Genomic DNA, 107704 nt, shown 5'->3' on the forward strand with positions numbered 1-107704 from the left:
TGGTGATACATGGACACCCCCAGACTCTTCTGAGACTTCTGCAGACAGCTATCTCTTTAGCTATCCATTGGTCCTGCCAAGACATCTTCTCTGCCCCCTTTTCAGCAATCTTCACTTCATGAAGCCAGAGCCTGGGTATCCAGAACTACTTCCAATTACAAGTGGGTTATTCAGAAGCCCAGTGTCGGGCATACCAAGTGCCAGCTACCCTGACTGTCTGAGGCCACTAGACTTCTTCAGCAGGTTAGCAGTTGTACTCAGAAGCCTGGGGCTCAGGATCAGAAGGAGTGTTGGATACAGGGGCTGAGTGAGGTAATGTCAAGCTTTCATGTCAGGAGGGATATGTGCATGACACCTAAGAGATATGGGTGGTCCCATGCCTTTGGGATCAATCCACTGCCCAAGGCATTAGTGCTGGTTCAGCCACCAAGCTGCCTCCACCAGCCTCACCAGAGTTGCCCTCATCACTCCCACCATTCTCCGTTGCTTCTTTGTGTTTCCAGCTCAGCCTGAACTATTGAAAGTGAGCACCTGGGCTGGAGAGATGGCTTAGCGGTTAAGCGCTTGCCTGTGAAGCCTAAGGACCCCGGTTCGAGGCTCGGTTCCCCAGGTCCCACGTTAGCCAGATGCACAAGGGGGCGCACGCGTCTGGAGTTCGTTTGCAGAGGCTGGAGGCCCTGGCACGCCCATTCTCTCTCTCTCCCTCTATCTGTCTTTCTCTCTGTGTCTGTCGCTCTCAAATAAATAAATTTAAAAAAATTAAACAAAAAAAAAAAGAAAGTGAGCACCTAAGTGAGGTCAGGGGAAGAGACTGAGTAAAGGAAAGGTGAGGAGAGGGCTAATCAAAATCTAAGAGGGAATGAATAAGTCATATGGAAACCTACTTTTTTGGACAATGGAACACTCAGGAGCTATAGATTGTTATTAGAAAAATTTCAGTGCCAGGGATGGGATGCCTTCCTGTGAGTTGTTGGCCAGGGAGGTCCCTGACACCTCCAAAGCATTACAGGCCATTGCCAAGGCCCCTGGTTTTCCACCAGGAATATATGGTAAGACCCTATTGCTGAAGACTCCACATACTTGGGCTGCAAGGTCATTGAGAAATCCTGCTGGAGATGAGCTGAAAACCTGCTCCATGCAGACCAGCTGCCAGAAAGCTAAAAAAAGCTACATTGCATGCCGATCAAGGGAAGAGAGAGAAATCAACAGTGGAGATACTCAGCAGTGGACATTGCAAGCTCTATACTTGGCCAGCCAGGCCAAATGAGCCAATGGGTGCAATAGTGGCATGTCTGTTATGGGGGAAACCAACTGTGCTCTAACTGGACTGGAGGCCTTGTCCACAGGAGGAAATACATGCCTGATGCTGAAAACCTATGAGGTAGTCATGAGCTAGGGGTAAAACGACTGCTGATGTCTGGCTAAATGTATATGCTATGCTCACAGAACTCCCCAGCAAGCATTTCTCTAAATGTTCACACTCATATATTAATGCTAATCACTTTGGGCTAGAGAAGCTTCTCTTTTCAGATGGCAGTGACCTTGGGATGACTCAGAAGTCATCTTGGTGCTGAGAAGAAGTGACAGAGGAGTGCTTAGCACTGCAATATCTCTATCACACCTTCCAAGGCTCAGAGGCCATTGCAGAGGAGGTGGCAGAAAGAACGTAAGAGCCAAAGGAAAGGTAGGATGCCTTACAAAGTGCTCCTCCAGACACAAAATGGCCTGGATATCCATGACTTTGCAGTACCAGACACTATCTACACAAGACCATCATAATAGGAGGAAAAGATCATGACATCAAAATAAAATAGAGACTGACTGAGAGAAGGAAGGGGTATGATGGAGACTGGAATTTCAAAGGGAAAAGTAGGAGGAGAGAGGGAATTACCATGGGTTATTATCTATAATTATGGAAGTTGTCAATAAAAAGGTAAATTAAAAAAGAGAGAAAGAGAGAGAATTTGGGCAGAAATATCTTGTGGATATAGATAATGTACCCAGAGCCATAGATTGTTATTAGAAAGATCTCAGTGCCAGGCATGAGATGCCTTTCAGAAAGTTGTTGACCAAGGAGGCCCCTCATGACCCCAAAACATTACAGGCTATTGCCAAAGCTTTTGGTTGCCCACCAGAACTAGATGATAAGACCCTATTGCTGCTGAAGAATCCACAAACCTGGGCTGCAGATCACTGAGAAATCAAGCTGGGGCTGAGCTGGAAGCCTCCTCCCTGTTAACTAGCTGTCAGGATGCTGGAAAAACCTACGCAACCTGCTGGGGACAGAAACATCATCAATATTGCTCCATGGCAAAATTCCTCGGCATTGAAAGGTGTAAACAACTATTTCCAGCTTTGCCAAAAGCAGCTGGGGTAACCCACAAGAGAAGGCATGAGGAGGTTCATCAGAGCCCCACCTGGGACCTCTGTCGCCCCAGGTGCTGTATGTGATAACACATGAGGTCTCCCAGTCTCAGGGGGAGATACAGGACATAGATACAGTGTAAAGAGCATGAGACAATGAGCTCCATTGGAGTGGCTGCTTAGAGTCCCCGTGTTCTCTAAGCGAGCCCTCACCCTGTGGTTGAGGGAGGAGCATCCAAGGAGTAATCTTGACACAGGAAGCCCCATCAGAGAGGCTGCTTTGGGGGCTCCCCATTCCAGTAAGTAACAACTCCCCCTCCATACTATAGATAACCCCAATAAACTCATTGACTCACACAAAAAGAAAGAAAGGAAAGGAAAAGAAAAGAAAGTGGGCAAGGGCCAGGCATGGTGGTGCACGCCTTTAACCCCAACACTTGGGAGGCAGAGGTAGGAAAATCACTGTGAGTTCCAGGCCAGCCTGGGAGTACAGAGAGAGTGCCAGGTCAGCCTGGGCTAGAGTAGATCCTATCTTGAAAAAGAAAAAGATAGAAAAATAAAAAAAAATTAAATATCATGAAACATTGCAAAATATAAAATAAATAAAAAAAGGAAAGAAAACTTTGGACCTTATGTACCAAGCAAATGCCAGGACTAGCAAATAATTCTAGACCTAGATTACTTGATTTAAAAACAACAAAATCACAGAGAAATAGCAAAATATGAAAACGAATTAATGCTTTAATAACCCTGGGAAAAAGAATTTTCAGCAAAGTACAAAAATGTAAAGCATTCCTTTCTTTAATTTTGTAATTCTTTACTGTGGAATAGCTCAGAATGTCAGTTCTGTTTTAAGTAACAGAATTGGTAACTGAGATTATGAAATTCTTGCTTTAATAAAAATTCCTTAAATAGTGAGGAAAAAAAAAAAGGAAAAAGAAGGAAGGGAGGGAGGGAAGAAGGGAGGAAGATAAGAACAGAAAAGAAGGAAAGTGGGCAAGGCAGGAACACCTGAGAGAACTCTATTGGGCCTGATATCGTAACACCAGGGTAGGTAGCACAGGAAACTGTCTTCCAGCCAATTCACTCAGCCAACCTAAGCAGCCTTTTCTACAGACCAAGACCGGTTGCTTAGACCAATCCCAGCCATTTATTTGGCCAACCACCAGCCTGGTGTGTAGTACCAGTCACAGTCTGGACCAGTCATGACTCTATCAGCCATCTTAGTCCTTCCACCAGGGGCAGTGCCTTCCTCTCTGGCCAAGGTGGAAATGGTTTGAGGTTTACGATGCCAAAAGTCTGTGGCAAATTGTTTGCAACAGCCCTGCTGAGCTGTGCCTCCAGGAGCCAGTACCTATGCTCAGCTTAGTTGACTGAGGCATCAGTGGAGGGATTAACACAATTGTTGCTGCCACAAGGTAGCGTGTGCAGCTGACAGCCCTTCTGCTCAAGGCAGCTTGGGCGGCAAGAGAGAGAGCTCAATTGTTGCCAGCCAGGGAGTCAAATTTCCCCACCTCCCAACACCTTTGCTTACTTCCAAGAAAATGAATGTCAGAAAGTGCGCACAATAGAAGCTTATAGGGCTTATTCTCAACAGTAACAAGATTTTAGCAATCTTCCAACAATCCTTTATACTTGATCATTGCCCAGGGAGAGGTGGGTCTCCCTGGTCAATCTCATTATGATTAAAAAAAAAATGATGGGAGGCAGAGATAGGAGGATCGCTGAGAGTTCGAGAGGCCACCCTGAGACTACATAGTGAGTTCTAGGTCAGCCTGAACTAGAGTGAGACCCTACCTTGGAAATAAAAAAAAAAAAAGAACACTAATTAAATGCAAGAGAGATGTTTGAGTCCACTGAGCTGCACTAGCAATTCTATGACCATGAGGTTAGAAGTATAAAGGAAGGCTGAATCACGGACACTGGTCTGATAACCTCAGGACTGCTGCGTTAATCTGCAGCTCAGTTGCCAGACTAGCAGCTAAAACAGGACCTCTGCAGTCATCGCCAGCCCTGTGTTAGGTATCTAGTCCAGAGCATCGAGGGAGACAGGGGAAGTCGCTTTTGGTTTAGCAGCCTCTGTGTTAGACAGAGGAAAATAATACCAGATACAGGACTAGCCTCCATGATGACCGTGTGTACTTAACAAAGGAAACACTCCTAGAAAGCCACCAATATCTCCAGTTCCTGTCAGCTGAAAGTGCACTTGACAATAGTTTCACGCTTTGCCACTCAAGAGGTAGGTCAATGACCAGTAGCATCTCAGGTCCAACCTCGCCTCAAATGCTGAGCCAGAACCTGCTTGTGTGTGTGTGTATTTATTTATTTTATTTTTTAAAAAGTATTTCATTTTGGGCTGAAGACATGGCTTGGCAGTTAAGGCACTTTCCTACGAAGTCTAAGGACCTAGGTTTGATTCCCCAGGACCCACGTAAGCCAGATGCATATGGTGATACATGCATCTGGAGTTTGTATGTGGTGGCTAGAGGCCTTGGGGCACCCATTCTCTGTGCGTGTGTGTGATAAATAAATAAAAGTATTTTAAAATATTTTATTTATTTTCAAGCAGAGAAACAGACAGAGGGGAAGGAGAGGGAGCACAAGTATGGGTGTACTAGAGCCTCCAGACCCTGCAGAGGAACTCCAGATGCATGTGCTACGTTCTGCATCTGGCTTACATGGGTCCTGGGGAATTGAACTCAGGTTGTTAGATTTTATAGGCAAGCCCCTTATCTGCTGAGCCATCTCTCTAGCCCATTGTGTGTGTGTTTTGATGTGTGTACACAATATGTTTGTGTGTGGGGGGGTTCATGTGCAATGGCGTATGCATGGACGTTGAAGGACAACCTGAGGTACTGGTTCTCATCTTTCATCTTGTTCGTGGCAGGATCTCTCCCTGTTCACCACTCTAGTCACCAGACTAGCTGGTCCACGAGCTTCTAGGGGATTCTCCTGCCTCCACCTCCCATCTCACTGTAGGTGTGCTGGGATTACAGATGTTCACTCTGCTTCATCTTCATACACTTTGTGTGTGTGGAGGTTTGAATGTAAGATCTCCCCCATGGCCTCTTGTGTTTGTGAGTAGGCCTCATATTTAATCCCTAGCTGGCAAAGCCTTGCTGGAAGAGGTGTGTCACTGGGAGTGAGCCTTGGGGGTTTAAAATCCAGCCCCACTTGATGTACTCACTGAGCTCACTCTGCTTCCGTCTGCTGATGTGGAGATGTGATGCTTGGCTGTCTGCTCCTGCCATGCCTTCCCCACCATGATGGAACTTCCCCTTGAATCTCTAAGTCAGAAATAATCCCTTTCCTTCCATAACCTGCTTCTGGTTGGATGTTATATCTGGCACTGGAAAGGTAACTGATATAACATGGCTTCTGAGAATCCAAACTCAGATACACTTGTGTGGCAAGTGCTTTATCCAAAGAACCATCTCCCCAGCACACCCCCCCCCAACCAGGCCCTGCTTTTTTGAGACACTATCTCACTTTGTTGCCCAGTTGGCTTTAAACTCCTGGGATCAAGCCTCAGTTTACACAGCCTCCTAAGTGGCCAGGACTATGCCCAACTCAGAATCTGCATTTTTTCAGGGTCCCAGGTGGTTCCCAAGCATATTAAGTTTGAGAAGCACTACTGTGGTGCATCCCAAGCAGATGCTCTGAAATTGTGATAGAATAAGGATTGCCAGCAGAGCTGGAGCCACGTGTCTGTAATCCCAGCATTTGGGAGGTGGAGACAGGATGATCGGGAGTTGAAGGCCAGTCTCAGTTACAACATGAGGCCCTGTGCCAAGATGGAAGGAAGGAAGGAAGGAAGGAAGGAAGGAAGGAAGGAAGGAAGGAAGGAAGCAAGGAAGGAGGAAGGAAGGAAGGAAGGAAGGAAGGAAGGAAGGAAGGAAGGAAGGAAGGAAGGAAGGAAGGAAGGAAGGAAGGGAAAAAAGAAACAAACTAACATTTGTTCTCTGCCATTGGTTCCTGACCCACAGCTTCTAAAACCCTTGGACTGACCACACTGACAAGTGTTTCTTGGGTTGTCAATTAATTGCCTGGTAGTGGTGGTGATGAGACCTAGGTAGTATCCACTGGGAAAGACCAAGGCAACATTAGAGGCTTGGGACTCCTAGCTACATTTTGGGACAGGGGAAGAGGCTGAAGATCAAGTTGATCCGGTGGCCATCACATCCATGTAAAGCTTCTACCAAAATCTCAAAGGACAGCAACTGGGAAATTCCAGATAGCTCCACACCAATCCAACATCTGGAATGGCTGAACATAAATGGGGGAGCCTGGAGGTCGGCGCCTATCCACAGATGGCAGGAAAACCCATGTCCTTCCCCTTTGCCATGCCCGTGCACCTGTGTGTGTGGTTGTTTATCTGAAGCTTTCACTATAGCCTTCATTCATGTGGCTTGAATTCGAATGTATGTTTCCATAGCCCAAGGGGTTTTTGATTAAGATTAAGCTTCCTACTTAGTCTTCAGCAGGCAGAGCCCTGCTGGAAGATGTGTGCCACTGGGGCAGATCTTGAGTCCAGTCCTTCTAGGTGTGTAGAGAGCCGGCTTGAACTCTGGCTGGTCATGCCTGTGGGTGGATGATGAAGTGAGCCAGCTTCTTCTGCCATGATGAAGCTTCCCCTGGAATCTGAAAGCCTGAAATAAACCCTTTCCTCTTATAATCTGCTCCTGGTCGGATATTTGTCCCAGCAACACAAAGGTAACTGTAATAATTAATAAACAAGCCAGCAGGGCTGGAGAGATGGCTTAGAGGGTAAGGGATTTTCCTTCAAAGCCTAAGGACCCAGGTTTGAGCCCCCAGTACCCACATAAGCCAAGATGCACATGGTGGCACATGTGTCTGGAGTTTATTTGGAGTGGCTAGAGGTTCTGGTGCACCCATTCTCTCTCTCACTCTCATAAATAAATAAATAAATAAATATAAATAAATAAGATGTGTAAAAAAAGTAAAAAACGAGTAAGCAAATGTTCCCCTAAGTTCTGTTAACCACTGCATCAAATGAACTGAACTCAAGGAGGGGATCAAGGACATACCAATTTATAGCTGCTACTGGAGTCCTAGGCCCATAGAACCCCAACTCTGGGTGCTGCCAAGAAATCAGGTCCAACTACTTGCCAAAAAGCCAAGTAGAAAAGGGTAGAAGGCTGGAGAGATGGCTTAGGGGTTAAGGCGTTTGCCTGCAAAGCCAAACGACCCCGGTTCCATTCTGCAGGACCCACATTAGCCAGATGCACAAGGGGGCGCACACGTCTGGAGTTCGTTTGCAGTGGCTGGAGGCCCTGGTGCCCCCATTCTCTCTCTCCGTCTCTCTCTTTCTCTGTCAAATAAATAAATAAAATAAAATATATTTAAAAAGAAAAATAATGGAAAGGAACTTGAATCAGTGGCTATGCTGGGAAGATAAGGGGACCAGCAGCCATAGCTCTGTCTTCTTAGGGGACTGACGTGAGCTGCCAGATTATAGGGGGAAGAGACAACAGCAGCAGGTTGCAAACAGCGCATATAGTCATAAGTCTTGGTCAGACCGTGTTCTGGTTGGCCGTTATCTCAGGATTGGTCAGGCAGCCTTGTTACAATGAGAATATTGCTGACTAGGCAGGGCAGAGTGCAGGGTAAGGGGAAAGATTCCGTTCTAGTCAGAAGATGTTTATCTATCAGACTTGTTCCTGGAATCCAAGGTTGAGGCCAATGACCCTCAAGTCTTGGGGGCTCCAGAATGACAGGTGACCTAGGAGTGCAAGATAACACTGGGTCCCAGCTCTGGAGCTCAGATCTCCCCCAGGTGGCATCCAATTCCCGGATGGTACTAGGGTCCCCAACTACTGCCCCAGATCTCTCCCAGGGCGCAGAGTCCCCTGTACAGTTTCTGGGGTTTTTTTTTTCCAAGAAAACATTAGGTCCCGATCTCCTCTGCATGGACCAGGGTGGGACTTGGACCAAGGCGAGGGATCCAATCATAAGCCCAGAAACAGCGAGGTAACCAGAAGCCTCAACTCGCAAGGATCAGCCCAAGGACAGGATAGGGAATAGGAGGGACACTGAAAAAACTAACAAAACCCAGGTCCTCTTCAGCAGTCCACAGCAACCCAGTGACAACCCCTCCCTATCTCTGAGTAGCTTTTTCCTGTCACATTTGTTAATAAACGTTCACTTCCACCTTACTACCCCTATACATCTCATGCTTACTCACCAGCGGAGTGATTGCTGACACTGGGTAGCCTCCCTCGAGGTCTTCCCTGCCTGCCGTGGAAGTGCTTTTTCGGACGGAGAAGAACCCTCTTGCCCGCGGCATCAAGTATCAAGGTGACTGCGCAAGCAAGGGAGCCAAGGAGAGGTGCAAAACGGAGGCAGAGATGGCATGATCTTATCCTGCTTTTAGTTTCCCATGGGACAGCTGTAGTCCAAGTGAGGAGTCAGTGCTTTGGGCAAAAGCATAGCCAGTCAGTCAGAGGCACAGGACCACATCTTGATGTCTGAAGGTGTGGGGGGGAGGGGGTGTCACACTTGTGGGGTAGAGCCCTCCACGTGTAAGAGCTTATACCATCTCCAGATAGATAGTGTCCAAATGGAATTGAATTAGATGACCCCCAACGGGGATCTGCTGACTGGTGTGAGCTGTAAGGGGAAACCCATTTATCAGTTATCAGAAGACATTGTATATAACAGTTGGAAAAGACATCTTGGCTTTTCCCAATCTTTATAGATGCCATTCAGGGGTCCCTAAGACTCAGGCTGGAGGAGTGATGGGGTAAGTCAATCAGGAGTCTGTATGCACTTGAGACTGGCTCCCACAGGAGGAAGAACTTGTCTGTGGAAGATACCCAAGATATATACAATCAGCTTCCTGTGAACGTGAAACAAAAGGAAAAATGAAATCAATATAAGATACAAGTCCTGTTCTCAAGCAACATGCAGTGCAGGAACCCCACTGAGAGCTGTGGCAACTGCCCAGTGTGAACAGGAAGGCAGAGAGGGGAACAAGATGAGCTCTTCTGCTTAGAAAATGCTAAGAATGTCCTTATCCTGTGTTGTGAACATTTGTAGTGTGCCCAAGTCAATCCTATTTTTGGGGGGAGGGCTCAGTTTTCCCTGATGATTTGGGGGAAAATATGCAAGGGTGGGGTTACCTGATGTTCTATAATCCCTGTCCTCTATCCACATGAAAGAGCTGCCATAGGCTGACCTTGGCAAGAGGCTGATACAGGGAAGGCCACTGTCTCCATTGCCAAAACGCTCCACAGTACAGTAACATCGGCTGTGCTTGTGTGTGTATGTAACAGGGATTTTTATTGTTTGCTTGACTTTTTTTTTTTAATTTAATTTATTTATTTGAGAGAGAGAGAGAGAATGGGTCCACCAGGGTCTCTAGCCACTGCAAACAAACTTCAGATGCATGCACCACCTTGTGCATCCACCTCACATGGGCCCTGGGGGAATTGAACCTGGGTCCTTTGGCTTTGCAGGCAAACGTCTTAACCACTAAGCCACCTCTCTAGCCCTGTTTGACATTTTAGGAGGAGATTCAAATGTGGGAAGGAAAAAACAACACTGGATGCTGAATAAATCATGTCTAGAATCCCAGGCAAAGAAAAAAAAATAGTCTCACCCTAGCCACAGAGCTCCTCTCCCAGATACACAGTAGACATCAGTATCACTTTCCTGTTTCAAGTGTTAATCCTACCTGAGCGTGCCACTTTCCAGTGAATCTGCATCCTGTTTCTCCCTCCTATACAGGACACTTATGCCCACCCCTTCCAAGGCCAACAGTTGCATTGCAGTTGAACACAATGGGTTCACATCTTGGTGAGTGCAAAACCAAACTAAACACAGCCAAGACAAAGTAGTGGAGATTTATTACCTGCAGAGGGCAAGGAGAGCAAGGGAGTCTTTTTCAAAGCCATGCTCCCCCCCAATAGTGGAAGCAGGGAGAGCTTATTCAGGTTGCCTATACATACTCACACGGGGATGAGCCAATTCCTAAGCATGCTCAGTTTAGGAGCACGTTCCTGCACATGCTCAGTTTAAGGTCCCAATCTAATAAGGAAAGATAGTAGGCACAGTTTGGGGGACTTACTTAGCTCAGACTTGGAGCACATATTCAAAAGATTAAAGTGAGAGAGAAAAATGCCTCTGGGCAGGTTCATCTTGCACCATAATATTTTAGCTGAAAAGATAAAAGGGGGTTTGGAAAGTGTGTTAAAACAGGAGTCTTCCCCTGAAAGTGCCTCCTTTTCTTAGTCACAACCACAATGACTCTCAAACTGCTATTGGGACCATATTAACGAAGAGAGGTATTTGCCTCATCCCAAACAATGTAATAGGTCAAGCTTTCTCCTGCTCTCAAGGTGGATACTGTGAGCATTTGTTTTTAACTATGATGTCTTTTCCTGCTGCATCTGGAGCACACCTGCGTCCAGGTAAGAAACATGACTTCAGTGTCTGCTCTAGCCACACAGCAACCTACCCACCTCCATCCCACATTCAGCTATGCCATTACCTAGCAGAAGCCATGACATTGAGATTTTGATTTTGGGGCAAAAACAAACATGAAGGCAGGGCTCTCTCCCCCACTGGCCTCAGTAATAGGAAGAGAACTGGTATTAAAGTTGTTTCACTTCTTTCCAGTGCAAACTCCTTCCAACCTATAGAAGGTACATCAGTTATCTTCTCATCTCTGGGACAAAACACATGGCCAGAAGCAGCTTTTGGGAGGAAAGGATTTTATTCCAGGTTTACAGTTTTGAGGGGAATTGTCATCATGGTGGAGAAAGCATGGTAGAGCAGGCACCCAGCTCACATCTTCACACATCAGCTGCTGGGCAGGAGCAGCAAAAGTGAGTGGGCTTGACTAATAAGCCTCAAGGTCCACTCCCAATGACATAACTCCTCCAGCAGGACTCTGCCTCCCAAAGGCTCCACAACATTCCCAAATTGCTACCCGCTGGGGAGCAAGTATTCAAAACACATGAGCCTTGTGTGTGTGGGGGGGTAGCATTTCATTCAAACCACCACAAAAGGATTTTTTTTTCTGGTTTGAACACCTCCAGTGCCCTCTTGCAAACCATGGAGCTCCTTGGGTAAAGAGTTGCAGTTCAGTCACTTCTGGATCTTCTTTTGAAGATTAGGTTTGCACACCATCCAGAAAGAGCCCATTTCTTTTTCAAGCACTTTCCAAACCAAATAGACATTTGAAACCACAAATACATGACCCAGATCTTTCTCCTATTTATTTCTTTGCATAGAATTCCCTGAAATGAAGAGTTTGAAAGGGATTCCGGTCACCTCAGTACGCTTGTGATAGAATGTCATTATCCTTCTCATTGATGCTTTGATAGGATGTCATTATCCATGCTCTGAGGTGTACAGACATGTACATATCACTATTTACTTGGGGCCAGACCTGCCACCCTGTAAGGGTGATTTCCATCTGACTGCAGAACAGTTAAGGGGAGCAGGGGCTGAAGCAACATCATCTTGCTAGTTGCCTGGATCAGGGGACCTGGAGCCTGGTCCGTTCTCCACACGTAGTGCAGCGAGGCTTATCCTACAGCGCATGCGCTGTGTACAATGCAATCTAGCTGATGCTTGGGCTGGAAGATAGGAAAAAATCCTTAAAGGCTCCATTTTTGTTTTTGTATTTTTATGATCACAGACACACTGTGCTACCACTTCTTAACATTAATTAGTTAACATCCAGGTGTGGTGGGGCACGCCTTTAATCTCAGCACTCAGGAGGCAGAGGAGGAGGATCACCATGAGTTCAAGGCCACCCTGAGACTACATAGTGAATTCCAGGTCGGCCTGGACTAGAGTGAAACCTTACCTCAAAAAAACAAAACAAAACAAACAGAAAAACAAGATTAATTGGTTAAGCACCAAGTTCTTTTCAATGCCACAGTCACAAATAGAAAAATGTGAAACCATATTGGTCATAACTGGAGTGGGTGGCAATGAGTTTCACATGCAAGAAAAGGGGCTATTTAGGTTCATTGTGTTATCTTTTCTTGATTTTCTTCTCCTTCCTTTTGTACTATCTCTACCACTGCTCAAAGAACATTCTTGTTGAGGGAATGGAATTGTGGCTCAGTGGCAGAGTACTTGCCTAGTATGTGTGAGGCCCTGGGTTCCATCTTTAGCACAGGGAGGGAGAGAGGGAGGGAGGGAAGGAGGGAGGAAGGGAGGAAGGGAGGAAGGGAGGAAGGGAGGAAGGGAGGAAGGGAGGAAGGGAGGAAGGAAGGAAGGAAGGAAGGAAGGAAGGAAGGAAGGAAGGAAGGAAGGAAGGAAGGAAAGAAGCAAGGAAAGAAGGAAGGGAAAAAGAAGAAACTTGAGTTAGAGAGATGGTTCAGAGGTTGAAGACATTTGCTTGCAAAGCCTGAAGGCCTGGGCTCAATCCTCCGATACCCATGTAAAGTCAGTTGCACAAAGTAGTACATGCATCTGGAGTTCATTTGCAGTGCCCATTCTCTCTCTCTCTCTCTCTCTCAAATAAATAAATATTTTTTTAAAAATCCACCAGTCTCAACAGGAGCTGGACTATTTTTTTTTGAGAGAGAGAAAGAGAGAAAGAGGCAGAGAGTGAGAGAGAGAGAGAGAGAGTCTTCAGCTGTTGCAAACGAACTCCAGATGTGTGTGTCCCTTATGTGTATGTACAACATTGCACATTTGTGTTACCATGCGTCTGGCTTACATGGGACCTGGAGAATCAAACAAGAGTTCTTAGGCTTCACAGGCAGGTGCCTTAACCACTAATCCATTTCTCCAGCCCAATAAATAATTTTAAAAAAAGAAATAGGAAAGTCTTGTTGATTAGAGTAACAATTAAACTTTACTCTTTCCTGAAGCTAAAACTCATTTCAAGACTAAACTAATGAAGTTCCTAGCAAACTGGGCATATTTGGTTGTGAGGCAGATTCCCCATAGACACTCATGTGGTAGAAAAAGAAAGAGGAGCCACCCGCTTGTGTGAAGCAACATAGACTGAGCCAGAGGGTCACCAGAGTGTCCCTGCCACTGGCCTGGCACACAGCACGGTGGGACTTCCTTCTGGAGCTCTTTGGAAAACCCAGTGAGCAAGAGCAGGAAGTGGGGAGGAAAGCTCTAGCTGGGCAGTGCTGACATTCACCCAGAAACTGTGGCCCCCATGAGCACCTGTTGTTAGTAAAGCATGACGACCTGAGTTCTATCTCTAGCACCCATGTAACATGCTAGAGCTGGTGACACATGCCTGTAATCCCAGCTTGTGGGGGGCGGAGAGGGAAGGGCAGAGACAGGCAAAGCTCTGGACTTTGCTGGCCAACTAATCTAGTTTATCAAGGACTTCCTGGCCAATGAGAGACCCGATCTCAACAAAAGGTGGAGCCGGGCATGGTGGTGCACACCTTTAATCCCAGTACTCAGGAGGTAGGAGGATCACTGTGAATTTGAGGCTACCCTGAGACTACATAATGGATCCCAGGTCAGCCTGGGCTAGAGTAAAACCCTATCTCAAAAAACAAAAAGCAAAAAAAAAAAAAAAAAAAAAAAAAAGGTGGACAGCATTCCTGAGTATGACACTTGAGGCTCTCTGACATGTGTACACATGTGCACACGTGCGCACACACACATGCATACCACACACACACACTTGAACATAATTTTAAATTTAAAAAATTTAAATCCCTTTTTTTTTTTTTTTTTTTAAGGTAGGGTCTCCTCTACTCAGGCTAACCTGTAATTCACTATGTAGTCTCAGGGTGGCCTGGAACTCATGGCAATTCTCCTACCTCTGCCTCCTAAATGCTGGGATTAAAGGCACACACCACCACACCTGGCCAAAACAATTTTTTTTTAATTTTTTATTTATTTATCTGAGAGCGACAGACACAGAAAGACAGATAGAGGGAGAGAGAGAGAATGGGCACGCCAGGGCTTCCAGCCTCTGCAAACGAACTCCAGATGCATGCGCCCCCTTGTGCATCTGGCTAACGTGGGACCTGGGGAACCGAGCCTTGAACCGGGGTCCTTAGGCTTCATGGGCAAGCGCTTAACCGCTAAGCCATCTCTCCAGCCCCAAAACAATTTTTTTAAAAGGTTGATGTTGGGCTACCCCTCAAATGAGCAACTTTGAGTACCCGAGTTAAAATCCCCAGAACCCATAAAAGGCTGGAAGCTGTATCTGTAGTGTCTGTAATCCCAGAGTACCTAGGTCAAGAAGGAGGCTGAGACAGGAGTATTGTCAGCACCTCATGGGTCAGCTAGCTTGGTGAAAGCAGTCGTAAACAGCTGCCTCAAGACAAGGACTGATACCCAAAAGTTGCAATCTGACCTCCACATGCACACCGTGGAACATACACACCCACAGAGACATACACACACGTCATACATGTGGACATACGCTAAAAGAAATGAGTAGGGCTGGAGAGATGGCTTAGCGGTTAAGCGCTTGCCCGTGAAGCCTAAGGACCCCGGTTTGAGGCTCGATTCCCCAGGACCCACATTAGCCAGATGCACAAGGGGGCGCACGTGTCTGGAGTTCATTTGCAGTGGCTGGAGGCCCTGGCGCACCCATTCTCTCTCTCTCTCTCTCTCTCTCTCTCTCTCTCTCCCTCTTTCTCTCTCTATCGCTCTCAAATAAACAAAATTAAACAAAAAGAAATTTTAAAAAAGAAATGAGTAAAATGAGGGCTGTGGTGAGAGCTCAGTGGGAGAGTGCTTGTTTCGCATTCACAAGGCCCTGGGTCTGATCTCCCAGCTCACAAGAAATAAAAACGAAAAAAAAGAACATCAACTACAGGCAAACAAAATACATCCGCAGTTGAGTGTCTGTCAGTTTTCTTCTTCCTTTGCCTGCATCCCGCTGTGCATGCCTCCCTTAATAGAATGTTGTAACCAAGACACACTGAGCCTTCATAAATCCTATGTTATACATGGTTTGCCCATGATAGCCCAACCAGACCATGCCAGACCCAGCAGGGATTACCCACCTGACACCTGGCAGTGCCATCAGCATAGTCTAGTCTATTAGAGCCCACTGGATGCCTGGCCTGGGGTTCTAGATGTACTTTTCTAGCTCCAAACTCACTTTCACAGGAATTCCACTGATGTGTCTTGTTACTTTCTTGCATTTCTTCATGGAGAAGCGTTGGAATAATCCTTCACTGCCCATCACACGTCATGCTCCTGATCTCCTGCCTTCCTCACCCCATCATGTCCATCCTCCCTCTCAAATTCACACGTTAGAAATGATCATTTTGCTTTCTTAATGATTTTCTGAGGGAGGGTCTGCCTATACCCAAACTGACCTATAACTTATTCTGTAGTCCCAGAGTGGCCTTGAACTCATGGCTATCCTTGTACCTCTGTTTCCAGAGTGCTGGAATTAAAGGCATATGCCACCAGGCCCAGCTCCTTTCTGTATATATGTATATTTGAGAAACAGTGAGAGAGACCAATATATATAGAGAGAATAGGCATGCCAGGGCCTCTAGCATGTACCCCATTGGGCATCTGGCTTACATGGGTCCTGGGGAATTGAAACTGGGCCCTTTGGCTTTGCAAGCAAGTGCCTTAACCGCTAAGCCATCTCTCCAGCCCACCCTCTCTTAATATTTGACAAGTGTGGTAAATACAGCTAGTGGGTGAGATCACAAGGAGAGAGATCCTCCTCTCTCTGAACAGTAGCAGCCATGCAGATCTTAGAGGTTGTCTCTACGATGTGTCACTCATAAGCTTGCTGCTGCAGCTTGGCAAGAAGACATGGGCAGCATTGTCACTTGCCAGCAGCTTTCTTGAAAGGTGGAACACTGCTTGCCAAAGGAGGCTACATGGGGAAGAACAGGAAACGCATCCTTAATCATCTGCCAATCAACTGCTGGCTTATCCCAAACCCAGAAGCAGAAAGAAGCCAGAGCATGTCCTGAGGCTAGTCTTTCCACAATAGTCCTCAGAGGCAGCACACCGCTCAGAAGCAGCCATCAGCAGGTTCCTTCTGAATGTGCTGTATTCCCCATAGTGGGAAAGTGCAAGTACTGTGCGGAACATCAGACGTGCCTCTGTTGGCAAGTTCTGCCATAATGGGGAGGTTACAGGCCAAGTTCAGTGGGGAGGTGAGGGTTCAAGGTAGGGTCTCACTTGAGCTCAGGCTGACCTGGAATTCACTATGTAGTCTCAGGGTGGTCTCAAACTCATGACAATCATCCTAACTCTGCCTTCCCAAGTACTGGGATTAAAGGTGTGCACCACCACATCTGGCTTCACCTGACAAGGTTTTGATAGATACCCTTTGCCTCTTCAAAGGTTGTAGTAATTGTTTTCTTAACTATATTCCATCCTGTTGGAACTTATGAAGAGACTACTGTGTGCTAGATGCTGTGCTGGGAGCTGAGATACAATGACAAGCTGTTTGCTTCCTCAAAAAACTCATGAAGGGCTGGAGAAATGGCTTAGTGGTTAAGCGCTTGCCTGTGAAACCTAAGGACCATGGTTCGAGGCTCAATTCCCCAGGACCCACATTAGCCAGATGCACAAGGGGGCGCACGTGTCTGGAGTTCATTTGCAGTGACTGGAAGCCCTGGTGCGCCCATTCTCTCTTCTTTCTCTCTCTCTCTCTCTCTCTCTCTCTCCCTCCTTCTCTCTGTCTGTTGCTCTCAAATAACTAAATAAAAATAAACAATAACAACAACAAAAGCTCATGAAATGGTAGGATGAACACACATACAAACTATTGTATTATTTTTCTTGTCTCCATGACCAAATACCTCATGTGCTAGTTTGAATGTTGGATGTCCTCCATAGCCTCATGTGTGTGTGATTAAGCCTCATAGTTGATCCCCAGCAGGCGGAGCCTTTTGGAGGGGGAGTCTTGCTAGAGGAGGTGTGTCGCAGGCAGAGAGACTTTGGATCTTTTGTTCCTTCCCTGCTGGGTGTTCATACCTAGCTCAGTCTCTCCACTTCTCTGCTGCTGAGGAGAGGTGACACCCTGCTGCCTGCTCCTGCCAAGCTCTCCCCGCCACGATGAACGTTCCCTTTGAAGTAGAAGCCAAAATAAACCCATGTCTTCCATTTCTGGTTGGGTGTTTTCTCCGCAAGAAAGAAGGTTAACTGCTACATCTGACAAGAAGCGACTTGAGAGAGGAAGGCTGTATTTGGCTCATGCTGGGACAGCATGGTGGCTGGAGCATGCAGCTGGGCTTTCCCCCTCCTCACATGTCAAGGGATCAGGATGCAGAGATGGGGCAGGAAGTAGAACCAGGTTATAAGCCTCATGCATTTTTACTGAGGCACTTCCTCCAACTAGACCCCACTTCCATAACCATCCCAAATCAGTGCCACCAGCTAGGGACCAAGTGCTCAAGTGCATAACCCTATGGGGGTAGTTTACAAGCCATAACAGAAGCTGATCAGAACTTGTCAAGATGTTTGAATATATGGTGTTCTGGCACTCTACCTGAATTCCCTTCCCGGGCCTGTCTCCTGCCCCTGCTGTGTGGACAAGCTGCTAAAGGATGATGGGTACCCCTCCTCTCCTCATAGTGGACCTCTGCTCCTTTCTTGGTCAGTGGTATCCACCTCTGCACAGCCCAAGTCTGACTGGTCTGGAAAATCATGAAACAAGCCCTTCAGCATCGAGACGGGGGGAGGACAATTCTGATGTGTTATTGAGACTCCAGAGAACCCAGTCCACCACTGCCACCAGGCCAGGCTTAGATGTGACTTATGCCCACAGGTCTGCTGGGCTCCTTCCCCTGCCTTAGGCTGTCAGCTCTCCTGATCAGCATTTCTAGCATTTGAATTTCCTGACTTTCATCTGCTAGAGTTGGAGAAAGGCAGGTTTTTGTTTTTTTTTTTAATTGGTTTCACTGTAACTGTATCATTAATTCTTCTGGTCCAGTCTGACTTGGCACGGAATAGATGGTAGGTGCATAGCTGTCCTGTGGACTGTGGATTCTTAGACAATGACGACAGTGTCTGTTCTCATCGATCACCTTGAATGTCCATCCAGCCAGTGCTGGGAGACAACAGGAATCTAAAATATGGTAATTGGGACACATGTTTTGGAAGACAGTTTTGATAAGGATTGAACATGAAATGTGAGTTCAGATGCTCAAAATGAGGACTGAAGGGCCGGTAGCTGTCTGTCATTCTATGTGGCCTATTTTGAGGCTAGATAGGAGTCAGATGAGACAGAGAGAGAGCGTGCTATGGTACTTAAGCAGCAGCCTATTGTTCAGGCCACCAGGTAGAAATGAGAGGACAAGTTCTGGTCCCTGTGCAATCAGATTCCAAAACCTGCCGCACTGGCACATTTTGTTCATAAACTGTGAATCTGGTCCAACAATTGTGTGGCCCTGAGATGGCTGCCTGGGCGGGAGGCTGGGTCTGGTCTCCTTAATTGTCTATCTGGGATCTAGCATGCAAGGCTCTGCCATGCTGCCTTGAGCTTCATAAGGGATCCTTCTCTGTCATCAAGGCCCAGCTTCTGAGGAGATCCGGTCTGGCCAAAGACAACTAGAGGGCTAGGAGATGGCTCAGCAGTTAAAGGTGCTTGCTTGCAAAACCTGCTGGCCCCAGGCTCAGTTTCCCAGTTCTCACACAAATCTAGATGCACAAAGTGGCACACGCATCTGGAGTTCGTTTGCAGTGGAAGAGGCCCTGGCAAACCTATGTATTCTCTGTCTGTCTGTTTGTCTGTCTGTCTGTCTCTCTCTCTCTCTCTCACACACACACATACACACACATACCAATAAATAAATAAATTATGTGTGTGTGTGTGTGTATGTTTGTTTTAAATTTTGTTTATTTTTATTTATTTATTTATTTGAGAGTGACAGGCAGAGAGAGAAAAAGGAAGATAGAGAGAGAGAATGGGCGTGCCAGAGCCTCCAGCCACTCCAGCCAATGAATTCCAGACACGTGCACCCCCTTGTGCATCTGGCTAATGAGGGTCCTGGGGAATCAAGCCTCGAACCAGGGTCCTTAGGCTTCACAGGCAAGTGCTTAACTGCTAAGCCATCTCTCCAGCACCCCCCCTTTTTTTTGAGGTAGGGTCTCACTCTAGCTCAGGCTGACCTAGAATTCACTATGTAGTCTCAGGGCGGCCTCGAGCTCACAGTGATCCTCCTACCTCTGCCTCCCTAGTGCTGGGATTAAAGGCGTGCGCCACCATGCCCAACTAGCTTTTCATTTATTTATTTATTTATTTAATTTATTTATATATAATGAGGGAAAGACAGACAAAACAGGGCTTCTTGCCACTGCAAACAAATTCCAGATGCATGTTCCACTTTGTGCATCTGGCTTACATGGGCACTAGGGAATCAAACCCAGGCTGTCAGGCTTTGTAAGTTCCTTCAGCCACTGAGCCATCTTCCAGCCCAAGAGGTGCATTTCTTGACTCAAAAATGCAGCATTGGATTGCATGATTACAACTTTCCTGATGTTTTCATAGGACACCTTGTATTACTGAAGGTGTTGGAATTTAGGATGCGCTATGATCACACACGAAAGTTGGTAATTGGGGGCTAGAGAGATGGCTTAGTGGTTAAGGTGCTTGTCTGTGAAGCCCAAGGACCCCGGTTCAATTCCCCAGTTCCCACATAAGCCAGATGCACAAGGTGGCACATGCATCTGGAGTTGTTTGCCATGGCTGGAGGTTCTGGCATGCCCATTTCTATCTCTCTTTCTAATATGTATTTTTTTCTTTTTTTGAGGTAGGGTCTCACTCTAGCCCAGGCTGACCTGGGATTCACTCTGTATTCTCAGGGTGGTCTTGAACTCATGGTGCTCCTCCTACCTCTGCCTCCTGAGTGCTGGGATTAAAGGCATGTGCCACCACACCTGGCTGTAAATAAATAAATAAATAAATATATATATTTAAAAAGTTGGCACTTGAGGGATGGAGAGATGGCTCAGTGGTTTAGGTGGTTTCCTGCAAAGCCTAACAACCTGAGTTCGATTTCCAGTACCCATGTAAAACCAGATGCACAAAGCAGTGCCTGCATCTGGAGTTCACTTACAGCAACTGGAGGCCCTGTCATGACCATATTCTCTCTATGTGTCTCTCTCATTCTGTCTGTATCTCTCTGCTTGGAAATTAATTAATTAATTAAAGTTGGTACTTCAGTGGGCATGGTGGTGCACGCCTTTAATCCCAGCACTTGAGAGGCAGAGGTCAGAGGATTGGTGTGAATTTGAGGCTGCCCTGAGACTACATAGTGAATTCCAGGTCAGCCTGGGCTAGAGCAAATCCTATCTCAAAAAAAGGGAGAAAAAGTTGGTACTTGTCCAACCTTAGTATAAGTAACTAGAATTAAAGGCTTATAATGTGCCTGGAGTTGTGCTAAGTACTTTACACAAATTATTTCATTTAATCCTCTTAGTGATTTTGTGAACTAGGCATTATATATTAATTCTGACATTATAGAGGGAGGAACTTAAAGCCAGAAAGTTGATTTCAGAGCCAGTGGGGAACTGGGAAGGAAGCTCCATCATTAGCCTATGGTAAAGCCTTTTGCATTTAAAAAAGTCTTTTCGTTATTTATCTTTTGAGATAGGATCTACTATGTTGCCCAGGCTGGCCCAGAACTTCTAGGCTCAAGTAATTCTCCTATCTCTGCCTTCTAAGTAGCTGAGACTGAAGACCTTTGTGCCTGGCCTTCTCTTCTTTTAAAGACAACTTTAGTGAGATAAACAACTCGTATGCCCTGCAACACATCAACTTAAAGTGTACAGTTTTATGGCTTTTACCAGACAGAGTTGTGGTATCCTGCCTCAGTTTATTTTAAGACTTTATGCTCTCCCAAAGAGAAACCCTGTCTACTAATTGATGAGTGGAGAAAGCAAATGGGAATATCCATGGAATGAAATATTGCTGGCAATAAAAGGAAGTATTAATACATATGTGAACGCTGAGAATACTAAGATGAAACCATTCTTGCGGGACGCACACAAAATTAGAGTCAGGAAGTTATGAGGGGAAGGCTTGTGTCTGCCTATCTGAGGTAAGTACTTTCCCAAGAACCTTCTAGAGACTTAGAAGGTATGTTTTCCTATTTATATATACTATGCACAGATTTCTGTAACAGAATTTATCTTTAACATTCTTTAAGACTGTGACAATTCAGACAAACTACTCTTGACAGAACACTCACAGAGCAACAGTGTTTTCACCAATGAGATGATGCCAACTTCTGCCTTTAGTCTACTGGGCCAGTTAACTCCTATCACAGTAGCTCATGTAAACTTTTCCTTTTCTGTTTTTAAAAACTTCTGGGGCTGAGGAGCTAGCTCAGTGGTAGAACATGTTTGCTTGCAATGGCTGCTGGCCCGGGTTCAATTCTTCAGCCACTCCCTATATAAAGCTGGATGGTCATTCATTTGCAGTGGCAAGAAATTCTGATGCACTGGCCCTGCCCACCATATACATGCAGAAAATTAAATAAAATTTTTTCAAAAGGGATATTATTTATTTTTTTTAAAAAACCTTCCCCTTGTCTTAAAGTCCTTGACTACACCCAAAGTTTCCCCATGGCACATGTATTTCCATTGTGATGCTCTGTCACTTTCAAATAAACATTAGTATTATTTTATATTTTATTTTATTTTTTAACTTTTATTTATTTATGTGCAAGCAGAGAGAGAGAGAGAGAGAGAGAGAGAAGAGACAGACAGAGAGAAAATGGGCACACTAGGGCCTCCAGCCACTGCAAATGAATTCCAGATGCATGTGCCCCTTGTGCATCTGGCTTACGTGAGTCCTGGGGAATTGAACCTGGGTCCTTTGACTTCACAGGCAAATGCCTTAACTGCTAAGCCATTTCTCCAGCCCAAACATTAGTATTTTTTAGGTAGTGTCTCTCCCTCTGATTGTTATTTAGGTTGACATATCCTGTAAACTATTTTTTCTTGGGGCTGGAAAGATGTCTCAGTGGTTAAAAGTACTTGCTTGCAAAGCCTGACAGCTTGGGTTTGATTCCCCAGTACCTACATAAAGCCAGATGCACAAAGTGGCACATGTATCTGGAGTTTGTTTGCAGCATGGCAGGAGGCCTTGGCACGCCCATACTCATTCTCTGTGTGCTCTCTTCCTGTTTGTCTATTTGTCTGTCTCTCTCAAGCAAGTAAATTAAAAAAATTTTAAGGTGGGCATGGTGGCACATGCCTTTAATTCCAGCACTCAAGAGGCAGAGGTAGGAGAATTTGGGGCTGTTTGAGGCCGCTCTGAGACTACATAATGAATTCTAAGTCAGCCTGAGCTAGAACAAGACCTTACCTCAAAAAATATATATATCAAAAAAATGTTTTTCAACTATTTTTTTTTCCTTTTTGTTCCTTGTGTCTTGAGTGTCATATCTAAGAAACCATCATTGCCTAATCCAAGGTCAAGAAGATGTAAGCCTGTTTCCTTCTAATAGTTTTAGCACTTAAGTAGGTCTTTGAGGCTTTTTCTCTTAGCTATAAGTCTTTCCTGTTTTGTGTGTGAGTAGATGAAGATATAAATATAGTCACAACCTATGGATAAGAGAGAAATGTGAAATGTTTGAATAAATGGATTTTGGAGATACCTGAAGTTTACTGATCTGTGTTTTTCTTGCTCCAAGTCTTCTTGTAAGTAAGAATCAAATTACATGGTCATGTCTTGAATGTATTTCAGAATCTTGGTTTGCAAAAGCACCACATACCGGTACGGCTACGACCCTAACCTGGGTCTTCATCTCCTCTGTGTAATACTTTGGTAATCTCCCAGCAGGCCATGTTCCTCTCTCATCAAACTCATCGCCCTCTATGGAAATCAGTTGTTGGTTAATTTCTTTGCTAGTGCAGGAACTATGCCTGTCTTTTTCTCCCTTACACCCATGGAGCCTAGCATAGTACCTGGAATGTAGCAAGGGTTTATGGGTAAGTGTGAAAAAGATGAAGAGGTGGTGGACTGATTGCCAGAATTCTCGCGTGGTCCACTTTCTGAGACTCCTCATTGCTGCCTGAGAGAGTCAAGTTTTGACCCAGTATTCTAGCCAGAACTGCTTCTGGTTCTGCCAGTCTCTCTTCACCTGATCTTTCAGTAACCACAGGCATTTGGGGGTTGATCAGGTATGGGGTGACAGCTCATCACTGCCACTTATTTCCTGTTTGACTCAGAGTCTCAGGCTGCTTCACCCTTATAATCTTCTTTTGTCAACTGTAAAGTGGGCACACTTCTGCTCACTTTACAGAGGCACTTACAGGAATTACAGATGTCACATTTGAGCCTTGGGAATATTGCAGGGACTTGATGTACGGCAAGAGTAATTTCCTCCTGTGACAGGATTGATAGATTTAGTAAATAAAAATATAGAACACCTACTTAAATCAGAATTTCAGTCACTAAATTATTGTGTTGATGTCTTGCTGTAGCCTGGGCTGACCTGGGACCTGCTCCGTGGCCCAGGCTGGCCTCAAACTCACAGCAATCCTCCTACCTCACTCTGCCTTGCAGGTGCTGAGATTAAAGGTGTGAACCACCACACCCAGCTAATAAATCAGTTTTCTTTAGCATATCCTAAATATCCAACCTTAACTGAGCATCCTGTATCTTACCTGGCAATCATACCAGCATTCTCAACTACATCCTCATCTGCAAACATGGAACTCCTGTCTTGAAATACTTTCTGAAAATGTATATCTATGCCTTATCTGCCCTTGAGCCTCCATTGTCCTAAATCAGAGCGACTTGGGCTTTCATTTCCAGACTAGATTCCCCTAATCCCAGGATCAGGGGCACATGGGGACTCTCAGGTACATTATATGGCTTTTAAGAGTCTTAATCTGAAATCTTCCTAAATTTAGGAGAGAAAACAGGGACCGTTAATCTGTCCTTCTCTGGACAAGAAAATGAGAGTTTATTAAAAAGGGAAAGAAAAAGACAGCCTCGCCAGTCATCACTTACAAAATAAAATAATCATTATAGCTTTAAATGAAAATGTGTTCATGTGACCCAGCTTTGCTTTTCTGGCTCGCACAGTCAATCAGATATATGTCAGCATCTGTCTCAGTAGGTTTGTATTGAAAAGCAGAAAAATGAGCTCTCCCCAGCACTGTTTTCCAGGGAGTCTGCTCCCTTCTTTGTGAGTTCTGATGCATCCTAGAGTGGTTGAGAGATGGCCCTTTGTTTATTGGTTCAGGCAGGAAGGAGAGAAATCTCTTCCAAATTAGCCCTGGAGATAGCCCAGATCCCTGAGACAGGATCTGGGGGAGCTGGGCACTCTATGAAGGGTGTCTGGATCAACCGAGTGCCTTGTCACGTGGAAGGCAGAGGTTAGCTCCTGCCATTTGCACATCTTACAATAATCCTCTATTGATCGCTGCCTGGCTGCACTTAAGCTGTCCTTCCCCGTGGAGCCCTCTCATGTTTGGGCCCCTCTTTCACTGCTCTGATTCAATGGCTTTTAATAGGATGCTCTGCCTGGCTAATGGCTTCTGCCCAACTGCAGGGCTGACATTTACTTACTTGATTTCCGCGCCCCCCTCCCTTCTCTGGCCTCCTCTGTGAGCGCAGCTTAAATTGGGCAGGATGTCAGCTCCAACACTTTTTTCCTATTTCGGCTCAGGCCTCTTGTTTTTTGGGTGGGGAGGGAAGAGTGGAGTAGAGAAAAGCCTTGGATATCTGTGTGGATCAATCCTGAGCCCTGCAGAAGAGCCCAGCTTGGTGACTCGGCTGTGCCTGGGATTCCAGGGGACAGCAGGCCACCTTCCTTTGTTTGCTTTTCCGTCTGGCCCCCAGACTGCTAGTGTCAGCTAGAATCAATTTTGTTTTGTCACCAAATACCAGACCACCGTCAAAAGAGCCATTGCTATTTTCAGCGCCATAAGGGTTCTGGGCCAGGAGTTAGAGCTCATCCCCAGCATTTCATATCGGAGCTGTGATTTGAGACTGCTGTTATCTTAGTGTCTCAATCTCAGCTCATCCCCTCTCTTCCCTGTCCCTAGGTATGAACCTTTTGGAGGGCGGAAGGAAAGAATCTTGAAAAGATGTCATATTCGAAATGTCTTCACCCTCACCTTTGCATCACTCCATCTTCTTTTCCTTTTCTTTTTTTATTCTTTTTCTCTCCAGTGCTGGAGTTCAAACACAGGGCTTTGTATATGCTAGTAAAAAGCCCTGCCACTGAGCTACAACCCTAATTCCCCTTACTCAATATTGATATCCTAAATGAAACAGGAAAAAAAAATCTAACATGCCCCAAAGATTGTTTTTTTAAGAATGGATTCCAAAGTGACTTCAAAATTATTCTCAGGGGCTGGGGAGATGGCTCAGCAATTAAAGGTACTTGGTGGCAGGCCTACAGACCTGAGTTTGATCCTACACAGTGCCCACACATAACTGTACCCAAAGTGACAACACATTTGTAATCCCAAGTGGGGCAGAGCCAGGAGAATCTGGGCTCACAGACAACAGAGACCTCTCAGAAGATGAAAGGAGAGGAGAAACACACTGAGGTTGTCCTCTGACCTCCACATGCATTCTGTAGGATATGAACGCCCATACACACACATCCTACACATGCACACATATAAATAAAAAAATTAAATTGGGCTGGAGAAGTGCCTTAGTGGATCCAGGTTCAATTCCCAAGGAGCCATGTAAGCCAGATGCACAAAGTGGCGAATGCATCTGGAGCTCGTTTCCAGTGGCTGGAGATCCTGGTGTGTCCATTCTCTCTCTGTCTCTTCCCCCTCCCTCTTTCAAACAAATACGAATAAAATATTTTTTAATTTAAATTACTCTCAGATATGGATTATGAATCACATGGCCATCACCCCATAGGACAAGCAGAGACAAACAGTAAACAATACGCTTTCCCTGGATTTGGAGCACTTGGCAGCAAGGCTCCAATCTCTATCAGCCGAGTAGTTGTTGTTGAGGCAAGCTCGTGGTCTACTGTTGGTCTCCAGGGATCATGTTCACTTGATTCTTTCTTACATTCCATTCTCCAGCCTCCAGTCTACACACACACACACACACACACACACACACACACACACACACACACATGCACACACCTAGGCTGCAGTAGTCTCTTTCTGCCATTTCTATTGTATGTCACACAGTTCATCTTGGGATTGTTCTGATGGGGGGCTTTCTCTCTAAACCAATGCTTCATTAGGAATGACAGCCAGTGGTCAAAGATCACCACACCAAAGTACAGCTCAGCAGGAAGTCTGGGAGACAAAGGAATAGTGGGGTGGAGACCAAAGAGTGAGGGAGAGGCTTCTGGAACAGAAGCAGCAATTAGGATGCACTTCACTAAAAGGGGAGCTGGGTTCACTAGGGCAACTCAATCACACCGGCCGTGGCAAGAGAGGCTGACGTGCAGGTCTCAGGAAACATCCAGAATACCTGAATCTCTACAAGTGGCCCCATTGCTCGACGAATCAACATGCCCTGAGAATAAATACCTCTTCTTTGTGCAGTGTTCCTCTTTGCTTCTAGATTTGGCTATCTCTTTCTCTTCCTAGGCAGAAGACCAGAGAATAAGAATGGAATGAGGGCTGGAGAGATGACCCAGCAGCTAAGGCACTTGCCTGCAAAGTCTAATGATGGGAGTTCGATTCCCCAGTACCCACTTAAAGCCAGATGCAAAAAGTGACACATGCATCTGGAGTTCCTTTGCAGTGGCTAGAGGCCTTAGCGTGCACATTCTCTCCCTCCTTCCCTTTCTCTCTCTCGCTCACTCTTTCCCTTTCTGTATCTCTCTGCTTACAAGTACATAAATAAAATATTTTTTAGAAGAATGGAATGAATATCTCCTAGGTTGTAGGACTGATTTACATGGTTATAGAAACTCATACTTTCAAACATTGGGATGTAGGGCTGGGGTATATAGTCTTGCAGTGGAGGGCATGCCTAACTCTCCAAAGGCCTGTGCTCCACCTGCAGCACCAGCGGGAAAAATGGGATAATTTACATACAATAAATGCAAAGTGTGATGGTTTTGACAAGCAGACACCCGGTGCCCACCACCCCATCAAGTATAACTGCATAATGAATCCTCATGTTCAGTCCCCATGAGAGACTTGTATTACTACCAGCTCAGTTTTACAGCTGAGGAAATGGACAGCCGGGAGGATTAATGACAACAGCCATAAAAATGCTGAGGCAGTTCCTGTCCTAAGGACTGAAGCCCACATCCTTTCATTTAATCTTCTCCCTGGCCTCCTCATCTCCTTTTACAGAGGAAGACCCTTGGCCACAGCCAAGCAGTTCGGTAGTTACAGTGGGAATGCTGGCGTGTTGTTTACCATCTTCCCCTGACACCACCTTCTCCTGAGATTGGCGGCTCTACGAGAAAAATCCCCACCCCTAAACAAAGCTAAATCTCTTAAGAAGCTCCTACATCCATATCAGCCTGCGGCCACCTGCTGAAACTGTTGGCAGGTACACTAGCTTCTCTAATAGGAGAGGTTGAGCTCAAGGAGCGGCCTGTTGCTCAGCTGGCAGAGCTCTAGCCGTTTCATCTGAGGGCTCCCTGCTAAGCCCTGAACCTGGGCAAAGATTTAGCTTGACCGGGTGAACTCCACCACATTGCGGGATGAGTCTCAGCCTTCCCACTTGACCACTAATGTCACATCTGTACACAGAAAGATAAAGATCCAGGGGGACTCTTGGGGACCCTGGCATAAAAATTTAATCCACGTCTCTGCTCTTTGCACACAGACTCACTAAGAGAGGAGAAGTCCAGTTAACGGGATTAGGACTGAGGAAGACATTTGCCACTGGCGCCACTGGCAGCCTTGCCAAGGACAGCCCCTTTCTCTCTTCCCGGCATTCTCTCACATCTGCCAGGGATTCCTGCTCCCTAGTCTTTTTGTTGGTTAGTTTCCATGGCAGTTACTGTCTGTGTGAGCGCATCCGCCCCCTCAGTCTCTCTGCACAGAGCGGGCTTTGGCAGGAGAAGCTCAGAGAGAGGCTTCGGGAAGCTGGGGCTGCGAGGTCTTTCTGCCTTCCGCACACCGAGGTCACCCTTCTTCCACAGCTCCGTGATCCCGGGGCCCCCAGGCTGCAGGCATGTGGAGTGGGGCTGACCATGGACCCCTCCACAGGCCCTGGCTACTTTCCAGTTCATAAGGCAGAGGCTGTAGCCGTAGACTGGTCCTTGGTGGAGGAAGCCTTGGGAATCCTGCCCACACTGCCCTGGGGACAAGATTCTGAGCCAGCCCACACTCCCTCTGCAACCCCTCCCCTCCTTGATCTTCCGCAGATGGTCTCCGGATGTTCCTGGCTCCCTGGTCAGGTAAGCTGTCTATCAATCCATCTACGCAGAGGCATGCCCTGGCATGCTCAGTGCCTGCTGTTGGGGGGGTTGGTGGACTGGCAGCGGTGCTAATGAGGGGAGGGAGGACCCAGGATAGACCACTGACATGAGGCAGGGAGGAGTAGGGGGCTTTGGAGGACCTTTCCTCTTCAACAGGCCTCTCTGGCTTACAGTTAAAGGTCACTGTGCAGACTTACCAGCACACAGCTAATATTTGAACTTCCGGCTTCTGGTCCAGTCAGTTTAGCTTTTGAATGATCTACTATGCACAGGTGCTGGGCTAGGCTCTGAGGGGCTGTGCTTGATAAGAATGACAAATCCATCGCATGGTTTCTGCTTTAAATGCCTCACATCTCATAAGAAGGGTGGAATATCCACATACGGACCAGAACTTCCATTCTGTCTGTATGACCTTGGATAAGCTATTTGCCCTCCCTAAGACTCAGTTTTTCCATCTGTAAGATGGCAGTAATAGTAGTGCCTGCCTCCCAGGCTAAATCACACATACACAAAACTTAGGTCAAAGCCAGGCATGGTGGCGCACACCTTTAATCCCAGCGCTCAGGAGGCAGAGGTAAGAGGATCGCTGTTTGAGGCCACCCTGAGACTACACAGTAAATTTCAGGTTAGCCTGGGCTAGAGTGAACCCCTCCCTTGAAAAAGTAAATAAAATAAATAAATGAATAAAAACTCTTAGGTCAGTTTATCATATTAAGCAGCACATACTTATCAAGAATTGTCATTAGTATTCCTGGGTTTCTTGTGAATTTGAACTTATGTAGACTATGTAAAGAATGTGGCAGGGGCTGAGGAGATTGCTCAGTGGTTAAAGGTGCTTGTTGACAAGACTAGTGGCTCAAGTTCGTTTCCTCAGTCCACATAAAGCTGGATGCAAAGTGGTGCGCACGTCTCTGCACAGAGCAGCTTTGGCCGTACGGGCTCACCTACCTCACTAACACACCTACACCAGTGGGAGGCAGAGTGAGGAGAACCTAGAAGCTTGTGAGCCAGCTAGAATGGGGTATGCATGGTGACCAAACAAGAGAGACCCTGCTTCAAAAAGAAAAGAAGGGGCTGGAGAGATGGCTTAGTGGTTAAATGCTTGCCTGTGAAGTCAAAGGACCACAGTTCAAGGCTCAATTGCCCAGAACCCACGTTAGCCAGATGCACAAGGGGACGCACGTGTCTGGAGTTCGTTTGCAATGGCTGGAAGCCCTGGCGTGCCCATTCTCTCTCTCTGTCTATATATATATATATGCCTCTCTCTCTCTCTCTCTCTCTCTGTGTCTGTCACTTTCAAATAAATAAATAAGTAAAAATAAACAAAAAACTTAAGAATAAAGAAAAGAAGGGAAGGCTGGGAAGATGGCTCAGTAGTTAAAGATGCTTTCTTGCAAAGCCTGCTCATCCAGATTTGATTACCTAGTATCCATGTAAAGCCACATACACAAAGTCGCCTGTACATCTGGAGTTCATCTGCAGTAGCAAGAGGTCCTGGTGCACCTACACTCACTCACTCAATAAACAAAAATTCTTAAAAAAAAGAAGGTGGAAGAAAAGGAAGACAAAATCTGAGGTTGTCCTCTGACTTCCACAGGTGCACCAACACACACCTACACACCTCCACGTGCACACACACACTACACACTTCCACATCCACACATTTAAAAAAATGGCATGGTATTCTGAATATCAATAATAGTTATTAACATGAGAGGCCACGTCAGCTATTATCATAACAGGCTTATCTCAGGCAGGGAGAACATTCTATAGAAACATGAGAAAGGTTACTATAGAAATCATGCCAGCCTGGGGAAGGTGACATTCAGGCTAAGCAATAAAGGGTGCCCACAAGCAGGGATGAGTGTGCGGCTGAGAACACACAACTAAAGATGAGGATGGGAAATGGAAAGGTCACGGGTCATCAGCTCATGGGCTCCCCCCAGGCACTGAGCATGGCTTGGAGGATGGGCTGCTCTTTGGGCTCCTCACATCTTGAAGACAAGGACCAGAGAGCAACACTTGACTCATATCAGAAATGGGATGATCTCCTCACAACTGATTAGTTGACTCCATTCAGTTCCACAGGCATTCACGCAACAAATATTTCTTGATTCTCTGCAGAATGCCAGGCATGGGGCTTCATTTCGGAAAGATGGTGAGACAGACGGGGACCCAGCTTTGAGACTTACGCGATCTGCTGCTCCCTTATCCTGGCAGCTTCCACCTCACTGGCCACCTTCCAGTTTCTCACAAGCATTGTTGCTTTGGACCTGAGTTCTGAGTCTGAGTCGGTGCTAGGCTCTTACACACCCCCTCTGCCCCAGCACAGATCTTGCAGACACCTCTCTGCCCTCTGCTGACGGCTAGCTGTAAGCAGCTCAATGAAACCTTCACACATCCCAAGCATTCTGCCACCCCAGCGATGAGTGGAAGTGCCTTAATATTTAAAGAGGAATGAACTTGTAATTACCACCTGAATGCTATAATGGAACTGTTCTGGGATTTTCCTATTCAAATATAAATTGAATCTGCACAAAGCAAAACTAATACGTAATGGGACAAATGGGTAAAAGATAAAAAGATAGGCAGGGAGGGAATGCAGAATTGTCACTTTTGTCCCTGTTACTGACTTGTTGCCTGCAGTCCCCACTCCTTTCCATCTTAAAATCCAGGAGGCTTTTGTTTTTTCCTTTTTGTGCTCCGAGATCAAACCCAAGGTCTCGTGCATGCTAAGCACACGCCCTACTCACAAGCGGCTCTTCCAGCCCAGGTCCTCTTCCGGGGAGCTGACAGAGTCAGCGCAAGGGTCTAGTGGCCCTCCCACGCTTCCATAATGGAAATGGAGCTATTTGTGCTTCTCCCTCTCAAAATCGTTATAAAAAGTGTAAGTGTCCAACAATGTAAATTCCCTGCTGTTCCACTGGATAGTGCTATGCCAACTTCCAAATTGTCAAGAAAAAGGTGACCTCCTTCTTATTCCCCTCAAATAGTGAAGGCGAGGGGAAGGTCTGTAAAGGGCCAGTAGGAAAGATTTTATGCCTGTGGGGAAATTGCTCAGTTAGTAAAGTGCTTGCCTTTTAAGCATGAGGACCGGAGTTCAATTCCCACAACCTACTTACATGCTGGCTATGGTGAAGTGTGCCTGGGATCCGGGTCCTGGGGGCAGGAGATGGCAGAATACGTAAAGCAGCACTCAGGCCTGGCCAGTCCAGCCTAACTGGTGACTTACTCTCTCAAAGGAAGTGGACAGAACTCCTGGGGTTGTTCTCTGGATTCTATACTCACACACACACACTTGCACACGCATACACACAGCTACACATTTTAAAAAGGTAAAGGCTGCTCTCAGATGACAGCCATGCAAAACCAGCCAATGGTCCTGGCTGGCCCAGAGTCCTTGTTAGCTGACCCTGTGCTGAGGCATTACAGTGCCTGTGGTCTGGGGGAACCTGTGGTAAAGCAACCTTACAGAACATCACTGAGCCTGGGACTGTAGAGCAGGGGTGGTATCCGGGGAAAGAAATTATCTGGACCATAACCTTGAGGGAACAAAGGGCACAAAGTATCCCTGATGGTAGCTTCTGCTGGGACGGCAGCCATTAGGTCAAAATATGAATAGGGGCTGCTCTGATGCCTAGTGACATCCAGAGGAAGGCTCTGAGCAGAAAGTCACATTCTCCTGATGACAAGCTCAGGCCCTTCTACTTTCTCCTCAGCAGGGAAGCGGCGCAGGTTCCCAGGGGCCCCTCAGACCCTCCAGCTGCATGCCTGCCTGGTCTGAGAACACCTACTAATAAGGAGAGACAAACCCTATGACCCACCCACAGCCTGGCCAGCGCTCACCTTTCTGGACTCCCATCTATTCTTAGACAACGCACAGCCCACTTGCAGCCAGCTCATCCTGTGTCCCCTCCTCCTCCTCCTCTGTCTGTAGCATGGAGGGAACACAGGTCAGCATTCCAGATGACAGTACTGCTGCTGCGGCAGATTGCCTGCCCGCCCCCCTCGCCCCCGTGGATTAAAGCAGGACATGCTCACTAGGCCCAGCCCTCCCAGATCATGCCTCTGTCCTATCCTTTCTTTAAAGCCTCTGGGAGGAAAGGGGTAGTGAGAAGTGTGTGTGCGCGCACACGTTGTGAAGGGAGGAGGTAAGAAAAGAACAAAAGCCACCTCTTCCTCCACATAAGCCCACCCAGTGAAGAGGCAGTTTGTTCCACCTGCCTCCCTGCGGCCGTGGAGGATGGTGGGTTATTTAGGGGAACCAAAGGCATGAGGTCAGGAGCAAGTTTCCCCAAGACCCTGGCTTGGAGAGGCAGAAGGCGGCAGGCACCACAGAGAGTGGTCACTTTCATTTCCTGGCTCCCTAAGGACCTCAAGCTGAGTGTCATCTCACATCAGTTCAAACGGTGGCCCCTGTCACTCCCTTACTGGCCCCACTGAGCCATGGGTCACAATGGATGTCAAAGTCCAATAAACGCTGGTGCTAGAAGGGAGGTGAGGAAAGAGAGTCAAGCCATGGGAAAGCCTCCTCTTCTTTTATAAATTTTATTTACTTGTTTATTTGAGAGACAAATAGGGAGGGGGAGAGAGGAGAGAGAGAGAATGGGTGCACCAGGGTTTCCACTGGTTACAAAAGAATTCCAGATACATGTGCCACCTTGTGCATCTGGCTTATGTGGGTCCTGGAGAATCGAACCTGAGTCCTTAAGCTTTGCGAGCAAATGCTTTAACCGCTAAGCCATCTCTCCAGCCAGAAAGCCTCCTCTTAAAGTAAGTAGTGGTGAGCAAATAAAAGCCCAACCTAAAGCCAGGCATGGTGGCGCATGCCTTTAATCCCAGCACTCAGGAGGCAGAGGTGGGAGGATCACTGTGAGTTCGAGGCCACCCTGAGACTACATAGTGAATTCCAGGTCAGCCTGGGCTAGAGTGAGACCCTACCTCAAAAAACCAAAAGAAAAAAAAAAAGCCTAACTTACAGTGTGGTGTTGATGCTGATGAGAAATGATGAATGCCTCCCCACCCCTCCAAATAAGTGGCATCTTTAGGAAGTGACTCTTCTGAGCGACAATAGCCTTGAGACCTGAGCCATTTTTCCCCCAGAGAAGTCAGTTCTTCTTGAAAGAGGAACTCTGAGTGGCCAGCTCAGCTGGCCTGGCTTATGGCCCTTGATGTGATAGCTTCTGCTGTAGGAGCTGTGGCCCTGCTCATTCTGTACTTGTCAACAGGACAGCCATCCTCCCAGACTCTGTGTGTGTGTGTGTGTGTGTGTGTGTGTAGTGTGCTCCTTAGCCTGAGCCAGCCAACCAGGCTAGCCCATCTGCCAATCAATCTTCCTTGCTGATTTCCCAGCTGGCAGCTATGGGGCTGGAGTGTAAATCATTCAGCGCCCCTCTCAGCTCTGCCAGGACATAGAGCTCTTTTTAATTAAGAAGAATGGAGGATTCTGCTGGCTCTGGGAATGGTAATATTAACTTACTAATGGGCCTTTAAAGAGCCGTGTCTGAGTCGTCTGTGCACCTGCCTGCCTGCAGCCTCTGTTGCTTTACAGAGCTCTGTCTGGGTCCCTGGGAAGGCTGCACGGGACCCCCTGCACTGCGAATGGGGAGGAGAGGCCCGCTCTTGGACCCAGCACCCAGCCAGCCTGCCTGGGATTAACAGGCATGTTTTCCTCTCTAGAGAAAGGGCCAGATTGTAATGTGAGTTGAGCCCTTGAGTCCTTCCAGACAGCTGTGGGTGACAAGAAGTACCCTAGAAAGGTCAGAACCCAGTAGGAAACAGGATTAGGTTTCCAGACAAGTGCCCTAAGGAATGGCCCACTCATTAGTCAGGTGGCAAGTGTCATAAGCCTCATTGCTTCCCTTGTTCTGGGCTGATTGGAGGGAAATAAGTGTAGTGACCACAATAGGGCCAGGGCAAGGAACCTCAGAAGGGTCCCCTGTGGTGAATGGCAGTGTCTGTGAACCAAGGGGGCCAGACTTTGGTGCACACATAGCTGTCCACTCCAGAATCTGCCCCTTTGTCACTGTGACCCCCCCTGGAGCAAGAGTGATAAAGCCAGGAGACTCCTCCGGGCTGTTCTCAGCTCCCTTCCCACGGAAGGAAAAGATCCCATGGACACACGCCCAGGGTTGCATCGCCGAGGTATGCCAGGCGTGGGGTAGGGCACTCTCAGCCCTGTGTCCCTCCCAGGGCCAGCTCTCCTCTCATCTCATGCTGGTGTTGGGAGTTTCTGGCACCGATGGCCAGGAAATCCTCTCTTGTTTGTAACCTGACCCTTGGGCTTCACTAGAAGCCCCATTTCCTCTACAACTTCCTTAATCAGCGCAAGAAAGCAGCTGAGGTCTCCCAGAGCTCGCCCCTGCTTCTGCCGTCGCTCACCCTGCACAGTGCACACGGTAGAAGTGCACAGCGACCGCACTTGGCTCCCTCACTTGTGAAGCTTCTAAGCTTGAAAACCAAGATGATCCCTTTCCCACCCTGTGGGCAAAAGTACTCCAAGACAGATAAAGCAGTTACCCATTTAGTCCCTCTAGGCTCCAAGGCAGTAGGGTGGGTTCCTGAAGTGCTCTGACCAAGCCTGGGGACACCAGCCTCCTCCCCCTGGCGGCACACACGCAGATTATATAGATGCAGATCGGGCCTCTGATTGCCACCACGGTGTCCCATCAAATGCCCTTGAGCCTTAATCCTTTCTCTAGCCTGACCTTGGGAGGCTTGCCACACTGCTGTCCGTGCCTCCCCCTCCGCCCCACACACACTTCTGCACTCAGACCAGGCTTCTGCCTAAGAACACCGAGGTGATCGGCCAGGGAAGGCCACCAGCTGCCCTCCAAACTGGTCTGCAGCTTCACTGTGGCAAAGTAGTCTTAGCCGGGAGAAAAGATCCCATGTCAGATGGCCCCAAAATGAAGGGCTGTGGGAAGGTGTAGGTCTGGGGGCTACCCACCTTTTGAAGCTGGGTCTTGGCCCCTGGGCACACTGAACACAGATAGCTGGAGATTATAGACACTCGCTAGAGAGTAGCCAAGCCGGGATTCAAACCTGGTCCGTCTGATTCCAGAACCCAGGGCAATGTACCTTATGTGCTGTGGGGTACTGCAGACCTACAAGGGGATGGTGGTCCCCACCTGGAGCGGGCTGGGTGCCTGTAGGGGGAGCTCAGGAGCTCTGTCTGACTAGAGAGTATTGTGTATTGCTAGGGCAGGAGGAGATGCTGGGTCATCCTAAAGTGTACCTCACTCTTGGACTCTGCCAGCCCCACCAAACTCACCCATGGGCGCTCCATAGTGTGCCACCACTCTAAGGCGCTGCTTGGTGTTTGAAGCAGTGTGTTGCCACCACCCCACCCTGACCCCACGTTCCCATAATGGCCTCAGAGTTCAGGAAGGCAGGAAGGATCCCGAGGGACACTGATAGGCGTTCAGCAAAGCTGAAGTGTATTACACGGAAGCTGAACCTCAAAAAGTGCACGGTGTGACTTAACAGACTCACTGAGTGACTTTCTGGGGCTGAGCACCTTCAAGTTTGATAAACGCATCAATAGCACACTAATAAAAATTCTTTACATCTATTCTTTGGAAGTACTCATGATCTTTCTCTGCCCTGTTCCTCATCCCATCAGAGCAAAAAGTTAACCACTGTTTTTGTTTGTTTGGGTCCTGGGGAGTAAACCCAGGGCCTCTGGAATACCCTCTATCATTCACAGGGAGCTTTACCTTCAGCCCACGAGAAACACTTTTTTTTTTTTTCCTGAGGTAGGGTCTCACTCTAGCCCAGGCTGACCTGGAACTCATTCTGTAGTCCCAGATTGGCCTCATACTAACAGGGATCCTCCTACCCCTGCCTCCTGAGCTCTAGGATTAAAGGTGTGTGCCACTACACCAGGCTCATCAAACACTCTGTGTGTGTGTGTGTGTGTGTGTGTGTGTGTGTGTGGTTTTTCGAGGTAGGGTCTCCCTCTAACCCAGACTAACTTGGAATTCACTATGTAGTTTCAGAGTGGCCTCGAACTCAAGGCAATTCTCCTACCTCTGCCTACCAAGTGCTGGGATTAAAGGCTTCAAACACTTCTTGAGAGAGAAATCAAGGCCCAGTGCTTTGCAAGATCGCGGGGCAAGAAAAATCCAGGTTTGACTCTAGGAAGAACTGTCTGACTAGGAAAGTGATGGGGTAGCGAGGAATCAAAGGACAGACTGAACTTCCTTTCAGCTTGGCACTCCTCAAGGCCTCGGCTTGGTGCGCTCAGCGCAGATGGGAAACTGCAGGTGACTCAGGGAATTCTTAAGTGGTGGTTGCTAGGCTACAAGCTTCTTTAATGTGCACTCAATGTAAGGATTAAAGGATGTCACCTGGCTGAGAGGAAGAGCCATGGGGGAAGGGGTGGGGAAGATAAGATAGGACTTCCAGAATTAGCAACTGGGCCATAGTTTGGAAGGCACCCTGTTCTTTGTACTTTTCCAAGTCTGAGTCTCTGGGCCCCAGTCTATTGGCACTCTGGCTGGATCCACCTGTCGGTACATTTGTCGCTTTAGCTCTGTCGATGGTGTGGAGCGTGGACGGCGGGAGGGGAGCGGGGAAGGCCTGGGTGGGTGTGTGTTACGCACAGAGGTGGGGGTTGTTTGGATGCATCCGTGGGATCTGTGCGTGTCGCTCGCTTATCGCTTGTTTCCGTGAGGTTCACCCGTCTTCAGAACACCTCCCCCCGCCAAAGGCAAAGCCAGCCCGTCACGAACTGGGTCTGTGTACTGTAGACAAACTGGGTAATTGGACTCTCGGCCTCCTCATGCAAAACAAACACTCGCAAACGCGCGCCCCCACACTGGCGGGAGTCTTGCCCGTCATCTGGGTGAGTGCTGGCTCCCGCCCCGCTCCCCTCCCCTCGCCTCCCCTCCTCTCCCGAGACTCGGTGCGCTTCCGAGCCCGGCCCTGCGCTGCCCTGCCGCCGCCGGGCCTCGGCCTTGGCCTTGCGCGGAGGCCACGGCTGTCCGCCGCGGGGCGCGCGCGGGCTCCGGCGCAGGTGTGCGGTCGCGGGGAGGCCGTGCGCCGAGCGGGCGGGCGAGCATCCTTCCGCCCGGGGCTGCGCTCGGTCCCGCCGCTCACATCGGCGCCGCTCTGCGCGTGTGGCCGCGGCTGCCGGGGAGGCGGGCGGGGAGGCGCGGGGCGAGCGCGGCGTCCGCGCGCAGCGGGCTCGGCCTCTCTCTCCCCCGGGTGGCCGGGGAACCCGCGCGCTCCCGGGGACCCGGCGGGACGGGGCGGCCGTGTGTCCCTTTTCTGAAAGTTGACCCGGGCCTGCGGAGGCCGCCGGCGCGTGACTGCCCTTGATTCGCCCGGTTCCTCCCGCAGAACCAGGCGTGGACCTCGCAGCCCCGCTGAGACCCGAGAAGTCGGCGGACATCGGCGGGCGCCCGCGCGCCGCGCGACATGGAGGCAGCGAGAGGGCACGCGAGGGCCGGCGCGGAGTAGCCGGCGGACTCGGGGACTGGAACCTCGCGGGGGTGCACGGGCAGGGCCACCCGGGCCATCATGGAGGTGCCCAATGTCAAGGACTTCCAGTGGAAGCGCCTGGCGCCACTGCCTAGCCGCCGGGTCTACTGCTCCCTACTGGAGACCGGGGGACAGGTCTATGCCATCGGGGGTTGTGACGACAATGGCATCCCCATGGACTGCTTCGAGGTCTACTCCCCGGAGGCAGACCAGTGGACCTCGCTGCCTGCCCTGCCCACAGCCCGGGCCGGGGTGGCAGCCATCGCCCTAGGGAAACGGATCATGGTGATCGGGGGCGTGGGCACCAATCAACTACCCCTGAAGGTTGTGGAGATGTACAATATCGATGAGGGCAAGTGGAAGAAGAGGAGTGTGCTGCGAGAGGCCGCCATGGGCATTTCCGTCACAGCCAAAGGCAAGTGGGGCCAGGGCTAAGGATGGGCATAAAGAAGGAAGCAGAGGGTCATGGGAAAAAAAAACGGATAGAAAGCAGAATGACCTGAGGGCGTCACTATCACATTCCCCATTCTGAATTTGGTCCTCACAATAGAAACTAAAACTGGAGACCCAGTGCCCTTACTTTACAGATGGGAAATGGAGGTTGGGGAGGTGAAGTGTCTGGGAATTCCGTCTGATGCCAGAAGTCTGCTCTAGCAGGTTCCTCCAGCAAGCTGAGCAGGTCACTGCAGAGGAAGAGTCAGGGTGTGGGCTATGGGATTATCTGCAGTATGTCTGCAGACCCCAGCATCCCCTTAATGACCACCTGCCCCACTGGAAAACCCCTTCCCCTAAAACTTGATGCAGGTGCCACCACCTCCACACACTTACCTGAGTTCCTGAGGGTGTTCACTCCATCCTTTACCATCTTCACCAGGGCTTTGGGACCGGATTCCAGGAACTTCTTTTTCTCCTTCCCCCTCTAGTCTCAGAGATGCTAAGTGGAGATCAGAACGTTCCTGAGGGCTGGGCTGCTGTAGCATCTGATCCAGGTTCACTAAGTTCTCAGGCATGCATGTTTCACTGGCATTCCTTTGGGGCCTAATATAGCCCATGGCACAGAGAAGGTACAGAGCTCTTTTGCTAAAGCACCGTTTTGTGAGAAATGGTCCAGTGAGATTTAGGAGAGCCCCAATTCATGCACGCTTGCCTAAGAAGCATTGGTTTTCGCTGTGAGGTGACCTTCCCTCCTTTCCTGTCTGAACCATTCCAGCTGCCTGTCGAACAGCCTGGGGCCCCAGAAGGGAAGGAAAGAGATCTTGGAGATGTACAATATCATAATCTCAGGGTACCTTGAAGTCTCACTGTCTGTATCTCTTTGTCCCAATGACATGTGTCCCTCCACCCCACATTCCACTTCAACATTCCAGCAGTCTCTGAGAGGGAGGAGTCACATCAAATCTGGAATTTATTAGGGAAAGTTTATTTTATCATATGCCTTCCTAACCCAAGATAGAGATAAAAAAAAAATCTGAGCCCTGACTTCTAACCAGTGAAAGTGACCAGAGAGAAGTTCTAGCCCAGAAACCCCAAGAGGCAGTGGGGTGTCCATGTCCTGTTAGTAAGAAGGATGGAAAGCCAGACCTGGTGGCAAGAGCCTGTAATTCTATCTAGCCTGGAGGCTCAAGTAGGAGAATAGCAAGCTCAAGGTATGCCTGGGTTAGAGTGAGTTCAAGGCCAGCCTGGAAAACTTTGTTAAGAGTCAGTCTCAAAATAAAATGTAGAAAAGAGAGCCAGGGCAGCTGTATGCAGTGGCACAGGAGGCTGAGGCAGGAGAATTGTGAGCTCAAGGTGAGCTTAAGCTACACAAGGAAACCTTGTCTCAAGAAAGGAAGGTGAAGGCCCAGAGATCCACGGGTCACAGAGAGAATGAGTACTTTCCAACTCCAAGCCTCAATAAATTGTGCTGAAAGTATTTATGCAGTGAGGTAAGTGCTGTATTTTGACACTTATTTCAGAAAGAATCAGTGTGAGGCCCAGCAAGGTTAACTCATCCAGGTTACATAGCTAGTAAGCGATGATCATGCCCGTGGCTCATAATTATACAATCTGATGGGGTCAGCAGTTAGCATAGTAAGCAGTTACAAGTCAGACATTGCACCAGGATCTGAGACTACAGATTAACAGATTCTTCAGGACCTCCAGTCTATCAGGAGAAATAGATCAAGCTGGTATGCGTTATCATGTGGCAAATATGCGGTAGAGGTTCTGCCACACAGGAGTCACTGAACCAGATCTTCTGGGCCCTGCATTGCAGCTCAGGAACCAGCAGGTGAGCTCGGAAGGATGGGTAAGAGCTGATCATGGGAGCTGCAGTAATGTGGTGTAGACAGAGAGTTCCTAGAAGGTGTTTCCAGAAGGGAGGGTAGAGCTTGTGCTAGGTGACTTGCTCATCATTAGGCCCTTTCCCAACCTTGGGCGAGGGTTAGGATTCCTTTCCAGTAAGACTAGAGAGTAGAGGGAAACGGTATTCACCACTGCCGTAGTGACCTCAAAGAGTAAAGGTGTCTTAGAGCCGAGGGCTGTGAGGACTCATGGCTGGAGGTGCCTGGGGAAACAAATGCCTAATCCATCCTCTAGGGACAGTATGTCAGAGCAGTCCCCGAAAACCCACCTACTGTCTACGGCAGTGGAGAAAGAGAGGGGCCTCTCTGCTCACAGCACCCAGCACCCCCAGAACAAAGATTCTGAAAGAGATCAGTTCCCAAAAAGTCCCACCCTCTTTTGGCCCTGGCCTTAATCTCATTCAGTGCAGGTGTTCCCTGGATCCTGCAAGTCACTTCCTTTGTGAAGGAAAATGCCACCCCCTTCCCACACAGAAATAACACACAGAACCAGGGCTATCCCAGAATCCCACAGTGATGGGGACAGTAGGGCTGGTGACAGTCTAGAAGCCCCTGCTATTATCTGGAGAATTCATATCTGGGGAGCAGGTCACTACTGGAGAGCATTACAGTAACCTGTCCCCTTGGCTTTCCTAACTCTGGCTGCTCAGGAAGGAGGACAGTGGAAGGACACACTTGCAGAGGGTTGTCCCCGTCTAGGCTTCACTGTCCTCTGCCCCTGCACAGGCTTTCAGGCTTCGCCGAGGGCTGGACACCGAGGAAGGCTGAGACCCACAGGCCTGCTGTGGCTTTGGGAAGGCCCAGGCTGTCACAAGAATTTTGAATGGTACCACCCACCCCCCCAACATAGCCGGGACTCACCGCAAGGAGCAGCGGCTGGGAATTTGGCCTGCCCATGAGAAGTGATGGGTACTGGTGGGCCCGTCTCTGAGTACCTATGAACTGAGCCAGGGCTTTGGCCTGTTTTTTTTGTTTGTTTCTAGATTATCGAGTGTATGCGGCAGGTGGGATGGGCCTGGACCTCCGTCCACACAACCACCTGCAACACTATGACATGCTCAAGGATATGTGGGTATCACTAGCACCCATGCCAACCCCGAGATACGCTGCCACCTCCTTCCTCCGAGGCTCCAAGATCTATGTGCTGGGTAAGAGTGGGCTGTCGCTCAGTTCCCTTCTTTTTTCCCCTTGGGTCAGTTCCCCAGGAAGCAGTGCCTGCAGGCTGAGCATCTCGTTGGCACTGGGGGAACAATCACGCTGCCTCACCCCTTGGGGAGCCTCCTGAATGACTGAGCAACAGTCAGAAGGAAAAAGTCAACCCTGTCCTCAGTGACAACTCTTCTTATCCACCTTGCTGCCACCTTCAGGGGGACGACAGTCCAAGTATGCGGTCAATGCCTTTGAGGTCTTTGACATCGAGTCTCGGTCCTGGACCAAGTTTCCTAACATTCCCTGTAAGAGAGCCTTCTCCAGCTTCGTGACCCTGGACAGCCACTTGTACAGCCTGGGAGGCCTGCGGCAAGGGCGGCTCTACCGGCAGCCCAAGTTCCTGAGGACCATGGATGTGTTCGACATGGAACAGGGTGAGCTGAGCACCAGCTCGTGAAGGGCATCCTGTGGTCCGTCTTCTATCTGATCCCCGCTTTCCCCGCGCCATCCATCTTCCTCATGTAGCCAGCAGGCCTCTGTCAAGTCTGAACACCCCTTCCTGCTTATCAGACTCTGTTTCGGGGTTCCTTTTGGAATGGTTGGCTGGCCGGGTGTGGTGGGGTGTGTGTGTAGTCCCAGCTACTCAGGAGGCTGAGGCAGGAGGATCACTTGAGTCCAGGGGTTCTGGACTGCAGTGCACTATGCCGATCGGGTGTCCACACTAAGGTTGGCATCAATATGGTGACCTCCCAGGAGGGGGGGGCCACCAGGTTGCCTACTGAGGGGTGAACTGGCCCAGGTTGGAATGACTAGTTGTTTCATCACAGCCTTTCCCTCCTACTCCCTTCCTTTCTTCCCTCTCTCCCTTTCTTCCTTTCTTCCCTTTCTACAATATCTGTGCGTGACCATATTGGGGGAAAAAAGAACCTCTCCCTTTGCTGATGGAGAATCAGCAGAGGAATCCTGACTCCTCCACTCACTACCTCTAACCAGCTTCTTATCTGGCATAGAGCCCAAGTAAAACAGAAGCAGAACAGTGAGTTCATGGTCAGGATGTGTAACAGACTGTAGCCAGCACCAGAGAGAAGATGGAGGTGGCAGAGGACACCACTTCAATGAAAGGGACACTCTCTGCCCCCTGGCCATAAGGGTGAACCAAAGGGAGGGATCGCCCAGGGTAAAAGCCATTTGGGACTCTTGTCTGCATTTACTAGAAGCCACCAACATCTAATCCCCTGTCTCTGTCCTGCTGTTATCCATGGCCTGCAGGGGGATGGCTCAAGATGGAACGCTCATTCTTCCTCAAGAAGCGGCGAGCAGACTTTGTGGCTGGCTGTCTGAGCGGACGGGTCATAGTGGCTGGGGGACTTGGTAAGGATGGAGCTTCCTAGCTGGAATGTGTGTGGCTCTGGTGCTCGGTGGCTCCTTGGTACTTGGTACGAACAGCAGAGTGTAGTGACTTCTTACACACCATCTCTCACCACTTTATTCCAAACAATTCAATGCAGCCTGGACTTGACCTTTCCACATAGGGGACCCGCATGTGCTTTTTATTTTATTGTATTTAAGAGGGAGAGAGAGAATGGGCATGCCAGGGCCTCTAACCACTGCAAACAAACTCCAGATGAATGCACCACCTTGTGCATCTGGCTTATGTGGGTACTGGAGAGTCAAACATGGGTCCTAAGGCTTCCTAGGTAAGCGCCTTAACTGCCAGGCTGTCTCTCCAGCCTCCCTCATGTGCTTGGTGGGCTCTTCTGCAACATGAAAACTGCAGAAAGAGTCAAGGAGATGCTGATAACTGTGTAGCCCTGTGCTGAGTCCACATGCCTGGGTCCCTGTCTGGATGGAGATGGCTGGGGACCGAGGGCAAAGGGGTCATGAAAGCTTTGTCCTCTGCAACCCACCTCTTTCCCTTGACCCCAGCTCTATCTTGGAATAGGAAAGCATGTGATCAAATAAATTGTCCCAATATACTCTGGATTTGACGTGTGACTCCCTCCTCTCAGAGAGTGCTAGAATGCTGAAGTGGAATGTGGAGCGGAAGGACATTAGGCCAAAGAAATACAGACAGTGGGACTTCTAGGTATCCTGAATTTACTCAGTGGGACACACCTCATTTTACTCAGGCATGAAAGACTTATAAGGTGGACTATAAGAATAGCTTTTTGAAAAAAAAATTTATTTATTGGCAGAGAGAAAGACGGGGGGGGGGGCAGAAAATGATGTGCCAGGGCCATCAACCACTGCAAACAAACTCCAGATATATGCACCACTTTGTGCATCTGGCTTTATATGGGTACTAAGGAGTTGAACCCCAGGCTAGTTGGCTTTGCAAGCAAGTGCCTCTAACTGTTGAGCCATCTACCTAGCCCATGGGAAAAGCTTTTCTTTTCTTTCTTTCTTTCTTTCTTTTTTTTTAATCAGGAGGGAGACAGAAGTGCTCTAGAAACTTCTGAAAATAACTAGGAGTGCTTACTTTTGATGAGATGGAAAAACAGAGAGAAGGTGGGACAGAGAAGCTAAGTAACAAGAGCCACTGGCCCAGGATGGTGAACAGAGCCATTCTGTAGCCACAGACGATGAAGTTGCTTGGCTGTTCCTTGTAGGTCATAGAGTGGTCACTGTGAGATAGGGATGGGTGACTGGGCTTCTCTGTCTAAGACCTGATTCCTTATTGCTTTCAGGAAACCAACCCACTGTCCTGGAGACGGCAGAAGCATTCCACCCAGGGAAGAACAAGTGGGAGGTCCTTCCTGCCATGCCCACGCCCCGCTGTGCCTGCTCCAGCATCGTCCTCAAGAACTGCCTCCTGGCCATCGGGGGTGTCAGCCAGGGTCTGAGCGATGCGGTGGAGGCACTGTGTGTCTCTGACTCCTAGCTGGCCTGGGCCCAGCACCTCTGCCTGATCTCCATCACTCCACTCTTGAGAGCAAAGCACTTTGGGCTCCTTCCCAGGACGCTGACACCTGTTAGAATCAATGGAGTTAAGCTCTGGGCCTCTCAGTGACTCTCAGTACAGATGACTCCACCAGCTCTGGCTGCAGCTGAGCTGGTCTCTGGAGAGAATTCTCACTCAGTGCTCAGGCACAGAAAGACACGGGAATGCTGGGCGTGGGTATGATGTGCACGCCTTTAATCCTGGCACTGGAGGATGGCTGTACATTTGAGGCCAGCTTGGGACTACAGAGTGAGTTCCAGTCATCTCTCTAACTTGACAAAAAAAAAAAAAAAAAAACATAGGCACAGGAATGCCCGCTTCCCCAGGCTCCTGAGAGTTCCACTTGGCCCTCCCCAGCTCTAGGAGTTGGGGTACAGTTTCCACCCAGACGAGGAGCTGCTATGGCCCTTCCCAGCTCTGAGCTAGTTTAAGGGTTTGAAGATTTAAAAAGATGAAGAATAAGGGGTCCCAAGCCCCTTGTTTCTCCTTTGACTGACACCCCTTCCCCATGGGTGGTCTTTTGTGGCCCTCATCTACTCGTCAGGAAGTAGACTTGAATCTAGAGCAGCAACATGTCAGGCCATGCCAACAACCCTGGCAGGAAGGACCCTTCCCCTTGGGGTCCCTGCTGGACCACTGAGAACGTGGGATGAACTGACTCTGAGCCATATCTCCCCTCTGCGTTTTGCTTTCTGTCACCCTCTTCTCACCTGAGGCCTGGCCACTCTGTGCCAGCAACCCCCAGTGTGTCCCTGGGTGAGACCTTCTCCCTTACACTGTGGCACCCAAATCCACAAAGGGTGGACGAGGTGCACTCTGGTTAATAACAGCAGCACAATGATTGAGATCTCCATTCCCGATGTCTCTGGTACCCTCTGGGGGCAAGATGGTTGGTGGGGTTAGGGGTTGTTCTGAAGGGAAGGTAGAAGACCTCATGAGACAGTTATCCTGGTGTTCTCACATTAAATAGGACCCAAGTGGACGCCTATTCTTGGCTGTTCCCAATGAAGAGTTCCACCTTCCCTCAGCCACCAGCTGTCCCAATCCCAGAAAAACAGCAGATTCTACACGCAGTGTGTATGTGTGACCAGGGTTGGGATCATTCAGCCTTTTGTGTGTGTACCTGTATGTGTGGCAGCGCCCGTCATACGCATGCACGGTGTGTGTGTGTGAAGACCAGGCTGACACGTGATGTCTTCTTCAGCGACTCTCCACCTTAGTTATTGAGACAGGGTCTCTCAGGGAACGCAGGACTCACTGGTTCTCAGTGGCTAGTCTAGCTCCCCAGCCCCCAGGACCTGCCTGCATCTGCCTCCCGAGTGCTGGTGTTGCAGGCACGCGCCAGCTCCTAGCATATACATGGGTGCGGGGGGGGGGGGCTGCACGCAGTTTCTCATGCACAAGTGCGTCATCGGCCAAGCCATCCCCCAACCCAACTCTTCACTCAGTCTTTGTCAAGTCACTCCAGCCTCTAATCTCACTTAATTCAGCTGAAATTCATTTTTGGAGTTATCCCATAGTAGATAGTGGTTTTGGGTTGTTTGTAGTGTGAGGAATCAAACCTTAGGCTTTGTGCCTGTTAAGCAAACACTCTACCACTGAGTTACATAACGAGGCCCCATTTTGGTCTTATCCCAAGGTGAAAAAACTGTTCACTGACTTTAAGCCAACCAAAGAAAGTTCAGAAGAATGAGCCAGTCTCTGGCCTGCTTAGCACCTAGAGGCTGGTTTTTCTTTTCTTTTTTAAGTTAGAGTGAGAGAGAGAGAGAGACAAAGAGAGAGAGATGATTGGCGCACCAGGGCCTCAGCCACTGAAATCAAACTCCAGACACTTCTACCACTTAGCAGGCATGTGCGACCTTGCACTTGCCTCACCTTTTGTGCAGCTGGATTGCGTGGGATCTGGAGAGTTAAACCTGGGTCCCTAGGCTTCACAGGCAAGTGCCGTAACCACTAATTCATCTCTCTAGCCTGAGGCTGGTTATTTTTCAAAGCTGCACCTGACTGGGCAGTATCAGAGCACGTGTCTAGAATGCTCAGGGGCCTGGGTTCCATCCCCAGCACAGAAGACAAAATACCCACCTCTATGCAAGAACAAACCCCTGTCCCAAGGCTGTGGAGGAACAGGGAGGGAGCTTAGTACTTAGATCTGGAGCAGAACCTGGAGGATTGCCTATCTGAATTTGGGAGGTTGGAGGAAGCTTCCTGGGGTGCAGTGTAGGGGTGATACTTTGAGCTGGATCTTTAAGGACTAGTGGAACCTCAGTCTTTAAGGGATGAGGGTTTATTCTCTTCCTTCTGAGTACCTGGATTTTTTTCCTTCTTTGGGTACCAGAAGGACACTGCCACCTGCTGGCGCCCAAGCAAAGAAGCTGCAGGTCGCCCCCAGTGAGCAGAAAACGGAGGCCTCCACTGCCTACCCATCCTGTTTCCACTGAGCTCTCTGAGCTAGCCACGAGAAACCGGGCTGCCAGAGCTGCAGCCCGTGAGGCCTAGGACGACTTCTTGGAGGATCTTCCCCCACAGCTGCCCCCATCCCCCCAACCCCTTCCATTGCTGCTCAACCCCTACCCAAGATGAAGAATCAACTCACGCATTATGGGAGTCTTTTCTGGTGCATAAATGGTCCCCTATCTGAGGATGGAACTGAAACATTTGAAGGTAGATGGAATGCTGGGAGTTCACCCAATTCCGTAAGGTTGAACTAGTCATTGGAACTAACCTGGGGCAACTCCGGGCTGGGTGTCTGCCGGGGCCTTACCCTGTCAGAGGTCGGTTCTGGGAAGACTCCCCAAAGAGAGGGGAAGTACTCAGTGTCCGGGTTAAAGGTCACGGTTCCGCACCGCGTGAACTGCACAGACAGAACGGGATCTAGGGTTGATGACCTGCCTCCAGGCCCCACTCGCCCAGCCCCCATGGGCCTCCCCACCTGGACAAGGTCCCTCACTTCCCTTGCTTTCATTTCCCAGTCTGCCTCACAAGGTGGCAAAGCAGCTGCCTCTGTGCTCAGATCAAGTCCCCCCATCTTGGAGATGAGAAAACATGGGATTTAAGAAATTACATAACTTGTCCATGGGTCACCAGCTAGTAAGTAACTGAGCCAGGTCTGATTGCAAAATTGTGAGCCCAGCACTGCACTGCCTTGAACTAGCACTAGGGAAGACCAGGCCAAATACACTGAACCATGCACAGAGTTCAGAAGGGCCAACGTGGGAAGGATTGAGGCCGTTTCACGGTGGGTGTGAGGAAGGGCAGGAAGGGCACAGACCATGCCTAAATGTATAGCCCTGGAAAGTCTGTCTAACATTCTCATTCCATTGTCTTTTCCAAAGTACCACTTAAGGTCAACTCCTGCTATGCGCTTGCACGGTGCTAGACTCAGTACGACTGCCCTCCAGTAGTTGCGATTTGGACCGGATACCAGGGACCGAGTCTGCAGTTACATGTGCTCAGCATCAGGGCTTTGGTAGTGCAACCCAGGGGCAGCTGACCTAGGGTGGCTGCAAGAGCCGAGCTGAGGGGGGCTAAGGCAGGTTATTAGAAGATACTCCATGCATGGGGAGAGAAGAGGAAAGGCCAGATTCACGTCAGGAGGACCCTGTACGCTTTGATGTCGGGCGCGTCACTCCCTTCTGAGTCTGTTTCCTCATTTGTAAAATGGGCAAAGTCACGCTTCCCTTACCTGAGGCTAAGAGCTACCACTACCTGTGGAATGATTCACTTGGTTGGCTGTAGTTATTAAAGGAGACAAAAAGGGGTTCTCAAGGCCCCCAAGGTTAGGCGTAGTGGTGTGCACCTAAGAGGAGGAGGCGGAAGAAACCCTAGCAAGATGGGCAGATGAAAGTCAGCTCTGGAGTCAGGCATGATGGCTCACACCTTCGATACCGGCACTTGGAAGGCTAAAGTAGGAGAATCACCATGAGTTCAAGGCCAGTGTTGCCTATAGAGTGAATTCCAGGTCAAAAAAAAAGACACATGGGCCTTAGCCATCTGGGGATGCCTGAGGGGGTGGGGAAGAATATCAAAACCTTCTAGTCTCCTTCTAGGGCTAAAAACCACAGCAATTTTTGGTCACACTTCTAGTCTGAAATCAAGACATTAGAAGGGCTGTGCTCTGGCTTGGCACTCTTGAGGTGGGGTAGGGCCAGGGGGTGGGTCCCTGATTGGCTCTTCCTAGTTCCCGGTGGTGACTGGAAGTCCTGGCATTGTTTAGCATGAGGCAGCATCACATCAGTCTCAGCTCTGTCTTCTTCACATGGGCACTCCCCCATGTGAGTGAGTTCAAGGTTTCCCAGCCCGATAATATCAGTTATTTGATTGAGGCCCATCGTATCCAATATGACTTCATGTTAAGATGATTATATCTCTTTCCAAGTAAAGGCACGTTCCCAGGTACATCTGGTTTTAGAGCTGCAAATCAACTCATATCATATACCAAAGGATGAGTGGAATTGAAAAGAGCAAGAAGGGCTAGAGAGATGTCTTAGCAGTTAAGGTGCTTGCCTGCAAAGCCGAAGAACTCGTGTTCCAAATTCACAGGAGGATCGCTGTGAGTTCGATGCCACCCTGAGACTACATAGCAAATTCCAGGTCAGCCTGGAGCACAGCAAGACCCTACCTTGGGGTGAGGAGAGGGAGCAAGTGTCCCCTGATAGCAGAGCTTCCCAGATCAGCCCGAGTGCCAAAGAATTCATGGCTCTGTGGGGCACGCTGTGGAGAGAGAGCGGAGACTAGGCAGGATCTGTGCAGACCCTGGAGTTAGTTGATGTTCACAGAGGACAGACTGGGGCAGGTGTCCTAATGTACTTCTTAGACCTTGTCCCTCCCCCGCCACAGTGCCAGAGGATGGAGGGGTTGTCCCTGGGGAAGGGGCTGAGCCATCTGGCTGCCAGGACTACAGGCTCTCAGTGCGCCCCATTAGTGTCAAGTGGAGTTTGTGTTCCCCTCTGTGTGTGGTTCTCTTTGTTTTAATGGTTGAGCTGTGAGCTGTTTTCCTAAACTCCCGAGTCTACTTGCGCTTCACAGGCAGCTGTGTACCTGCCTCACAAATGCCCCAGAGACCTTGTTCCTGATTCCAGAGAGCAAAGCACTCAGAACCCATTTGCTAGTCCAGGGAACATGACCGTGAGGGCGAGTGAGCTCGGCTGCCGTGCCAGCGTGCAGGGCTTCCTCACACTGACCCGGCTCCCGGCTCCGCACCCAGCACCCCAGCCCACTCGCCTCACCCCCCCCACTTCCATCTTCCACACTCTCTCTGTCTCTCACTCACACTTGGACCTTCACTTGAGCTCATACTCTTTACTCACACACACCTCCAGGTACACACACATACCTATTAAGCACACGATCGTGCATGCACACATATAGTGGACATTCACTCCTCAGACACTGTACTTATACCTCCTATTGTTGAAAACATGCACACACCCCTTATAGGCATCTGTTCATGCACGTGGCTTTGTTCTCACACTCACACGTGCACACTCGGAGCAGGTGCCCAGGCTCAGAAGTCTTGTCATCTGACCAGTTAACAACACTAACGTGCTGAGAACCTTTATCGCTTGAAAGGTGGGTTGCTGCAACCTTGTGTGTCCTCACCATGACACAGCCATTGTCATCTTGGTTTGTTCACATTTTAGTCCCCTCCTTAAAGAACCCACCACAACTTTCCACCATAACTAGTTGGACTTTTTAAAAATTTATTTTATTATCTTTTTTTTTTTTTTGAGAAAGGGAGACAGAGAGAAAGAGGGAGGGAGACAAAGAGAATATTAGCACACCAAGGCCTCAGCCATTGCACTCAAACCCCAGACACTTCCGCCACCTAGTGGGCATGTGTGACCTTGCACTTGTCTCACCTTTATGCATCTGGCCTATGTGGGATCTGGAGAGTCAAACATGGGTCCTTAGGCTTTGCAGGCAAGTACAATAACCAACTAAGCCATCTTGCCAGCCCTAGTTGGGCTTTTTGGATCTTGCTAAAGCTGAGCTCAGTCTATTTTGCAGGTGAGAAAATAGGCCCAAAGGTATTCTGAACTCTGACTTCTGCAAGTGCTCCTGAGCTCCAAGAAGAGGAAGTCTATGCTCTCTCTCTCTCTCTTTTTTTTTTTTCTCTCTCTCTCCCTCTCTGCCAGCACATGATGGAGGCAATGTTTTAAGCAAGTGAACAAGGAATAGATAGAAAGATCCTAGAGCCCCAGCCCATAATTTAACTAGAGCTGACTCTCACAGCCATCCTCCAAAGAGGAAATCATTGGCAGATGACTCAGGGGGTCTGTAGGACAAAGGGCTGTGGGACTGAGAAGTGTCTGGATATTTGGTGCCGACACATCAGAGTTTGTTAGGTTTGGGGCTGAAATCTGCTCTTCTCTACCCACCTGCACCATGGAGAGCTGGCAGAGAAGGACTCCAAGCTGGCAGGTAGTGGTCTACTGACTTGCCAGGGCTCCAGCTGGGCTCCTGATCAGTCTATCCCTAGAAGGAGGACATGACTGTGCAAACAGAGCTGGAGTCACTGCGCCTAAGTAGCCTACCTGGATGAGATAAGGACTTTGTGGGGTGGGCACTATACCTACCCTTTAACAGAAAATAGTCATTGGTTTTATTCCTAGCAATTCAGTTTCAAAAGCAAACATTTATGAGGGAAAAGTGACCTTTTGCTATCCCTCCCCCCACCCACACGCACACACCAGCTCCACATCTCATTTTCCCACTTGTAGAAGGGGACTGGCTTGGAGCTGCCTTTCCAAGTTGTTTCTACTCCTGGGTCCTGAGCTTGGAGCACCTCAGGACAGCTGGCTCCACCCTGGCCCCTGGCTGTCTTCTGTCCTTCCTCACTCCTCAGTGTTCTCCCTACTCAGTTTGCCCCGGACTCCCTCAGCCTTCTCAGAAATCTTGGCTACAGATCTGACCATAGTCTATGGAACTCAAACACCTTCCACCCACCTCCCCAGCCCTCCCTGCAATTCCCCTCCTCAGCTGGACCTCTTGGGCCTCTCCAAAGTCTCAGCTTTCCAGCCACACTCCTCTCCTGTTCAGTACTCCCTGGATATACTTGGCTGCTCCTCAGTCCCTCCCTGCACACCTGCCCCCTCTGCCCTAATACCTCTCCATTGTGTGCCTGGTAAAAATGAGCCACTGTACCCTGCCAGCTCACCACACACACACACACACACACACACACACACACTTTTGAAGCCCTTTTCCTGCTGTGACGGTGTCACTAACCCAAGTGGCTTGGGGCATCACAGGGAACCTGGCAGGCAGGATCTAAGTGTGTAGCTGAGTTGAATGAAAGTCAAAAATCAAAGAGCTCAGAGACAGCACCAGCTGGGAGAGGAATCTTTGCACTGCCTCCTTTTCCTCTAAGCTCCCCTTCAGCCGGTGCGGGCACAGGAACCCGACCAGGAAGTATGCACTATTTCAAATCCCTTTGCTTAAGGATGGGCTTACCTCACCCCTTTGTTGTGGGCTCAAGTGCGGGCACTAGGTCAGAACTAGACTTTGCATGAGCTTCGGGTGACAGCCAGCTAGTTAATCCAGCCTTGGACTGGCGGCCCATTAGTACCAGACTATGCTGGTGTTACACAGGGCTGTGAAGAATGCTGGCTCCCACCTTCTCTCTCCCAGAGCCAGGAGCTGGTGACCCGGTTAAAGAATGTGCTTTGCTTGGGGTTAAAATTCCAGGATCAGCTTGGGAGGCCAAGGGCTTAGGTTGGCAGGAGCCAGGCACCGGGCAGGGAGGCAGCACTGGGGCAGACCTTCCTTCCACCTCCCTTGTGGGCACATGTCCCTTTTCTGCCCTGCCTGGTCACTCTAGGCCAGCATGCACATGGAGTGTGGACACCAGACCCGGTACTTCAGTGCCCGCCCTCCCCCACTATAAGCCTCACCTTCTAGGGAACCACTACCTGCCTACAAATCCATCCCCAAATTCAGGATCTCCTTAGATTAATTAGATCTAGGGAAACAGAGTCACCTGCTCCAGGTAATGGAACTTGGCGTAGAATGCCTTCTCTGACTCCCGCTTAGGCTCATTGCCCCCCCATCTCATCTGTATCAACAGCCCCTGGAGTCACCATCTAACCCAAGGCTCAGTGAAGAATCAGTAGGATCGTGAGTGAAAGAGCTGGCAACCAGAGAGACTAAGGGGTAACTGTTATGGACCTGAGACTTTGTCTCAGCTCCTCCAGGACCTTAGGCAACTCATGCAGTAATGCTGCATGAAGAGTTGGTGGAAAATCCTTGGAGCCTCAGGGACTCACTGGCAGAATCCTATAACCTGTCACCTCAGCTTAAGCATAGCCCCTCATTTCCCCACCCCACAAAAAGAATCTGGGCAAGGCCACAGGTTGAGGGGCAGAAGATGAGGAAGACCTTTGTGTTCTGCCATTTACACAGTGTAAGGAGCCCTTTCACAAAGCACTGAAGCACTGATCAGAGACCTTAACTTTATTTTTTTTTAATTTTTATTTATTTATTTGAGAGCGACAGACACAGAGAGAAAGACAGATAGAGGGAGAGAGAGAGAATGGGCGTTCCAGGGCTTCCAGCCTCTGCAAATGAACTCCAGACGCGTGCACCCCCTTGTGCATCTGGCTAACGCGGGATCTGGGGAACCGAGCCTCGAACCGGGGTCCTTAGGCTTCACAGGCAAGCGCTTAACCGCTAAGCCATCTCTCCAGCCCAGACCTTAGACTTTAAAACTTCCCAGACATCCCACCCCCTACCTTCCAGCACTCACAATACCCTTGTCCAGGAGTTTAAAAACCAGCATGGAGATAGGGTAGTAAAGAGACCCTTCTTCTCTCCCAATTGATTCTTCATGCATCCCCCCAGCACAGAGCTCCAGCCTCAGGCAGTTTTGTTTGTTTGTTTTGTTTTGTTTTTAGAGGTAGGGTCTCACCAGCTCAGGCTGGCCTGGAATTGACTATGTAGTCTCAGGGTGGCCTCAAACTCATACAATCCTCCTACCTCTGTCTCCCCAGTGCTGGGATCAAAGGCTTGCGCCACCACACCCAGCCCTCAGGCAATTTTTATGACCACTGCCTAGCTCTGGACTTCTCTGTCCCCTGGCCTGAGTTGGATCAACTGGAAATTAGATGTCTAGTAAAAACCTTACTGTTGGAGCCTCTACCCTTAGGCAGGTATAAGAACTGGGGAGGGGACCAGCCCAGTAAAGGCCCAAGCAGACAGATAGGAAATCAGCCACACGGCAACATCATATCTGGTTCTGTCCCAAGCCCACAAGGGAGTTCCAGAAGGGAACACCGAGCACCTGGAGACTGGGACAGCCAGCATCCACTCCAAGCCACAGTGTGACGACAAACAGCTCTTCTGGAGCCACCTGCCAGCTATGTGACCCTTCATGGAGTTACGCAACTTCTTTGTATCAGTTTATTCATCTGTGCGGAGGGGGAATAATCTACATTAGGCTGTAGTGAACACTGAATTAGTCAGGACAGGTCAGCTAAGGGCAGCAAAAGCTGTATGTGGAATCAGGGACCAGGCAGGCAAAAGGAGAGAAGTGTCTGAGGTTACAACATATTCAAAATAGGACTCAGAGTTGATATATCCAAATCCCTTTTGGATAAGGAACCACATCCCAAAGAGAAAGTGGCCGGGCATGGTGACACACGCCTTTAATCCCAGCACTCAGGAGGCAGAGGTAGGAGGATCGCTGTGAGTTTGGGGCCATTCTGAGACCACATACTGAATTCCAGGTCAACCTGGGCTAGAGTGACACCCAACCTCTAAAAATGAGACAGAGAAGAATTTAGATGGGTTTTCTTATTAGCTCCATTTCCAGATGGAACCCACAAGGTAAGGCACAACCATGACATTAAGCAGGTTTATTCCAGCTATCTGCTTCCTAATTCTTCCTCAACTAATGTTAAATGCCATTAGGCCTATTATTACAGTCGCTCAGTACATACTTGTTGAATAAGTGAACCGCTCATCAAATGGCCTACTTGGATCACAGCTTTGGGCATGCCAGGACCAACCTGCTATGCTTAGTTTGGCCAGAAGAGGGCGGCTCAGAGCCAGGTATTTTAATTTGCTACTTCGCGTTCTCCTATGGATTTACACCTCCCAGTTTTGGAAAGCTAGTTCTCACAACAGTTTTTGTGCTTGGATCCACCAGCTCCTGAGAAGAGAAGGTCCCCTCCTTCTAGGTTCATGCTATCCACCGCAGAGTGGGGTGGGGTGTTGGCTAAGGGCTGGAATTCTAAGGGAAAGGCAGTTAGCTTCCAAGCTGGAGGTAGGAGGTGAGCTGAGCCCTCCAGCCTGATCTTTCTTCTCCCAGAGAAAAGGGAGCAGGGGCTTAAGCATCTGCAGTAAGACAGTCCCAAGGGAGCTGATAATCTAGAATCCCAGACACCTCTTAGGACCATGAGATGAAGAAAGGGCAGGACTAAGAGCCCTTCTCTGCTCCCCTCCCTCAACCACCCCGTTCCACCCACAAAGCGAATGCAAATCTCACCTACTCCTCAAGTCCTGACTCAGTTCCTATGAGGTCCTCCCTGGAACTCCTGAGCCAGAATAAGACCCAACCTTCCTGTCCCACGTGGCATTTTGTACCTCTTAAGGGTCCTACCACAACCTGCTTTGAATTACATGACAAATGGTATATTTCTCCTTATTTATCTTGTTAAGCGGTAAGCTTCTTGAGAGCAGTGAACAGATCCCTAGTTATCCCTCAAGATGTGTCTGACACTTGCCCTGTCCACCCCTTCACCCCCTCCTCACCCCCACAGCACAGCCCTTGCTGTCTCTCATGGTGGTCCTGCCTACACCCTGAACCCAGCAGTGCACGTGGCAGCTGCTCACACCCTACCTACCACCCAGCACTCACAGAGATTGGGGAGCGTGCAAGGACAGGAATGGACACTTGTTCCTGATTACTTTCCCAGGGAGCACATAGTAGGCTGGTTTCTCCTGGACAGCCCTTAAATCATTAATTGGCAATCAGAGAAAGGAGGCACCTGCTCTCCCAGGACCAGAGGGGGAGCTAGACAAGATGAGTGAGGTTGAGTCAGCTCAGCCCAGACATCCCAAGCCTTGACCCAGAAACTCCCCAAGATCCAAGCCACGCAAGCCACCTCCCAGGTCCCTCTGTGCAGAATGAGAGTGTTGACTTCCAACCCTTCCGATGAATGCAAGGGTCATCCGCCCCAGCTCCACACCTGCTGGCTTCTCTTCCTTGCACCTATTGTGGACAGACAACAGCCAAAACACATTGAGTCACTGAAGACCTCTTTCATCCCCATGGCACAGAACAGGAGAGCTCTGTTTACTCCGGGGGTCTTTGGTATTGGTCTTCCATGGCTGACCCCTAAGTGGGGGTTTAGGTTGCAATCAAAGGAGCTGAGGGGACGAGGAGGTCCAGGAGGCCACAGATGGTTTGCCTTCTCTGCTATCACCTGTTTGGCTGATAGCATGGGAGATCAGCCGTATGTAGATGCTTTCTCTTTCACCTGAGTGTTCCATTGTGCTTTAATTCATTTGGTCCACAAGCAGCAGCTGAGCTCATTAGTGCAGGAAGTGTCAGGAATGCCTGTAAATATGATAGAAGTCCAAATTGAGCCAGAATCGTGGGCTCCTGTCTTTAAAAAAAATTTAACATTTTATTTATTTATTTATTTGAGAGAGAAAGAGGCAGAGAGTGCGCATGCCAGGGTCTCCAGCCACTGTAAATGAACTCCAGATGCATGTGCCCTTTTGAGCAGCTGGCTTACATGGGTTCTGGAGAATCAAACCAGGGTCCTTAGGCTTCACAGGCAAACACCTTAATTAAGCCATCTCCAGCCCCTGAATAATTCTTTTTTTAATTTTTATTTTTATTTATTCATTTATTTATTTATTTTTGGTTTGTCGAGGTAGGGTCTTGCTCTAGCCCAGCCTGACCTGGAATTCACTATGTAGTCTCAAGGTGGGCTCAAACTCACAGCAATCCTCCTATCTCTGCCTCCCAAGTACTGGGATTAAAGTTGTGTGCCACCATGCCTGGCTCTTTTATTTTTAAAAATATTTTATTTTTATTTATTTAAGGGAGAGAGACAGAGAGAGAACAAAAGAGGTAGATAGAGAGAATGAGCTCTCCAGGACTTCCAGCCACTGCAAACCAAGTGCAGATGCATGTGTTATCATGTGCATCTGACTTAAGTGCATGCTAGGGAATCGAACCTGGGTCCTTGGCTTTGCAGGCAGGCACCTTAACCATTCCATCTCTCCAGCCCATCTGAACAATTCCTTATTTTGTTTTACAGTCTATTTCTTTTTCTTTTATTTTATTAGGAATGTGTGTGTGCATGTGTGTGTGCGTGCGCACGTGTGTATATTGTATTCATGTGTGTGAGTGCGTGTGCAAGCGGAGGGAGGTCAGAAGACAACTTTTGGATCAGTGCTCACCTTCCACCCTGTAAGGTCACACATTGGTATTTATTGCTCCTGTGACCAGATTAGCTGATTTGAGAGCTTCTGGGAAATTCTCTCTCTGCCTCCCTTCTCACCATAGGTGATTACAGAAGACCTCCACAGCTTCTGGCTTTTACATGAGGTCTGGGAATACAAATTTACTTGCTCAAGAGTTGAACAATGGGCTGGAGAGATGGCTTAGTGGTTAAGGTGCATGCCTGCAAAGCCTAAGGACCCAGGTTCAATTCTCCAGGTTCCACATAAGCCAGATGCACATGGTGGCACATGCCTCTGGGTTTGCAGTGGCTGGAGGCCCTGGCGTACCCATTCTCACTCTCTCTCTATCCCTCTCTGTCTCTAATAAATAAAAATAAATCATGAACATAAAAGAGTTCAATGAACAGCCAGTGTTTTATCTATCTTAGCTTTCAGGACTCCAAAACAGAAAAACCGGATGCCCTACAACACCAGCCAGTCCAGGCTCTAAAATCACCAGGAAGGAAACCTAGGATGGGACAATTACAGATTCAGAGACACAGGGATGTGATTTTTTTTTTTTTCGTGGATTAATGAAAGTCCATGAAAGCCACATCTTAAGGGATCCACTCAAAGGGTGAGTGGGCATCTCTCCAGTCCCTTCATGATCTTACTTATGAGGACATGTTGATCCAACTGGTTAACTGCCATTTGTCCTAGAGGTCTCTGCTCTGTCTTCTGGCAACATCCCCCTGACTAGCCTCCTCTCATCTGGGCTAGGGGCTCCCTACTGTTAGATATCCCAAGGGCATTCTGTTCTCAGCCCCCCACCACACACACACACTCCTCATAAGCGCTTCTCCCTCTATAAGGCTTGCTTACTTTCTCACTATAGTGAGAATTCATCTGCAAGCAGAAACTGTGTCCATTTTGTCACCACCAAGTACCCAGGATTGGTGTCTGGTGGGCTCCAGGATCTGTAGAATGAGTGTCTGGTAGAAAGACGCAGAATGGGTTCTTGTAGGTCACTCTAGACCTCAGGTCTCCCAGCACCCAGCCCTGGGCCTGCACTTAGGTTACTGAAACTTGCTTTTCAGAGTGCTAACATTTCTGGATGGGTCCCCAGAAGTGGACACAGATTGGGAGGGGGGCGGCACAGGTCCAAGGAATTGTCCCCTGGGTCTCATTCCATATTTTCAAAGATTACTCAGACGACAAAGGGAGGCTGGTAGAGAGCAGAATGCTATGCCTCCTATGGACTGTCGGATGGGAGAAGCGAAGCTGGTTCCTGTATACGGGTATCAAGGAGATGAAGAGCGCCATGGAGGCAGGGAGACACCCACAACCTCTGGTGGGGAAGGATCAAAGGGTGAGTGGGCAAACATCAGATACTACACTTGGCAATTGGGGTTCTTGTGCCTCTTGAAAATACCACTGGAGCCACTGTCCTCATGGGGGGTAGGAGGGCTGTGTGTCCAGCCTGGTTGGAGTGCAGGAAGGGTCTCCTGCCTGCTTTGCAGGCGGGGTTTCCCTCAGGGAAAGGGAGGAAGGCCTACTCAATTCTCCCCACAGGCCTGGCTTTGAATCCCAGTTCTGTGGCTTTCCTGTCAGCTGTGTGGCCCTTGGCAGAGTAATACTCTCTTTCCAGAATTAAGTTAGCAATTTGGCCTTTCTCCCCACTTAGAGAGAGAAGAAAAGCTTGGGCGGGGGAGAGGGGGCGGCGAGATCTCTAATGGGGATTCCTGACCTAGCTTCTAGGTCTCAAAAACAGAAACAATCCCAATGGATGCCCTGCCCTACCAACCAGTCCTCCTGGCTCTAAAATCACCAGGAAGAAAATCTGGAGTGGGACAATTACACATTCAGAGTCCTGAAGATGTGATTTTAATGTATATATAGACAGAGAGATTTTTTTTCCCTGGATTAATGAAAGTCCACGAATGCCACATCTTTTGGGATCCACTCAACCCTACACACTCTCTTTGAGAAAGGGGTGAGGACTTTCCAGGACGATTGGAATTCTAGGATCCAATGAAGTTGGATCTAACCCAAGAACAGTGAACTCAGACCCCGGGAGCAGCTCTCTCAACAGCTCTTGGCTAGAGTTGGCCAACATCCCATTCCATGCCTTCCTTCACTTTCTCCTTTATGGACTTAAAAATGTGGTCAAACGACTTTACCGACTTTGGCTTGGAGGAAGCAAATTACTGAATATGAAGAAATACTCCGGTGACCTCTAGTGCCCCCGGATTGTCCCTGGCCAGCTGCGAACACGGCCTAATAGAACAGGTGGCTCTGAGTATCCGCCACTCCGAGGCATGAGCAGACCAGCAGGCCCTTAAAAGTAGGGTTCTGGACTTCAATAAAAGTTTGGGGCCAAGCAGCCTCCACCCGCGTTCCCTAGCTCCCTCTCTCCCGGCATTCTGGTCCCTCCGGGGCCCCGGTGGGCGGAGCTCTATTCACACCTTCCCCACCCCCCGCCACGCGGGGGAGGAGGCGGGGCAGCGCGGGTGAGCCAATGCCGGCGGCCCTGGTCACGGGCCGGGGGCGAGCGGGCCAATGGGAGCCGTGTGGGCGTGGCCAGGGCCGCGCGAGCGTTCTTAACCTCTGGGAATGCGGCGCTTTACCGCGCGTTCGGGTGCGGCCGTGACTCTCCGGCGCGATCCGGGACGCGTGCCCCGGGCTCCGGCTCTGCACCGCAGCCCGCCGAGACCATCCTGGGCGCCATGGAGTCGGTGACTTTCCCCCGGCGCCCGGGCCCGGCTCCCTCGGCCTCCTGGCTGACTGCGGAGCGCGCCCGGCCGCTGGCCGACGGGCTCATCAAGTCCCCCAAGCCCCTGATGAAGAAGCAGGCGGTGAAGCGACATCGCCACAAGCACAACCTGCGGCACCGCTACGAGTTCCTGGAAACCCTGGGCAAGGGCACCTACGGGAAGGTGAAGAAGGCGCGCGAGAGCTCGGGGCGCCTGGTGAGTGAGTGCCAGGGGCCGGGGCCGGTCCGTGCCTGCGCGCTGTTGGTACCTCCCTCCTTCCAGGCGGCGCGTAGCGGGGTAGGATGGGGATGGGCACCATGCTACTGTCCCTTGAGAAGATGGGGTGCACGTTGAACTTTACTTGGAGCCAGAGACTTCGCCAGAATAGAAGGGAAAGAGGAAGTAGAAGACACCACATCGCAGGCAGAGGTTTAGTAAATAGGTGTGTGGTTGAGTAAATGGATGTCAACTCTTGACACGTAGGTCCTCTCCAGCCTCAAGACTGAATTCAGAATTTCTTTAAGGTGTTTTTTTTTTTTTTAATTTTATTTTGGGAGACAGCAAGTGGGGTTCTGGTGGCAGGTGCTTTGGGCTTCAAGATACCTTTGCTCGTGGGGCCTTTAGGGGAACTTGTTCTGTTGACTTAATGAGTGCGTAGTAGTCATGGTAATCTGAGTTTGAGCAGGTTCCTTTTATCACTGTATTCTCAGTTTCCTCTTCTGCAAAAATGAAGAAAACACAAACTGCCTCAAACTGTCAGGAGAGTGGCTGGAATCCACATGTGAACTTAAATTGGTCTTGATGTCTAACTCTCGTGGCGAGAATTCATACTCGTTTCTAGAAAGGCCACCCCAGAAAGGATGGCAGAGTTGCCAAGTTAGACAACAGTGCTTCTCACACTCCAGTTCAGTGTGCATGGGCATTATTAGCTGGGTGCTTGTTTAAAATGCTTATTCCCTGGTTCCACACACAAGACAGTTTATTCTGAAAGTCTCTATTTCACAGGTTTTGTTTGTTTGTTTTTTGGTTTTTTGAGGTAGGGTTTTTGCTTTAGCTCAGGCTGACCTGGAATTCTCTATGTAGTCTCAGGGTGGCCTCGAACTCACTGTGATCCTCCTACCTCTGCCTACCAAGTGCTGGGATTAAAGGCGTGCGCCACTACGCCCGGTTATTTCACGTTGTTAACAAGCCCTTTAGAGCAGCTGGTGGCTTAGGAATTACATTTTGCCAAAATCCCGCGCATGCTTACTGATAGAGGTAGGGTTGTGTGTGTCTCCGTAGTTTGCCCTATTGACTGTGGCAGCGGTTCCCTCCCCAAATTGTGTTTGCTTTTGCAGCCAGTAGCTGGTTTGAAATGCGAGAAGTCATTTGATTGGTGAAGGAGAGTGGATGTTGGAGAAAGCGTTGGTTTATGGCCCCATCAATAGAACCAAGTATGTTTTTTCTGGCGAGTGCCTGGCACAGTCCCCAGTTGCCCGCTGCCAGGTTACAGCTATTGGGCAATCATGTGCTTCCTGGCTGTCCTTTCTTTCTCTTTCTTATAAGTGTGAGGGCCTGGGAAGCTCCAGGTTTGAGACTCTTGGGCCCAGGCCTTGTCAGGGGGTTTAGCTGGAAAGTAGTTGCTAGTGGCTTGTGTGTCCTGTGTCTCTTTGTTGGGAAGAGGACTGGGTCTAATGGGCTGGGATGGCTCTGAAACAGAAAGTAAGATCGAAGTTCAAAAACCCATCAGGCTCTTGGCTGAGGTCATTGTGGGGTCAGAGAGACTCTGTGCGTGTCTCTGTCTGGGAGGAGGGTGAGCAGAGATCTCTCTTGATTTCAGAGTGAAGTAAATCAGATCTTAGTTTGCAAACCTCAGTGGCTCTAGGCAGAGATGCCAACTCTTCTTACACTAGAACAGAGAATTCAGAAGGAACTCCCTGGCCTTAGGTATCTTGCTGTGTGTAAGGAACCAAGATTAGTAGGTGGGAGGCCTGCTCTGAACCCCCGAGGCTGTTGCTGGGAGCTTGCTCAGGGCCCTCTCTGTTTTGGAGAGCAGTTCTCTGCTGTATTGAGGTGTCTCAATTCTCAAGCCTTGCCCTCTTCCCAACCCACTAATTCCTGCATCTTCACTGTCCTTCCTGAAGACAGACCTCCTGCCTCCATGTATTTTAGTGGGGGAGAGGGACAAGGAGCTGCCCAGACCTCCCAGATGAACTGCGATCCACTCAATTCATAGGAAAGCCTGCTGGGTGACTTTCACCTGGCACACTTTTCTCTCCCAACCTGCCGAGATGGTTACACAGGGGCCTGATGGGATTATCTGCTGGGAGGGGCAGGTGGGTGCAACAAATGACTGTTCCAGGAGGACATGAGAGGAAAAACAAATATTTGCTCTGGATCTTGGACACATTCCTGGTATCCAAATGATATTTCCTTCTGTGACTCTCAACTCCCTTGGCCACCCTCTCCCTGTAAATAGAGAAGCACATGTTGGGTCTCAGAGATAGTGGCGCCCCCCCCCCCCAAAGCCCTTGGTTTATTCTGCAAGAAGCCTCACCTCCAAGGAGTGTCTTGAGGCGCAGGAAGAGAGTCCAGATGAATGCTGCTCTTAGAGCGAGGGTGTTTCTGGTTCTTCTTGTACTTTTTAAATTGTCTAGTGGGCTTTCCGTGCTGAAAGTGACCAAGATGACCTGGTTCGTTCTTGGGCAGATGGGAGAAGTGAGGCACAGACAGGGGAAGTGACTGGTTAATGGCTGGCCTGCAGCACAAGCTCCAGACTTACTCACCATAGGCCGGGGGATGACCAAGTGCTGAGTCTTGGTCTAGAAGTTGAGATGAGCCTGGGCTTGCCTTAGTGTGCTCTGTCATCCCAACAGCCAGCTCTCGCTGCCTTCAGCCCTCCAGCAGTGCTTAGAGTAGGAAAAATCATTGGGAATCCCCCCTCAACTATGTTGAGAGATCCTGAATGAGAGAACTACACCATATTCCTGGACTTTAAGCCTCATCAAAGAGGCTACCTACCCTGTGGGTCAAGACGGCAAGTGTTCAAATTGTGGTTCCCATTGCCACCAGCTATGTGACCTCTTTGTTTCTTAGTCTTCTCATCTTTTAAGTGGGAATTATAATAATTCCTACATCATCATTTGTAAAGCAGGGTTTGTAATAATTCCTGTGTCATAAATTTCTCTTAGGATTAAATAAGATAAAAATCTGTAAAATACTTAGCACAGTATATAATACACACCATGTTATTTTCCTAGCAAGGGTTGCTTTGAGCAAGTTTTGCCTTCCTTTTTCTGGGAACCCCTCTATCTTGGGCCTGTCCTGTCACAAAGAGAGCGAGAGAGGGAGAGAATAGATTGTTCTCAGCCTTCTTTGAGTTGAACCACTGTGGTCTCTTGCTTTGTTTGAAGCCCTCATCTCTCATTCAAGCTGACTTCAGAGAAGGGCTCCTGCTGGCCAGCTGCCAAAGGCTTGTTGGGCAGGATGCTGCCCTCCCAGCTCCTCCTGCACCTGCCTGCTCAGCAGCACGGAGGGAGGCTGCAGGCAGCTCTTGTCCTTGGGCTCCAGCCAAACCGCACAATAGGGCTGGGCAGGGAAGCTCCTTGCCCAGTAACCTGGCAGAGTGGGCTACAGGGAGTGGACATAGAAGAGGTGGCATTGTCTAGGACTCTGGGGAGGGGGAGATGGCTCAGGCTCCCCGTTCAGCCCATTCCCATCTCCTGTGTGGTTCTTGGTGAGGTGGTAAGCCCCCCTTTCTGGCCCCCAGCTCTACTGTGCTCAGCCAGAGCAGCCTAACCCAACCTCTCCTGCGTTATCTAAGTGGGGCATCCTCCAGCTCCTTGCCCGCTTCCCAGGCAGCAGCCATTCCTTGAAAGGCCGAGCGGAGTCAAGGGTCTTAGCTTCACTCTAGGCTGTGGCTGTGACCAGAGATACCCAGCTGGTACCTTCTCTCCCAGCACCTGGAGCCAGCAGCTCTGGATCTTCCTCCTCCTCTTCTAAGACCTTCCTACTGCCCTCTCTCAAACGCAGTTCATTCCTGATCAGAGCTCTGAAAGGGAGAAAGTCGGTATTTGCCTATAGATCCCCATCACCGCTTCCCCAGGGTGTTGGCAAAGGAGTGGGCATGTTTATACATCTGTAAGTGGGATGGGGCGGCATACACAGCCTGGCCCAGGGCAAGAGTTGGGGCATTCCTTTCCCCAGGAATGGCAGGAAGGGCTGGATACTTCCAAGGAACTTTGGTCTTCTGAGATGCTAGCTTCTCCCTCCATCTTGATCCTGTGTTGTACATTGAAGAGTCACGGAGGAGTCCGCGCACCTTCCTAAACCTTGGTGTTGCTGCTTACAGAACACTTTAGGGAGCCAGCCTTGCTGCCTTTTTAGCGGACAGAGCTTCACGGACAAGAAAATCGCTAAGATGGTTTCCACAGGTATTATGCTGTAGCAGTTCACATGGTCGTCACCTTGTGGCCTTCCAGCAGTCCTTGGCTGGTACCTTCCTGGCACAGTAGTGACATGTAAATGCTGGAGTGTGGAAAGGAGCTCGGAGATCCCTGTTAATGCCCAGAATGCTCTTGTTACCCCTCTCTAGCCCACCACTCTTGATTGAAACTTCACCCATCCTTCCAGATCTGAGACAGTTTCCTCCCAGGGATGATGCCCCGGCTCCTGTGTGCAATGAAAGCTCTCGCCAGTGCTTTTGGACTTCTCAGAAGCGGGGACCGTAGATGCTCCATTACCACATTGAGGAATGGGAACCTTCTACTCAACTGGGTACCTAGACATAGAAACTATCCAGTTTTTGTCCAAGTCCCCAGTGCCTTGCATAGTACCAGGTATTGAGATGTTTGGAGAATCGGTGTGCTTTGATTGTTCAGATAAGGAAGTTAAAACTTGACAACCCAGTTTACACGATCATCCCAGTGACTTGCCTTGAGTTGCACAGCTTGAGAAGGATAGATGTGGGTCAGCCACCCGTGCACCTCAGGCTCACGCCCCTGGCCAGACAGTCACCTTCACAGTGTCATCGCTGGACTCGTTTTCCTTCGAGTACTGCAGTGGTCAACAGTGGTCATATAATAGATTGATTAAACTTGGGTAATTTGTAGAGTAAAAAAGGCCAGTATTTGTTGTATCAGCACAAATCAGGACTGTCCCCTGGCATACGGGCTTCCTCCCTCTGGGCACTGATACACATTTAAATACCTCTCTTCCTTGGCTTGTCAGCTTACTTTTATCCTACTTCTTCTAGGACCTAATTGCAGGTGATAGGAACAAAGGTCCCTAGAAATTAGTTCTCATAACTGAGACAACTCCACCTAAGCCTGGGAAGACAAAGGAAAAAAGTCTATCAGGGTGCTGGTTCCTGTAGGGAAAGATCACCCAGGGGCTTCGCTATTGAATATCTGTGATGTTTGCGGACTAGTAAACAGGTGTCAGTGGCAGCTAACCTTGAGAGACCAGCTGGCAGACATGAGAAGCCTCTCCTATGGGGCTGGGAGGATTTGGAAACTGGCCTGGTCCCATCAAGGGAGTGATACACATCACTTTTCTTGTCTGTCACCTTCTTGGAGACTGATGGAAACCTGATGACAGTTATGTTTCCTTCCTGGGAAGTGCCAGACACTGCAGCGATCTCCAAGGACCTAATGTCAGTAGCTGGGGGCTCCTTGGCCCACCCTACATCCCAGTTCAAAACCTTGTCTTGGAGAAAATGAAACCCATGAGGGAAGACTGTCAGATTTTTGGGGTTAAAGCAGTAGATTTGGGGGTTTTAATTGTATGTCCTTAAGCCAGGCCAGAGACTGAGCACCCCGTTTTTTGGGGGGGAACGTTTCTTCTAGACCTTGCTACATTTAGTTGTCTAGCTAGTGGTGTGTGTTTACATGAGTGTTTTACTATGTATTAGCATACATGTTTTATAAACCTGTCTCTCAAGAGAGCTCACAGAGACTTAAAAGAAAGGCCATACAATCTCCTCTTCAGAGAGGGGCAGGGTATGGAGAGGGGTCTGCGGGAATTTACACTGGGAGCCTCCTCTTCGCTAAAAGCTAGAAGAGAATTCAAATCCCCTTTCTTTGTCTGCAACCAACTGCCCCATTCCAAGCTTAGGGTTTTTTTTTGTTTTGTTTTGTTTTTTTTTTCCTGGCTGGCTCTTTGGAGTCTCTTTGGGTTAGAGAATGTCAAGCAGCCATCTCTGCACCTGCAGTTTGGCCTTTCCTAGCCTCTCAGGGAGAAGGTTCCATGGCGACGGTCTCCTGCCTGCCATTGTCCTCAGTGCCCTGCTCAGGGAGGGCCGAGGGGGCCTTCCCACTTAGGGTGATGCAGCTTCTGGGCAGGATGGGGCCTAGGCCACGCCATCCCTGGCCCGTTGCCGGGGTGACCTGGCTGCCTGCATTGTGAGCAGCTCCTCTGAAGGGATTAGAGCCGTTCCGCATTCTTGTCCGATGGGGAGCACAGGACGCTGGGCCTTCTGTTCTGTCCTTCAAGCGGAAGCCATTGTCTGCCTGGAGCCTGTGAAAGGGTGGATTAGAGGCCCCGCCTCTGGAGCAGGAGTTTCCTTTCTGCCTCCCTTTGAATCTGGAGGAGAGGCCAGCCCCCTTGGGAAATTGAATGAGGAGCTATTTACCTCAGCCGGGGCCTTCAGATTTCTCATCACTTGTCTATCTCCCACGGAGAGGAAGTCTTGTGTTTACCATTCCATTCCAGTCCTTAGATAGGACTTGCCAGGAACCAAGTGGCCTGGGACACCCAACCCCCACCCAGCCTCTGAGGACCATGCCATCTGTACATGAGACTCAGAGCAGGAAAGCCCCTTGGACAGCTCAGTCTATTTTTTTTTTTTTCACCGAAAGGGAAACTGAGGGAGGTTCTGAGAGGGACTTCCCATAGCCATAGGGACAGAACCCAGGCCTTCTGGGTCCCTAGGTAGCATGGGTCCATAAGCTTTCACATCCGTCACTGTGGCTGTACACTGTCTGATAGTCACTACTAAGGGAGATGGAGCAGAGACTGGGCTCCTCTCTCAGGTGAGCTTAACCCTCAGCTCCTCCATTGCCTCCTGCCTCACTGCACCCTCCCTGAGCCTGTCCTATGCCAGTCTGAGGGATTTACCTTAGATGGTATTTTCTAACTCTGTAGACTGAGATAGTGATTTATTTTGTTTGCTTGGATCGAAGAAACTGCACTTCAGAGCTTTTTTACATATATAAGTACTCTTTAACAATTTTTTTATTCATTTATTTGAGAGAGAGAATGAATGAATGAATGAACAGGGCATCCAGCCGCTGCAAACAAACTCCAGACGCATGTGCCACCTTGTGCACCTGGCTTATGTGGGTCCTGGGGGATCGAACCTGGGTCCTTTGGCTTTGCAGGCAAGCGCTTTAACCGCTAAGCCATCTCTCCAGCCCAGTACTTTTTTTTTTTTTATTGTGGTAAAATATATATATAGTGTTAAATTTACCATTTTAACTACTACTTTTTAATTTAATTTTTTATTTATTTATTTGCAAGGAAAGAGAGAGAATTGGCATGCCGGGGCCTCTTGCCACTGCAAATGAACTCGATGCATGAACTAGTATGCATCTGGCTTTACTTGGGTACTAGGGAATCAAACCCAGGATTTCAGGCTTCGCAAGCAAGCTCCTTTAGCTGTTGAACTATCTCTTTAGTCCCTGTTTTTAATTTTTTTTTTTTTTAGACAGAGGAGAGAGACAATTTCCCCACCAGGGCCTCAGCCACTGCAGTTGAACACCAGGCACTTGCTCCACCTAGTGGGCATGTGCAACCTTGCACTTGCCTCACCTTTGGGTGTCTGACTAACATGGGATCTGGAGAGTAGAACATGGGTCCTCAGGCTTCCCAGGCAAGTGCCTTAACTGCTAAGCCATCTCTCCAGTCCCCTGTTTTTAATTTATTTATTTGCACATGAGTGTGCCAGCGTCTCATGCTACTAAAAATGAATGCCTGTTTAGCTTTACATGGGTGGCTGGGGATTTGAACCTGGGCCAGCAGGCTTTGCAAGCAAGCCCCTTAACCATTGAGCCATCTCCTCAGCCACATTAACTACTTGTTAATTCCTTAGCATATTGAGTACGTTGAACTTTTTTTATCATCTCAAATAAAAGCACGATAGCATTCTAGCATTCAGTAACACCTTCCCCAATTCCACTCTTTTTAGTCCCATAACCCCTGGTAACTGTTGTTCTACTTTCTGCCTATTTATTTGCTGTTTTAATACCTCATGAAATGGATCATAATCTCTTGTCTTTCTGTAACTGACATTTCACTGAGCATATTTTCAAAGTTAGCCATTTTGTAGTCTTAGGATTCCATTCCTTGTTATGACAGAATAATATTCCATTGCATAAGCATATCACATCCTACTTATCCATTTCATATGTTGATGGACATTTGGAGTATTTCCACTTTTTGGCTACAGACTGGTTGTTTAAAGCAAGTTAGAACACCGGGGCAGAAAAAGGACTAAATTCAGAGTCAGATGGCCAGTGAATGACTGACTTTGGCAAAGCACTTAGTGTCTCTGGGGCACAGTTTCTTGGTTGTTGTGTGGACCAGTTCATTGATTAACGCTCTAAATTGCTGTCAGTGCCTAATGTGTGCCGGGCCCCACACCTGGCATCAAGGATCAACGGTAAGAAAACAGTCCAGGCCCTTGTCCTTGGAAAGCTCTGTGCCTACGGGGTTTGTAAATCCAAGCAGCGACCCGTGCAGTTCATGGCTTTCCCCGTTCACCTGTAGACTCTGAAAATGAGGCCACCTGTCTGTGCCTTCCTGCTATGTGGAGTGCACCAGACACAGGTGAGAACCTTTTCTATAGAAAATGCTGTCCAGCTCCCTGCCACCTGTCCTGGCTTCTCCCGGGGCACTCTCTGTGGCCTGTGTTGCAATTGCAGGGAGAGTCCCAGAGCCACAGCACCCAGCATCCTCCAGGCTGCCTCTCCCTACACTGGCAGACCTTTCTCCTCAGCCTCCTGCCTTCTCTGTTCCCAGGTGGCCATCAAGTCAATCCGGAAAGACAAAATCAAAGACGAGCAGGATCTGCTGCACATACGGAGGGAGATTGAGATCATGTCGTCACTAAACCACCCCCACATCATTGCCATCCATGAAGGTACAGTGATGGGGCGTTTGGAGTTAGGATCTGTGTGCATGGAGGGAGGGAGAGGAGGAGGAGGAGGAAGCACAACAAACCGCCAGCCCAAGGAAGCAGAAATGAGCCAGGGGTGGTAGCACATGCCTATAATCCCAATGCTGGGAGGCTGGGATAGAAGGATTGTGAATTTGAAGCTAGCCTAGGCTGCATAGCAAGACCCTGTCTCTAAATAAGTAAACAAATGCATAAGCAAATGAAGCCCTTTGAAAAAAAGTCAAAAATGACAAGCTTTAGAGTTGGGCAAAAGCTGGATCTGAAACCCAGCTAACACAGGGCAAGTCATGAATAGAGTCTCTGGGCTGTTGTTTCTCCTTATGAAATGGGAAAGTCCCACCGCCGTCAGAGGTGCTTACAGAAATCCAGCAGGATAGTGTCGTGGAGTGCTCGGCCTCGGACGGCTTGCAGGCCTTGAGGCAGTACTGGGATGGCACCCAGAGCTTTACACGTGCCAGGTACATGCCGTACCATTGAACTGCACCCCCGCCCCAAACTGCAGGATTGTTTCCTGGCTTGAGCACTGCCTCGCAGCCCCATGAGACCTTCAGCATCCCAGGAAAGACTAACGTGTAGAGAGACTTGCACCTGTCTCAGGTGTGTGGGTTGTGTTCATCCAGCATCTGAAGTCATCCTGTGCCCCAAATCACTCCCGCCATAGGCCGGCTCTGCCTCTCTTGTCTTTCTTGGCCTCCTCTCCTCCTGCGTCAACTGGCTTCATTATTCCAGCTTCCCGCCTCCCTGTGACCCAGACAACAAAGCGAGCAGGCGAGGGCGAGGGTGAGGGTGAGGGTGGAGGAAGGGAGAGTGCCCTCCTACATATACCTGTCTGATTCAAGCCTTTACATAACCTCAGCTAGAGGGGAGCACAGGGCCAACTCAGGCAGAAGGAGAAGGGAAATAAGCCTGTGGCTCTGCCTGTGTTTGTCCTCTGTCTGAAGATGCCTGGTGGGAGGAACAGAGATGTCTCCACCATCAGGTTCATAGGAAGATGAAGGATAGAGCTGCTGTCATGACCCTGTTGCTTGAGCCTAGGCAAGAGGCTGACAGGGCTGATTGTATCTCTGTGTACTTCCCTCAGGGAAGAGTGGGCAGGCCAAGCTGGATGATTGACAGTGTGTGTATGTATGTGCATGTGTATGTCTGTGTGTGTATACTTCACACACTGTCTCCACTTGGGTCTGGGAACTGACTGAACATCTGGGTTGTTTTCTCCTGCACCTGTTGCAAACACAGGCTATTTTATAGTCACTATGTGTCTAAAGGGCTCCCCTAAATTGATCCCATCCTGTTACAGGCTTCAAGGGTTACGGGCTGGGGGAAGACTCCAGTCCTGGGAACTGACCTTTAATCTAAATGCTACCCCTAGGGCTGGAGGGATGGCTCAGCAGGTAAGGCACTTGCCTGTAAAGCCTAAGGACCCAGGTTCAATTCCCCATTAACCATGTAAGGCAGATACACATGGTGGTGCAGGCATCTGGAGTTCATTTGCAGTGGCTAGAGGCCTTGGTGTGCCCACTCTCTCTCTCTCTCTCTCTCAAATTAAATATATATGTACATTCCCCTAATGTGTCATGGCTGGCCCTAGATCCCCCGGATTCATAGCACAGAGGCTGTGCAGACCCTGAGAGCCACATGACTGGGTCTTAGCCAGGCATAATCCTTCTGGCCTTGCATCCAGTGTCTGGGAGCTAAGGCTCATCTTAGCAGAAGCTTCATCCCTCAGCTCTTTCTGAGAGGCTAGACAGGAGTTCCTCTGGGGCCGGCCAAGCAAGCCAAACTCATAGGACTTGTTTAAAACTAAGATGCAATGTCAGGGACGTGCATGCTCTGACACACCCAACTGAAGGGCCAGTTTGGTAAACCAGCTAGCTGCTCCCTACCTTTCTAGAGGACTGGAGCCAGGACAGAGCGTGAGTTGGTGAGAAGGCCTCCTGCACATGGAGATGGGCCAGCCAGGGTGGGCCGACTGCCAGGAAGCCAGCCAGCCACTTAATTACCACGTATTTATGGATTGCTTCTGTGTCCGAAGCTACATGCCCGCGCCCCTGGCCTGAGTAGTCTGAATGGGAAATCAAAGATGGCAAAAGTCTTGACTATTTCCGCCATCTGTGGTCCTGTACAGTTCACCATCCACAAGGCCTTCTTGTTGACATTTGTTTTAAGTATTATACATGAGGACGCTGAATGTGAATAAAGCAGTAGTAGGTCTCTTTTCTTAGTGTTTTCTTCTATGTCAGGCACTATGCCAGCTTGCTCGGCCAGCCCCAGAGCTCTCACTGACTTCTCTCGTGTTTTTTACCCAAGGTCTGAACCAAAGAGCCAGCCTTTCACTTCCCATCAGCAGTGCCTCTGCATTCCAGAGAGTTTGCAGAATTCTGAAAGGCCTAATCTTGGCCATTGCCCTTGATCTTAACTTGCTGTTTCTGGAAGGTGCTAGGCTTTTCAGAAGCCCTGGTCCTGACCTTACTGCTGCCCTGCATCCCCAGCAGCAGACAACATTCCGTCTTGTTCTGGGCCAGGGGAGAGAGAGAGGGCCCCAGTGGGAGAGGACGTGCTAGAAAGGTCTAACATTCCCACCTTGCCTTGCCCAGTGTTTGAGAACAGCAGCAAGATTGTGATCGTCATGGAGTATGCCAGCCAGGGTGACCTGTATGACTACATCAGTGAACGAACCCGCCTGAGTGAGCGTGAGGCCCGGCATTTCTTTCGGCAGATCGTCTCTGCCCTGCACTACTGCCACCGGGTGGGTGCCCACCTGTCCCAGCATGTTCTTGAGGGGTGGTCTCCGGGGCTCAAGCTGGTTTGGACCAGAGAGAACCTCTCTGACTTGTCTGAGACCACACAGATAGACTTTTGTACAGTAAGACTAAAAACATGCTGAGATCTCTGGTTTTAGTTTCATGGCCAGGGATGGAAGGTCCTGTGATTTCCTGAACTTTGTACCATTGAGAGAGGGTCTCAGCCTGCCTGTGCTCTCTTTTTGTTCACTGTACTTTCTGAACTAGGTGTCTTGTTCCTTCCCCAGTAACCTTTCCCTGACTTGACTTCCTTCCTCTTTCAGAATGGGGTTGTCCACCGTGATCTCAAGCTAGAGAATATCCTTCTAGATGCAAATGGAAATATCAAGGTGAGTTTCCACTTGTTTTCCAGAAGCTGCCAGATAACACCCTAGCTTTTCTGTTACTGTCTGCAGCCCAGGTAGCTCTGCGTTCTCAGCGGGCCCCTGATGGAATTAGGCAAAGCGTAGTGTTCTATGCTGGTAATGATAGGGACCTTAGCCATCACCCATCCATCTAAAACCACAAGAGAAGGGTCATCCCACGAGCAAGTGGCATACCTGGGGCTAGAACCGAGGTCTCTGACTCTCAGACCATTGCTCTTTGATATGACAAGGCTGAAAAATCTAAATCTAGGGTCAGTGTTCACTTATAACCATGGTAACATCAGGGTCCAGTCCTGGTTCTCCCTGCTTGTGTGCATGCATGCTTACACACACAAGCACACACTCACAGACACAATTTAATCTACTGCTGTTAGGTAGCCCGTTCCCCATTTGCATCACTTTCTGTTTCCTGTAACTGCTGGGTTCTTGTGCTGAAGCAGTTGGAGTTGGGTCAGAAGTCAGCTGGATGTGATAAACTTGGGTCTCAGGACTGTTAAGGAAAGATAAGGGAGCTGGCCCAGGTGGTAGGCTCGCCTGGCAAGCACCTGCTAGGGTGACACTGACGCTCCTCAGAATCTTTCTGACTCAAAACAAATCCCCTGCGTGGAACATCCTGACCTATGCCCCGAGGCTCTGTGGTGCTGAGTCCATGCTCCTTATCCAGTCAGTTCCTGGAAGCATGTGGGGAAGGCGAGGGAGGCCATAGCTGGTAAACACACACACAAACTGGACAAGCACACGCTCTTCTTCGTCTGCGCCAATCATTGGCTCATTGTCGGCTCACCTAGCAACTGCTTGATAAGGCGCCAATAAAGCCATAAACGAAGGAGCCAGAGTTTTCACAAACAGCCCTCCCCGCCCTGCGCACAGAACCTTTGATGGGGTGAAGGGACAGGGATCTCCAGGCCCCTGACCTCTACCTCTAGCTGAAGACAGATGGGAAAGGGTTTCTGGGAGCAAGGGGATGGGCCTGGGAGCTCTCAGGCCCCTAGAACGAGGCAGCTCTCCTGGGATGGGCACACAGGCCTGACCTTTGCTGTACTCTCACCCGTGCCCCTTTGCCACCCAAGGCTGACCTCGGGGTGCTGCCTAGGTGTGGGCAGAGAGGTGAGCGCTTTACTGAGAAGGATGGTCCAGGCCTTGCTTGCCTCTGAGAGCCTCGGGGCCTTGTCTTTTAGGACCTCAGCTGTGGGGTGAGGACTGGGAGCCCCTTCCCTTTGCTGGAGAGGGGCTAGCAGAGAACCGCACAATCCCCCAGCCCTTGATGTGACCCACATCCATGTCTGTCTCAATCCTGCAGATTGCCGACTTCGGCCTCTCCAACCTGTACCACCAAGGCAAGTTCCTGCAGACATTCTGCGGGAGTCCCCTCTATGCCTCACCCGAGATCGTCAATGGGAAGCCCTATGTGGGCCCAGAGGTAAGGGCCTTCCTCCTCCAGCCAGCCGCACTCAGTTTCTCCTAAATTAGTCATACAGGATAGATGGGCTAGTCTCACGACTTCCTTTTTCAGAGCACAAAATTCAGGCCTCTAAAAAGCAGTGACTTGGCAAGCTTTAAGGCAGAAGTGACAAAACTGGCCTAGAACTGAAGTCTCCTGGCTCCATGTCTCATTCTTGTCCCTTGGTTCCATCATCTCCTGGCACCCAGTCCAGTCACCTCGTGCTGGCCCAAGAGGGCCTGGCCACTGCTCCTGTGTCTGTGGCCGCCCCTCCCCGGGGAGTTGACTGGCTGCCTCTTTCCCTATGAGTTCCAGACCATCTCCTGGATCCCTGCTTCATCCCCGCTTACAAGACAGAGTGAGAGTAGGCTGCCTTTAGACTTGCCAACACTGGATTCTCTAGTGTGTTCCCTTTTCTTCCTTGTGTTGGAGATGAGACAGGAAGCTGTCCAAGGAGTGTCACACAGCGTCCTTGATGAGCCTCCCTCTCTTTCTCAGGTGGACAGCTGGTCCCTGGGGGTTCTCCTGTACATCCTGGTGCATGGCACCATGCCCTTTGATGGGCAGGATCATAAGGTGCTGGTGAGGCAGATCAGCAGCGGGGCCTACCGTGAACCACCCAAGCCCTCTGGTAAGTGAGAGCTGTGATGTTCACATCCAGCATGGGGACGTTGTCATTTATTCCTGAGACAGTACGTAAACAGTAACACTAAAGAGGGCAGTGATCTGTTGTGAGTCATAGTAGATGAGAATAAGCTCTGTTGTTGGCTGTCTGATGTCTGAGGCCTCTGAGGAAGGGGATAGCTCTTATTTCCTTATAGGAAGCTTGGGCACTGCTTCCTAAGATCAGGCTTAAATCCTGTTTGCCATGGCTATGTTATTTCTTTTTTTAAAACTTTGTTTTTATTTTATTTATTTGAGAGAGAGAAAGAGAGAGATTGGGCACCCCAGGATCACTAGCAACTACAAATGAACTCCAGACACATGTGCCATTTTGTGCATCTGGCTTACATGGGTACTGGGGAACTGAACTTGGGTCCTTAGGCTTTGCAGGCAAGTGCCTTAACCACTAAGCCACCTCTCCAGCCTGGCTATGTCATTTCTCACTGCCTTTTTCCTGATCTTTAGAAAGCTGTCCTGTCATGTTGTGGTGTAGAAGGCAGGAAGAGGTAGATGAGAGCCTGGCTTTACCTCCGAGCACATCCCCATCCTCAGATGAGTTTCAGTGGCAAGAAGGAAAATGACCTTTGTTGAAGGGATTGTGAGGCAGAGGCAGTTGGCCAAGCCTGTCTGGGGAGCCAGCCTGAGCTGGGATGTATTTGGAGCCTATGGTGTGAATGTTTGAATCTGAGCCAGGAGTGAGCAGTCTCTGAGCTCAAATGGGACAAACCTGTGCCAGAGGACCTTGGGTACCTGTTCTTGTGTTTGCCACACTGAAACCCCTGCCTTTATTCTTCCAGATGCCTGTGGCCTGATCCGGTGGTTATTAATGGTGAACCCTACCCGCCGGGCCACCCTGGAGGATGTAGCCAGTCACTGGTGGGTCAACTGGGGTTACAGCACCCGTGTTGGGGAGCAGGAGACTCTGCGTGAGGGTGGGCACGTTGGCAGTGACTCTCTCCGGGCCTCCATGGCTGATTGGCTGCGACGCTCCTCCCGCCCACTCCTGGAGAACGGAGCCAAGGCGTGCAGCTTCTTCAAGCAGCACGCCCCGGGCGGTGGGAGTGCCGCTTCTGCCCTGGAGCGCCAGCATTCGCTCAAGAAGTCCCGGAAGGAGAACCACGTGGCCCAGACTCTGCAGGGGGACCCAGCTGAGGATACTTCCCCTCGGCCTGGCAAGAACAGCCTCAAGCTGCCAAAGGGTATTCTCAAGAAAAAGACCTCCACCTCCACAGCGGCGGGGGTGCAGGCGGGGGTGCACGAGGAGCCCCAGGAACTCAGCCCGCCTCCCCATGCCTTGGGGCAGCCTGTCCCTCTGCCCCCCAGGAAGGGCATCCTGAAGAAGTCTCAGCAGCGGGAGTCCGGCTACTACTCCTCTCCGGAGCCCAGCGAGTCCGGGGAACTCTTAGACACTGGTGACGTGTTTGTGACTGTGGACCCCATGGAGCAGAAGCCCCCACAAGCCTCAGGGCTGCTCCTCCACCGAAAGGGCATTCTCAAACTCAATGGCAAGTTCTCACGCACAGCCCTGGAGTGTACGGCCCCCAGCACCTTTGGCTCCCTGGACCAGCTGTCTGCCCCTCACCCTGCAGCACGGACCAGCCGGCCTTCAGGGGCCGTGAGTGAGGACAGCATCCTGTCCTCCGAGTCCTTTGACCAGCTGGACTTGCCCGATCGGCTCCCTGAGACCCCACTGAGGGGCTGTGTGTCTGTGGACAACCTCAGGGGCCTTGAGGAACCCCCCTCAGAGGGTCGTGGCAGCCGCTTGAGACGCTGGCAGCAGGACCCCCTGGGCGATAGCTGCTTTTCCCTGACAGACTGCCAGGAGGTGACAGCAGCCTATAGGCAGGCACTGGGAATCTGCTCCAAACTCAGCTGAGGGTGAGGGGCAATGCCCCAGCCTGGGGTGGATTCCGAGATGCCCCTGAGGGGAGAGCACTTCCTTCCCTGCCTCCTGGGGCCAGCTTCCCAGCCCAGAAGCCCAGAGAGCTTGCAGAGGACCCCGGCGGGGGGTGGGAGGGGTGTTGACTGGGAAAGTAAATGAATGAAGTGAATCCAGGGTTCAAGGTGTTCAGCCCTATGGAACTGGGAAGATGAGGGGAAGAGTATAGAGTTGTAAGGGGGTTGGAAAGGGCCCAGGCTGCCTCAGGCTTGTGCTCATAATGGGGCTGCAGAAATCTAAAAGAGTATTTCTTGAGAGCCTGCCTCCCTCACATCATGGGTGTTACTCTCACTGCCTTCCACGCACTCCCCTACCCAGCCGTTCTCACCGAAGTGCATCTTCTCACAAGTTGTCATCTCCACCAGCCACCTGAGCCAGAGAAAATGTGGCACCCGTGACTGTGCCTGGAGGTGAGCTAGAGGAACCTGTGCTCCCTTATTTAACCAGGACTAAGAGGAAGCAGCCCATTTCCTTCAAGGGTTCTGTCCCCTTTCCCATCTTCCAAACCCGGCCTGAGCCACCTGAAGTCAGTTGCTGCTTTATACCTGAAAGACTTTAAAAGGCTCACACTGCTGTTTGACTTCATCTCAAGGGGGTCCCGGCTCCTTTGGACCCCACCTTGGACCTCAGTCTGAACATCTGCCTCAAAGCTGCTCCTGAAGACTGGACTGTACATGAGTCTATTTCTCAGGCCAGCAGGACCCTAGAATGTGCTTTATTTATTATCTTCTCAAGTCTGTGTTTTTAAAGTTGTTGCTGTTTTCAGTAATGTGAATGCCACGTTCTGGAGAAAGGCACTATGCCATCTAAGTTTCGTGTGCAAAGGTACGTGGCAGTGGTACCTCTAATCAGGAGGGGGATCTTTTCCAAACCCGTGTGTCTCATTGCACTGTCTGGAGATGGGTCTCCAGTCTCTTCACTGTACACTCTGATGCTGTTTACTCAAGACCTTTTTCTGTGGCCAAAAAGAAGCACTCCATTAAAACCAGAATGGTGACTGGAAAACCATTTATCTTGTTCTCTTTGGAGGCTGGGGTGCAAGTCTTTGGGATTTCTAACAGGCTTTCCCCTTGGGCTGTCAGGGACGGGTCCCAGAATCTGCTTAATCAAAGCAGGTCAGAGGAGCTTGGGGTGGGAGATGATAGAGTGGTCAATATGCAGTCAGTTCTCGACACTACAAAAGAGTGACGTAAGAACAAAGGCCCAATGCAGTAGCGTAGTGCTTTAACCTTAACGCTCAGGATGCTGAGGCAAAAGGATCGCTGAGTTCAACATCAGCCTGGACTACAGAATGAGTTCTAGTTAAGCCTGGCCTGTGAGACCCTGCCTCAAAATAAGAAAAACAAAACTCGGGCTGATCCCCAGCTCCCTGTAGTCACAGTTTGGGCCTGACACTGTTAACAGAAGCCCCAGCCCAGGAGTCTTTTTCCCGCTGCTGGAGATCTAGGAAGAACTGACCGTTCTCCTGCCCCTTCCCCAGCTGCCTACTGCCCTGGCCCTTGCTGCTTGAAGACACCCCCATAGCCTTTTTTTTCTACCCAAAGACATCCCCTTTCCTTCAGTGCTGGGCAGCCAGTGCCTCCACCCCCACTCCAGACACCCGGAGGAAGCAAAGAATGACTGGAATGTCCACCCTCCCGCGGGCAGCCCTCTCGGCCCCCTGCAGAGCAGTCCCTGCTGCGGGCTCCATTGAGATCCTGCTGCCGGGACCGTCTGGGGGTGGGGAGGACAAAGTCCAGGCCGGCAGCCTGGCTCGCTCCTCACCCCTGACCCGCTCTGGATTTCATCTCCTGATCTCCCCAGTTCTGGCTGGCTCCAACTGCTTGATCTGCAGCACACCTGTCTTCCAGCCATTGGCATCATCTGCCCAGGGAAAAATGGGCCTCCCTCATGGCACCTGAAGAGCTGAAAAAAGTCACAGAGTCCGGAAGAGACTTGGGAGAGTTGAGACAGGGCAGTCCACAAGAAATGACTTGGGTGACAGCTCATCTATCTTGAAAAACATGTGCCTTGAGGTCCCAGATCTGGGCTAGACTGGGGAAGACACTAGGGAAGTACAGGCTAGGTCTTCGTCCTCAAAAGGGAGACAGCAGAGTGTGCAGTGCTCACTTCATTCCACCAGACTGGGGTGCAGCTAGCATAAAGAAGTGAAACCCGATGGTGGGGAGGCCACTCTGGAGCCAGGAAAACTGCTCTCAGGTCCAGCCCTTCCCTGAGAAATTGTTAGGCTAATGCCAACGGGAGGGGGGCATGGGAGTGGGATTGGATGAGGGAAAGAACATTTCCAGAGATCCTAGAGGCTGCCATTTAAAAAAAATCTTTATTTTTATTTATTTGCGTGGAAGAGGCAGACAGAGAGAGAGAAGGAGGATGGGCACGCCAGGGCCTCCAGCCACTGCAAACGAACTCCAGATGTGTGTGCCCCCTTGTGCATCCGGCTTACTGGGATCCTTTGGCTTTGCAGGCAAATGCCTTAACCGCTAAGCCTCTCTAGTCCCAGGGCCGCCATTTGTGTGTGTGTGTGTGGTATTGGGGATCAAACTTAAGACCCTTAAGACAAATGGTACTACTGAGCTGCAAACCCCAAACCTGGCACCATTTGTGTGTGTGTACATGAGCGCTCAGGTGTGAGTGTATGCTCTCGTGTGAAGGTTAGAAGACAGACAGCCTTAAGGTTGCTCCTCCTTTTACCTTGTTGGAGGCAGGTTCTCTCCTACCTGGTCACTGTGAGCTTCACTGAAAAAATTCTTCTGTCTCCTCCCTTCTCACTGTAGGGCGCTGGCCTTACGGAAGCCCACCGCAGCTTCTGGCTTTTTGTGGGGTCTGAGTGTTTTAGGTAGACACACATAAGGCTTAAAGCTCATTGAAAGAAAGACCCCACCTCCTGTTATCCTGGTAGCATTAGAAAGGGAAGAGCCCAGGGCCTAGGGAGGTAGCCCAGTGTTAAAGACACTTGCTTGCAAAGGCTGCTGGCCCAGGTTCAATTCCCCAGCCACCCACATAAGCCAGACTGGCATTTGTTTGCAGAAACAAGAGACCCTGGCATGTTCATCCATATATACACACACGCAAATTAATTTTTTTTTAAGGTTTTAAGGGCTGGGGAGATGGCTCAGTGATTAAAGGCCCTTGCTTGCGAAACATGTTGACCTGGGTTCAATTCCCCAAAACCCACATAAAACCAAATGCACAAAAAGATGCATGAGCCTGGAGTTCATTTGCAGTGGCAAGAGGCCTTGTCTCTCTCTGTCCTTCTCATATATATATTAGAAAGGGAAGGAAAGAGCCCCTTTCTCTTGACCTGAGGACTTTGCTCCTGGATGGAGCCTGCCAGTCATTCACCTGGAGAGGACCACCGCTCACCGACAGACATGGTAAAGTGGTGGAAGAAGGAATTAGCTCCTTAATGCGATCATGTACTATCCCTCAGAGGCCCCTCCCTCAGTTTAGGTGCTAGCAGACCATCACTTCACAGCCTGCTCGCTTTTCCGAGTTCTAATTCAACAAGTATAATTTTGTTTTTCCCTTTCTTTCTCTTTGGATGCCAGCAAAAATCCTAAGCATGTGTGCCCTGACACTTTGGGGCTTTCCCATCTTTGTTCCCAGCCCCAAGCCCCTGATCGGGCAATCTGGAACCCTCCCATTCTCTCAGCAGGCTTTCTATATTTAATAAAATCTTCTTCCACCCTCCTCATCTCCTTGTCCACGTTGTTTACTTTGTCTTTGGCATGCTACACAGACTTCATCTCTCCGGTGCCGCCCATCTGGACTGAGAAAGGCCTCATTGCTCTCAAAAAATCTGCAATATGCCGGATGTGGTGGTGCATGCCGGTAGGATATTGCTGAAGAGGCGGAGGCAGGAGGATCAGGAGATTGAGGCCAGCCTGGGCTACAAACAAAAATCTGCAACATGAGGATCTGAACACAGATATGGACAGGCACACTGTTAGAGCTTTATCCACTAAGCCATCTCCGCAGCCCTTTTGTGTTCTTTGAGATGGGGTCTCACTATGATTTATGACCCTTCTCCTCCGTCTCAGGATTACAGGTGCACCACTGTCTTTGTGGGCGCCCGAGCCCCAGACTTCTCAAGCACAGCTCCTGATTCCATGCCTAGTCAAAGCCGGGTCAGTGTGGTGCTATTTATTCTCATTTTGTAGAACAAAACTAGAGATTCAGAGATGGCTCCGTGGTTAAAGGCACTTGATTGCAAGACCTGCTGGCCCAGTTTCAGTTCCCCAGCACCCATGTAAAGGCCCAGACTCCGGAAGTGACATATGCACTACATGCATCTGGCATTTGTTTGCAGAGGCAAGAGACCCTGGTGAGTGTGCATATATGTATGCGCACACATGCGAATACATATACATTTAAGAAAAAAACAGTAAGTAGCTTGCCTCACTGGCAAGTGGGAACCTTAACCTCAAACCCGGGTCTGTGGGATGCCACAATTGAGAAGATAGGAGGACTCATTTGAATTGGAGTGGGTAAAAGAATAAAAATGAATGGGACCACAAATCCTCATTAAGTATCTGTTATATGCCAGGTTCTTGGCCAGAATCAAGGACTATAGTAATTCCCTCTCTAGGGAATGCCCTCCCGTGGTTCTACAAATGCCAAGAAGAAAGAGAAAGAAGGGGTGAAGGAGGAGAAGGGGAGGGCCTATGCCTACTGAGAAAGCAAGGTGTGGAATAAGGACAGGAGGGGACACAGCCCCTATCTATCTTGGCAGGTGCCCGATGGCCATCCAGGAATGGAGGGCTCCATCCTCTAGCGCTCTCTGCGTAGCCCCCTGGAAGCCAGGGCATAGCCAGTGGGCAAGATGAGGAGGGAGATGTAGGGGAATCCCCCAGGGGACGGGGTCTTGAAGTGGTGAATTCTGTCTACACAGCCGTTCCTCTCACCTGCCAGGATACTTCATACCGAAAACATTCCAGAAAGTAGGCTCAGAGATGACTCTGAGCCCTGGGGGAGACGGCTGGAGCTGTAGCAGTACTTAGTGCCACATCAGTGCCTCAGGAATGTGAACAACCCAGACAATGGTGGGGGGGAGTGTAGAGGGAGGTGACTCTGGGAGATAGGAAAGGCCTCCTGACTGTTGTTCTCTTTCCAGCTCTTTCCTGAGGCAGCGGCAGGATCATGATGTCCTTGAGTGGACACCCCCCCACCAATATGGCATAGAGCAGAGGGAGGGGAACTCCAATGACACACTGGCCCAGCCCATGCTCGAGATAGCCCTTCATTCTCCCTTGGCACAATCCAACCCGTTGCTGGTCCCTATGAGCGGGAGAAAGTAAAGGGAAAACAAGGGCAGCCAAATGTGTGGGAAGCAATAGTCCCCCTCCCATAACAGTATCTGGACTTCAGCTCGAGGAGTCAGAAGGATCTTGAGAGCCAGGATGGAGCCAGGAAAAGGACCCGGGGTAGCCTTGGCTTTTGTTTGGTTTTTGTTTTCCGAGATAGGGTCTCACTCTAGTCCAGGCTGACTCGGAACTCATTCTGTAGTTCTAGGTTTCCTTGAACTCACAACAATCCTCCTACCTCTGCCTCCCAAGAGTCGGGGTTAAAGGCAGGTGCCTCCACGCCCAGCTACCTTAGCATTTTTTAAGTAAAAGTGGATAAGGATGGGGCTCATATAACAGATGACAGGCTGGTTTTCTGGAAGAAAAGATAAGAAGATGAACAAACCAAGGTAGGAAGCAGGAATGAGACAAAGGTCAATGGGTTAACCTCTGGATACAAGATTCCACTTAACAAGTGCGGTAGTTTGAATGTGTGTCCCCCAGAGACTCCAGTGTCTCAATAAGCTTTTATTTTATCTTATTGTATTTGAGAGAAAATGGGAGAAAGAGGGAGGGAGGGAGAGAAAGAGAGAGTATGGGTCCACCAGGGCTTCTAGCCACTGCAAATGAATTCCAGACGTGTGCATCTCATTCGTTTAGTCACTCAGTCAGTCTCTATTGAGCAGAGGCTGTATCTCAGTGCTTGACATGTACAAGGCCTTGGGTTCCATCTCCAGGACCTCATTAAAAAAATTTTTTTTTGTTCATTTTTATTTATTTATTTGAGAGTGGCAGAGAGAGAAAGAGGCAGAGAGAGGGAGAGAATGGGCACGCCAGGGCTTCCAGCCACTGCAAACAAATTCCAGACTCGTGCGCCCCCTTGTGCATCTGGCTAACGTGGGTCCTGGGGAATCGAACTGGGGTCCTTAGGCTTTACAGGCAAGTGCTTAACCGCTAAGCCATCTCTCCGGCCCCATCCAGGGCCTCATTTTTAAAAAAAGTATTTATTTGGGCTGGAGAGACCGCTCAGAGGTTAAGATACTTGCTGCAAAGCCTAATGACCTGGGTTTGATTCCCTAAAGCCAGATGCACAGTGGAGCATGCATCTCGAGTTTTGTTGCAGTAGCTAGAGGCCCTGGTGAGCCCATTCTCTCTCTCTCTCTCTCATCTTATAAGTAAGCAACTCAAGTATTTTTTAAGTATTTATTTACTGAGGACCTACTGTATGCACTACCTGCTCTCCAGATATTATTTGTTTGCTTATTGAAAAAAAATTTTTTTTGAGATTTGGGTCACACCCTGTAGCCCAGGATGGTGTGGAATACACAGTATTCCACCTGCCTCAGCTTCCCAAGTGCTGAGCCACCATTCCCAGCCTTGGGGATACATTTGCAAACAAAACTTTATACTCTCATGGAAGCAAGTTCCCAAATAACTAATGAGACTAGAGAAGAGCAAATGAGAGACCAGCAGAAGGTAGAGTCAAGAAAAGCCATCAGAGGGAAAGGAGACAACATGGCTTCTTGTGGGCCACTCAAAGGCTCTGGCTTTTATTCTGGGTGAAATAGCCACTGGGAGGTGCCAAGCAAAAGAGTGAAGTTATCTAACTTGAACTTTAAAATGTCTGTATCTATCTATATTTACCTACCTGTCTATCTGTCTGTCTGTCTATATCTGGCTGCATGTTGAGGACAGCTGTGGGAGGCTTGATAGGGACCTAGTCAGAGGCCAGTTCGGGAAAGAGGTGGTAGGACTTGGAGCTGAGTTGTAGCAGTACAGAAATGAGAGGTATTTAAATATTTAAATGTAGAGACATTTTGAAGACTTTCCTGATAGGTGACATGGAGGGTGTGAAAGAGGAACCAAGGATGACTCCAGATTCTGGGGAGAGGAACTGGAAATACAGTGCCCTTTCGCTGGGGAGGAAGAGTTGGGTCAACTCGGACTAGGGGCACTGCATCTCTCAATGCAGAAGTGGAAAGCAGGGGCTGGAGAGATTGCTTAGTGGTTAAGGCACTTGCCTATGAAGCCCTAAGGACCCATGTTCAACTCTCCAGATCCCATGTTAGTCAGACCCACAAAGGTGAGGCAAATGCAAGGTCACACATGTCCACTAGGTGGCACAGGCATCTGGAGTTTGATTACAGTGGCTGAGGCCCTGCGCCAATTCCCTCACTCTCTCTCTAAAATAAAAAAAAGAAGTGGAAAGCCGACTAGCCACTGTCCAATGGCCTTCCATGTCTAAGATTCTGGGACTGTATTAAACAGGAAAGAAGGTTCTTTACAAAGCCCTTCAGCTGCTCCAAAGAAGCTCGGGCCACATGGGGGAGATGAGCAGTGCTCAGCTGGGGCACAGTTGTGTCAAGTTGCCATCTTCTTTCACCTGAGAAACTTCAAGGGGCTTTCTCCTGCAGGGTTGGAGGAGAAAGCTGGAGGCAGGGGGAATGGTTGTTTATACAGTTTAACTTTCCTGAGACTCGATTTCCTTACTGTACTATGAGAAGGCAAGCCTAAGAGATCCTGACTCTTCAGCTCTGCAACTGGCTTTCATAGATTCACTTAGAAATGTCATCCTTGGAACCAGGGCTCTGCCTCTGACCTTGGCTCTGGCAGAAGGATCAGGGAGAATCATGGAGTCATCTTTGCTCAGCTCCATGTTTCAGAATTCCCTGCTTCAGGATCTGGGAGCCACCCACAGCTGCATGGAGAGCATCACATTCATAGTGGCCAGTGGCTCTGATTCCAGGCACCCTCTTTGGGGACATGAGATTTCTTGCACCTCCTTTTGGCTCTGGACACCCTCCCCAATCTCCTGTTGAAGGAATAGCCTTTCTTTCACCTCTTCTGTCTTCAGCTTCCTGCCCTCTTCTAGGGCTAATCCAACCTCAACCCACCCCCTCTGTTCCTAGAGTTTCAGGCAAATGGGGGAATGAGTCATCCCAGTGGGGGAAGGGGCTTCAAGTCCATAAATGGACAAAACTCTCAGTGGGTTTAGGTCTTTAGAAGGGGCCAGTCTTTGCCCTCTGTTCTCGCCCCCAAAGGAATTTCCTGGGAAGAGGAAAGCAGTCTGTGATTTACTTTGACCAGATTGGATTCTAGAAATAGCAGAGCTTTTCAGGAGGTAGGCTGGTCTGACTCAGCTTCCCTAGTAAACAGACACTGCCGGCCAGGACTTTCCCAGCTCCAGAGGCTAAGCCCTCTGTTTCCTAGAGGAAGTGTCTAACCAGCAGCGTCCCTCTGTCTCTCCCCTCTGCCTCCTCCCTCTCAGTGCAGGATCAGAATGCAAAGCCAGGCTGCACTGGCCCTGACTCTAGACTGTCAATGCTTATTAACTGTTGTTTCAGGGCTGATCACAGGACCCCTCAAGCCAGGAAAGGAAGCAATGACTTCACAACTCCAAGGCTGGGTTCACAGCTCACTGTGGGGTCTGGGGCTGCCCAGGTCAGCATCACTTTTGCTGTGGTTTCTACTTTGTGCAGTGTCATGCTAGGCAGCAGGCCAGCCTCTGTCCAGAGCCCCTCACTTCTGTGGGATTCCAGATCATTCTGCCTCCTGACCTGGTGTCACTCCTCTATGAAGAGCAAAGCATCGTTGATTGGGCCCGCTTTGAGACCTTTTCACCACATAGGGTCTGGACCTCCCTTTGCTAAGATCAACAGCCCGGCTTGCCAACAAGGCCTAGGAGACTCAAGCTGACCCACAAAAACTCCAGGATGTGAATGGGTGTGATCAATATGCCAATCCCTTGATTCAAAGTGAAAAAACGTAACTGCTGCCAAACCAACCAGATACTTGGGGTTACTGAGGAGCACATTTGCTGCCAGGGCCAATTTCATTCCAAGGAAGCACAAATCCATAACAGGGCAGCTGGGGAAAGAGATGTAGCCCAGTGGCCTCTGTGGTGGTGGTAGCCCCTCGCCTAGTTGGTCACTCTGGTCAGGACGCCCTTCCCCAGCACGGCTCTGGAGGTCGCCCCACACTGTTAATGGCCACAATGACCATTTCTTTGTTAGCACAATCTTCCGCTCAGTATGTCACAATGACTCAGAGTCACTTTCATTGTCCCCTCACCCCCATCATGTTGTTGCAGGGACACAAGAAGACAAAACATGAACACATCTGTAAGCAACACGTCACCTAAGGAGGGAGAACAGGTACCCAGTCAGTGAGTGGTAGGGAAGGGCCGCCCCCTCCCCCTTAGTCAGCCCAGCCCCTTATAAAGGGGAACCTAATAGTGAAACCACTGTCCCCTAATAAACTCATCAACATTGACTTAGACCATACTATTGTTTGAGATGCCATTGAAAATATAAAAGTGGTCCCTCCCTCCAGGAATTTATATAGAATAAAGTTGAAGCTATAAACAAACACCCACAGAGTGGTTAATAGAAGCTACTGTGCTGAGGGTGCGGGTCTGGTGCAGAGCAAGTAGTAAGATGCTCAGACCACGTTGGGATTGTAGGTAAGGGGACCACTGTGTGGATGGGACTAAACCCCAGACTGATTTTAGTCCCACACTTTAGGTACTGGGTCCACTGGGCAGCCAGCTGCCCTGCCTGTAGGGCTCTAAGTGAATGCTAGGTCTCAAGACAGCCCAGATGACCTTTGATAGTCAGTTCTGCATCTTTCCCCACAACCAGTGTCACCTTATGTTCCCCTTGCCACTGCCATGATGTCACATGCCCATGATGGTTGGGGTGAACAGAGGCATATGCCAGGTAGGGGCAGGTACAGTTGGCCAACTCCCTCCTTGCCAGGAATGGGGGGGGGGGCAGCAAGCAGCTGGCTCATTTGCCCTGGCTCTCCACTTGCTGTGGTGACTTTTCTCTTTTGTTCTCACTGCCTAGAGGAGTTGGCTGTGTTTATATGCCTCTTAAATCTCTCACACAGCATGCCACAATGTCTTAGAGTCACTTTCACAGTCCCCTCACACCCATTGCATTGCTGCAGGGACGAAAGGAGACAAGCTATGAGCAGGCCTGGAAGCAGCGCTTCACCGCAGCCAAGTCCCTCCCCTTCTGCTCCCCGGCTGAGTCAACTTGGGCCACCTTACAGCCAATCAATAAATACTTTCTAGATGTGTGCTGGGGACCCAACCTAGGGCCTCAAGCATGTTAAGCATGTACTCTACCACTTAGCTATATCCCCAACCCCAAATAACGTGTTGTTTTTTTTTTTTTTGAGGCAAGCCCAACAGATGGTCCCTTTTTTTAAGATTTATTTTTATTTACTTATTTGAGAGAGAGAGATACAGAAATAGGCAGGTAGAGAGAGATACAGAAATATGCACTTAGAGAGAGAGAGAATGGGCACGCCAGGGCCTCCAGCCACTGCAAATGAACTCCAGATGCATGCACCCCCTTGTGCATCTGGCTTATGTGGGTCCTGGGGAGTCAAACCTGGGTCCTTTGGCTTTGCAGGCAAGCGCCTTAACCACTAAGCCATCTCTCCAGTCCACCTTTTTTAATGAGAGAAATCAAGAGCAAAAGAGAGAGAGAATTGGCACACCAGGGCCTCCAGATGCTACACCCAAACTCCAGATGTGCACACCACTTTGCGCACGTGTACAACCTTGTGCATATGTCACCTTGTGTGTCTGGGTTACATGGGATCTGGAGAGTTGAACATGGGTCCTTAGGCTTCACAGGCAAGCGCCTTAACTGCTAAGCAATCTCTCCAGCCCAACTTCTTTTTAAAAATAATATTGTGTGGAATGTTCTTCTGGTTCTGTTTTTTGAGGTAGGGTCTTACCCTAGCTCAGGTTGACCTGGGATTCATTATGTAGCCTCAGGGTAGCCTTGAACTCACAACAATCTTTCTACCTCTACCTTCCAAGTGCTGGTATTTTAAAGCATGCATCACCACTCCTGGCTCTGGAACATTCTTAATTAAGTTTTACTTGGCATTTACTTGAGATTGAAATTTTAAAATTTGTATGTTTGATACTAAGGAGATATCTCAGTGGTTAAAGGTGCTTACTTGTAGAGCCTGCCCACCCAGGTTCAGTTCCCCATTACCCATGTAAAGTCAGATGCACAGTGGCACACACATCTGGAGTTCATTCACTGCAGCAGGCAGTCCTGGAATGCCCATACTCTTTCTCTCAAATAAATAAATAAAAATATTTTTAAATTTAATTTAGGGGCTGGATATATGGTTCAGTGGTTAAGGTACTTGCCTGCAAAGCCTAATGACTTGGGATCAATTCCCTAATATCCACGTAAAGGCAGATGCACAAATTGGCACATACATCTGGAGTTCATTTGCAGCAGCTGAAGGCCCTGGTGCACCCATGCTTTCTGTCTCTCTTCCCTTGATCTCTCTCTGCTTGCAAATGAATAAATATATATATATATATATATATATATATATATTTTAATTATTTATATGTGTGTGTATGTGAGTACACATTTCGAGGTCAAAGGTTATTTTTAGCCAAGAAAGCTGGCACATACCTTTAATTCCAGCACTTGGGTGGCAGAGGTAGGAGGATCCCTGTGAGTTCAAGGCCACCCTGAGACTACATAGTGAATTCCAGGTCAGCCTGGGCTAGAGAAAGACCCTATATCAGGGAGAAAAAAAAAGGTTCTTCTGCCTTTCCACCTCATTTCCGGCATCCAGGCCATTTTGTGTCTGGAGGAGCACATTGTAAGGAGTCCGGCCCTTCCTTTGGCTCTTACATTCTTTCTGCCACCTCTTCAGCAATGGACCCTGAGCCTTGGAAGGTGTGATAGGGATATTTCAGTGCTGAGAATTCCTCTGTCACTTCTTCTCAGCACCAAGGTGCTTTCTGAGTCATCCCAAGGTCACCACCAACTGAAAAGAGAAGCTTCTCTAGCCAAAAGTGAGAGCAGCCAGAGTGTGAACATTAACAGAAGTGCTTACTGAGCAGTACTATATACATTTAGCCAGACACCAGCAGACGTTACATCCCTAGGGCTCAGGACTACCCCTGTTGTAGGTTTTCAGTATCAGGGATGTATTCCCTCCCATGGAGCAGACCTCCAGTCTAATTAGAGAACAGTTATTTCCCCCATAACAGACATGCCACTATTGCACCCATTGGCTCCAACTCTAACTCTGACGATTCTAACAGCAAGAAGATTTAGGTTAGACAACAAAATGGGCTTGGATTAACCAGTGGGCTTGTGCCCCAGAGAAGGATAGAGAACCCCTTATTGTGGACAGCTTACAGAAAATACGTGTGTCAGAGAGCATGGAGGATAGGTCTTGAGATGCCTAGGGCTTCCATGGACACCAAGAGAATTAGTGTCCCTCTCTGGGTTCAGGAGCATGAGTGCAAACACAGGAAGTGATGGAGAGTGAAACAGATTAGCAGTGTTTGCTGCCCACATGAGGAAGTGACACTGGGTAGAGCAGGGGGCACTGAGGTCCCAGGAGGATGTTAAACCATGAGGTGGTGAGGTCATCTAGTTCCCTTCCTAGCAGTGGGTTCAGGGGAGGAGGATGGGGCAGAGCTGTGGGGTGAATCTCCAGGGCTGGGTGCCATAGAGCAAGTACAGCTGGAGAACGGGGGTTCAGGCTGGGTGGCAGGGAACCCTAAGACACCTAGAATAGATGGCTCCAGGAATAGCCCAGAAGAACGGGGAGAGGAGGGACTGATGTGGTTTTCGCCTCAGAACCCTAGGGAGTTCACTCCATCCCTGGAGAGATGGGTTACCCTAAAAGCAGTAAGGCTGTAGAGCAGTGTTGTTTTGTTTTGTTTTGTTTTGTTTTGTTTTGTTTTGTTTTGTTTTGTTTTGTTTTGTTTGTTTTGTTTTGTTTTGTTTTGTTTTTCTGAGATAAGGTCTCACTCTAGCCCAGGCTGACCTAGAATTCACTATGTAGTCTCAGGGTGGCCTCAAACTTTCATCATGATCCTCCTACCTCTGCCTCCCAAGTGCTGGGATTATAGGTGTGCACTGCCACGCCCATCTTAGCAGTGCTTTTTTTTTTTTTTAAAGCATTTATTCAGCTTATTATATATTGGGCACAATGCTGTGCTCGAGACACCCTGAGCGAAACAGAGTGAGAGAGCTGGAAGGAGAGATGTGGAATTCCCACGTGAATTAATCATTTATTGTGGTAAAAGGCTTTTTGTTGTGATAGTGATCTTTTTTTTTTGTTTTGTATTTTCTTAATGAGAAAGTATTTTTATTTATTATTATTATTTTGGTTTTTTGAGGTAGGGTCTCACTCTAGGCTGACCTGGAATTCACTATGTAGTCTCAGGCTTGCCTCAAACTCACGGTGATCCTCCTACCTTTGACTCATGGGTGCTGGGATTAAAGATGTGTACCACTTTAAAAAATATTTTTATTTATTTATTAGAGAGAGAGAAACAGAAAAAGGGAGACAGAAAGAGAATGAGTTTGGGTACCCTGGGGCCTCCTGCCATTGCAGATGAACTCCAGATGCATGTGCCACTTCGTGTATAGGGCTCTGCGTGGGTAGTAAGGAATCAAACCCAGGCTATCATACTTTGCAAGCAAGCACTTTTAACCGCCAAGCCACCTACCCAGTCTACAACACCCTCCTTTTAGTTTGTTTGCATTTTTTTGAAACAGGATCTCCTAGAGCCCAGGCTTGCTTTGAAGTGGATATGTAACTGAGGATGACCTTGAACTTCTAATCTTTCAGCCTTTACCATGCCCAGTTTATATGGTGCTGGAAATCAAACCCAGAGCCCTACATGCATGCTAGGCAAATACTTTACCAACCAGCCCTTATTAATTATTCATAACAATAGTTTCATTATAAGATTTTCATACATGTATATTCCTTTTGGGTTTCTTCACATAGTCTCTCAGTATGTAACCCAGACTGGCCTTGAACTTTTGGTAATACTCCTGCTTCCTGTGTGCTGGGGTTATAGATGTGTACTTCCACACCCAATTATTGAGATAGGAGATGATCAGAAAAGACCCAGACCAAACCATCCTACACACCAAGTCAAGACAGAAGGTCACCACCCATCTCCAGAGCAAGTCTCCAGCTCCCAGCCTGGGCCCTGCCCAGGCAACTTGCTAACTTTTTGCAGCAAAGTGAAACTAGCTAGCTTTGGGGGGGAATGACAGTTTTCGTTCTTGAACTTCTTTCTTACCCACCATGCCTGGGAAATAAAATTCTCAATCCTTCAGTGGTTCTCAACAGCCAGCCTTGGGTGGAAGGTTGACCCTCCTTGGGCCACCGAGGGTTGGGATGGTGTGAAGTCACAGGACAGGGTGACACCAAAGACAGCTCATGCACTGATTTTTCGGGGCTTTTCTGAGGTCCTGAGCTAGTGTGTGATACTTCCTGAGCGAGCCTTCATGGGCTCCTGGCCCCACAGGCTGGGTGAGACAGTGAGTTGAGTTCAGGACTCCAGCCTGAAGGCAGCATAGTCCCCTGAGCCCAGTGAGAAGCGGTCAGGGCTGGTGGGGCCTAGACATCGAGCTAGAATAAGGAGCAAGGCCCAGGCTATAGAGGTAGCATCTGGGCTCTGGAGAATGCTTCACACAGTCACGGAGTTGGGCCTCGATGATTGAAGAGCTTCTGGGTCAAGCAAGGAGACTTTTAGGAGGAACGATTCCTTGGACACCTTAAAACTGACAAGTCTGGGCCTGTCTGTAACATTCACGCCCGCAGATGGATTCCACACTCTGCTCTCCTCCCTCCTGGCCATATGCTATTCTCCGGGGTGTATTCTCCTGTCAAGTGGGGTTGTATGCACTCCTTTTAAAAAACGTTTATTTATCTATTTATTTGACAGAGAAAGAGGGAGAGAGAGAGATAATGGGCATGCCAGGGCCTCCGGCCACTTCAAACGAACTCCAGACCCATGCGCCCCCTTGTGCATGTGGCTAATGTGGGTCCTGGGGAATTGGACCTGGGTCCTTTGGCTTTGCAGACAAGTGCCTTAACCACTAAGCCATCCCTCCAGCCCTGTCTGCACTCTTAGGACAGGCAAAGGCCAGAGGCTGGCTCGCTCTCTCTCTCTCTCTCTCTCTCTCTCTCTCTCTCTTCTCCCTGGAATTCTGGAGTCTAAGCTCTGTGCTCAGGGCTTTTCTCTCTCTCTCTTCTCCCTGGAATTCTGGAGTCTAAGCTCTGTGCTCAGGGCTTTTCTGAGGTCCTGAGCTGGTAAGGAAGTCCCACATGGCCAGCCAGACTGGTTTTTGTGACCTTCGGGAGAGTCACTGGCACTTTCTGAGCCTTAGCCTCCTGTTCACTGATCATCCCGACCTGTCCCAGGCAGACCCAGCCACGTGAACTGTGGGCTGCTGAGCCCTGTGCTGGTGTGAAGCGCTGTTACTTTGAATCTCTCCAGTGCCTTGGTTTGAATGGGAAGGCAGTCTCATAGTTGATTTTTTAGGCATCAGCTTTCAGGTGGTCTAACCCAAAGCCTTCAATAGCTGAAAGGGACCCTGGTGTCACACGGTGTGATTGAGTAGATGTGTTTTTCTGAGAAGGTGGTGCAGTTTTTACCAGGCCCTCAAGGGACTTCAGGATCCCACCAAGGAAGGTCATCAGCCCAGAGCCTCAGACCTGGTGGCCTGAGCACTCCTCAGGTCCAATTCAGGTGGCTAGACAACCAATTCTATGCAAGATGAGGTTTCATTGTCATCTTTCTCCCTTGGCCAGACCTCTGCAGGAGGGCTGCTGGGCTCCCTTCTAGACACCTTGTGTAAGGAGAACAAAGAAATAGAACTGTTTCCAGAGGACACAGGCTGAGCTGTCAAAAGGCTTTTTTTTTCTTCTTTCTTTTTTTGAGTGTATGAATTTTGGGGATGAGCCTAGAAAGGTCTTACTTGGGGCAGAGAATATAAGGTCAACGGGAATTGGTAATGGACATTAAGTTGTTTTTTTTTTTAAATTTTATTTATTTATTTATTTGAGAGCGACAGATACAGAGAGAAAGACAGATAGAGGGAGAGAGAGAGAGAATGGGCGTGCCAGAGCTTCCAGCCTCTGCAAACGAACTCCAGACGCGTGCGCCCCCTGGTGCATCTGGCTAACGTGGGACCTGGGGAACCGAGCCTCGAACCGGGGTCCTTAGGCTTCACAGGCAAGTGCTTAACTGCTAAGCCATCTCTCCAGCCCGGACATTAAGTTTTTAAAGTGCTACCTGGCGAATTCTCCAAGGAGACAGATAACTCAGCAGCAGGAATTACTTTCTAAAAGTAAGCCCTGTCTCATATGCGACAGAATGGGGCTCCCAATTGCCCCACACATTTGGGTTTCCAAGAGTGAATAACTGTAGGCTTGATTCAATTTCTAACCAAGGAGGCGATGAAGAGTTGGAGAGACAGCTCAGTGGATAAAAGGGCTTACCACACACGTGTGGACGGGAGTTAAGATCCCCAGCACCCATGTAAATGCCAGGTATACATAGTGGCCTGCTTATAGTTCTGGTTGAGATGGGAATCTCTGCAGGAAGCTGGTCATCCCTGGGTTCAACAGAGAGTCCCTACCTCAGTATATAAGATGGAGAGTGATTGAGAACAACCTCCAATGTCAGCCTCTGTGCATCCTCGTACATGTGAACACACATACATGCACACACCACACATATGCAAAAAATAAAAGAAGGTGACAACAAAAGTGTCTGTGTCGAGGGAACACGTCCCTGATACTGAAAACTTAAAACAGGCGGTCATGATCCCTAGGGGGTAACTGCTGCTGTCTGGATAAGTGTATACACTATGCTCATGAAACTGCCCAGTAAGCACTTCTCTGAATGTCCATACACTTATATTAATGCTACTCTCACTTTTGGTAGAGAATCTTCTCTTTTCAGATGGCAGTGATCTTGGGACGACTCAGAAGGTATCATGATGCTGTAAAGAAGTGACTGGAGTACCGAGTAACATCTCGGTCACACCTTCCAAGGCTCAGGGTCTAATGCGGTTAGAGCTGGCTGAAAGAATGTAAGAGCCAAAGGAAGGGCAGGACTCCTTACAATGTGCTCCCCGCAGACACAAAATGGCCTGGATATGACCTCACAGTGCCTGATAGTACCTACACAAGACCATCATAAAAGGAGGAAATGATGATGACATCAAAATAAAAGAGAGATTGATTGAGAGGGGGAGGGGATATGATGGAGAATGGAATTTCAAAGGGGAAAGTAGGGGGAGGGAGGGTATTACCATGGGATATTTTTTATAATCATGGAAGATGTTAATAAAAATTGAGAAAAGAAAAAGTGTCTGTGTCACTCCCTAGGGACACTGGGGAAGAGTGGGTGATGCTTTGTGTGACAAGGAGAGACTGAGCCAGCTCTTGACTACTGCGGGCTGCCTGCCTTCATGAAGAGTCCAGTTCCTCTGCTCTGTTCTTCAGGCTTCAGACTCTCCGATGGCATCTGTCATGAGCAGACAGGTCGGAACAGGGTTAGGGGAGGGAGGGGAAGCTGTGGCCCTTACGGAAGGCTGGTCATTAGCTATTAGCCCTGCTGAAGGACAAACTGAGCTGGGCTGGACCAGGACAGGGAGTGGGATGGGAAGATGTCTCATGGGTGAATCACTTGGCCACTGTCTGCCCCTGCTCCCTAGGGGGAAGGAAGGCTGGGGAGACAAGCTCTGGCTAGCTGGGCCTGTGAAGGCAGGTTTGCCACCTTGTCCTGCCAGCTCTGGGGACAATTGGGGTTCAACTCCCTTGCCCCTTTTGCCCACCACCCAGAAGACAGAGCCGGTGACCTAATGTTGTGGGCTGCTACTGGAAGGGGCCCATCCAATGCCTAGCTTATAACTAGGTGAGAGGTCAGGGTGATCACCCGAGGGGCCTGGCTATAACTACGGGAAGCTGGCACATGCCTCCTCTGTGATCACACCCGAGCCCAAGAGGCCCATCCTCCCCCACGCCCTTCCTGAGCTTCCAAACCTGCTCTCACCCAGCAGGCCTGTCCACACCACACCCTCTCCTAGCACTTCAGGGGAGCCTGGGGACACCAGGGGGAACTTTGGGTTGGGGCCACAGAGACTATCTCTGCCCTAGTCTATCCTACATCCTGCCCATCAGGTCTGACACCGTCAATGATGTCTCCTTGGAGTCGGGGTCACAGAAGCATGGGTTATTACGTATCTGGTGGTAAAGTCAGACACATGCAGCCAGAGCGCCCAGTCTAGAGCGCGAAGGTGAAGAGGGAGGACTCCCTGGCAAGCCTGTACTCGGGGATCAGTCAGCTTTGGGACCACCTGTCAGCTTTCCTAGCATGGCCTCATTAGCCTCTTCATTTCTGTCAGGGCCAAATGAAGGCCTGTGGAGCGTAGGGAAAATTGCCTCAAGTGAGCATCAGCTTGGCTTCTGAGTCAAGGCAGACATGGGAATCCCGGGGCCTCGACTTCCTGTCAGCCTTTCTGAACCTCAATTTCTCCATCTCTAAATGGGGACTTAGTGGTTAAGGCATTCAGCTGTGAAATCTAAGGACCCAGGTTCGATTCCCCAGGACCCACGTAAGCCAGATGCACATGGTGGCACATGCATCTGGAGTTCGTTTGCAATGGCTAGAGGCCCTGGTGATCCCATTCTCACTATATATCTGCCTCTCTCTCTCTCAAATAAATGAAATATTAAAATGGCAACGATAACTATCTCCTAAGAAGATACATTATTTCACTTAACTGAGACAGAATTGGCCATCCCCAAGTATGCCACTTTATTGCAGGATTACGTTGAACAAAAGGCATCTGAAAACCAGTAGATACAAAAGAACTCTAATTTCACCTTTTTTCCTCATGTGAGAGAAAAGTAACATTCTTGTTACTACAGGCCTAGTTGAGGCTGAGAAAAATCTGTATAAACAGACCTTTCTAAGACAACTCCCTTTAGCAGGATGTTGTGGGCCCACCTGCGATCCCAGAACTGAGGAAGTAGAGGCAGGAGGATCACAAATTGAGGAGGCAGTGTATTGTTGGGCTTATGGGCATTACAGCCAGTTTCCCCTTGCCAGCGTTTGGCACAATCTCCTGTTCCTGTTGTCCACCTTATGTGGGCCAGGGGGTGATGTCCACCCTCTGCTCACGCCATCATTTTCCAGGCTATAAAGGAGCTTCCCCCTCAAGCCTATAAGCCAAAATAAATCTCTTTTTTCCCACAAGCTGCTCTTGGTTGGGTGATTTCTACCAGCAATGCGAACCTGACTGCAACACTCTGCTTCCCCTTTTTGGGCCGCACCAGTGGAGATCTTTCTCCTCCTGTGAACAGCTTCGGTCAGGTATCTGTCACAGAGATATGGAAGCGAACACAGGCTCCTTCCCTGGGACCCCGCCCCGTTGTGCAGCTGGGTGGAGCCAGATCAGAGGAGCTTCTGAAACCGTGGCGAGAGTTCAGGACAGGGACAGCCGGGTAGGGCAATACCAACAGCCATACTGGGGCAGGGGCTGTGCTGGCACATCGGCGGAGGGAAGAGGAGGCACCGGGCATCTTGAGTAACATGTCACAAGTGGTAGAAAAGGAAGGTTCTATGGCTAAGGGGCACTCAGTGGCCTGGGCAGAGGGCAAGTATGTGTCAAGCTGTCCCTATGCTTCCTCTGGAGACAGGGCTTAGGGCCAGTCTTACTCTGCTTTTCACCAGGCTGGGCCTGGTTTGCATTTTCTTTCTTTCTTTTTCTTTTTAATTTAATTTATTTATTTGCAAGCAGAGAGAGAGAGAGAAGTGACACACACACACAATGGGTGTGCCAGGGCCCTCCAGCCACTGCAAACGAACTCCAGATGCATGCACTCCTTCTACATCTGGCTTATATGGGTCCTTGGGAATTGAACCTGGATCCTTTGGATTCACAGGCAAGTGCCTTAACCACTAAACCCTCTCTCCAGCCATATATTTTTAATTATTTATTTGAGAGAATGAGAGAGAAAGAGGCAGACAGAGAGAGAGAGAGAATGAGGACTCCAGGGCCTCTAACCACAGCAAATGAACTCCAGACGCATGCACCACCTTGTGCATCTGGCTTACATGGGTCCTGGGGAATCGAATGGAGGTCCTTTTGCTTTGCAGGCAAATATCTTAACCGCTAAGCCATCTCTCCAGCCCCCACCCCAATTTTTTTTCTTTTTGAAACAGAGTTTTACTATGTAGCCCTTGGTGGTCTGGAACTTGGGGCAATCCTCCTGCTGCAGGAATGTACTGCCATGCCCAGTATGAATTTTCTTTTAAAGGGAGAATGAAGCCCAAAGGACCCACACCAATGCTGACAGTGTGTGCTACCACCGTTGACTGGAATATCTCTGCCCAACTCCCTACAATAAAGTATCCATGAAACTAAAACTTTTTTTTAATTTTTTTTGTTCATTTTTTATTTATTTATTTAAGAGTGACAGATATAGAGAGAAAGACAGATGGAGGGAGAGAGAGAGAATGGGCATGCCAGGGCTTCCAGCCACTGCAAACGAACTCCAGACGCGTGCGCCCCCTTGTGCATCTGGCTAACGTGGGACCTGGGGAACCGAGCCTCGAACCGGGGTCCTTAGGCTTCACAGGCAAGCGCTTAACCGCTAAGCCATCTCTCCAGCCCTGAAACTAAAATTTATATTTAGAAGCGATTACATGTGTAAGGGGTCAAGAGCAGCCCTGTCTGCGCGGACCGTTCTGCTGCGCTGGAAAAGCTTCTCCACTGTGCTGTCGATATAGCGGGCCAGCGACGCTGCAGAGGGCCCGACATGTCCCTCGCGCTCCCCAGGAACTGCGTGTGTTTTTATTCTATTTTGACCAACTTGGGTTGCAGTAGCCCGGCCTTGAGATGGTCCTAGAAAGACATGGGTGCTGAAGCTGTGTCGGAGGCACCTCCTGATGGTGCCCTTCCCCTGTCCTCCCTCCCCGCCTTCAGAGCATCTTCTGCTCAGGGTGGACTCAGGACGCCCCCTTCCTTGCCTTGCCTTGCCCCCACTTTATGGCTTCCTTAAGCATATGTAGACCACAGGACCCCTTGGTCAGATCTTTCCATGTGTGTGTCGTGGGGTGGGGGAGGACGTCTGCGCGTGAGGGCCTAGGTAGACTGACGTGGTTGTGGCAATCTTGGCAAGTCATTCTCCCTCTGGGTCAGTTTCCTCATCTGTACAATGGGAGTGCAGCCATTACCTTCTTGTTGTTCAGAAAAAAACACCCGACCCCCAATGTATCTTATGGAAGGAAATGACTTACAGTTGTTTTTTTTTTTTTTGTTTTGTTTTTGTTTGTTTGGTTGGTTGGTTTTAGGGGGGGTTTTGTTTGTTTTTTAAAAGTAGGATCTTACTGTAGCCCAGGCTGATCTGGAATTCACTATGTAGTCTCAGAGTAGCCTCAAACTCATGGTGATCCTCCTACCTCTGCCTCCTGAGTGCTAGAATTAAAGGTGTGTGCCACTATGCCCAGCTCTGGGCTAATCTTTTTTTTTTTTCTTTTAGAGAGAGAGGGAGAGAGAGAGAGAGAGAGAGAGAATTGGTGCACCAGGGCCTCAGCCACTGAAATGGAACTCCAGACTCTTGCGCCACCTAGTGGGCATGTGTGACCTTGCATGCTTGCCTCACTTGTGCATCTGGTTTATGTGGACCTGGAGAGTCAAACATGAGTCCTTAGGCTTCATAGGCAAGCACCTTAACTGCTAAATCATCTCTCCAGTCCTGGCTTATAGTTTTGAGGGGAAGTTTCATCAAGGTGGGGAAAGCACAGGAGTAGACAGCTCGGTGTCACAGCTCCACAACAGCAGGGAGGAAGGAGAAAGAACACCAAGTGGGGCTGGACAAATAAACCTCAAGGCCCTCCTCCCAAAGGCTCCCCCAGCTAGGGAATAAGTATGAGCCTTAATCACAAACACATGCAGCTACAGAGGACATTTTACACTTAAGCCACCACAAGGAGTATGGGCCAGATTCTATAAAGTCTCCAAGGCTCTTCGTGTAGTTGTTGAAGTCACAAGGAAGGGCCACCGGTGCAGTCAGGTGTGTGTAGGCACTGCTGAACAAAGGAGACAAGTGAGGTGACAAAAAGGACTTTCTGGCTGGAAGGCTTGTGAAGTTCTGGGAGGGGAGTATGAGGAAGGATGTGTCATGGAGAGGTGAGCGCTCAGCACACCCAGCTCCCTCCCAGCTGGCACAAGGCCGCTCTGTGCCCTTTCTCAGATCACGGTTGTTTTGGCAGCAATCTGTGGTCACTGGCGACTTTTCATCCGTTTTCAGGATGGATCTGGGGATGTTCACAGTCTGTCTAATTCACCTCTGCATCCACTTCTCTTCCACAAAGCAGATGTTTGTACAGTCCACCCCCTTCGGAATTCTAGTATGTACCCCTGGGATTGGAGACAAATTTAGTCGCTAATGCACCCAACCTTGGGAAGAAAGAGAAAGTCAGTGAAACACAGACTTTTTTTTTTAATCTTTATTTTTTGAAGTTGGGTCTCACTTTAGCCCAGGTTGACATGGAATTCACTATGTAGTCCTAGGGAGGCCTCAAACTCACAGTGTTCTTCCTACCTCTGCCTTCTGAGTGCTGGAATAAAGAAATGCATCATCATGCCTGGCTTTTTATTATTATTATTATTTATTTGAGACAGAGAGAAAAAGGCAGATATATATAGAGAGAGAATGGGTGAGCCAGGGTCTCTAGCCACTGCAAACGAACTCCAGAAGCATGTGCCACCATGTGCATCTGGCTTACATGGGTCCTGGGAAGTTGAACTTGGGTCCTTAGGCTTCACAGACAAGCACCTTAACTGCTAAGCCATCTCTCCAGCCCCACATCTGGCTTTTTAAAAAAAATTTAAATTTTTTTTTGTTATTACTTTTGTTTTTCAAGGTAGGGTCTTATGCTAGCCCAGGCTGACCTGGAATTCACTATGTAATCTCAGAGTAGCCTCAAACTCAGTGATCCTCCTACCTCTCCCTCCCAAGTGGGATTAAAGGTATGTGCCACCACTCCTGGCCTAAATGTTTATTTATTTTGTTATTATTATTATATGATTTGGGGGGGGTATGGTCTCACTCTGGCCCAGGCTGACCTGGAATTCACTATGTAGTCTCAGGGTGGCCTTGAACTCATGATGATCCTCCTACCTCTGCCTCCCGAGTGCTGGGATTAAAGGTGCGCGCCACCACGCCTGACTACATGTTTGTTTCTTTGTTTGTTTATTTATTTAAGGAGAGAGAGATTGAGAGAAAGAGGTAGAGAGGGAGAGAGAGAGAGAGAATGGGTGTGACAGGTCTTCTAGCCCTTGTGCCTCTGGCTTATGTGGGGTCTGGGGAATGAAACTTGAGTCCTTAGGCTTAACAGGCAAGCCCTTAACTGCTAAACCATCTCTCCAGTCCTCAAAGTATTTTCATTTTTTTCCCCAAAGTATTTTAAAATATTTATTTCTTTGCAAGATGGAAGAGAGAAGAGAGACAGATAAAGAGATTTAGCAGTCCAGGGCCTCCAGCCACTGCAAAGGAACTCCAGATGCATGCGCCACTTTGTGCGTCTGCTTTATGTGGGTCCTAGGGAATTGAACTCAGGTTGTTAGGCTTTGCAGGTGAGAACCTTAAACGCTGAGCCATCTCTCCAACCTCCCTCCAAAGCTTTTGTTTCTCTCCATTCTTCCAAACTCTAACCTTCTCTTTTTTCTGCAGAGCAAATGGAACGTTTACTACGTAAAGTACTCCACACTAAGATGTGACTGGTTTAGGTTTCACCTCCTCCAAGGAGCACCTGCATCTGTACATGAAGTGATGTTAAACTAAACTGTGTTTGGCATTCCTTGGTGATAGGCAAATACGCTGTCTGCACGTTTGGGTTTGTCCTGGCTCTACCATTCACCAGCCATGTGTCTATGAGTGGGCTTCCGTCTCTCTCAGAGACTCAGCTTGCTTATGTAAAATGTAGTCTAGGGCTAGAGGGATGGTTTAGTGGTTAAGTTCCTTGCCGGCAAAGCCTAAGGACCCAGGTTCAATTCTGAAGTATCCATGTAAGCCAGATGCACAAGATGGGGCATGCATCTGAGGTTTGTTTGCAGTGGCTAGAGGTCCTGGCATGCCCAGTCTCTCTCTCTCTACCTGCCTCTGTCTCTCAAATAAATAAAATATTTTTTAAAAAAGAACAAACAAATATAAAGTGGAGTCTAATGGCCCCTCTCTCTAGGGGTGTTGTTAGCTGTAAGGTCCTGAGTAGAACACAAAAGCGGGAGTGGGGGTGATTAGTGTTGGCATGACTTTGGGTCGGGGAAATGGGGCCTTTCTACACCCTCCAGTCACACCAAAGAAAAGGGAAGTCACACATAGAAGCCACTTCCTGTTTGGCTGCCAGTGTCCAAGGGAACCTGGTACCTATGTCATCTTTAGTCCCTCCCAGGAGCTGGATGAGAGGAACCCCAGGGAGGCCAAGTATAGCTCCTTCTCCAACTTCCATCCTGTGCTTTCCCGCAGTGTGGGCCCCTCGGCTAGTCTCGGGTGTCATGTTTTCTATCACCTCTGAATCCAGCTGTCAGCATATGATCCTGTCACAGGCCTCTCCTGAGCCTCTTCCCATGGAGATGTGGGCCTGCCTAGAGTGGCCTTCCTACTGAGGCACGGTCTCTTATCTTATCTGAGCCCCTAGGGCCTGGTGATTCATTAGCCTTGTCAATCTCTCCATCTTAAGTTCACCATCTGTGTGGAGATGGGGACTCAGACTTGCAGAGAGGTGATGTCAGTCCCACAGCACACCTGCATGTCAGCCCCACCCCCAAACCTCAGGGACTCCAAGTGGCCCCAGCTCTTCCTAAGGCATGGCATTTCCTCTGAAGCCCCGCTCTGCCCACTTTGTGTTTCCAGGCACCACTGGTGCCTTTGCAACCTTTAAGCCCTGAAGTCCACGGAGTGGCTTTCCTTCACTCAGAAAGCAAACCTTCTCCGGCTCCTGCTCTCTGTAATGGGGAAGAGCATCTTCCTCTGACACCCTGCCCTCTGGATGTGAGCTAAGCAAGGTTGAGGTCTGAAATGCCTCGCGGCCACTCAGCACGATCTATCACCCCGGTCCCAAGGCCAGCTGGGTATAAAACACTATCTCTGTCCCTCTAATCCATCCTACAAGGCTCCCAGAAACCCCTCAGAGCAACACTCAGGATGAACCACCCTATGGTGCTCCAAGTCTTGTTGCCATATTGATCTTTACTTGTTTCTATCCCAGTGGGATGTGCGCATGGTTAATCTTGATTGTCAATGTGCCAGATCTAGAATCACCATGGAGACAAACATCTAGTTACCATACATATAGCCGGGCGTGGTGGCACACTCCGTTAATCCCAGCACTTGGGAGGCAGAGGTAGGAGGATTACTGTGAGTTCAAGGCCATCCTGAGACTACACAGTGAATTCCAGGTCAGCCTGGGCTAGAGTGAGACCCTGCCTCAAAAAAAGAAAAAAAAAAAAAGAGAGAGAGAGAGAGAGAGAGAAACATCCTGCTTTTCACTGGTACAGTAAGAAAGGTGAAGGCAAGACTCATTCACTAAAAGCTCAAAGAGAGCCTGAATTGAGAATCCCCTTGGGGGGGGGGGGTCCCTACTCGAAAACAACAGCCTAGGGAAGTGTTTTCCCCAGGGTAAGCCTGGAAGGCAAAAACGGTTAATGCCACTGTGGTTCAAGAGGCCCACATGAACATATCAAGCTGGCCCCAGAACTTGGTACCCTGTCTACATGGTATTGATATTACAGGCATAAAATATGCAAGATTGAGGAGGTCATGAAGGATTCCACCAAGTTTCCTGAGAGCCACTGAGGCCAGTGTGTGGCAGGGTCAGGATCCCTGCAAGGACGGCCACCGCGTGAAGCTGGGAAGGTGAAGTCTGAGGTGCAGTGCAGACCTCAGGATGTTCAAGATGCTGGGATGGCAGGCATGCAGTGAGGTGGCCCCAGAAGGAGGAGGCATGTGCCATAGGAGACAGGAAGAGGAGCAGGGCTGCGCAAGGCCTTTGGAAGGTAGATGATTATAGCACAAGCCCCAAGTGCCAGAGACGGAGTTGTGGGGTTCGGTGTTTGCTCTGCTGCACAGGAGGCTTGCTTTGGTCTGCTCCTTCCTTCCTATGTCCTCCTTCTTCCTTTTCGGGATGGTAATGTTTACTTTGTACCATTGTATTTTTAAAAGTATGTAATTTGGGCTAGAGAGATGGTTTAGCGATTAAGGCATTTGTCTGTGAAGCCTAAGAACCCAGGTTCGATTCCCCATGACCCACGTAAGCCAGATGCACCAGGTGGAACATGCGTGTGGAGTTTGTTAGCAGTGACTAAAGGCTCTGGTATGCCTAGTCTCACTGTCAAATAAATAAAATTTTTTTTGAAATATGTAATTTGGTTTTTTTTTGTTGTTGTTGTTTGTATGTTTTGTTTTGTTTTTTGAGGTAGGGTCTTACTCTAGCCCAAGCTGACCTGGAATTCACGATGGAGTCACAGGGTGGCTTCGAACTCACAGCGATCCTCCTACCTCTGCCTCCGAAGTGCTAAGATTAAAGGCATGTGCCACCACGCCCAGCTTATAATTTGTTTTTCATGTTGTAGTGGCTCACAATTAAAATACAGCCTTGAGTCTCAGAGAGGCTTCAGACATCTGAACAGTGTTGGAGCTGTTAAAGACCATGGGGACTTTTAAAAAATATATTTTATTTATTTGACAGAGAAAGAGAGAGAGAGAGAGAGAGAGAGAGAGAAAGAGAGAGAGAGAGATGGGGGAGGGGAATGGGCACACCAGGGCCTCCAGCTGTTGCAAACAAAATCCACACGCATGTGTCACCTTATGCATCTGGCTTATGTGGGTCCTGGGGAATCCAACTTGGGTCCATTTGCTTTGCAGGCAAGAGCTTTAACCGCTAAGCCATCCCTCCAGCCCCCATGGGGATTTTTGAAGTTAGGCTGAATGCCATTTTGCCTTATGAGATGGCCATAAGCCTATCAACAAGGGGCGTAAGGTTATGGATTAAAAGTGATGTTCGGTTGTCAAATTAACAAGGTGTGGATGCGTGCTGGCTAGCAGCATCAACTTGACAGAGCTAGAAAATGGCCTAGGAGACAAATCTCTGGGTATGTCTCTGAAGAGGTTTCCAGGTTGGGTTAATTGAGGTGAAAGATTTACCCGAAAGCACCATCCCATGGGCTGTAGTCCTGGACTGAAGAAAAAGGAGAAAGTGAACTGAGCACCAGCTTCCCCCCTCCGGATTGCTGACGCAATGTCACTAGCTGCCTCAAATTCCTGTCCTATCACCATGACTTCCTAGCTGTGATGGACTGTGCCCTCAAACTATGAGCCAAAATAAACCCTTAGGTTGCTCACAGCAGGTATTTTGTCACAAAGAGAAAAGTAATACAGGAGCTGGAGAGATGGCTTAGTGGTTAAGGTGCACACCTGTGAAGCCTAAGGACCCAGGTTTGATTCTCCAGGTCCCACGTAAGCTTGATGCACATGGTGGTGCATTCGTCTGGAGTTGGTTTGCAGTGGCTGAGGCCCTGGCGCACCCTTTCTCACTCACTCTCTCTCCCTCTCTGTCTCTAATGAATAAATAAATAAAAATAAATCTTTTTTTAAAGAAAAAGTAATATGGCATGTGTGTGTATACCATGGTGTGAATATGCACACATGCATGTGTGTGTGAATGCATATACACATCTCTGTGAATACACATATGTGCTTGGGTATTACATATGGGTATGTACATGCATGTGTATATGAATGTATGAACATGTGTATCCACCTGTACCTGGAGCCTGGGGTGAAAAGGACACACCACCACCTTTAGTTACAGCCAAAGACAACTGCAGGGACAAGCAGGTGGTTTTTCAGCTCTGGGAGCCTCCTATTGCCCAGCCAGAGTGCCTAGATCTTGCCAAAGCACCTAACTGACTTCTGCCTCTGCGAGCTAATATTGCTGCAAGAAGAAGCACTCAGGAACCAAGAAGCTTTAGGCAGGGGAGGCTAGCAGGGTGCTGAGCCTGCGCTCGCAGAAGCAGCTTGAGACGTGGCCTTGGGGCGCTTTTAAAGACACAGCCAACTCGGTGAGCACTGCCTGGAGGTAGGGGTACAGCAGAGGTGGCCTGCTCACCTGGACTGTCAGCCTGGGGAACTAAGGCAGCACTGGGCTGTCCTGGGTGGGAGCACTCTCCTGGGAGGCAGCGACACTGTCTCCACCCAGAATGACCTATTGGCTGCCAGGGTGACTCAGAACCTGCCAACACGTCTGAATGTGCTGCAGCAAGCCCCAGCTTCCCCTCTTCCCTTGACACCACCCCAGCAGGCCTTGATGGGACCAATGCCTCCTCCCATGTTCAACTGCAAGTTGGCTATAAGCCATCAGGCCACTGTGGCTATTTTCCAAGCCCTGCTAAACCCTTGTGACAGATCAGACTCCCTTCCCCAAACACTTTTGGGAGAGGCCCAGGTGGCTGGACAGTGTTCCCAATAGCTCTCTGGGGGGAGGGTGGGGTCATGTTGGGGTACTGTGGGACAGGCACTCATTCCTGACATCTCTGAGCCTTGCCAACATCCTGTGAGGTGGGTAGCATAGACATAGTCACTTCTGGTGGAGAAACTGAAGTCCATGCCCTCACAGTCTCAATTCATGTCCAGAGCTTTTTTTTTTTTTAACTTTTTTTTAATACATATTTTAATTAATTATTTATTTATTTGAGAGCGACAGACACACAGAGAGAGACAGATGGAGGGAGAGAGAGAGAATGGGGGTGCCAGGGCTTCCAGCCTCTGCAAACGAACTCCAGACGCGTGCGCCCCCTTGTGCATCTGGCTAACGTGGGACCTGGGGAACCGAGCCTCAAACCGAGGTCCTTAGGCTTCACAGGCAAGCGCTTAACCACTAAGCCACCTCTCCAGCCCATGTCCAGAGCTCTTGATGTCACTTCTTGCTCTTTTTCTTAGACCACATGGCCTGGAGGAGGGAGGGTGCCAAATGGACTGTGAAACTTCAGGGGAGATAGGTGGCCCGGACCAGGCTGGCCTCATCTAGTTCTCTGTCAAGCGAGGCTGACCCACTGGGACTAGGGAAACTTTGATGAGATTGAAGGGAAAGACCCAGCCAATGAATTTGGGGAAGAGGATGTATGAGGCCTCTGCTGGGTCTTCAGGTCACAGTCTGAGCTTCAGTCACCTTGTGTGTTTCTGTGGAGAGAGAGAGAGAATTGGCTGCCAGGGCTTCTAGCCACTGCACTCCAACTCCAGACACGTGCACCACCTTGTGCGCATATGCGAGCTTGAGCACGCGTCACCTTATGTATCTGGCTTACGTGGGGTCTGGGGAGTTGAACCTGGGTCCTTAGGCTTTGCAGGCAAGCGCCTTAGCCGCTAAGCCATCTCTCCAGCCCCCCCAGGCAGTTTTATACTTTGCCATACCTAGTGTCAGCAGCAAGGTGCAGTGATAGCCTCCTTGAGCTAATCCGTTAGGTTCTAGGCACTGTGCTGTGAAGTCTTGGTAAGCGATAGCATGCACCTCTCCCGCGCCGAACACATGCTCTAGTCTCTCCTCTTCTACAGGCAAAGGAGAGCTGGGACAGCAGGTGGGACAGCAGGTGGAACGTGTCTGAGGTGAACAGCAGCCCTGGGTTTGAGCCCAGGTCTGGTGTTCGCTCCAGAGCCTGCCACTGTGGAGGCAGTTAACCTGCCTTCAAGATCTGGCTACAGTAGCTGGGGATGTAGCTCATTTGGTAGAGCTGACTTCCATCATCACTTTGGACACAGTTGCACATGCCTGCAATTATAGCATGAAGGGGATGGAGGCACGAGGTCAGGAAGTTCAAGGTCAGGCTGGGCTACATGAAACTCTATTTCAAAATGGGGGGGAGAGAAGGAAAACAAAAGATCCCGCTACAGTTCCTCCTCTTCCCCTGCCAGCTGTGGTCTCAACGGTGTCTCCTCCTCTCTCTCATTCTGCAGCCCAGACCACTCCTCTGTACCCAGGGCTGGCTGGTGTGAGCTATCTGCTGGCTTTAGGGGTTTCCAAGCCTGCACCTGCTGGGGTACAAGGCTCAGGGCACTGCAAGTATGCCCAGTCCAGGGCAGCCACCTGCCAAGGAGCGGGGAGGTGACAAGTCTTCTCAGCTGCTGCCAGCTAGAGACCTGGGCAGCAGGGGTGCTGAACCTTCTATCCCGCCCCACCCCCACCGTCTCCCCAGAGCTGAGGTCAGAACTTGCAGGACGTGGCTCCAGGAAGGGTCTGCCTGTTGATCCTATAGCCTGAAAAAGGGTTAGTGTCTTGCAGAGAGGTGGCAACCCTGACTCAGTGTCTAGTTTTCTGATCCCCAGGGGAGAGCAGGAGGTGAGGCCAGAGTGGGGTTAATTGTCTGCTTTTCACAGAGGGCACACGAACAGATAAACAAGGACGCTTCAGTGAACTCCCAGATGTCAGGGTTTCACTAGGTGCCCACTGTTGTCGGGATGAGGGTAAGCACAAGTCAGTGTTGTCCGTCATTAATGCAGAAGATACAGCTGGGGGTTAACTACCCTCCCTTGGGCTGTTGCAGCCTCAGGATTGACCAAGAATGACCTCTCCTTCTTCCTACCTCCTCCTTTTCCACGTGGGCTTCAGTTGGCATTGACATTTAGAGTCAGTTGAGGAAGGCATCTGACCTTGGGGAGGAATGTGGGAAATGTCTGCAGCCAAGAGCAGCCACCCCCTACCTGGGGCCCAGGAATGTGGGCTCTGGGCCATCTGCGGGGGGGGGCGGTCAAGGGAGGTGTGTGGGTTCCAAGGGGAGGGGGGTGCAAGATCCAGGAATGACATTGTTGGAAGGCCCATACTCAGGTCACCTGGTAAAACTCCCACAGGGTAGAGGGCCAAGCTGAGCTCTCAATGCCGCGGCCCCTATGGTATGAGTACTACCTCCTCCCTCCCCAGTGGTTAGAACGCTGTCCCTGCCATCCCTGACGTCCCTGACGGCTGCAGTCTCTCGGGGCCTGAGACCACAGACACAGCTGCGATCTTAGTTTGTCAGACACACAGAGCCACAGTGCGGAAACTGAACCTCAGAGGGGTGGGCGTTGGCTGCAGTGCATTATGGGCCAGGACTCAGAGCTCTAAGTGGGTCTGTTGTTTTTTTTTTTTAAAGAAACCACAGCTGTGGGCTGGAGAGATGGCTTAGCGGTTAAGCGCTTGCCTGTGAAGCCTAAGGACCCCGGTTCGAGGCTCGGTTCCCCAGGTCCCACGTTAGCCAGATGCACAAGGGGGCGCACGCGTCTGGAGTTCGTTTGCAGAGGCTGGAAGCCCTGGCATGCCCATTCTCTCTCTCTCCCTCTATCTGTCTTTCTCTCTGTGTCTGTCGCTCTCAAATAAATAAATAAATAATTTATAAAAAATTTATTAAAAAAAAAAAAAAAAAGAAACCACAGCTGTTCTGGTTGCAATAGTGCCGGAGGTCAGCATCTCCTCCACAGGGTGATCCAGACCTATCA

At 49.4% G+C, this 107704-nt stretch overlaps 2 protein-coding genes across 2 annotated transcripts; both read left to right on the forward strand.

Moving 5' to 3' along the window:
* Positions 1-28221: 28221 nt before the first annotated feature.
* Klhdc8a (kelch domain containing 8A) lies at positions 28222-45417 on the forward strand. Its single transcript, XM_004663545.3, has 6 exons — positions 28222-28625; positions 37992-38547; positions 41458-41622; positions 41842-42057; positions 42893-42994; positions 44311-45417. The coding sequence occupies exons 2-6, from the start codon at positions 38172-38174 to the stop codon at positions 44502-44504; spliced, it is 1053 nt and encodes a 350-aa protein (XP_004663602.1). The 5' UTR covers positions 28222-28625; positions 37992-38171; the 3' UTR covers positions 44505-45417.
* A 14266-nt stretch (positions 45418-59683) lies between these two features.
* On the forward strand, positions 59684-77081 carry Nuak2 (NUAK family kinase 2). Its single transcript, XM_004663547.2, has 7 exons — positions 59684-59926; positions 68708-68828; positions 71459-71610; positions 71929-71994; positions 73331-73450; positions 73970-74102; positions 74932-77081. Exons 1-7 carry the CDS (start codon positions 59684-59686, stop codon positions 76008-76010), a joined length of 1914 nt encoding a protein of 637 aa, XP_004663604.2. The 3' UTR covers positions 76011-77081.
* Positions 77082-107704: the final 30623 nt, after the last annotated feature.

This window comes from Jaculus jaculus, chromosome 1, assembly GCF_020740685.1.
Source record: "Jaculus jaculus isolate mJacJac1 chromosome 1, mJacJac1.mat.Y.cur, whole genome shotgun sequence".
Classification (NCBI taxonomy): domain Eukaryota; kingdom Metazoa; phylum Chordata; class Mammalia; order Rodentia; family Dipodidae; genus Jaculus; species Jaculus jaculus.

Coding starts and splice junctions, on each gene's coding strand:
- Klhdc8a (XM_004663545.3), top strand. CDS start 38,172: ATGGAGGTGCCCAATGTCAAGGACTTCCAGTGGAAGCGCCTGGCGCCA. Junction 41,623..41,841: donor CTCCAAGATCTATGTGCTGG/GTAAGAGTGGGC, acceptor TGCCACCTTCAG/GGGGACGACAGTCCAAGTAT. Junction 42,995..44,310: donor CATAGTGGCTGGGGGACTTG/GTAAGGATGGAG, acceptor TATTGCTTTCAG/GAAACCAACCCACTGTCCTG.
- Nuak2 (XM_004663547.2), top strand. CDS start 59,684: ATGGAGTCGGTGACTTTCCCCCGGCGCCCGGGCCCGGCTCCCTCGGCC. Junction 71,611..71,928: donor CCCTGCACTACTGCCACCGG/GTGGGTGCCCAC, acceptor TTCCTCTTTCAG/AATGGGGTTGTCCACCGTGA. Junction 73,451..73,969: donor AGCCCTATGTGGGCCCAGAG/GTAAGGGCCTTC, acceptor TCTCTTTCTCAG/GTGGACAGCTGGTCCCTGGG.